We start from the raw sequence: 119376 nt of genomic DNA, 5'->3' as shown, positions 1-119376 counted from the left end.
GCCTTTTATTTATTTATTTTTTAACTTTTTTATTTATTTATGATAGTCACACAGAGAGAGAGAGAGACAGAGGGAAAAGCAGGCTCCATGCACCGGGAGCCCGACGTGGGATTCGATTCCGGGTCTCCAGGATCGCGCCCTGGGCCAAAGGCAGGCGCCAAACCGCTGCGCCACCCAGAGATCCCTGCTAATGCCTTTTAATATACAAACTTGCGTTGTCACTATATGAAAAGAAATGTGGAAAAGGCAAAGATAATTTAAGTTGAGAGTTAAGGCATAATGTGAGGTTTTGAAGAGATACCATATCGTATAATTTTGTTTTTGATTTAATCAGTTCCTCCTGAGTCATGAGGATGGAGTGGATGATTTGAGAAATAATAATCAAAAGTAATTCTGGATGTGAAATGTCCATCTGTACTTAAGGCAGACAACAATATGTATTGTTTAAATATTTATGGTTTAAAGATAAACGTGTGACTATAACAAAATGATGGTATAAAGTAAGATGCTCTAGGTTGTCCAAGCATACTATGTCTAACTTGTTAATACATGTTTATACCACACTTTACATGGGCATGTGTGTGGGAATGAACAGGAAACATCCACTTTCCAAGAGACAGAATAAGGAAAATAGCTACTACCTGCACTTCTGTCTAATGGGCAAATTTGAGATGAGTAATGATCATGCTAGAGGAAACACTTACCTACTGGAGGACTACCATTTTCTCTGGCCTGAGTCATTGTAGTAATTTTCAAGGTAATCTCTCAGTGTCCACATTTGTCCTTCTAAGCTCCTTTTTCAAACATAGCAGAGTGATTCTTTTAAATTTAAAACAAATCATGTCAACCCTCTACTAAAAAATCCCCTTGACTTCCCATGTATCTCAGAGTAAAAATAAATATAAATAAATCAAAATGAAAAAGAAAAGATCTTTTCAATTGTCTGTGGGCCACTTTACTTCTTTGACCTAATCTACTTTTCACCTCTTCACTATTTCCATTTAGGACACTGGTTTTTCTCTTGTTTCATAATAACTGTCATACTTCTACCTCAGGGCCTTTGAGCTTTCTGTTCTCTTTACCTGAATGATTCTTAGCCTAGATATTACAGGACCTACTATTGCACTTCCTTAAAGTCTTTGCACAAACATCACTTTCTAAATGAGGCTAACTCTGATATTTAAAATGGTCAACCCTCCTTTTTCTATACTCTTTTTTTTTGTTTTAAAGACTGATTGATTGATTGATTTTTAAGGAGTGACAGGGTGGGAGGAGGAAGGGGCAGAGGGAGAGAGAATCTCAAGCAAACGTCCCTCTGAATGTGTAGCCCCATGGGAGGCTTGATCTCACAACCCTGAGATCAGAACCCAAGCCTAAATCAAGAGTTGGTTGCCAAAATGACTGAGCCAGCCAGTCTTCCTTTTTGTATATTCTTAAACTCCCTTACCTTTCACATAGTTTCATGAGCCTTGTCATAGTCTAATATACTCTATTATTTACTATCTTTCTTTTGTATTATCTGCCTCCCTCTGTAGAACGTAGGCTCTAAAGGATAGAGTTGACACTGATGCATCCTAGAATCTGAGAATAGCACCTGAAATAAAGTCGGTATTCAAAAAATATTTTTGTCATTTTTGAAAAAATAAGTATTTAAGTTCAAGTAGGAAAAATGTTAACATAGGTTGTTTTGCAAAAAGTATCAAATATCCAATCAGTAAAATTTGGAAAATTGTTTTAATTGCTATTTCATGAGAATCAAAATTATTAGTACCTTCTAAATGTATTTTTTTTCAGTCCCCACTGTTGCAATTTCTAATATTTGATCTTTATACTCCTTCCTCCTATGTGTTTTACTTCTTCCTTCCTTCCAATTTTTTTGCTGCCTTATCTCGTGTAACATTTTCTAATACATTAATCCAATGCAAATAACTAAGTACTTTTTGATTTACTGCTTTTTACAAGGCACGATGCAAAAGAAAGGTCTCTTTAAATTTGTTTTATGTAGAATAAGCTGATGAACAATACGTAGTTTGAGACACTAATAAATCTACAATATGTGCTTCCTAATCCACTCCTCATAGGGCCTGCCTGCTCCCACCCAAGCATCTTCTCTATTCCTTTATATTTGGTATGCTTGATTTAGTTAAGCTGATAACTGAAACATAGAAAAATATTGGTAGAATAATACAATTGTATTGATTCGAGAAGAATTTTTGGACTTCAACTAAAACAGTCTTTCCATTTCCTTCTCAGCTTAGAAATTTAGGTAAAATTATTACCTGGCTTTCTGAAGTAGTTAGCAATAATTTCACACGCAGTTAGCAATAATTCTAGAAGTCCTGACTTCCAGTTAAATGTGTAATTGTTCATGATTATGGTCTACCAAATGTGCTATAAAATGTTAAATTGAGTTCATATACTGTAAGAAGAAAGATAATTGAATTGACAACAGGAGAACACTTTAATAAAATCAGTGTAGTTAACATACAGTGTTACATTACTTTCAGGATTACAATACAGTGATTCTACACTTCCATATATTACTCAGGGCTTACCAAACTGCGTACTCTTTATCTCCTTCACCCATACCCCATCTTCCCTCCCACCCCCTCTGGTAATCATTTATCTGTTCTCTGTAGTTGAGAGTCTGTTTCTGGTTTGTCTCTTTTTTCCTCTGTTCATTTTTTTCCCATTAAATTCCACATATGAATGAAATCCTATTTGTATTTGTCTTTCTCTGACTGGCTTATTTCACTTAGCATTATACTCTAGTTCTATTCATGTCATTGTAAATGCAAGATTTCATTCTTTTTTAATTGCTGAATAATATTCTTATATCTCTCTATATCTAATCACCTAACTTCTTTATTGATTCATCTTTTGATGGGTACTTGGGTTGCTTTCATAATTTGCCTATTGTAAATAAAGCTACAATAAATATAAGGGTGCATGTATCCCCTTGAATTAGTGTTTTTGTATTCTTTTTTTTTTCTTAAAGATTTTATTTATTTATTCATGAGAGACACAGAGAGAGAGGCAGAGACACAGGCAGAGGGAGAAGCAGGCTCCATGCAGGGAGCCTGACATGGGACTTGATCCAGGGTCTCCAGGATCAGGCCCTGGGCTGAAGGCGGCACTAAACCGCTGTGCCACTTGGGCTGCCCATGTTTTTGTATTCTTTGGGTAAATACCTAGTAGTGTGATTACAGGATCCTAGGGCATTTTCATTTAGTTCCATTTTTAATTTTTTGAAGAAGCTTCATATTGTCTTCCATAGTGGCTGCAACAGTTGCATTCCCACTAACAGTGCAAGAAGGTTCCTTTTTCTCCACATCTTTGCCAACACTTGTTGTTTCTGGAGATTTTGATTTTAGGTATTTTGATAGGTGTGAGGTGATATCTCATTGCTGTTTTGATTTGCATTTCCCTGACGATGATTGTTATTGAGCATTTTTTCATGTATCTATTGGCCCTCTGAATGTTTTCTTTGGATAAATGACTGTTTATGTCTTCTGCCACATTTTTAATTGGATTACTTATTTTGTTGTTGTTGTTTGTTGAAGTGTATAATTTCGATCTATATTTTGGATACAACTCTTTGTTGGATACGTCATTTGCAAATATCTTTTCCCATGTAGTAGGTTGTCTTTTAGTTTTGTTGATTGTTTCTTTTCTGTGCAGAAGCTTTTTATTTTGATGTAGTCCCAGTAGTTTATTTTTACTTTTGTTTCTTTTCCCTAAAGAGATGTATTTAGAAAGATGTTGTTACGGCCAGTGTCAGAGAAATTACTGCCTATAATATTTTCTTGACTTTTTGTGGTTTCAGGTTTCACATTTAGGTCCTTTATCCATTTGGAGTTTATTTTTGCGTATGGTGTAAGACAGTGGTCCAGTTTCATTCTTTTGCATGTAGCTGTCTAGTTTTCCCAGCACCTTTTATTGAAGAGAGTGTCATTTTCCCATTGTGTATACTTGCTTCCTTTGTCAAAGATTAATTGATCATATCATTGTGGGTTCATTGGGGTTTTCTATTCTAATCTATTGATCAATGTGTATTTTTGTGCCAGTATCATACTGTTTTGATCACAGCTTTATAATGCAACTTGAAGTCTGGGATTGTGATGCCTCCAGTTTTGTTGTTCTTTTTCAATATTGCAATGGCTATTCAGGGTCTTTTGTGGTTCCATACAAATTTTAAGATTGTTTTTTCTAGTTCTATGAAAAATGGTGTTGGGATTTTGATAGGGATTGTATTAAAGCTATAGATTGCTTTTAATAGTATAGAGATTTTAACAATATTCGTTCTTCTAATCCATGAACATGGAATGTCTTTCCATTTGTTTTTGTTTATAGTTTTCAGAGTACATGTCTTTCAACTCTTTGGTTAATTTTATTCCTAGGTATTTTATTATTTTTGGTGCAATTGTAAATGGAATTTCTTTTTAATTATCTTTCTGGGGGTGCCGAGGTGTCTTAGTTGGTTAAGCATCTGCCTTCAGCTCGGGTCATGATCCCAGGGTCCTGGGATTGAGCCCACATTGGGCTCTCTGATCAGCAGGGAGCCTGCTTCTCCCTCTCCCTCTTCCTGCTGCTCCTCCTGCTTGTGTTCTCAGTCTCTCTCTGTCAAATAAATAAAATCTTTGAAAAAATATTTATCTTTCTACTTCTTCATTTATTATACAGAAATGCAAAAGATTTCTGTACATTTTGTATCTTGCACCTCTTGAATTCATTTATCAGTTCTAGTAGTATGTTGGTGGAGTCTTTAGAATTTTCTTTTTTTATAAGTTTTTTAAAGATTTTATTTATTCATGAGAGAGAGAGAGAGAGAGGGAGAGGCAGAGACATAGGCAGAGGGAGAAGCAGGCTCCCTGTGGGCAGTCCAAGGTGGGACTCAATCCCAGGACCCCGGGATCACAACCTGAGCTGAAGGCAGTTGCTCAACCACTGAGCCACCCAGGCAACCCAGGGTTTTCTATGTACAGTATCATGTCATGTATAAATAGTGAAAGTTTTATTTCTTCCTCACCAATTTTGATGCCTTTTATTTTTTTCTGTTGTTTGATTGCTGTGGCTAGGACTTCCAGTACTATGTTGAATAAAAGTAAAGAGAACGAACATCCTTGTCTTGTTCCTGACCTTAGGAGAAAAATTCTGTTTTTTCTCACTGAGTATGATGTTCTCTATGGGTTTTTCATATAAGACCTTTATAATGTTGATGTATGTTCCCTCTAAACTTTGTTGAGTTTTTTGTTTTGTTTTTTAAGATTTATTTTGAAATAGAGAGAAACTATGAGAGAGAGAGAGAGAGAGTCAGAGGATGGGCAGGGAAAGAATCTTTCAAGCTGACTCCCCACTGAGCGTGGAGCCCGATGCAGAGCTCTATCCCATGACCCATGAGATCTGGACCTGAGATGAAACCAAGAGTTGGACACTTAGCCAACTGAGCCACTAAGGTGCCCTTGTTGAGGGTTTTTATCATAAATGGATTCTGTACTTTGTAAAATGCTTTTTCTACATCTATCAAAAAAATAGTATGCTTTTTATCCTTTCTCTTATTGGGGTGATGTATAATGCTGATTAATTTGCAAATATAGAGCCACCTTTGCATCCCAGGAATAAATCCACTTTATCATGGTGAATGATTTTTTTTAAATGTATTGTTGGATTTGGTTTGCTAATATTTTGTTGAAGATGTTTGTATTTATATTTATCAGAGATATTGACCTGTAGTTCTCTTTTTTAGTGATGTCTTCATCTGATTTTGGTATCAGGGTAATGCTGGCCTCACAGAATGAATTTGGGAGTTTTCATTCCTCTTCTATTTTTAGGAAAAGTTTGAGAAGAATAGATATTAACTATTCCTTAAATGTTTAGTAGAGGGATGCCTGGGGAGCTCAGTGGCTGAGTGTCTGCCTTCAGCTTAGGGCATGATCCTGGAGTCCTGGGTCCAGTCCCATATCAGGCTCCCCAGTGGGAGCCTGCTTCTCCCTCTGCCTATGTCTCTGCCTCTCTCTCTCTCTTTCTCTCTCTTTTTCTATGTCTCATCAATAAATAAATAAAATCTGTAAAAAAAAAATGCTCAGTAGAATTTACCTGTGAAGATAGCTAGTCCTGGACTTTTGTTTGTTGGGTGTTTTTTGATTACTGATTCAATTTTAATGATTGTAATTGGTCTGTTCAAATTCTGTATTTCTTCCTGCTTCATTTTGGAAGGTTATATGTTTCTAGGAATTTATCCACTTCTTCTAGGTTGTCAAATCTGTTGGCACACAATTTATCTTAATGTTCTCTTATAATCTTTTGTATTTCTGTGGTGTCAGTTGTTATTTCTCTTCTTTCATTTCTGATTTTATTCAAGGCCTCTTTCTGTCTATCTCTCTATACTTTCTTTTTTCTTTTCTTTTCTTTTCTTTTTTTTTTTTTTTTGAGTCTGGCTAGAGGTTTAACAATTTTGTCTATCTTTTCAAAGAACCAGCACCTGGTTTCATTGATCCATTCTATTGTGGCTTTTAGTTTCCATATCATTTATTTCTGGTCTAATCTTTATTATTTTCTTCTTTCCACTGGTTTGGGGGTTTTGTTTGTTCTTTCTTCTCTAGCTCCTTTAGGTATAAGTTTATGTTAGGTTGTTTGAAATTTTTCTTGTTTCTTGTGGTAAGGCCTGTATTGCTATAAACTTCCCTCTTCAAATCACTTTTGCTGCATCCCAAAGAGTTTGGATTGCTGTGTTTTCAGTTGTTTCTTTTCATGTAATTTTCTATTTCTTTTTTCCAAATTGACTAATTCATTATTTAGTAGCATACTATTTAACCTCCATGTATTTGTAGGTTTTCCATGTTTTTTCTGGTGATTGATCTCTAGCTTCATTGCCTTCTGATAAGAAAAGATGTATGGTATGACTTTGATCTTTTTTAATTTTCTGAGATTTGTTTTGTGGCCTAATATGTGATCTATTCTGAGAATATTCTATGTGCACTTGCAAAGAATGTGTATTCTCCTGTTTTATGATGGAATGCTTATGAATATATCAGTTAAATCCATCTGGTACAGTACGTTATTTAAAGCCAAGTTTTCCTTGTTGATTTTCTGTTAAAGCATCTGTCCATTGATATAAATGGGGTCTTAATGTCCCCTACTATTATTGTATTGCTATGCATTATTTTCCTTTATGTTTGTTAATAGCTGTTTTATGTGTTTGGGTGCTCCCATGTTGGATGCATAAATATTTATAGTTGTTATCTCTTCTTGTTGGATTGTCACCTCAATGATTATTTGGTGTCCTTCTTTGTCTCTTGCTATAGTCTCTGTTTTATTTTTATTTTTAGATTTTATTTATTTATTCATGAGAGAGAGAGAGAGAGGCAGAGACGTAGGCAGAGAGAGAAGCAGGCTCCACGCAGGGAGCCTGACGTGGGACTTAATCCTGGGTCTGCAGGATCATGCCCTGCGCCGAAGGCTGTGCTAAACAGCTTAGCTACCGGGCTGCCCCAGTCTCTGTTTTAAAGTCTATTTTGTCTGATAAAAATATTGCTAGCTTTCTTCATACATCCATTGTCATGATCAATGTTTCTCCACTCCCTCATTTTCAATCTGCATGTTTTCTTTACGTCTGAAATGAATCTCTTATAGGCAGCATATAGATAAGTCTTGTTTTTTATCCATTTCATCACTCTTTGTCTCTTGATTGGAGCACTTAGTCCATTTACATTCAAAGCAATTATTATAAGCAGGGATTTATTGCAATTTTGTTACTCATTTTGTGGTTATTTTTGTAGGTTTTTTCTAATTATTTTTCTACTCTTGCTCTCTTCTCACACAGTTTGCTCATTTACCTCAGTGATATACTTAGATTCCTTTCCCTTAAATAAAGGGATCTTTTGCTGATCTATTGCTGGTTTTTAAATTTGTGGTTATCATTAGGCTTGTATAAAGCATCTTCCTGCTTTATGGGAGTCTATATAAAGTTGATGATCCATTGAGTTTGAACCCATGCTTTACTTCTCTCCTCCCTGTGTTTTAGGTATATATTGTCATATTTTATGTCCTTTTATTTTATGAGTCCCTTGACTGCATTTTACAGATATACTTATTTTTACTACCTCTGTGCTTCCTACTTTTCTTGCTCTTACTTATGGTGTTTTTTCCACTCAGAGTCCTCATCAATGTTTCCTGTAGGGCTGATTTAGTTGTCATGGACTCCTTTAGCTTTTGTTTGTCTGGGAAATTCTTTATCTCTCTTTCTGTTCTGAAATATAGCCTTGCTGGATAGAATATTCTTGGCTGCAGATTTTTTCTTTCCTTTCAGCACTTTGAATATATCTTGCCATTCTCTTCTGGCCTGCAAAGTTTCTGATGAAAATTTCACTTATTGCCTTATGGGGTTTCCCCTTTATGTAAGTGTCTTCTTTTCTCTTTCTGTTCTTAAAATTCTCTTTTCCACTACTTCTGCCATTTTAATTACTAAAAATTACATTTTAATTACATCCTTGGGTTGATTTTATTGGAGGTTCTCTCTGTATCCTGGATCTGAATATTTTTTCCTTCCCCAGGTTTAGAAAGTTTTCAGCTATTAAGTTTTCAAATGAATTTTCTCTTCTTTTCTCTCTTTTTCCCTATAATGTGAGTGTTATTACATTTGATGGAATTGCTGAGTTCCATAAGTCTGTTCTCATTTTGCATATTTTTTTCTCTCTCATCGGCTCAGCTTGATTACTTTCCATTGTTCAGTTCTCTAGGTCTCTAATTCATCTTTCTGTTTCCTCTAGCCTGCCATTTATTCCATCTAGTGTATTCTTAATCTCATTTATTGTGTTCTTCATCTCTGATTGGTTCTTTTTAAACTCATTATTAAGGGTCTTGCTGATGTCTTCCACTCTTATCTCAAGTTCTGTGAGTAAAGTTATGATCAATACTTTAAATTCTCTATAAGATATATTATATCTGCTTTGGCTAGGTTTCTTGTTATGGTTTTGTTCTATTCTTTATTTTTGGGACATATTCCTCTGTCTCCTCATTTGTTCTAACTCTCCGTGTCTGTTTCTGAGTGTTAAGGAAGTCAGCTACATCTCTTGCTCTTAAAAGTATGGCCTAGTGCTTCAGAGGTGTCTCCTATGTGTGTTGTGTGGGCCTTGCTTTTGAGTTTTGACTGCTTTTCCTTCAGTCCAGTCATTTGGCTCTTTTTCTTTGATGTGGACAATGTTTGGTCTTTGTGGTGTAATTAGGGGTCCACCTTGGGTTTGACTTGATTCAAACCAGGCATTTGCCAAGATTCAATAGCAGAAAATTGCAGGGTACTTTCTCTGTATTATCCCCTGAAAAGTTTTCATTTGTGAGCAGGGCCTACAATCAAACCCATAGTCTGCCCCCAGCCCACTGCTGGGGCAGCTCTCTCACTGGTATATGTGCTTGTCTCCTTTTATTCCAGGGCAGGTATCATTTTAGAGTGATGTTGGCCTGTACTGGGGGCTGTTTGCACACTGCCAGCCTTGTGGCTGTAGTTTGAATGGACTCTGCCCAAGAGTGTATTGGAGCAGACATGCCACTGGTTCTGGCACTAGCCAGAGTGGAGTCCAAAGTTTTAACAATGTGCATACTGGCCTCCTTGCAAAATGATCTGCCTTAATGAAGGCAGATCTGTAAAGCATATATGGGCTGGGCACAAAATTTTAACAAAGTGTGTGTTGGTCTTAATGGGACCCACTGCCATCACCAAAGCTGGCCCAGGGTCCTAAAAGTGTTTGGGAGCAAAAGACTGAATGTTGGCCAGGTTTGTGCTGGTCTTCTCAGAGATGCCACCTGTGGTGCTGAGACTGAGGCAAGATTACCTGGAAAGGGCAAATCTTCTGAAGCAGTGTGGATGGGTGGATTACTGTGGGTTAGGGGTATGTGTATTAGAAAATTAGGCACCACACTGGTTCCTGGGGGTGGTCATTCTTTATGCTGAGGGAAAATGGCACCTACCAGCTACTCTGTTCCTGGGGAAGTCCAACAGGAGAACACTTTTAAAGCTAATACCGCCACTAACCAGCTATGTGACTTTAAAACAACCTCTTCATCTAACTGGATTTCAATCTCCTTTTTATGTAAAATGAAAAAAAGTACAATCAATAGATATTCCCAAACAGACTGTGCTGACATTCCATGTATATGATGCTTTATACTATGCCTTTGGAGAAAGGAAGAGGCTGGTTCTATGATCTCTTCTTTTTTTCATGAAGGCACAGAAGTTAAACCTCATCTAACTGACTGAAGGAATATCTGGTAGATAAGAGACTAGGTGATATATATGTATATATATTGTCTGATTATTGCTCTGCAGAGCCTCAAGGAATCTCTGTGTGATTATATGAGCTTGCCTTTTTTACACTGTACTTACACAGGAATTACAAATAAATGAACAAAGGAGATTTGAGAAGGGCAACCCTTCAATAATTGTTCAGACAGAGACCGCCCAAATAGAAAACACATGCTATTTCCCCTCTGCCTGACCAATTTGGCCTTCAGAGTACAAGTTCCCAGGAGAGGGGCTGGGCCTCTCCAGGCAGGAACTGGAATCAGAGGCTCCCCCTGCTACTCGCTGGGAGCGAAGAACATTAGGAATGACTTTCAACGCCATAGTTCCTGTACTGTCTCACAGTAGCCACGCAGCTTGGGGACAATCAAACTGCAGCTTAGCCTCACCTCGGCAGGAATCCAGATGCAGGCCAAGTACAGCAGCACAAGGGATATGCTGGATGCTGATGGGGACACCATCATGAGTGTGCAATCTCGAGCCTCTTCTACAACCCAGCAGCCAGAGCCCAGGCACACAGGTACTCTGTCTCTGGGAGTCCAGATTGGTCAGACTCTTGAGCAATCTGTGAGATAAACTATCTTTCTGAAGAATGTGCGAAGTGAGGGAAAGAGAAAGTGTTTTCATGACTTACATTTATGTGTAGCTGTGGACTTTCCACAACTCATGTGCCTGTGTATGAACATCTGAAAAATTAAACTTAGTATATACACAGATGTTTGTTTTTTCTAAGATTCAATTGCTGGCACAGTGGTTTTCTTTTCACTAGCTTTGAATTTATAGCTTTGGAGGGAGGTTTCTAAGCAGACACATCAGCTCTGGTATTTTGTTGTCAGAATTCTGCATCTTATAGTTGTAAGGCCTTAGGAGAGTCATGTTGGGCTTTTATTATCTGTGAAATGAGGGAAGGATTAAAGTAAACACTTTTTAAGTGTCCCTTTAGCTCTAAAATTCTGTGATTTGATGATCTAAATAGTGGTCTCAGATTCAATTATATCCCACCCCACTCCCTTTTATTATTTTTCAGTCCATAGAAGAGAGAATTCCCATATATAGAGAAAGATCTTATTTCCTGGGAAACTCAGCATATATATATATATGTAAAACATAACTTATTAACCTTATACTCCAACCATTTATAAGAAAAGTGTTTGATATATATGTGTTTAGAATAATTCCAGGTACATAATTCTCAATATATACATGTTTAATATCAGTTATATTTTATAAGTAAAGAAACCGAGGCCCCAAAATACTTGAGTAACTAGTCCAATATCACAGTTTGTAAGCGGCACACCTGGTATTAGAACCTAGTCCTGTCTGTGTTCCACTGTGAGGTTTTTCCATTAAAACTCAAGTGACAGGGGATCCCTGGGTGGATCGGCTGCCTTTGGCCCAGGGCGCGATCCTGGAGTCCCGGGATGGAGTCCCGCGGCGGAGTCCCGACATGGAGCCTGCTTCTCCCTCTGCCTGTGTCTCTGCCTCTCTCTCTCTTTCTCTCTCTCCCCCTATGTCTATCATAAATAAATAAATCTAAAAAAATAATAATAATAAAGTTAAAACTCAAGTGACATTTCTGCCTTACATTGACTGAGTTGCCCAGGAAATAAGATCCTTCTCTATGTATATGAATTCTCTCGTCTAGGGACTGAAAAATATATTTTTAGTACTATGTCAGAAGGTGAATTCCTGGAAATAAAAGTATAAGTTGGAAGCTAAGTAACAAATTGAATATATTTTTTAAATATTTTATTTACTTATCTATTTATTCATGAGAAAGAGAAAGAGAGCACAAGCTGGGGGAGAGGCAAAGGGAGAAGCAGACATGCCGCCAAGCAGAGAGTTCAACATGAGGCTCCATCCCAGGACTCTGAGATCATGACCTGAGCCAAAAGCAGATGCTTAATCAACTGAGTCACTCAGGCACTCCACAAATTAAATATTTTTATAATTCAATTCAAATATCTCTCTTATAAGGTGGTTAGAGTAAAAGGTTGATGAGTCCTTGGCATATTGCAGACACACCAGAAATGTGCATTACCTTTCAATATTTCATTCCTCGTGAATTCTTAAGTGTTCTGTGTCAGTTGGCATAATAGAGATGCCTGTTCAGTGACTGTATGTCCTTTTTCTTTTGACCACATTCAGGTGTTCTTCACCTGTATAAATCTGGGCACATATCTTTTCACTGTTCTCTTCCACTTCTTCTTTATCACATAGCTTTTAAGTTTTCTTCATTTTCCCCTGTTAAACCTTTCCATTCCCATTCTATTCGTTGAATGACCACCACCTGAGACTCACTAACATGATTTTATTTTATTTTTTGCTTTTTCCTAAACTATATACTCAGTTGTAAGAAGATAATGGAGATTTCCAGCTTCCTTGATGTGAAGCAAAGTGACAATTTTGGGATATCAGTTTCTGTAGGCACCAGATATGTGTAATAAGATATGTTATGTTTTCCTCCAGCAAATCCTGTGAAGAATCAGCTCTCAGGGCTGTGGTTTTAAGTGGCTTGTGTATAACTTCATATTTCACCTTTGACTAGAACCAGGAACTCTCACAAGGATTGGTGATTAGCATAATCAGGAACAGGGTGTACAAATAAGTTCTACTGAGCTCAAGGGTGGAGAAGTAGGTGGGGCAGGATAAAACACTTGCTGAAAGATCTGGCAGTCTTTCCATAAGAAGTCAAAACTGAAGAAACAGTAGGAGTAGAGGTTACAAAGAAGTGTCTTGAAGGCCAGCCTCTGAAAATAGTTATCTTCCCTTACACGTATGATACCTTGTTTTTATCTTGTAATAATGCAAATATGTAGAGGAATGCCACAGAAGTTTAATTATTTCTTAGGAAAATGATTTGATATAATTTTGCTGTTAAAAATAACTGAGCAAAAATCACTCCAGGAATATTTTGGCAATGCATAGGATTTAAATTCAACATAATATTGTTGAATAACATAATAACCTCATGACTGGAAAATTATTTTTTTTTCTTTAGAATTAGTAAAACCAAATTATGTACACTTATTTGTCTTCTTTCATTTTTTTAATATAAAAGTTATGTTCATCTTTAAAAATGCTAAACAATTTAGAAGATGAAAAGTGAATGACAATGTCCTCATACCTAATTCTGTATTTTTGGAGAACTATAAGCAATGTGTTTTGGCTGAGGTGTAGAATTGGAGAGAGAGGAAGCTGGCAAGAAGGAAGTATGGGAAGTTATAAAGGGCCTATTATGTTATACTCAGGTATTTTGATTCTAATTCAGTAAAATTAACTCATGTAGGGATTTAAGCAGGGAGTAACATAATGGCTTTTGTGTTTTTAGAAGACCATCTAGGCTGTAATGAGGAGGAGGAGTTGAAGGAGTAGGAAACTGGATGAGCTAATAGCTAGGTATTTTACATTAGTCTAAGCATGAGATTAGAGGAATCTGAACTGAAGTAGTATAGGAATGAAGAGGAGGAATCAGATGCCAAGGAGGTGGAGTTGATATTTGGTAAGAACTACACTTTCTGAGAATGAGCAAGATCACTGAAGATGACAATGTAAAACAAAAAGACAAAAAAAAAAAAAAAAAAACCCAAAGGAATAGAGTACCTAGGAGAGATTCTCTTACCAAATGAAGGGAAGGATGAGTGAGAGATTCCAAGAAAAGCTACAAAGAATGATTGGTAGTGATAGAAGCCATCCAGGAGAGAGAGACATTAAGGAAGCCAAAAAATAATAACTTCATGAGAAACAGAAAAGTCAATGATAATAAATTGTGAATTTTAAAAATAATAAACAGTAAATACTGCAGAAAGTTCAAGTAAAAGGAAGGCTAAAAACAATTTTTTGTTTTAGCAATAAGGAGAAAAATTGATTATTGGTAATTCTTAATAGCAAGGGTTTGAAAGAAACATAGTCAAATAGGAAAATAAATATTTGTCATTTTCTTTTTTAAAAAAATCTCTCTTTGATGAACCAGCTATAAAAAGAAAATATAAAGTGTTAAATCTGAGGTAGAATGAGTTTTTGTGAGCTCATTTTAGAATTATTTCTTTCTTTATTTGACACAGAAAGAGCAAAAGCATAAGCAGAGGGAGAGGGAGAAGCAGGCTTCCTGCTGAGCAGAGAGCCTAATATGAGGCTCAATCCTCGGACCTTGGGATCATGACCTGAGCAGAAGGCAGATGCTTAACCAACTGAGCCACCCAGGTGTACCTAAAATTATTATTATTATTTTTAAAGATTTTATTTATTTATTCATGAAAGTCACAGAGAGAGAGAGAGAGAGGCAGAGACACAGTCTCCATGCAGGGAGCCCAATGTGGGACTTGACCCCAGGTCTCCAGGATCACACCCTGGGCCGAAGGCAGCACTAAACTGCTGAGCCACCGGGGCTGCCCAAATTATTTTTTAAGATGTGAGATTCTAACTCAATTGTAGCTTGAAAAGAAGTGCAGCAAGAGCATGTCACAGTAATAATGTACTAGGGAGAGAGAGAATAAAATCACTGATAGGCTAAAATTTCTACTGAAGACTAAATATAGACCTATCAAAAGAATATGAAAATCTATTTGGGTTTACAAAAAAAAAATAAAACCCTTTAATGATAAATTCAAGTTCTATTTTTCTCTACCTATATTAATTATAATATTCTCAAATTTTTCTAGCTTCATTTCCCCAACTAAAGCATAAATTCTTTGAAGTGTCCTGGCATAAATCACATCTAATTGATTCAACAAATCTTTAGTATATGCCTACTTAATATCAAGTGGTACTGCAGGCATAGGAGATCCTTCTCTTTTATTGAAGTATAGTTGACACGAGACGTTAAATTAGTTTCAGATGTGCAACATAGTGATTTGACACCACAGGTGTAGCTACCATCTATCACCATACAGCGCTATTACAATACCATCCATTATGTTTCCTATGCTGTACCTTCTATCCCTGACTTATTCATTCCATAGCTTGAAACCTATACCTCCTACTACCCTTCATTCATTTTGTCCATCCTCCCAACTGCTCCCTCTCTTGCAATCATCCATTTGTCTTCTGTATTTATGGGAAGATCCTACTTTTAGGTGTTTGGAGAAGTGGAAGTAATAATTTGAATTAGTTCTAACAAAATGCATTTAATGTTATTGGATATATGTAGGAGACCAAGAAGCAAGTAGAGATGAATAAGTTACTGACTGTGTTTTACTCATGTGGGTATCTTTGAATGAAATGACATTCGCTCTTGTCGGTAAGCCTGAGTCCAAGTTTTTCAGGCAGAGCAAGATGGGCACTAGTTGTCAGGACTATATGTACAGAGATAAAGGTAGATAGGTAGGAGCTAGCTTGGTGCAATGTATTTATTGGTAAATTAAGAAAGACAAGAGTTCAGAGGGAAAAAATGAGGTGCGAATTTAGAACAGGATAAGATCATTTGGTGAATCATCATCAGATGGTTCAAACACAATGGCAAGGTAGATTATTGGCTTAAAGAATGGTTAGCCATCAAAGGAAGGGGTATACGAGGGGGCATGTGGGCAGATGAGGCTAAAAAGTGGGACTTAATCCTACTATGCAGGGTCTTATATAGCATGCTAAGAAACATTTTTTCCTTAAGGAAGAAATTAAATTTACACCCTAGAAAGTTTCACCTTGGGGATAGAGTGGAGAATGTATAATTGTAGGTGGCTATTCCTGAGATATTTCACAATAAAGAAGTGAAAAGTAGTAAGCAGTTAAAACACTAGAGTCTTCCTATAATTTCATAAGGAACTGGCTTGTAAGGGCAAATATTAATGTGGGATTTGTTGGGAGGATGGGAAAATTATTTAAAATATTCAGATCTGGAAGGAAGAATTAGTACCTCTGGCTCCATCACTTACCAGGTGTGCAAACCAAAGGAGACTAAGCAACTCCTAGGTACAGTAGTTTTCAAAAATCCAAACAAAAGTGAAAAATAGGGCTCTCTTAAATACTTTTTGGATGAACCCAATGAAACATTACAGTATCCATAACATTCAGGAGTTGTTGTTATCAGGATCTGTGTGTCCTTGGGTAAGCTCAGCCCCCTAAGACTTGGTTAACTACCTGTAAAATGGTGATCATAGTAGTATCTATTCATGGGGTGTTGTAAGATATGAGATAATGCATATAAATCATTTATCTTAGTGACTCAAGGATTGTTAGCAATTGTTATTAATAGTCATGTTATTTTTGAATATTTCATAAATGAAACTCCTTAATTGGAATATAAAATTGACTCACCTAAATTTTACTCTCTTTTCCTCTCTCTCTACATATATATTTGACTATATACCTATATTTTCACGAACACCAGAAAATACCCTCAACTCATGGAACCTTGAATATTCTCCCATGAGATTTATTATGTGCCATAAGTGAGGATCAAGGAAATAAAGAGAAGTTGCTAAAAAGACAACATTTAAAAATTTAAAATATATCCCAAAGTCAGATATCCAATCTGCAATATCTCATGATTCAAAAATATTAAAAGTAATTTCTGAAATATTATGAACTTCATCACCAGTCTAGTCCTGATTTGTCTGTGAGTTCTGGTCAAGAGGAAAAATACAAAGTGTGGTGTTAAGCATGACAGTTTAATCCTGGTTCTGCTCCTAGTTTTTGATGTGGCTTTCTGCAAATTATTTAAATTTTCTTGCTTTTCCAGCTTTTATTATGCTTTCTATTTCAAAGTCATACTAACAGACTACGTCTGGTAATACATGCTTCATTTCTCATAGGCCCTGGGAATAGAAGTCTATAAAATTTCCTCTCTCTGATGCCCGATGAAGACTAACTGCTCGTGTATGACAACTCTTCATCTACAAAGTTTCTTATTCTTACAAAGGAATTTGTGTTCAAAACTTAACCTTAGCACTGTAGCCTTTTATAGAATAGTTATAGTAAAAGGATACAGGAATTTTTTTTTCTATATATATCTTATTATTCCTAAGGATGTTTATATCATTCCTGCCCTGTCCACACCTTTTTCTAAACATGCCTCAGGAGACAGCATAGGGGTTCTCTTCTAAAAACTAAAACCACAATAAAGCCAAGCCAAACTGAAGCACCTCCCAGGCAGCTTATTTTTTCTTATTTTAGGGTGGGGATAGTCCCTAGAGAGAGACCTCATTATGATCAAGGCACTTGGAATAAAGCTTAGGGATATTAAATCTATAGTTAAAAAATAGTATCATCATCAAAAAAAAAAGAGACATGAAACATTTTTGGGGGGTTTTGTAGCTTCAGATATAGAATTTAGTGATTCATCACTGCCATAGAACACCACACAATGCTCATTATTTCAAGTGCCCTCCTTAATCCCCAACACCTACTTAACCCATTCCCCCTCCTACCTCTCCTAGAGCAATCCTCAATTTGTTCTCTAATGTTTTTTTTTTTCTTCTTCTTTTTTTTTTTTTTTTAAATGAAACTTTCAACTTCATAGTCTTTCCAACATAGAAGCTGGATTTCCTAGGAAATGACCATATCTGCTATAGAAACTCCTTAGGGTTGTGTTTTTCTGGGTTTTGAGATAGAAAGAGATTGTGAATATTGAGAGAGGGAGGCAGGAAGGGAAAAAAAGGAAGAAGGGAGGAAGGGAGAGAGAGAAGAGAGTCAAAATAGAAAAATTTCCAAATGACCAGGGAAAGATGATTCATTAGAATGGAATTTTTAAAACTTTGTTTCTTAGCAGAAGATATCGTATACTTTTTTCATCTCCTGTCCTAGAGATAACCTTAAGAAGGATAATATATTTATTCTTTACATGGATAGAATTATTATTAAATAATATTCTAATTCCTTAAATCTGTACCCTCACTTCACAGTAAGATTTTACGATTGTTCTTTTTGATTCTCTGAGCAGAAGATCAGCACTTCTCTTGCCCCAATATTATACAAGGAAAAACAGGTTTCTTAAGGGATAATTTGGTTGATTTCTACAGCTGTTCTTTTTCTTTTTCCTCTTATTATTTATAATTTTGGGAAGGGAAATATCAATTATAAAAACGAACAATATTTTAAAAATAGTTTATGCCTGGGGCACCTGGGTGGCTCAGTTGGGTAAGTGCCCAACTCTTGGTTTCTGCTCAGGTCATGATCTCAGAGTCATGAAATCATGCCCTGTTTCCAGCTCTGCTCAGCACAGATTCTGCTAGAGATTTTTCTCTCCCCTCTGCCCTAAAGAGAGGATTTGTTCTCTCTTTCCAATAAATAAATAAATAAATAAATAAAATCTTAAAAAATAGTTTATGCCTTTCAGATGTGTAATAATATAAATAGGTTTGCGCAGGAGTATATAGGCATATAACAGATATTTATATATAGGCAACGCATTCATTTAACATTAATTGAGCTTTTTTCATCTGATGTTCTAGGTGCTAGAATTGATATTCTTCTAGTGACTAAACAGACTATAATAATTAAGACAGCTATAAACCAAAAGAAGTGAGTAAGATATATAACATATTTGATAATAATAAGATATATGGAGAAAAATAAAGCCATCTTGGTGGTTGGTCCACATATGCACTTGTACTTCTGGAATCTAGAGCCATCCACCTACTTAAGTTTCTTGGGCTACACAGAACTCTCAGGAGACTGGGGATTTAGAGGGGATGTTCAGCTTAAGCTATATTCTTGTTCTTTTCTGTGCTTCTGATTTGAGATACTCTTAAGTATCCTTGAGAAACCAACAGTTTCCAGGAAAATTTAGACCAAACCATATAGGTCAGCTAATTGAAGAGAGAAAGCAAATATCTCCAATATCTGTTCATGGTTCAGAATCTCACACAAGTCAGTGAATAGAGACCAGTATGGTTAGAAGATGAATTTAGTTGAGTCCCCCTTCTGCTGTCGGAAATACTGCTGAAAGATCAAAAGATTTTTATAAAAAATCAACAGTTTAGATAATCCTCTGTGCCTCTGTAAAAATTATATAATTTAAGTAATATTAACTTTTCACAATTTCGTTCTTCATTCATATCCACATTCAAATATGTATATGGCCCTCATGTGCCAGGCACTACTTTCAGTACTGGAAATATACTGGTGAACAAGACAGACAAGATCACTGTTTTCATGGAATGTACCTTCAAGGAGGGGGAGGATAGAGATGAAAAGAAACAAATGAAAGCCATGAAAATACTAATAATCTTATTTTTACAAAACATATGTAATGGCTTATATATTAGAAATGAACTCATGGAGCACTCCCAAGGATGGACATTTAAATGGAAAACTGAGTAGCAGAGTGTAACCTACCAACAACTGCTCTGAGGATTAATTAATGCAGGGCAGAGGCAGAGCTAATGGAAAGATACTAGGACTGGGACAAGCTTGTTTGTTTCAAGGATAAACAGAGGCCACTGTGTGTAGAGCATTTGAGTGAGGGGAGAATAGTTCAAAAAGAGGATGAAAGATCTAGGTAGGGTCCAGAAGAAAAAGACTCATAGAATTTTAAGTGCAAAAAAGCTATTTGAAGTTTTTAAATTGAGAAATAATCAAATTTTAATTTTGTTAAAGAGAGAAATCTGAATCTTCATGAAAAGTGGTTTGAATTTTATTCTATCTTTAATTTCTTTTAATTTTTTTAAATTTATTTATGATAGTCACACACACAGAGAGAGGCAGAGACACAGGCAGAGGGAGAAGCAGGCTCCATGCACTGGGAGCCCGATGTGGGATTCAATCCCAGGTCCCCAGGATCGCGCCCTGGGCCAAAGGCAGGCGCTAAACCACTGCGCCACCCAGGGATCCTGGATTTTATTCTATCTTTAATGCAATCCACTGAAAGTTTTTAACGGTGATGATTATTTTTTTAATATTCTTTTTTTTTAATTTTTATTTATTTATGATAGTCACACACACACACACAGAGAGAGAGAGAGAGAGAGAGAGAGAGACATAGGCAGAGGGAGAAGCAGGCTCCATGCACCGGGAGCCAGATGTGGGATTCGATCCCGGGTCTCCAGGATCGCGCACTGGGCTAAAGGCAGGCGCCAAGCCGCTGAGCCACCCAGGGATCCCAACGGTGATGATTATTAAGAGAAATTAAGATTCAAATTTTAAAATTTATCAATCTCAATGTCTCCATGATTTTTCCTTATTTTCCTGCTGGATTGTAAATTCCAAAGGATAGTAATCACATTCTCCGTTTCCATACTACCTTTCCCACTTATCATTCCCCATTTGGAAATAATATGTAACACAAATCTCTATACCTAGAATACATTATGTAGAGGACTTTGCTAAAGAGGAGATGAATTTATATGTCTTTAATCTTTTTGTTTTAGAACATGACTTCAATTCCCAAGGAAGTAAAACGCAGGTCTTGGAGACATCAAAAATTTTTTTAGGGTGTTGCTCTCCTTTGTTTCATTTTAATCACAATGCTAGATGCTACAAGTACCTGAGAGGATGAGGGTGGAAGGATCTCCCTTTCCTGATTGTCATTTAGATTGACAGCTAAACTCACTAGGTGATGGGTTCACTGTTGACTCAGTAGAGCCTCCGCAAACTCGTGGGGGTATGGCATTTATTATTTAACTTCAAAATTGAGATAGCTTAATTCCACCCTTGAGAAATTGATGATCATGTCTCTCTATAATCCATTTTTGCTGAGATATAAATCAAATGAATGAATAAAATCCTCACAAAAGAGGAACTTTCAACAAAGAAATGCCAAAAAAGGAAACAGTAAAATGATCATTTCTCTTTACTGACATGCAATTTTCTTACTGACAGCACATACGGAACTCATTGGGGAGGTGTTTTGCAAAACTAACAACGAACTCATTTCATCTCTTTGATGATGTGAAAAATTGTTCCCCGTTCAGGGATTTCCACATCTTTTATAACTTAAATTTTGACAAAAAGATGGTTATGCAAGCAACTTTATAAAGATAAGCGCAATGCATAACTTGATTCCATGTGAAGTAGAATCGAGGCTTGTGGGGCTCCGGCAATGGGCAGGGCTTGTGAGGGAATAGGGCTGTGGAAGTGAGGATGGCCATTGGACCTTTTGATAGTGCTTCTGAGGCCAGAGGGAGTGTTATCTAGCCCCTGGTTGCTGTTGTTCTTTCCCAGAACCAGGTCTTCTGGCTTACTGGTGGCATAGATCCAAGAGGAAGAAAAAAAGTGAAATCTTGCCTTTTCCTTTGTTCCCTGCAGGGCACCGGTCTCCCTCTTCAGTCTGGCGTCCAGTGGCCCTGACCTTGCTGTCTTTGTGTTTGGTGCTGCTGATTGGCCTGCTAGCCCTGGGGCTGGTGTGTAAGTCTGCACTCTGACTTGGGGGAGAATTCTGGTTCTAAGGTGTATCTAGGATGAAGAATATTTGTTACGGATTTTTTTTAACTTTAATTCTGAAGCCTGTGAATAATTCAATGTACCTTATTCTAAAGCACTCATTGAAATGAGTAGTGAAAGAAGCATTAAAATACAGCAATCACTTGCCAGCTAGACTTTTACATTGTGTTTGAGATAGGCAGGTTTTGTCTGTTTGTTTACATGTTGGTATTTAAAATCAGCAATTTTTTTGAGGAGGGCAGAAGGAAAGTCTATGGTGAGGGAGTGGCATGGGGTGTGGGAGAGAATCTTAAGCAAGTTCCATGCTAATCGCACTAGGGTCTCCATCTGAAGACTCTGAGATCCTGACCTAAGCTGAAATCAAGAGTCAGATGCTCAAAGGACTGAGACCCTAAAATCAGCAATTTTTATGAATGCATGATTTAGCCCTCTTTCATTCTACAAAAGAGTACAGGAAGTGGTTTTTGCTCTTAGTATGCATGACCCAGCAGCTCATACAAAGGGAAGAGATTTCATTTATATCTACTCCCTCAATATAAGAACAGATTAGGTCCTTAATTTCTACAGTATTTTTCCAAAAAGTCCAGGAAATAATAGAATCATTTTGCAAAATCTTGTGAAAACCAAACAAGGAAAAATGCATGTGAAAAAGTCTTTAAATTTCACACCAGTAAAGACAAGTTCAAAAACTAAAAAAAGGAAGTGGGTGGATTTGCCTCATGGCATTGACACTCTACAGTAATATTGCCTGAGCAGGTGAAAAAGGTGGCTTAAGGTAAGAGGTTACATTGAAGAGCAGGTCAAACATTTGTTTTCTCTAGGAAATGTTAGAACTTTTCCTTTGTTATTATACTTTTTTAATTAAAAAATATATTTCTTAGTGTTTCTACCATGGCCCCCCAATTTTTACTTCATTTTGATATAATTTGTTTTATAACCACCATCCTTATGGTACATAAAGCAACTATAAAGCAACTTTCATGAAGAATTTCTCAACTTAGATTTAGAAATCTGGAATTTAAACCTAAATGTTGAAATTTTCCAGTCAAGTGATATTAAGGAAATTGCTTGTTCTCACTGAGCCAAATTGGAAGCTATAAAACCATGGAAATGATAATATGACTATTTTAATGAATGAATAACAATATATAGTACATTGTCAATAATATGTTAATAGATCAATGGATTTGTGGTTTTAGGTTAAGCAGCAGTTTAAGAGCATACACAAAATAGTTATTGAGCAGTAAATATGGTTAAGGAATTTAGTCCTGAAGTTAGAAAGCATTACTATGATTCTACATATCCAGATAAAAAGACAGATGTAAAACATTAATTTGCCTGAGACAGTGCAATTTACTATGTGCTACAGTTGAAACTTGAACACAGACAATATGAAATCTCAGAGTATGAGATCTTAAACAATATGAGGTTTTGTCTTCTCTATATGTGAAAAGTAGAAAGACAAATGAAGAAATCAGCTGTCCAGTCTGACTTGGTAACCTGGGTTAGTTTTTCAGATCTACCAGCTTTCCAATACTCAGCAAGACAGCATTTCTCACAAGGAAGAAAGATTGGGGAATCTCTCCCGACAGCTGCAATCCCTCCAAACCAAGAACAGGAAGCTTGCAGAAATCCTGCAGCGTGTGGCTGAAAAACTGTGTCGTGAACTCTATAACAAAAGTGGAGGTGAGTCGTGTGTGATCACCTCTTTCTGCCCTCTGGCTAGCTGTCATTGTAGAGCTGACTTTCCCATCTGTGTGCCTGGGCATCACATGTCATTTAGTTAGTTGTCTGGCAAACTTCATGAAGAATTTGGACACTTAGGTCATCCCCAGTTGTTGGAATTGTTTAGTTCGGATATGTCTGTGTTGTAATACATAAAAGGATTCTTCAAATTCAGACATTTTAAATAATAAAAACAACTAACTTCAAATAACCAAAATAACACCGCAAGTGAATAAAATACAGGGTTATTTCTCAATTTATCTTGGCACATAAAGACCTAACAGTAGTATACATTTCATAATGTGTTCATAAATCTTTTCCCCTTAAGAAGTTAATGAGCTCATAACTATAGTTCTCACATTTTAAGAATCATACAGGGATCAGGTTAAAAATGCTCCAGGGGGAGATGAACCATGCTTTGGTAACCACAGCTGGACAAGGCTGAAAGCATCACCTCATTCCTGTGCCTTTTCCTCCTGTCGGTTTTGGGTTTCATAATGTCTAACTCTATTCAAGTTAGCCTTTCTCTTCTGTTCTGGTCATCTTGCATGGATAGGAAGCAACATTCTTTCTAAGTTGCCACTTTTTATTTTTATTTCCAGGACTTTAAGTTAGGATAAAGTCTTCCTCTTCCACTTCCCACACTAACCAGACAGCCAGATTGTGTGGTTACCCAGTAAAATGACACCCACAGGCACACTTCCACTTCTCTAAGTGATTCTTTTCCACATGACTAGTGATCTCACTTGTTACAATTTTCTTTCTTTTCTTTTTTTTTCAATTTTTTGAGGAATAATTGACGCATGGAGTTGTATATATCTAAAGTGTACAACGCGATGATTTGATATACCCATACATTATACAGTGATTATACACTGGATTGTTTTTAAAATATAGACATTTTCATGAAATGATTGAGTTCCCATCTGACCATAAGGGACTCGATTACAAGTCACAAATCTCAAAGGCCCAATGCTGTGTATCCTCATCAGTGTAAAAACCATGACTCTCAGGGACTAGTTCCTATACTTACAGCCTCTATTCATGTAGTCTACCTCACCCTTCACCTGTGCACTTACTTCTCTGACTTTGGTGCCCATCTTAATTTCTGACACATGGAAATTTACCATTCTAATTCATACTTTACTTAGTATTTATGTCTTTTTTTCTCAAATTTTATTTACTTGTCTTTAGAATGAGAAAAGAGTCCATATCTTATTGGTATACATATACTGCATTTTAAAAATCCTTTGCAATTATATAAGAAGATTTTGATGAAGAAAATTGTGGAAGCTTCAATTGTTTTTTAAAGAAAAGACATAATGAGTTTTTGAACATATGAAAAGTTCTTTATGAAATTGAATATGCTCTGTGTGCTGAATTATATAGGGCAAGAAACAAGGAAGTTCCAATCATTCATTGCTAGATTCCAAATTCCATGAAAGCTGTAGTGTCTGCTTTAACTTTCACCATATACTCAGTACCAATTACAGTTTCTGGCATATAGAGTGTTTAGTAAACATTTGTAGCTATCATTTGTGGGCAATTAAATATCTAAGAGAAAGGAAATTGATTCTTTTTTGAGTCATCAATACCATATAATTTCAGGAGAGGAAAGATCGCACACCTGGATAGAAAATAACACTAAAATTGGTTTCTTTCCAAGAAAACAGATGCAGCCCTTGTCCAGAAGAATGGAAGTGGCATGGGGACAAATGCTACCGGTTCTATAGAGAAAGCAAGAGTTGGCAAGGCTGTGAATATTTCTGCATTGCTGAGAACGCGACCATGCTGAAGATAAACACGCAAGAAGTGCTGGTAAGATGCTGATCAGTGTTTGAATTTTTCTCAAAAAGAGATTCTTAAAAGACCTGTAGGAAAGACTCGAAGGAGTCAATGTCCCTAGACTTTTGTACTTACTGCAATCAAGACCTAAGCCTTATTCTTATTGTTTTGAGTGATTCCCTGAGGTATGTAAAAGGAGTTCTCCTCACTACAAAAGGCGTTCCCCTCTCCATACCTTAGAAACATGAGAGGAAGCTCTCCAAAATCCCCATCAGTCAGAAATGAAAAAAAAAAAAAATCCCTAATTTCTTACATCTTTTAGTTTGGGAAAGAAGGGCCCAATACTGAGGTAATGTCAGAAAGATGAAAATAACATTTCCTATTCTTCCATTATAAAAGGACAAGTTTTTAATTGAAAAAAAATTAATTAAATCATTACTACAACCTGCAAATAAACATATTGTCCTTCAGAAGTTTAAACCTAACATAGACTAGTTGAGGCAAATGTGAAAGTAAAATTATAAATTGGCATGTATTAAGTATACGTAATTAAGATAAACTTCTAAAATCATGTCATTGTTCCCACCCTTTTAAAAAATATTTATTATTCCTTTGAATTTAATCTCTTAAGCAGTGTAACTGTTATTTATTTATCATTGTTTTAGCAGAAGTCTTGGCACAAAGTAGTTTATCAATAAGGGATTATTTAATCGAAATAAATGCCCAACTCACTATGTAAATTCTTAACAGCCTTCTAGTTACTCTTAATTCCTACCCACTTTTCTGAAATCTGTGATGAATGCAACTCTGCAATATTTCTCATCTACTAAAATAACATTTTTTATACTTTCTTAATGGCTCAATTTAGGCAGAAAAGAAGGTAATTTATTTAAGACAATGTGTCCCTACCATAAGCCCACCTAGTTTTTCTTATTCTCTTTGTTTCCTCCACTTTTAGCATAAAAGAGGATCAGATATATAACTGAATTGTATTACATATAATGGTAGGAAATATTGTGAAAGTTATACAGTGGTTTTGTCTCATGCACTTCAAAGATTTATATATATTTAAGTAATTTTCATATGATTTATTTTAAAAACTTTTAATTTGAAGTGTCTACTATACAATTGGAAATAATTTCAACTATACTTTTTTTTTGATATACCTACTAGATGACTATTGCTTAGTGATAGTTTCATATCTATTCCCAATAATCTTTTATTGAACCATATGTCATATGTCATTAATTATCTAAAGGGTTGAGGACATAAAACAAAGTATGTATCCTTAAGGAACTCATAGTATAGTGGAAAGGAAGGACATTAAAATTGATAATAAATGTAAATAATATCTATGTTAAAGGGTAAGGCTGGATAGAAGGAAGAAGGTAACTTAAAAAATATTCAATATAGAGGGGTGCTTGGATGGCTCAGTCTGTTGAGCATTCGACTCTTGATTTCAGCTCAGGTCATGATCTCAGGGTCATGAGATCAAGACCCAAGTCAGGCACTCCCCTGAGCATGGAGTCTGCTTGTCCCTCTCCCTCTGTTGCTCCCCTCACATCAAATAAATAAATAAAATCTTTTAAAAGATTCAGGATAGATATATATGAGTATAAATGTATATATGAATACTATACAAAAATATAAATGCACACACACATATATATATGAAAAATTTCCCTTTCTCCCTTTCGTTTTCTGAGACATAAATCATCTTTCCAAATTTTCTCTTACCTCTTTTTACATTAAAGTATAATTCATTATTTTTTCCCCCTTTCTGGCCAGTCCCTTTTGCATATGTTTATAAAGAATACTTTCCCCGTTTTTACCCTCTTCTTTCCATATTCTTCCATTCACCCCATGAGTAAATCTGCCCCCCATGTTTTTAATATAAATCTTAGTGTTTACTCTGTGACTTGAAAATAATGGGTTATTTATATATTTTGATTGATGTGATTTTGGTTTTAGAATATCAGTATATATTCCATACTTACAAGATAAATTCTTTAACTTGGACAAACTGACCTCCGCACACACACTTTTTCTCTCAAGTGTACTATGACCTATATGGGGCAGGACTCATGTGTTGTTCTCAGGGTAAAAGTGCTGGCTGGCCCTACACATCTCTGTGTATTATAGTATAACATCTCTAAAGCTAAAGGTCTTCTTGTGTGCCTTTCACAGGACTTTGCCATGCCTCAGAGCTACTCTGAGTTTTTCTACTCTTATTGGACAGGGCTATCCCGCAACGGCAGTGGCAAGGCCTGGCTGTGGATGGATGGAGCCCCTTACTCCTCTGAACTGTAAGCCTTCAGCACATTTGATGAGAAAGGCATTTAACAGAGAGCTTTCACTTGAGTGACTGAGTTCAGCAATTTGCTTCAATAAGCATTAATCAAACATCTGCTTTGTATTGGATACTGTGTTTATAAGAGGATGTACAAAGATGTATAAAAATAAAACACAGTGCTTGCTTTTGAATGGCTTGTGAACGAGTGAAGGAGACATACAAAATGTTAGTAAAATAGTAGGGGCAGTTCTCTGTCTGGGTGCTTTCAGAGTTTTTATTTCAGGGTCTGAAGTCCTTTAGAGCATTAGTAATTAAGTGACTGGGCTCTGCTGAGGGAGGATGACAGAGACAGAGATAAAGAGAGAGAGAGAGAAGAAGGAAGAGGAAGAGGAGGAGGAGAAAGATGAGGGAAGAGATATTTTATGGATGAATAAACTGAAACTTAGATTGGGATGGTAACTGACCTAAGACCACATAACTTCACAACTTATCAATACCCAGAGGTAATATAAGACCTCAGATTTCGGGACACCTGGGTGGCTCAGTGGTTGAGCATCTGCTTTTGGCTCAGGGAGTGATCCCGGGGTCCTGGGATTGAGTTTAGCATCAGGCTTCCCACAGGGAGCCGGATTCTCCCTCTGCCTATGTCTCTGCCTCTCTCTGTGTATCTCCCATGAATCAATACATAAAATCTAAAAACAAAAAAACAAAAACAAACCTCAGATTTCTTGGCTTTCTGAGCAGTGTGATAGGGCACACAATTTTCAGAATATAGTTTCTGAGGGACACTGGGGTGGTGTAGTCAGTTAAGCATCCAACTTATGTGAGCGTTTACTTATCTGAGCATTAGATAAGATTGTGTGTGATATCTTTTCAAATAGCTAAATGTATACTTAAATATATTACAATTTGAAGCCATGTTTGGCCAGATACCTTTCTTCCCTATATTATCATACAGGATTTATTATCCCAGCAGATGCGACATTCTTAATGTAATCCTTTTTATTTTATAGTTGATTAAACTGAATCACAGAGAAAGTAGATGACCTTTCAAATGATGGCAAAATCATATGATAAATTTATATTATAGCATGCATCTTAGTTTTAGTTAGAAACAATTTTTGTTGTTTTAGATGAACTGATGCTTGCTTCTAGGGAGAAGTATGGACATTAAGGGGCTGAAAAGGAAGAGCGTGGTGACCCCATCTCTCCAGTAAATTCATTCTGCATATCTATTCTATAATTTTATCAATCTAGGAGTACTCCCAATGTACTTTCTGGATATTTAACATTTCATTTTAGAAGTTACCAGTGATCTGATTAAACTTTCTTTTTTTTTTTCTTTAAGGTTTGAGATTATAATAGATTTTACCAGTCTGAGAAACAGGGACTGTGTGACCATCCTCAATGGAAAAGCTTTCTCAAAGGACTGCAAAGAGTTGAGGCGGTGTGCATGTGAAAGAAGGGCGGCCACAGTGAAGCCTGAGAGCCTCCATTAGTTTCCCTGCACCATTACATGGAAGCGATTGACTCTCCCATCATAATTACAATATCAAGCTCTCTTCAGGGAGATTGAAGATCAGAACAGAAGTTAGTCTATTTATGTGTACCTGTACTAGTTTGGTTTCAGTTCCTATCTTCTCTCATATGATCCATGTTTATACAAAAATTCAGCAAAAAGGTTGAGCCAAGCAAACTCAATGCAAAGGATATTTAAGCCATTGGAAGATGGGAGAAAAATAGGAAAGGCAATTTTTCTGACTGGTGGAGGAAGGATTTTCATGTTTCTTGTTCAGGATCACCAGCATTTCTGAGCTTCATGCATATATTTACCAGTCACAGAGAAGTCCTATCTATGTACCAACCAGTCCCAGAATCTCATAAAGTTGTCATCCACCTTCTTGACTCAGAGATAACTTTCTAGTGTTCTTCCTTCTTAGCATCTAATATCATCTCCCTATTTCCATGTCTTCCTTCATATTGAAGGAAGTGAGAAACTTACTGAAATAGAGGAAATAAATGTGTGTGACATCCTTTGTGGTTCAGTCAGTTTAGCATCTGACTCTTGATTTCAGCTCAGGTCATGATCTTAGGGTCCTGGAATTGAGCCCCGCATTGAGCTTTCTGCTGAGTGGAGCCTGCTTAAGATTCTATCTCTCCCCTCCCTCTATCCACCTTCCTCCAACTCACAACTTCAATTTCTCTCTCTCTTTCTCTCAAAGAAACTCCAATGATTGTGTCCTTTCTCTAGGAATTTCTTCCAGGAAAGAAATATTTTCAGCTCAGTACCATATCCAAATTACTGTCCTCGATGCTCCTTCAGAAAGACTGAAGACGAGAGCAAAAGTCAGTCTCTTCATGAAGGTCTATAATAAGTTTCAGCTCCTATTCCATCTGATTCATGTTTATGCCTTCCAGGTACTAAAGATTTAATAATAATAATAAATGTAAATAATGTGAAATGTGTGTGATTTGAGAATAGATTCTGGGAAAATTTCTGTGTAGAGATGTTCTTCAAAAGGCAAGTTTGTCATCAGCACATACCGAAAGATGAGTAAATAAAATTTTAATAAGATGAGTTATCCAATCAGGTCATGGAAAGTGGAAGAGAGACTGTGATATCTGCGCACATCACTGGCTCCTTGTTATAGGTACCTCCTTTCTCAGGATACCCATATGCACGGTCATCACAGGGGGCACTCACTGCAAATAACACCATCACAACCAGTGACTGTTGATTTATAGAGAAATCAATTTTAGGGGTTTAATGCTAGTGATGATAATCTACTATAAACCTTTATTTTTCAGCAATGAAAACTAGGGTGCTTCAGTTTTATTTTCAGAAAACATCTATCACATGGTGAAATGACATTAAATTAGCAAACATGATAAAGAGAACATTTCTGTATTATTCATTTTCATAAGACTGCATTATGTAGCAATCACTGCTTGTGGATTTCTTCCTTATGAATTTTCCTTTCAATTTTCTGTTGATTAATTATGAAATTTCTTCAGTGTTGAACAAATTCTGTGTTGATTTATTGTGTCATGCAAAAAGAACTCTATTTGTGGTCATAAAATGAGAGTTATAGGTCCCATAATTTGATCTATTATTGGGCAAATCACTTTACTTCATTAAGCTTATTTCATTAAGTATAAAGTGGAAATGTTTATAATTTTCTCATGGTGCTATTGTTAGCTGAAATGAAGTAAATATGAAATTAGTTTTATAATCCAATATTAAAAATACGTAAAAGGATTTAGTAATTTTTTTTTAAATAAAGGAGCACACACAAACATAAATAACCCTTTTTGGAGACCTGTATTCTTCAGTTAATTATAGAAAGTCACTTACATTCGGAAGCTGTGGATATTGTCAAATATTTTCTATGATGAGAGCAGATATTTAATCAATGCATTTTATATAATAAGCATGTAACAAGAAAGGTGGATTAGGACTTCAGCTAAGAAATTAAGTGTAATTTAAGTCTTGTTACTACAGGAAGAAAATGTGGTTCACATAAGCAAAGTCAAATGACTTTGTGGACTAGGTTGCAAATAGGGACAAGGCACATGTGTTGACTCCTGGCATCCTACATAACTGCAGTCTAGTTCAGGTTTGGATGACAAGTGTCTCTTTAAATGCCATTGCTTTAAAGAGTCTAGGTGCCAGGAGAGTGGATGTTGTATAGTATTTAAAGTATTCCCACAAATCTGCCACCTGAGGAAGTGTCACTTTAGATAGTGAAGAGGAAAAAAATAGCATTTATTTGACATTTTTGCTATTCTTGACATTATTTCTCTCCATCTTTACCCTCAATCCCATCATCTGTATAACAAAACTCACAACACTAATTACAATATGAGCAAATATCTCAAAGTGCAAAACAATAGTATGGCACATTTTCTTCACAAACTTTTTTAAATTTAAGAATAGGAAATAATCATGACGTGATTTGCTGAGAACATTTTTCCATGGAGAATCAAAGAGTAGTGTCCTATGAATTAATTTTTGGCTTGAGAAGAACTTTTCTCTTCCAGGCTCTTGTGTGTTTAGGTAATTCTGAAGAAATTTCAGGAAAAGTCAAATGAGGCTTTCCTGGTAGATCGGAGTTCCCTGCGGTACACAGTGAGCTATTTCTTTTCCTGAGGATACTGAACCAGCTCTTAAAACTTATCAACAGGAAACAGGTCATGGGTTCTTTAATAGCAGGAAGAGTGTGAAGAATAAGGGGAGCTTTTTCTTTGGGGACAGAAGCAATTATGAAATAAGTGGAAGAATCTAGCAGATTGCCTCAGTTTTGGCCTTAATATTGAGGGGGTCAAATACTTTGCAAAGGAATTCTTGTCCTTTTTGAAGAATACAAAAAAATCATAATCTGATTTAAAGCATACATTTTTACAAGGTTCATTGGATGAATAAATTTTTAGGATCTAGTAGTTTTATTATTCTATCAATAATACTATTCTAATTTGTTTTCTTTTTTACACACTTAATGCACTTTAGCCATAGCATATAACACAGCTTCTTTACATTTGTAGAATAGATTTTTCTGTTTCCTTCCCACCCCCTTTTTTAAAAGTTAACTTTGATCTCAATGAGATGGATCAAAGATATCCAATTAATTCTTGGTGAGACCAAGATCTAAAACATGTTAGCCCAGTGCCAAGGCCCAAACTCTTACCAGCGCCTGGAAAAAGACCCTGATAGTTTGGACCCAAGTAACTTGTAAGAAAAAAATCTTCCATCCATATTCGCTATATGAAAAGCAGCATTGCCACTGAGGAAATTTGTGGGAGTTTATACCAGCTGCGCTGTTGATAAGATTCTGACTTGAGAATCATATATTGCTGGGATGACATCAGCCAAAGGATGTTTGCCTTTTGCTTCATTGTACTTTTTCTTAAAAGAGTTATTAAATGCTTCCTATCCTTTCTCTAAACATACTTCCATGACAATGCTCTGAAGGATCTTGAAGACAAACAGTTTCTACTACTAAAAATTTTTATTGTTTCTCCTTCATTCCAAGTTATTATATTCAGCTGCCAGGTGTCAGCTGTGAAAGCCAAACACAAGACTCAACTTATACTGTGTTTTCTGTGCTATTTTCTTTTCCTAGGTTCAGCAGAAAATTAGAGAAAAATCCCTTTTACTGAAAGGTCCACCATTTCAACTCCAGGTCAAGGGTAAATTAAAAAAGAAAAAAGAAAAGAAAAAAATAATTTAAAAAGAAAAAGAAAAAAAAAACATGCCTTTTCCCTCCTTAAAGGACCTTAGCCTTTAGAGGTCACTTTTTACAATAGACTTCTAGGTTCATTTAAATGATTTCCACTGCCTCAGTGAATTAGGTTTTATTTTACTTTATTTTAACAGTATCTTTATTGTAAAGAAATATGAGATTCTAATGTAGCTTAACTACTCCTTGTGAAAAATGAGATTAATTAAAATTATATTGAGTTTAGCTGGTATTTGATGAGAATTTACTGTGTAGTAAGTTATTCTAAGGATGGTAAGTGGTAGAAAAGTAATACAGTAATAATTAGTGATTTTTTCCTTCCTATAAATTGCAAGACACTTTAATATCTCCTATCTCTTGGGAGCAAGCTAATCTATGTCCAAGGAGCCTGCCGACCTAGGATATAGATCATCTATAGATTTGTCTGAGGAGATTCATTAACTTTAAAACAGGTACTCTGTCCTGACAGCTGCTAACATTTTGCATATAAACTTTATCTTCTCAATATTCCTATAATATGAGTAGGGAAAAGAGTCATTTTTATCTGGATTACCCAAATAAGGTTGATGCCTAGAGATGACAGGTGATTTACTCCAGATAATGGTATTGATAAAGTGTCAAACTCTAGGAAAGGCACTAACATACATTCATAATTTAATCTTCAAATAATAATATGACATAAGTCCTATAATTATTTTACAGTGAAGAAATTGAAGAACAGGAGATGCACTTGAAAGTGCCTGAGTGTTACTTCTTCAAAAAAGGCATCCAGATGGCTAACAGACACATGAAAGGATGCTCAACACCACTTATCATCAGGGAAATGCAACCAAACCACAGTGAGATATCACCTCATACCTGTCAGAATGGCTAAAATAAAAAAACTCAAGAAACAACAAGCATTAGTGAGGATGTGGAGAAAAAGGAATCCCTGTGTGTATTATTGTGGGAAAGGCACACTAGTGCAGCCATGTGGAAAACAGTATAGCTGCCTGTCTTCCTTTTAATTCGAAAATCCATCTCTCTGTCCTACCATCCTACTGGTTTAAAAGAGAAAATGCATAGAAATCTGGCAGGTAGAGACTTTAAATAAAAGGCCACATTTATTTATTTGTTTATTTGTTTAAAAAAATGGCTAGAAATGTATCATCTCCCCTGTGGCTTATAGATTTTTGAGCAGAGTTTATAGTCACTATAGGCTATAAAATTTAAAAAGTACAAAGAAATTATTTTTCTTCATTTTGTTCTCTCCTTTCAGTATTTTGTTCTCTATAGGCTATAAATTGATTTTATTCTTGGCAAATTAAACAATATCAAATAAAGGCCTGGAAAGTATTGAAGAAAACTACCAAGTGTAAATGTAGAGATAGGTTTTGAGGGCAGGTAGTGAGTTTAGTAGCCCACACATAAGTTTACTTCTGCACTTGCTCTTAGAATTTTGTGGCAGGTTTTCCAATGACCTATGCAACATACTCTCATAATAGATCTCTTCAAGTACAATTTTTTTTTTTCAGTTAGAGGATCTCAATGCATACTTCTCACAGATAAAATATTTCCAAATGCTACAGTTAGCAGAAGAAAGGAACTTGTCCTTTAGATATCCACAGAGCTGGTTAGTTGATTGCAATGTCTGTACTGGCGACCTGGAGAAGCAAGTCAGTGGATTTGACGTTAGGGTAACTGGTGAGAGGTGGGTAGCTTTTATGTTTTGTTTTGTTTTGTTTTAATACGGTACCCTCCTGTAGCACCCTCCTTCTTCAGTAACAGAACTGTTTTCTCTCAATAAAAAATATGTTGACATAATATCAAAAAATCTTATAAAAACAAATACATAAAAATAAGCTGTAATGTAGGATCTCTTTCCTGACTCTTAATTCTCAGAATACTAAAGCACCTAATCCTGTTCACCAGTCTTCCTAGTTCTATCTAAAAAAATTAATAGGGAAAAATAAATCAAAGTAAAAAGCTTAACAGGGAAATCTCTTAATAGTTCCTATAACTTTTTTCTCCTAGCATTCTCTAGCCATTAAATGATATACAGGAAATGTCTGTGAAAATTATATTGTTCATTCAGCATCTCAAATTTTGTTGTGAATGTGCTAGAGCATCATGGCAGCAGGACCGAAAGGAGGAAGACTTGGAAACCATGAAGCTACTCTTAAATTACCTCAGTTTTGATTCCAATCAAAAGCCTGTGGAATGATCATGCTGGCTATGTCTTCTGGAGAAAATTTGAGGTGTAAAATAAAATGAACTTTGGAATCCCCTCATGTTCCTAATTTTTCTTGTCACATTTCCCTCAGACACTTACAGGTCAGGGGAGGGAGAGGAACCATCTTGCCAAAGCCAAGGTTTGCTGAATCCATCTTGAGACAGTCCCACCCAGTAATCAAAGCCACTTTTGACCTTCTTCAGGCCGCCAGTGATAAAGTCCTAGAAGAAACAAGACCTGAACAGTGAGCTGAGGGGAAAACAATAAACTATCATGAAATACAAAGTTTGGCATTTTACCTAGACAGACATTAATGGGGACTTGAGAGCTAAAGAATAGGAGAAAGGGTTTTATTTATTTATTTCTTAAAGATTTTATTTATTTATTTATTTATTTATTTATTTATTTATTTATTTATGACACAGAGTGAGAGGCAGAGATACAAGCAGAGGGAGAAGCAGGCTCCCTGCGGGGAGCCCAATGCAGGACTCGATCCCAGGACCCCAGGGATCATGCCCTGAGCCAAAGGCAAATGCTCAACCACCGAGCCACCCAGGTGTCTCAAGAGGGAGGGTTTTAAAGAAGAAATATATCTTATAGATTTTTTTTTATTGCCATATGATAGATGGTGTGTTAAGGACTATGGGGAAAATAGGTGTCTGGTATTAAAATAAACCTAACAGATCCAGAGTTGGGCAGATAATATATGTCAATACAGGATGTTATACTGAACCTTCATTACCAGGAAAAATAAAAATATCCTTGACATCATAGACCATGTAGATCATTCTTTCCCAATATTTTTCAATATGAGAAATAGTTTGGGAGATTCCAGAGGAAACTTAACTACAGGCATATTTTGTCAGAAAAAAACACTTAACTTTTGTCACCAAATTTGCACAGAATAGTGTAAACCTATCATTGCTATAAGTCCAAGTGGCCTTAGTTTACTCCATATCTTTAACATATCCTTAAATTGTTCTCTCATTATTCTTGGAAAAATGAACTTTAACTAATTATTGAGTATAACAAGTGTATATTTTAATAAGGTCAGAAATGTGTAACTGTATTCTACTTCATACATATTTATGGATAAAAATGATTTCAGGAAAGCACCGTTTGTTAGGATATTAGTAAACTAAGCTTAATGTCAACTAAACATTTCATTTAGCAAATGCTTATTTTTATAGACCTCGCCATTTCATTACATCATCTCCCTTTTTATACTTTTTCTCTTTTTATTACAAAATTGCTATTGGCTGTTAACTTCCCTACATCATTGAAAATAACAAATTTGTAACAAATATACAATTATAATGGATGTATATCTTGGGATGGATTAACAAGTGACAAAATGATATTTCCTTTATTCCCTCTCCTTTCTGATAAACAAAGGACGTATCACTAACATATTCCCCTGGATTTCTGGATCACGTCCTGGTTTTCTTGTTGTTATTGTTTGTCCTATTAAAAGGAAAACAAACCTTGGTCATTCCTACTTTGTGTCTTTTAAACCCTTATTATATACAATAAATATACTACTGTTATAGAATATTAAGAAATCCTATCTAATTAGAATCAGTCCTTTCTTTTAATGGGTATCAGGGTATTTTCAGAATGACATGAAACTATGAGATGGTGTTTACCATTTCTTCTTTGCTGTCTATTTGTAGAAGATTAGAGCCCTCCTTCAAACAGTCCTCCTTACTGGTGTGCCAAATTTTCCAGTTTTCAAAGACATGGTAACAGCTTTCTCCATTCTGAATCCAGTTGTCAGGACAAGGGCTACAGTTGTGGGCTTTGAATATAAACATTTTACTTTGTTAAAGTTATTATAATAATATCAGCAGCACATTTCCTCAAAAGAAACCCTTGTCTCACCCCCAGTGAAGCTGAACATTGCAACCAAATGGTTCAGATGAGGCAATACTTACCACAATAAGTTTTATATAATTATTTCCAACTGCACTAGGTCTGTAAGAATTAGTTTAAGACAAAATTAATTTCAGAATATTTTTCCCAAACTGTTCCTTTTCTATAATAGTGGAACTGAATACTCTATTTTTATAACTCTTCATCTTTTTAAGTTTACAACACAGATAGTCTTTATTGTTAGCTTATTGTTCCATGTCTGTAAATCTTACTGGCCCACTTTAGTTGGAATATATACTGGGCCATCAGGCAAGATAATAATAAGTTTCAAGTTGATGTATAAATTCTGAGAGTTAAATATGAAAATGTTTCCTATAGGATGCATAGAACAAACAGTGCACTTTGAGAAGTGATTTGAAATATGTGGATGAAGAAAACTGAAGAAAAACATAAGTGACCAATAAGCTTATTTCAGGACTCAGGTATAACTTATTTGTAAGCCATATTGTTTAATCAGTTCTATGAAATCTGTCTTAAGAAAGAATGTATTCACAAAAGAATTGTGCTCAAGAGTATAAAAGGGGAACCAACCAAGTGTTTCTTGCACAGAGGGAAAGACAATGAAATTTCCAGGATCCTAATTTCTAGAGAGAGGCCTTCTATCTAAGGTCACAAATAGTTCATTATCGTTGTTCAGGGTCAGCTGTTGAGTTGTTTAAAACTTTTCAATTTCTTTTTTTTAAACTTTTTTTTTATTGGAATTCAATTTGCCAACATATAGCATAACACCCAGAGCTCATCCCACCAAGTGCCCCCCTCAGTGCCCATCACCCAGTCACCCCAACCCCCTGCCCACTTCACCCTCACTGATATTTTCACTCATTTTCTCTCCTTTCCCTTTATTCCCTTTCACTGATTTTTATATTCCCCCAAATGAATGAGACCATATAATGTTTGTCCTTTTCCAAAGCTTTTCAATTTCTTTTGTTTGGAATCTATGCTAATTAGTGTCTTAACTATTGTTAAAGTTATAGCAAGAGTGGTGTTGACAAAAGCAGCTGAAAAATTGGAGATATATTATTTGTAGATCTCCAAAATGAATTATTGCCATTGTCTCAAGGTTAATGGCTCAGAGGTGGGCCTAACTTATGCATGCAAAAGTCTATTATATTTAAAAACACTGTTGGGCACACATTGATTCTGTAAACATTTTTTTAGCTAAATTTCAACTAGAAGGTAGGTTTTTGACCTTTCATTGGTAATTATTTAAATGGTATCCTACAGGGATCATTAATATCAATTAAGCAACCATAAAATACTTGACAAAGTATTTCTATGCAACACGTAGAAATAAGGCTGTCTTAGGTTTAAAATTCTAGTAAAAAATGTAAAAGATAAATTTGAAGTAATTTCATAGAATTTTTAAAAAGAGTTGAACTCTGCTTTGTAAATCTGCATTTCTTGAGATCTCAGTATTCTCCACATACTATTGTAGTATATAAACATATAAATAACATTGAACTGGAGTGTGGATCAAAAGATGTCTCTCCTAATTTAAAATTCTGTCTGCAATTTTGTAGACAGTAAGATGAGTGCCACTGTTTCTTTTGAGGAATTGGTGCCCATATTTGTATCTGCACCATGGAAACTGATTTTGTATCAATTACCTGAACTGAAAGAGTTTTGCATCAAGGTTTGGCAATATTTCATCTGAAGGTTATGGTTTCTCTTCCATTGTGTGAAATTCAACAGTGCTCTGTCCTGATGGATGAGCTTTTCTTGCTGTTTCATTGCAATGGTAGATACCTGGAACACTTCAAACAATAACAATAATTCTTAATTAAAAATACTGACAAATTACAACACAATAATTCTTCCATGCAGAGTAAGGACAACTATAGATTACTGATTATCTTGTGACTTTAGTTTGCACTAAGTTTTTGTTTAAAGTTTACACTGTTCAGGGATCCCTGGGTGGCTCAGCGGTTTAGCGCCTGCCTTTGGCCCAGGGTGTCCCAGGATCCTGGAGTCCTGCATCAGGCTCCCTGCATGAAGCCTCTTTCTCCCTCTGCCTATGTCTCTGCCTCTCTCTTTCTCTGTGTCTCTTATGAATAAATAAATAAATAAAAATCTTTAAAAAAATATAAAAAAATAAAGTTGACACTGTTCAAGAATCAAAAACTTCAAAGGATACAGGGGAAAAATCCCCTTTGCCACTTGGATGGATGTACCCAACTCCACTCCCCAGAGCAGTCAGGCTTATGAATTTCTTTTTTATTCTTCCATACATATTTTGAATTTTATCAACCAATGAATATAAAATGCTTCCTCTTCTCTTTAAACAAATAGTAACAACCTACTTATATGGTTTTTCATATTTTATCTTACCACTTAAATATATTTTGGACATAATTCTGTATCAGTATACAAAGAGCTTTCTCGTTCTTTTATTTTAACATTATCAGACTCCATTATAAGGGTATACCATGAGTTATGTTAGTCATTCTCTACTAACTTTTAGACAATTTATAATCTTTTGGTATTCCGGAAATAAATAATGTAATAAAGGACCTTAATCATACATAATTTCACACATATGCAAGTATATTTTTAAGGGAAGTTGCTAGGTCAAAGTTTATGTGCATTTAAATTGTATATAGATATTTCCAAATTACCTTCATGTAGGTTGTTGGAAGTGGTATTTCAATATCATTTGAATTTGCATTTCCATTTTTACTCTTGGTGTTGAAATTTTATTTCATACATATAAAGGTCAGTTGCATTTCTTTTTCTATGAAGTGTATAGTTATATATGGCCTATATAATCACATGCTGTAATTTTTTTCATTGAGTTTCTAGTCTTTTCGTTATTGTTTTAGATGAGGTCCTTATTGTGCTATGAGAATTCATCCCAACAGGTCCGGGATCAGCTTGAGCAGTGTTTCTAAAGTTCCTGCCTGGCACTGACCTCTGGACAAAGTATGAGACATACTGAATAATAGTATATAACTTTGTAATCATCAGTCTGAGGATTTTTTGGTCAGATGATCCTGGCTTGTCAGCATTGTTTATTGATGCCATATGAATGATGATTTGCCCCTGGTCACAAGGAGATTCTGAGTAGGCTCTGCTGTTGAAGCTGATTACCTGGCAGAAATATGGCTATGTGGTCAGCATAATAAAAAAATACCCAAGCAAGACTCATCTTGGGTTCCCTGCTACCAAAGTGCTCTGTGTTCCTGACTCAAGAGAGAATTCACATCTGAGAGGACAGTTACAGAGGGAAGACAAAGTGCTTATTTGCACCCGGGCTCTTCAGACCATATCCTTACCTTAATGTGGTTCTTAAACTGTATCCTTTTCTTGTAATAAAATGTAGATTTGTCAGCACTGTCATTTCAAGTCCTGTGAATCTTCTTCTCCATTCCTATTTAACTGATTCTGTTACCGCACTTAACATTTTGGTAATGCATGATATGAGCCATGAATCTCCCAGTGTCTTTTGATTTTGCTTTCGGTAGTTCACCCCACCACATACATCAGATGTTTTTTGAGTCATTTTCAGCAAATGTCTTACACCTGAGATTATATTTTTATAAATATATTTCACTTTCATATTTTGATGTAGCTGGAATTTATTTTGTTGGAATGTATAAGATATGACTTCCAAATTCTTTCCCTAGATGGCTACATTGTGCTCTCATATCATTTACTGAACAACCCACTCCTCATCCTCTTTTAACTGCCATCTTTAGCTTACTGTAATTTTCAATAAACTACTTTGATATATTTATATTATTTTAATTATATTTAATCTACTTGCTTATCTACTCATATGTCAATACCGCATAGGCTTCATTATTCTAGATTTATAATTTATTTTAATATTTGGCAAGGGCAGTCCTCCCGTTTTCATATTATTTTTACATTTTTTATAGTTCTTTACCTATAAATCTGAATAGCTTTTTAAATAAGTTCTTTTTTAAAATATTTTTTAAAAATTTATTTATTTGATAAAGAGAGAGAACAGGAATACAAGCAGGGAGAGGGACAGAGGGAGAAGGAGAAGCAGACTCCTTGTTACACAGGAAACCCAATGCAGGGCTCGATCCCAGGACCCAAGGATCATGACCTGAGCTGAAGACACTTAACCGACTGAGTCATCCAGGCACCCCAAATCAGTTCTTTTTAAAAATCATATTATAGGGATCCCTGGGTGGCGCAGCGGTTTAGCGCCTGCCTTTGGCCCAGGGCGCGATCCTGGAGACCCGGGATCGAATCCCACATCGGGCTCCCAGTGCATGGAGCCTGCTTCTCCCTCTGCCTGTGTCTCTGCCTCTCTCTCTCTCTCTCTCTCTCTCTGTGTGTGTGTGTGACTAATAAATAAATAAAAATTAAAAAAAAATCATATTATAAAGTATCAATTCCTATTTTATTAAATATTTTTTAACATAGATATTGACTTTTTTTTTTTTTTTTTTGAGATATTGACTTTCTTTATGCTGTTTGGCTTTTATAGAATTCCTTGAATCTGTTGCTTCATATTTTTAATCAGTGTGGGAAAATATTCATGTAATAAGTCTTAAAATAATATTACTTTTGTCTAACTCTCTCTGTCTTCTACACTTGGGTCTACTATTACACATATGCTAATCTTTCTCAATATACTTTAGGACTCTCATCCTCTTCTACGTTTTGCTCAAGAGCTATGGACAATGGATGAATATGCCTTATCTATCAGTAATCCTGGTTGCTAGTGGCTTGGATTATGTTCCTTCTTCTTAGCGAAAGGTTGAATGTAACCAGAGTGGGGAGTAAGAGAGTGATGTTATTTATTTATTCTATTTATAAACTGGTATGTTTGGAAATTCCCTTTTAGGAATTTGAAGTATTGTTCCAAAATTTTGAATTTTGATGTTTTCTAGATTAATTACATTCTTGAGTCTATTTCTGTTTGTTTATTACTACCTGAAAAGGTTGTACTACATAAAGCTGTAATAAAATTGGAGAAAGGGAAAGGAGACTTCTCTTTAGTTTCCCCCTAAATGGGAAGCAAGGTATTGTATCTTTACTGGTGTTCTGCTTGTAATCAATTTGCAACAAGTGAAGAACAAAGATTCAAGTGTATTTACTTAGGGGAATATAAAACAAATGTTTTTAAAGCCCTCAAAATAAGAGCATTTTTTATATCATGTTATATGATATATCTAATTGATGAATTAAGAAAATGAAAAAGAACAGTAAAAATAAAGGGAAAATATGACTTTTTAGAAAATATTTTGCACTATAGAGTTTTTAAAATAGAAAGTAATTAGCATAAATCATATGGTAGGACAAATAGAAAATATAAAATAGTAGGAAGAAAATAAGAAATTACTCCTACTTACATTGAAACCTACCATTCAAATAACAGTTGCTAATAGTTTATATCTATTGAAACTTTTTCCATATGTGTATGTAAAAAACACATCTATTTTACATACAATGTTTATGAGACTGTATTTTTCCATTACTGACTTATTAATCATCTTATTTCATGGCAAAATATTGCATAACCATATCTCCATGTTAATAACAATAGTTCTAAAAGACTTCTTTAAATTACTGCAGTGTATCCTTTTATATCAATGTAACATGATTAATTTTTACCAGTTATTTTATTTTCAGATATCTATGTATGCACTTTTGATGGTATATAGGAATAATTTATAATTAACTCATTCATTACTTTATTACCATGATACTTTAAACAGGATATAGATTTCCATTCATTACCCTTTGTGAGAAACATGTCCTTTTTTCTACTATGTATATTAAATTACATACATTATATGTGTTATAATGTATATAGTACATTATTATATATATAATTTAAATATTAGTATTGACTTTTACAATGAAAATTTTCATGGAAAAAACATTTCATATTCTTTGTTAAAATGGAATGATGATTAAGATAAAATAATTATTAAAAATTAAACATGATTTTTATAGCTCAAAATCTACTGGCTGTAACATAATCTATAACTAGGAAGGACAAACAGGAATGTTTGAAGTACACAAAATTGTTTCTTAACACAACCTTTTTGTTTTTATAACTAGTTCTACTTAACAAAAGTCCTAAGAATATTTTGAGAATGTATAAGATGACCTTGGTAAATGACAATTTTGGGGGGCACCTGGCTGGCTCAGTCAGTTGAGCATCTGCCTTCATCTCAGGTCATGATCCCAGGGTCCTGGAATCAAAACCCACCATGAGCTCCCTTCCCAGTGGGAAGTTTGCTTGTCTCTGCCTCACTGCCTTCTCTCTGCTCATTCTCTCCACTCTCTCTCAGATAATTAAATGAAATCTTTAAAAAAAATGACAGTATCAGTAGCACAAAAATGAAAGTCACTATACTTGAACAAAAGCCAATGGTAAAAGTATTTTACATTGGTATAGTGATATTTAAAAGTTTGAAAAGTATTTATACTTATTAACACACAACAAAAGAAAGCCAAAACTTTTATTTGTAAGTATGTCCCAGAAATAACTGAAAGTTTTAAATACTTTTTAAAAAAGATTGTATTTATTTATTCATGAGAGATACAGAGAGAGAGGCAGAGACATAGGCAGAGGGAGAAGCAGGTCCTCGAGGGGAACCTGAATGGGACTTGATCCCAGGACCCCGGGTTCATGTCCTGAGCCAAAGGCAGAAGCTCAACCACTGAGCCACCCAGGCGTCCCAAGTTTTAAATACTTTATTTTCTGGCTAGCTTTTCTTTATCTTCATTGAAATATTTTCTTCACCCAACTTTTGTTCTGGAAGTTAAAAATATTTTTTAATACATTCCATGGGATTACAACATTAAAAAACAACAAAAAGTAAACACTGATATTGTCACCATATATCTCCTCCTGATCCCATTTTTAGTTACTTCTTATATATCTTTCCAGTATTACCTGACATATGAAGAAAATATTTGTTCTCAATCAAATTGTGGTGTACTGTATACATGACTTTAGAAGTTGCTTTTTTCACTTAAGGATGTATCCGGAAGACATTTATGTATCAGTCCATAGAGAGCACCTGCTTTTTACTGCTGTTGCTTCCCCCGCCCTTTTAAAACCCATCTCTCTCCTCTCCCTCCTTCTCCCCTCCCCTCCTCTCTCCTCTTCTTCCTCCTCCTTCTCTATTTCCTCTTCTTTCTCTTCTCCTCCCTTCTTTTCTTTTCCTCCTTCTGTTTCTCTTTGTTTTCCTTCTTTTTCTCCTCTTTGTTTCATGGTATTCCATGGTGTGGATGTAATATTGTACTATTGTTAATTTAAATGATCCCTTAAATGATAGGCATTTGAGTCCCTACTATTTTTTTTATTCCCCGTTGCTATATGTGTAGGTTTATCTATAGGAAAAGTTTCCAAAAGTGGGATTTCTGGGTCAAAAATAATTAGTATAGTTTAAAATAACCCAGAGTTTGTCAGGAACATGATTGTCATAATTTATCTAAACAGATTTCATGAACTATACAGAGAGAAAAACAAAATTAAAATTATATTGACAGCAAGTTTCTTGAGGACATGGAAGATGTAGAGTATGCTTTTACAAACACCCTTAGTATGTACTATGTGTGTTTTTTGGCTATGTAATAATTGGTGATTGGAAACTATAGGTTCATTTTTATATAAAGACATATTCTATATCCCAATTACTTAATAATATTACTTGAAGTATTGCATCTTTAGATAATCTTGTTTTTAATTGAAAATGTTCTTTATAAACTTCATTTGTTTTATCTTCTAACCCCAGGTAGTTCATATTTATAAAGCAGCATTGAAATTTATTATATCGGTGTGATATTTAAACCATATCTTTTAATATTTGCAATGCCAGTTAAATATGAATTCTTGGGGGATCCCTAGGTGGCTCAGTGGTTTAGCGCCTGCCTTTGGCGGGGGGCCTGATCTTGGAGCCCCGGGATCGAGTCCCACATAGGGTTCCCAGCATGGAGCCTGCTTCTCCTTCCAGCTGTGTCTCTGCCCCCCACCCCCTCTTTCTATGTCTATCATAAATGAATAAATAAAATCTTTAAAAAAATATGAATTCTTGTACTGTCATTAGAATGGAGTTCAACAATATTCTGTTCAAAGTGTCCAGATTTTAGAAAAGAAACTGAATCATTAGATTTTAATTGATTTATCAGTTAGTTCTCTTTCAACTCTGGCATCTATTTCCAGTGTGTCTGTTTGATAAATATATATTTAAATGTGAGTTACTTAAAAAAAAAAAAGACTTGGATTTGGTTTAAATAATGCATTTTTATATGAAGCACAAAGAGAGTAGAGTGAGATAAGGAAAGCTTTCTGGAAGTGCTAACATTTGCTGTGAGCAGTAAAATTTCTTTTGAGATGATAGACAAGGTAACAATTCTTTATTGAGCTTCTAGTAATCCTTAAATCAATTTTCTAAGAAGAATCAGGAAAATAAACTCACAACTAATATGAACAAGATTAGGTTTCTTGTATTTTGTGAAAGTAAATCTGAACCCATCTCTTTCTCATTGTAGAACTCATAATTCTCCCTCATTGCTAGTCTTCTACATAAACAAATGCTTTGCCAGAGCATATGAAAAGGAAGAATTATCTGAACTATAATTTTTATCTCTGTCTTTCTAACCTTCTTAGTACTAGCATGAATGATAATGCAGTTATTAGTTGTTTTTTTGTTTATTTTTTAGAATCATAGCCCTGTAATTATATTTTATAGAAGTTTCACTTGCCAGATATGAAAACATGTCTTAAATTTAAACTAAAGGAAATAAATGTGATTAAATATGGCCCACATAAAATGCTTAGATTTGCATTAAACTTATTAATTTGTACTTTGCCTAATGTAAAGTGAAAGACTTACTAAAATAATCTGCATAAAAATAAGTTTAGAATACATACAGTTTTAGAAAAGAAAGCTTTATACTTAATCCTGCAAATTGCCTCCTTTAGCATACTAATATGATTCACAAATTGAATCATAATAATAGGTAATTATTTGCATTATTTTCCCCAAAGAGACCTACAGCATTAGAATTGGGCTAAAAAACATGCAAATGAACATTAAATGTTATTAAAAGTGACATACAAGTGCTTTGTGAGTTATATAAATGTCCCATAATTTAAATTAGGAACACTTGGGGGGTCTGGGTGGCTCAGTCGGTTAAGCATCTGACTTCACCTCAGGTCATCATCTCATGGTCCTGGTATTAAACCCCTTATCGGCCTCCCTGCTTAGCAGGGAGTCTGCTTCTCCCTTTCCCTTTTCCTCTATCCCTCCCCAGTCTCATGTTCTCTCTCTTGAATAAAAAAAAAAAAATCTTAAAAAAATTAGTAAGTCATTATTTTAGATCACTTATATGCATTTACATGTTTCTAATTGTTTCTCTATTTATAAATTATGACATTTTATTTATAATGATATACATAAACAGAATTGTATATAAAGGTATATGCAGGGATGCCTGGGTGGCTCAGCAGTTGAGCGTCTGCCTTCACCTCAGGGCGTGATTCTGGGATCCAGGATCGAATCCCACATCGGGCTCCCTGCTTGGAGCCCGCTTCTCCCTCTGCCTGTGTTTCTGCCTCTCTCTCTGTCTCTCATGAATAAATAAATTAAACCCTTAAAAAAAAGCTATATTCAGCATATATGTAGGTTTGTAATGTATAATTGTGTATAAAGTATATGAAATATATGTATATAGATTATTTTGAAGATATCCTTGTGTACTTACACTTGAGGCCCAAGAAAACAGAGGTTGCTATTGAGCCCACGCAGAGGATACATGTAATCACTGTCACCAGACACCATGCTCCTGGAGTAGGATGGGGCAATGACAGTGAGTTAGAGAAAGTAGATGAGAGAAATGGGTTGGGATAAAACTAGACTGAATGAAAGAAAGAATTAGTATTCTTACTCAAGAATCCTTGAGGCCATGGGAACTGTGATAACAGGAAAAAAGAACTCCAACTTTTTGAAATGCAAGTTAAAACTCAGAACACCTTTGATTTAGAAAGATGTAAAATCCAAGAGGTTAAGTAACATACTCCTCTTACCTCTTATGGTGCTACAATCTTACTAACTAGTTACCTATATTCTATTCCGACAATCTTTTAGAGATTATAGCAAACCAGGTAGCAGGCTTTCATATTTGAAAGTAGAAATGCTATGGCACATCATCCCTTTTCAGTGCCACTTGAACATGACTGTTTCTGAGATATTTCTTTTAAACATACAATTTTGGATGAGGAATACATCCCCTCCACCCCAGGTAATTTTGCATCTATCCAGGAAAGAAAAATGAAGAATGTGTGGTTTGTTATATTCTTAACACAAATCGGAGAAAAAATAAAACTTATCTTTGGATTATGTGGTAGGCTGAATAATGCCCCTGTCCCAAATGCCCATGTCCTACTTTCTGGAACTTGTAAATGTTACCTTTTGTGGCAAAAAAAGACTGACTTTACACTGTATTAAGTTAAGGATCTTGAGATGGGGACATTATGCTTTTTATCTGGGCCTTTATAAGTGAGAGGTTAGTGGTCAGGGTGTTACATGATGATGGAAGCAGAAAGAAATTTGAAGGCGCAACTGCAGGCTTTGAAAATGGAGGAAGGGGCCATGAGCCAAGCGGAGCAAGAAATGCAGCTCTAGAAACTGGAAAACACAAATAAATGGAATCTCCCCTAGCTAGAGCCTCTCGAAGGAATGCAGCCCTGTCAACATTTTGCCCAATGAAACCTATTCTGGAATTCTGATCCTTAGAACTGTTAAGATACTAAATTTATGTTGTATTAACCCTCTTGGTCTGTGGTAATTAATTATCAACATGATAGGAATCGAATACAAATGTTACAGAAGAACACCAGGACTGATCACCATAGCACACAGCTTCAGGCTGGTAAGATTTTCAGTTTTTCAACCTCTTTTTTTCTCTTTATTTCCTAGTGTTTGTCAGATAATTTTCAGGGCATTTTATACAGGAACTAAAATAATAAAAATATATGATTTTTTTCATTTATCTTCCAAATCCAGGAATTCTTTGTCCTTCCAGCAAGAGACAGGGGAAAAAGTTACCATATATTTGTCAAATCCATTGATCTCTTCCTTTTGCACCTTTAATTACTCTTCCACATCACTTCATTTTTTCAATATTAGCATATCATGCACATTATCATATGCATGCATATGTGGGTTATTTCTTTAGAAAAATCACCTTGGGCTCATCATAGAACAGGAAACAAAACATAAACTGCAAAGTCTTGGATTGAATAATTAGAACTGGTTACCTGAATATTTGGTGGAAGATAGGTGGTTCTGGTAAAAGCTTGGTGTTGGACTATCCCAACGAAGAGAGGTGTATGTTTCTTCCTCCTGCATGTCTGAGATGCTGTGATAGGTAAAGCAGTCCACATGAGAAGCTAAGACAAATAACTCGTCTCACGGGAGGAACAAGCTCATGAAAGAACTGAAATTGGCTACTTCTCACACTAGTGGGAAACTATGTTTGGGTTTAATATATAGAATAGATGCATTTTCATCTGGAAAGCAGAAGTTTAAGCCAAAGTATAACTTGTTAAAGTAGGAAGTGAGAAAAGAAACTGAATTGAAAGGGTCTAAGGTAGAGTAAGTTACTGCTCTGGGTTCTGAAGTGCAGCAGTTGTTGAAGTGGATTATACCACTGGATTATTACCAAGATGAAAAGAATAGAGGTGCAAAAAAATGCACTTCTATTTGGTACAAAACATGAAGAATGTGGATGACATAGACAGCAAAGATCCGAGGTTAGCTCATATTGGACAAACCAGGGTATAAGGAGCTATAGATCATTGTGTATCCTTATCCTTAAAAAAAAAAGCTAGGAAGGAATTTCTCCCCTAAAATAAATTTACCCACTGTATTAGTTAGGGTAATGCAGTTTCTGTGACAAGTAAGTCTCAAAAAAATCAGTTGTTTAACACAATAAAGATTATTTCTTGCTCTCATAACAATTTAGCTCCAGTAATCCTGGTTAGTGGGAAGATTTCCTCCAAATGGGACCCAGGCTTCTATCTTGTGAGACTTTGGAGTCCCTTAGAAAGGAAAAGAGAAGATGGCAAATCCGTGTCTACTTCTTGAAAGCCATAATCAAGAAGTAACATATAGCATGTCCACATCAACTAATGCAATGCCTGTTTTAGCTCTAAAAGGCTGGGTCTGATAAATGTAATTTTTGCCTGGCTAGCAAACTTTTGATGACTACTTTGCTCTAAATGAGAAGCATGAATTATTTAGTGGATAGATGGCCATTTCTGCCACATCTTGTGATTATAGCCTTGGTATTAAGAAACTTGATATTTTAATCATCATTCACATATTGGCCATTTGTCCTTATGGCCAAGGATCATATCTTGATAATTTATAGTTTGCAAATCTCAACAATCTGCAAAATTGCAATGTTCTTTTTTGTTTCGCTATCTCCCTGGATCAATGATTGATCTCTATAACAAAGCAAAACAAATGGCATACTCAAAGAGTAATCTAAAGGCATTGGATAAAGACACTGTCTATAAAGTTTGGGGAAGGGGTAATGGGAACAAAAAGAGGTGCTGAAATATGCATTGGGATGATGTTATTACCCCTAGGCCTGAGGAGTTAAGAGGAGGGTCTTTGAACCTTGTGACTGTCTGATGGGGGCCATGGCCTAAGATACAGAACACACAGCCTTTGTCAAATGTGGCATGGTAGGGAGAAAGCCAAGGAAATGAATACCCTGACATGCTCTCCTTTCACCCTTTGATTACTGTGAGTGCCTCCCAATAGCTAAATTAACTGTAAGCCAGAGGAAAGTTGCTCCAAGAAGTGTTGTTCATTTGAGCTCTACCTCCCAAGGCACAGGGTGGGCCTGAGAGGATCTTAGGAGGTAAATCCAAGCAAATTCTCCATATATTTCAAATGATTTTCATGCAACCTGAGATTCTAACCTGAAAAATAATGTGACTTAACTCTCTGTAGCCTTTATCATGTAATGATTTCTATCCTGAGGAGAAAAAGAGGAAGAAACCATAAGTATACCAAACATGCATTAAAACTAATGTTGGGAGTACAGGAAAGTGAATTTTCATTAACTCCCAGGTGCTCTCAGATTTTATCAGTACCAAATATCAAGCTCAGGAAGATCTAGTTTTCTCTAATACAATACATTCTCTGATAAGTTTCTTTGGGGGAAACATTGGGCTCTCCCAATAAAGGATTAATATGTTACTTGTATTGCTTTTGTTTTTAATTGCACTACCTGCTATTATTCATTACATTCCAAGCACTGTTTCAATGGGCTTTTATGTGAATTATTTTGATTCTCAAAATAGCTCTCTGGCAGAAACACTATTATTAGTATATTGTAACTTAATTGTAAATTGAAGCACAGATAGATCAAATTATTTACTGAAGTTCATTTGGGTAGTAAGTGGAAGAGTTAATATTTGAAACTAGGTGGTCTTATCACAGAACCTGTGCTATTAAAATCTGTACTATTCCAATTTCATGTATAAGATGCTTTTGATCTGAGTACCAGAGAAAATAATTTTTGTAGGCATGGTTTGATTGGTTTATATATTTTTTAAAGATTTTATTTATTTATTCATGAGAGACACACACAGAGAGAGGTAGAGACACAGGCAGAAGGAGAAGCAGACTCCATGCAGGAAGTCCAATGTGGGACTCGATCGTGGATCCTGGGATCGTGCCCTGAGCCGAAGGTAGACGCTCAATCGCTGAGCCACCCAGGCATCCCTATAGGTTTACATTTTTTAATTACATTTTTTTTTGCCATGAATGAAGATATATTCTTTGAAATTTACTGGTGCCATAATAACATATAAACATATGTTTTTCCGTTTGTGGGCAATAAAACACTAAAGTCCAGAGATATGGTTGGTTGTTTTTGGATGGTTTTCTGAATTATTAGTTCCTATTCCATTTCTCTAAGTCAATAAGTAAAAACAGTAAAATAATGATACTATACCTCAAAAGCCAAGATCTCAAGACATTTGAAGTAGAAACAGAATCTGAAGTATTTGCATTATTTTTCCTTAGTCCCCCCAAAATCTGCTTGTTGATATTGATAATCTACATCAAGATAAAGATTCAAGTGTCTTTGAGAGTTAGAGCACAAAGGTAAGTAATACATATTTATTGAATATATATTACATGCTTGGTACTGTATTCAATATTTTATATATTATACTAAATGATCCTCACTATTACCTGTGAGTAAAGTAATAATATCAAGCCCATTTCATAAGTGAGGAAACAGAGTAATTTAGCAAAAGCCGCACAGGGAGCAAGTTCTAATGTAATTTTTCTCAAAATATATTAAAACCTATTTGTAGCTTTGTCTCAGCCTTCCACTGAGAACCTTATGCATTTGTTTTTCTTTTTTTTTTTTTTTTTTTTTTTTTTTTTTTAATTTTTTTTATTTATTTATGATAGTCACAGAGAGAGAGAGGGGCAGAGACACAGGCGGAGGGAGAAGCAGGCTCCATGCACCGGGAGCCCGATGTGGGATTCGATCCTGGGTCTCCAGGATCGCGCCCTGGGCCAAAGGCAGGCGCCAAACCGCTGCGCCACCCAGGGATCCCAACCTTATGCATTTGTATTTGAACATCTGTATGCTTTAACAAAGATCTCAAATGAAATGTTTCAGAATCTTATTTATAAATTTTGTTACCACCAATGTAAGAATAAAGAGTACTTCAGGGAAGCTGTGGGAAAGAAATGCAATTTTTGCCTATTATCCTTTGAAAGAGTGCCTCTCCACATATCTATAAATTCTTCATGAATTACTCAGCAAAAACCAAGCATAGAACTGTCAGGAAAAGATAAAACATTTGTACTTGCTGTTTTGTTAACTTGCCTATAGACCTTGTTAAGAAGTATTTTTCTTATTTTTAAGCACCATCAAGTTTTTTTTGCATAGAAATTTTGTTTTCCTTGTGCAGAAGGAAACTTTATTTTCTTTGCTGTTGAATTTGACTGAAGGTGGATTCCAAATCACAATTGTGTAATGTTTTACAGATCAATCTTCTCACACAATGAGAAGCAGCTATCTTTCTGTTTCTGCTGAGCCAGGAACCGTGTTTGGTGCCAGGCATACAACAGCAAATGGGAAAGTCATGGTGTTGGCCTTCATGGGACTCTGATGTTTTATTAGATTGTACAACTGTAAAATAATGGGAGCGATTCTATCTGAAATGTGAGAAAATGAACGTTAAAGTGACTACATGACTAATTGGTCCACGGTTGTACATTAAGTAATCATACAGTCTAGATTATTCTACTTACTCCAAGTTTAGTATCCTTTCCATTACCTTATGCTGTCTTTCAGATTTAGGTATTTTGCACAGCTTAAGCCAATTAAGTTCTAACTTTTCTTATTTCAATTTAAAATGTATATGTTTATGTCTGAAAATGTACCAAATCATACCATGTTGAGGTGATTAGGAATGGAAGAGAAGAAGAAAGAAAATCCATGGAAACAGGACAATTGAGAACCAATGATCATTCACAGATAGGCTTCTGGATGTATAAAGAAGAAACAAAGTTATCTTATCCCTTGTTATAAAGGGATATATATATATATTGAAGTGGTATTGTTAGAAAAGATAATGCAAAGGTGACTCCAAGGGAAATAAAGGGAAAAATAAGCCATTTTATGGCTAGCGAGTTCTGCATCCAGATCTTGCATTGTAAAATTGAGCACTTGTCTATGACATCTCTTTGCATTAAAATAGTGCGTCCACATTCACCATGCCTGCCTTTCTCTCACATATTAAATAATGTTTGTTCTTACAGACGGTAGGGTAAATTTTCCCATTATAAAAATAAGCACAATTCATATTTTCTCTTTCGTTTCCAGAAAGCTCAAACCTGTGAATGGAAAAGATAGAATGAGTTCCTTCGAAAGCTATATAAACAGTCAACAATTAAACTCTGTGTGAAAGTATTTTGTTGCACAAAGTGGAAACAAAAAGTAGGGGGATTAAAGCAAAAAGCCACATTCAGATCATTGACGAATTTTCAATCTGCTTGGGAGTATAAAGTATGTACATCTGAGTAACTCAATAGCAATTTACTATAGCAGTGATTAAGCAACAAGTGAGCAGTAGGCAAATAGGTGTCCTGAGAAAGAGATGGATGGGATGTGAAATGATAGGAAAAGCTTTACTTTTTCATCTTTTCATGGAAGATAATGCTTTAGTTCTGCCTTGAAGGAAGGGTAGGATTTAGATCAACAGAGAAGAGGTGAGAGACCCCATAGGTCAAATAGCTGCACCAAGTGGGACTGCGCTTAAGGAAAAGTAAGTTGATTAAATACTTTTGAAATGAGGATTTATGCTACAAGGTAGCAGAGATAAGGCAGCACATTCTATTGTAGTTGCCTGTTAACTTGTCTATGTTCTCTGCTGTGCTGATTATGACAAGAGAACAAAAAAATGTATATATTTAATTTATTCACCAAATACCTATGAAATACCTAGTATGTGCCTAAGTTTGTGTGTGTATGCTGATATTGATAGAGTAAACAAGGACACAGTCGGTTCTACTGGGGAAGTTACATCATGGTAAGAGGATATTGGTAAGAAGCCAACAAATGGAAAATTTCAGAGAATGGCAAGAGAAATGAAATGGTTCTGATTACGGACTCAAGTGGATGTAGGTGGAAGGAGGTTAATTCAGTTTGTGCAATTTAAGTTGACCTCATTGAAGAAGTGATGTTTAAACAGACACATAAATCACAAGGAGGAGCTCATCATGGAGTTCTGGAAGTGGAGCATTCTAGAGGAAAACAGTAAGTACAAAAGCCCTAAGACAGCGAAACAAGTTTAGTTCATTGAAAGCACAGAGGGTTCACCAGTTTGCCTTCAAAATGGTGAATGAGTCAGTAAATGATAGGAAATAAAGCTCAAGATCTAAGATGTTTGCTTATAGTTGCATTATCCTTTGCTCCTACCCATAGTAAATACTTAATATCTGTTGAATAAATTAATTGAAAATTTAAGTAATGATCAGATTGTACAAGTTGTGGTTATCAGTGTAAATTTTAACTGAAGAGACATTACAGTTTTGATATACATGATGAGCAAAGGTCTTGAGATTGGATATTGGAAAGCATATTAAATACTCAGTGTAAATGCCTCCTTTGCTTGGGCTGTCTGTAGAAGGATGGAGCCTTATGATATGAACATTAGAACCACCTTGTGAGCGGTGGTTGCCTGATTTGTGGAGACCTCTGGGGTAGAAGAGTATGCAAAATAATACTGGAAAGTCAAAAGAATCCTAGAAGTAATCACTTTCAACCATTAAATAACAAAAATGATCATTTTGTTTGAAAAATATGTGAAGAGACTCAGATCAACCTAAACACACACACACACACACACACACACACACAAATGTTTCAATGGTAAATTTGAGGGTAGAAATGACTGGGGAAAATATCAGGAATAGAAATGGATTGTAACTTAGATTAAGAGTAGAGGAATGGGAGAGTAAGTTAAGTAGAACTGTCTTATTAGAAGTACCATGCCAGTGAGTGTGCTGCTGCATATATAGCACACAGTAGGGCATAGAGCCACCTACTAACTTTTAAGTAACTTGTCCTCAAGAGGGTAGAGGATCTCAAGAATAAAATTTTCTAGTTGTGCCTTGAATTCTGAATGTCCAGTGACTTACACATCTTTGGAGGGCACATAGCCATCTTCCCACATCCAGATCTCATTAGGGTTCTTGCGGGATAATCCAACCCAACGAATTAATCCAGTCCTGGACTTTATGTATTTCTATTGCAAACACAGATATATATAATGGTCAGCCTGCTTCCACAGTTCTTATAATGGTGTAAAAACAAAATTTTGTGATAAGATCCTGAACAACAGAAACAAGTAAGATTATATGTCTATGTTAATGCTCATTAATTATATTTGATATTTAGAATTGTGCCAAGTTTCTTTGTTTTAGAATAAAAAATTGCTTGTTGAACACAGAAAAAAATGTTCACAGAAAGCAGGTATTCTAACCTTTCTACACGCTTATCTTCCATAGATTGAAGACAAGAGTTTCAAATAGTGTGCCAAATATGGCTCTTAAATAACATAGTAGTAAACAACTAGAGAAGGAAAATGAAAAAAGAAATATATTGTTGGTGAAACTTTATTATTCCCTAGATTTAAGTTCTACTTACTTTGATTTCGTTGCTTAGTTTAGTTTGTAGTAGCCTACAATATTTACATTGGAAGTATTAATTTGTTTTAGTTGATTGAATAAAAGAAATTATATGATGTCTTTCTCAAAAGGATTACAAACAGCATTTGCTTTTTCTAATTTATACCTTTTTCTACTTAGGAATTATCACTACGTACTATAGGATACACTGTACTTACTTGTTCTGTTCATTGCCTATTGCTTCAACTAGACTATAAGTTCCCTGAATCTAGAGACTTCTGTATGTTTTATTAAGTGCATTGGTTCAGCTACTGGAATAGTTCCAGTGCATATTTGTTGAATTAATAGATAAACCAATCAATTAGTCAATCAATCAATTTATGGGTAACAAAATTAGAAAGAGTCAAATGTACTCTCAAACCTCCTAGAAAAACAGGTAGGTGAGAAAGCATTCATGGCAAGTAAAAAATGACTTGAGCTTCTTGACAGAAAGTGAGGCACAGAATGGCATTCCATAAGAAAGTCACTTTTGACTGCTTGATTTTTATTTATTTATTCGCTTATTTTTAAGAGATTTGTCTATCTGTTTTAGAGAGAGAGACAGCAGAGGAAGGGGTAGAGGAAGAGGGAAAGAATCTCAAGCAGCCTCCCTTTTCATGGGTTTCGATCCCATGACCCTGAAATCATGACGTGAGCCAAAACCAAGAGTCAGACGCTTAACCAACTAAGCCACCTAGGGACCCTGACTGCTTATTTTTTTAAAGGTTGAGCTACCCCTCATCTTTCTATTAACTCTTGTTCTTTCTTTAAAATATATCCACATTATATACTTCACCATAAGAAGTATATTCTACTTGAAATTCACCTATTGTTTCTCAAAAATGACATCACTTCCTCTTTCATTTATAAACTTCCAACCTGCCATCAGCTTAGAATAGCAAGATTCAAGACATGTTTGTACGTCTTCAATTAATCTCTTATTGAAGTTGAGATTTTAGGGTACTCTCATTTTGCTTGATCAGGAAGAAAGTTAATTTATTTACCTGAATATCATCTCTATGAATTTCAGTTCACAAAAAAAGTTAGTGGGTGGTACAGCAGTTAGACTAACAAGGCACACAAATGATCATGAGTGTCACTGGAATGATCTCCTCATGTCTGGTCCATTACTTTGGCTCAGGAATGTATAAGTGAATTTAAAAAAAGATTTTATTTATTTATTCATGAGGGCGGGGGGCAGAGACACAGACAGAGGGAGAAGCAGGCTCCATGCAGGGAGCCTGATGTGGGTCTCGATCCTGGAACTCCAGGATCATGCCCTGGGCCGAAGGGTGGCATTAAACTGCTGAGCCACCCAGGGATCCCCATATAAGTCAATTTTGTTGATCAATTACAGCAGTTCTAAAGAATATTACTGGCTTGACTATTTGAGTTCATTTTAATCTCTACACACAACCCAAATTCAGATCTTCTACTTGCTTTCATTTTTAATATACAGAATGTGAATAATTACCACATTGGAGGCTATCGGTTAAATACTATAAACAATTTCTGCCTTTCAAAAAATGTTTTAATGAATCTATTATTTGACAGAAGGGAGACTCCAAGGCTTGGTTTCTGATTTGCTCCAGGATTCACAAAAAAGAGAAAAGCTACCTTAAATAATAAAGGGAGAGTGCATGAGTGAATGTGAACATATTTCACTTCAAAACAGAACCTTTGTTAGAAGCTGTCCAAGAGGAAAAATGTGGAAAAAGAGACATGTTTAGTAGAAAAATTTCAACTGAAATCCTGTGTATTTTTCAAATAAAGTTGTTCCCAAAACTATGGAAAAGTCTATGAAAAGGTGGAGTCTGAGTCATGGTTTGTTCAAGTTCAACTGTTGAACAATTTAGCAGAAACTGAGGACTCACGTGATAGTTGGATGACATTTCTATTTATATTTTACAATGGTATTGAATTTCTTTATACTTTCAGATTCTCTTATGAGTTAGTAAATGCAATTAAAGGAGTTGAGAAAAGTGAAATGGCTTGTCACAGAGATAACACCAGAACTCTAAGTCTCATTAGTTCATTTTACTCCTTTTTACTCTTAAATATGGTCATTTCTACTGGGCTTGATGAGGTTCTCAGATTAGCAGAGATTGGAAGAAATGAGGGAAAAAAGTATGCATATATTTTAAAGTCAAATGTTTCACTTAAGATTCTTCTCCTTATGACTCCAAAATATTTGACACAGGAATCTCCTTACCAGAACCTTCTGGCTGGTGATCTTCAGCAAAGTAGCATTCACGTCAATACAGTACTGCTTACTCTCCTCCCATGTCAAGTTGTGCTTGAAGAATCCATAGCAACTATCTCCATAATATCTCCAGTTTCTGTCACATGGGCTGCATTTATGGCCTTAATATGAAACCAAGCATAGGAGTCCATACTTTTTACTTTTGCTTTTCCCACATGTCGGTGTTTCCTGTAGATTTCCAGGTTCCCTACAGATAATATCACAGAAATACTCCAGGGAGAGGGGAGATGAAAAGGTTACAAAACCATACTTACGGACATTGCTCTTTGGTTCCGATTGTTTTATTAAATATTGGCAGAATCGCTTTGCTAATTGGTTCAGTGTTCCTGAGACATTTTTATTCTCCACTTGTTGGTAGTTTTGCTCTGTAACAGCTAGATGAAAAAGTTAGATAATTTATAATCAGGATAATAATGGTGATGTGAAGACTTTTCAATGAACTTTAATTTCAGTAGAACTGTCAATCTGTGAAGTGTTTCCTAGATACACACAAGTAAATGAGTACTGCAAAGGGGTCTGGGTAGTGGGCGGTATAAAGAACAAATTAAGAACTGTGCAAAACTGACACCTGATGGTAATCCAAAAGAAGAGGTAAACTATGTAAAGGAGACAATCACAAATAAGAAAATGCCATGATCAAATTGCATGCCCAAAGCAGATGTTTTGATATTTCTTTGCTTTGATATTTCAGAAGTGGATGACCTCTGTTATTGTTTTTAAGATTTATTTATTTATTTATGAGAGACACAGAGAGAAGCAGAGATACAGGCAGAGGAAGAAACAGGCTCCCCGTGGGGACCCCCGATGTGGGACTCGATCTGGCAACTCCAGGATCATGACCTGAGCCAAAGGCAGATGCTCAACCGCTGAGCCACCCAGGTGTCCCAATTTTTTCACATAATATGAAAATATCCATTTATTTTAAAAATACATATTGATTTCTTGTTGCACTCAAAATACTGTGATATTCAGAAGAATAAAAAGATGGCAAACAAAAGATTCTACAATATCTTGTGAGAAAATAAGCAAGCACACAAGCAACAGCTACATGGATGGTAATGTGACATTGGAGGGCTTTTAGATTTATACAAAGAAAAAAATAGATACAGTAGGTGGGATATGAACTGCTTCTGAGTGAAAGTAAATGCATTCATTAAACAAAGTGGGAAGGAGGGCATTTTAGGAAGAGGGAATAGAATGGAGTGAAATTTAAGACAGGAAAGAGGATGTGTTTGTGAAATAGAAAAGTCCACATTGGCTGGAACTGAAGATACACAGGATAGGGAGAAAAAAATTTGAAAAGATTGTGTGGATCTAGGCTGAGGGGAATCTTGAAGACCAGTTTAAAATTCTTGAAAATAATTTAAATTGATACATCAAAAAAGTGGTTTGAATCAGAAGGGAAAAGTCAGAGTTCTCCTTTATTGGGAATGTCTTGGCAGCCATGTATAAGGTGATTGAAGTAGCAACAAATAGATATGTAAGGACAGTTAAGCTTAGTGGTATACACCAGGATCCTTAGGTATTTCTTTCCTCAGAACAAATCTTTTGCAGTGAGCCAATACTTACACATTATCCCCAGAGTCACCAGCCCAACAATTAACCCCACGCACAAGATCAGCAGAATCAAAGCCATCACACGCCACAGAGATGAGTTATCAGAGTCAACTGTAGGCATACAATAAAGATGTTAAAGGGCAGGCAGTACGGCACAGCTATGGGGCAGCATCACCCTTACCCCTGCCCTCTCAAGACTTTCTGAGTGATATAAACTGCCTCATTGCCAGATTTTGCTGATGTTCCTTTGGTGATCATCAAGTATAACCCATTCCCATCCCACACATCCATCCTTTTCTAATGGACTAATCCCTGAGTCAAAATACAACTGTTAAGGCTTTGTATGTCTTTGCTTTGTTTTGTGCCAACCCTGACAAAATACTTGCTCTTATAAGCAAGATTGAAGAATCATATCCATTTGCTGACAGCTTAGAAAATGAGGTTATAAAACATTCTTTCCTCTTCTGCTGTTGGTTTCTATCCCTTCTAGGAGTAAACTGTATAAGCCTAATGTAACGTACCCTGTTTTTATCTTTTGTGGCTTATATTCTAAATAAGTCTGCCTAAGCCAATGCAGCTATTACTCAAATTCTGTAGTGCAGGATGGTCATCAGGAAAATAAAATAAAACTATACGTGCTATTGCTAGTAGAGAAAGGGAAGTAGAGTTGACTTATTTCAATAATTAACTTCCAAATTGCTGGCTCTGGATATTCTTACCTGAGGTGAGAGCTGATTTTCGGGTTTTAATATTTAAAGTGATGTATCCATCTTCGTCCAGCATGGCTTCCTTTGGACTGTAAGTGAGCTCAGGGTTCAATGACTTTGCAAAATTGTGGTGTCCACTTTTATAGATGTTAGTGTCTGTCAGTCTGTGATCCTCTCTCTCTGGTAAGGTGGGGCCGTGTGAGTTGGGGCACATGTTTTTTGTTTTGTTTCACTTTGTTTTTGTTTTTTGTTTTTGGATTTTTGCTCTTTCAGGAAGCCCTTTCGTAACTGTTGTGAGATACATGGACCTTGAACATAAAAACATAAAAATAATAACTTGCAGTAAAGGAGTAAATATGGTATTTGTTTCCTGTTTTCTTATCTTCAACTCTGAATAAAGGAATATCTCATTATTATGTCCTTTCGAAGAACAAAAGTTCATTCTTCATCTTAACCTTAGTGGAGTCTAAAGCATATTGTTTCAATGAACTGCTTTCTGATGAAAATTCATGGATAAAACATGGGCAGATACATAGTCTATTCCATTGTGAGGAGCAAGTCTAATATAATTTGATCTGATATGAGCTAGAGTAGGTGTTTCAGGGTTTTGTTAGAAGGTGCCATTCCTAATTATGACATAGAATTAGTTCAAATTTTTGCATCTTTCACAAATTATATTTTTCAAAAATTGGAGGACTCCACAGGAGACAGGTTTCATATTGCTTGGGCTTAGGCATGAGAGAAAAACAATCTAATAAAGTGAAATAATAGGGAGTTAGTGATTACTGCCTTTTAGTAATATTTTCACTTTAAAGTGAATTTCCAGCGATGCCTGGATGGCTCAGTGGTTGAGCATCTACCTTCAGCTCAGGTCGTGATCCCGGGGTCCTGGGATCGAGTCCCACATTGTGCACCCCACAGGGAGCCTGCTTCTCCTTCTGCCTATGTCTCTGCTTCTCTCTGTGTCTATCATGAATAAATACATAAATAAATAAAATCTTAAAAGAAAAATAAAGTGAATTTCCAGGAAGGGAAAATCTTCATTAAGTGAAATTGTGCAATTTCAGGTATAGTGGTGCTTTGATGAAGAGCTATTTGTGGAAGGGATAGGTTCCTAGTGCCCTTCACATCAGAATGTAGTATGTATTCCACACATTTAACTATAAAATGGGTTTTCAAATTGTTATTGTAGCTCACATTGAAAAGAGTTATAATAATAGCCAGAGAAGTCTAACTTCTGTACTAATGTAATAATATTAGTGAGGATGTTGTGTCTATTTTGTTATTAGGATAGCTTTTATATAGTTTTATAGCATATATATATATATTTGTCAAATCTCATAAAAGTACTAAAAATCAAATAACCAAACTTAAACTCCACACCCTTTTTTTTTTTTTTTTGGTCACTGGGTTTTATATTTCAGGTAGACTAGTTGGTAATTCTCAAACATAAGAGGGGTAAATTCAGATCGTTTTTCTACCATCAATTTATTTATGCTTCCGTCCGTGTCATTTCTGATTCAATCAAGGTGGACTGTTCGCTCCTCCTAGCAGTGCATGCTAGCTTCTATCTCCTAGCACAGCCTGGGAACTATTCTAACCTTCCTTCTCCTCTCTGTCCACTTTTATTCACACTCCAAATTCTGAGGCTTTCCTTCCACTTTTATTCCTCTGTTCCATATTCTGTCACTGTCTTACACCAGTATACCCCCCTAAAATATACAGAAATCCTGAAAAAATGTGACTTAGTGACAGGAAAGAATGTGGAGGGTTTAGTTCAAGCGATACTTTTTCAATAAACCTTTACTCTGTTCTCTTAGTAACCAAATATGTAACTTCTGAAAATATGTAGTTGAATTAAATCAAATATGTAAATTCAAGATCCATGGACATTTGGAAGCTTTTACAGCTATTGTAAACATTTTCATGTTTACATGAAACTTTACAGAAACTCTCAGGAAGTATGAAACATAACAGCTTGCTTTGTTGTCGTTTCCACATTCTCTAGGTCTTGGGTAATTGGTTGAGTTATAAAAAATAATCCCATTTATTCTTGCAAATCACCAGAAATATACCGGGCTTACTTGATTCATGAATGCTTAAAACTATATGTTTAATACCAGATGTAGGTAAAGCTGAAACCTAAGCCTTAGATGATATTCTTCCTATAGTTCAGCCTCTGGACTTTCTTCTCTTTGTTTTTTCCCCTTTTAATGATTACAGTGCATCATTGGTTTTTGGATCTTTGATAACACTAGGCACAGGTTGAGGTTCTTATGTCCAGATCTATGTTCCATAAAAATATATTTGCTCTTATTTGTATCTTCCAAACATGGCTTGGAGTTGTTAGGAAATATGCTGGGTGAATACTGAGTCTCTCAGGGTCAAAGCAGCCCCTCATAACATTAGTCTTCATTCTATTTTCTTCTTCTACACATTCTATAAATACAAGCTGAATTACTCAGCAAAAATTAAGCAGAGAACTGCAGGAAAAAAAGATAAAGATTACCAACTATTCTTTTTCCTTTTCTAAAATCCAGAAGCTTTGCTAGATATCATTTTTTTAAAAGAAAGCTTTACCCCCAGTGGGGGCTCAAACTCACAACCTCAAGATCAAGAGTTGCATACTCTACCAACTAAGCCAGCCAGGTTTCCCTTAGTTATCTCCCTACAAAGTCTGTAAACACCCTACAAAGTCTGTCATCGGTATGTTATTTCTGTTTGTATATTTTATTGCCCCTCTTTTCTTGGCTTAGTAAAGTATAACTAAAAAAGTCCTTTACTGAAAATATTCTGATGAGTTTGAATTTGGAATAAAAAATCTTTGTTTAATATTTTAGAGATTAATAGGCTTTTTTACATAAGTTATCTCTTTAATTTTAAAGCAAATATTCTATTAATTTAACTATTTCAGACACTGAAATTGGCATTGAATATTCATGGAGAAAGTCATGGTACTAGTCTTTATGGAGCAGTCTTAGATTTTAGCTATCTAATCTTTTTTTAATTTAGTGTTTAGATTAACTTCCCTAACCCCACCATATGCCAGCCTACATTCCTGTCTCTTTCTTTCTTTCTTTCTTTCTTTCTTTCTTTCTTTCTTTCTTTCTTTCTTTCTTTCTTCTTTCTTTCTTCTTTCTTCTTTCTCTTTCTTTCTTTCTTTCTTTCTTTCTTTCTTTCTTTCTTTCTTTCAGAAAAGAGGGAGCCTTGAACAGAAGTAGGGCAAGGAGGAGGGAGGGGGAAAAAGGGAGGGAGAAGGAGCAAGAATCCCAAGCAGACTCTGCCCTGAGTGCAAAGCCTAATGCCGGGCTCAATATCATGACCCTGAGATCATGACCTGAGCCAAATCAAGAGGCCAATGCTTAATCAACTGAGCTACCCAGGTGCCTCTCCTGTCTCTTTTAGTTGTTTCACTCTTTTCCATTACCTCTCTCTCTTTCTCTCTCTCTGTCACACACACACACACACACACACACACACACAGGTATTTTTGTCATGTATCCCCAAAGAATGTATTCTATGCTTTAAAATAGTGGCTGGCATACAGTTACCATCCAGTACATATTTGGCAAATGAATGAACATATGTACAAAGTGCATTGCCATCCTGATAATACACAGGTAGAAAGGGAGTGTTAAGGAATGTGGGGACATTTCTATGATCATATTTCTTGTAAAAAGCAGTATCATATACCTAGTTTCCAAGTTCTTTCCACTACATTATAAAGTCTTTCAAATATAAGTATTGCCCAGACTCCGTTATCTATGTTTATAGCTGAAGAATGAGTAAAAGATACTAGAATCACAATGACAATGTATCGATTCAATGAGAAATTAGTGGAATTCATAATATTGTGGTAAGATTGTTCAATATATAATGAGGACTAGTGGATATACAAAAGAGAAAGACCAAAGAAAAATGATGTTGACTATTATGAATGCTATGATATGTCTCTAAACTGAAAAAAATATATAAAGGAAGGGAGAATTTTGCAGCTGGTGATAATCTTTTTCAATTTTTTGTTTGTTTCAGAGACAGAATTTGATGATTCATCAGTTGCATACAACACCCAGTGCTCATTACATCACGTACTCTCCTTAGGGCCTATCATTCAGTTACCCCGTCCCCCCACCCACCTCCCCTCCAGTAACCCTCTGTTTCCTAGAGTTAAGAGTTTCAGCCTTTTAAGGCACATCACCTTTGTACTAACCTTTAGGTCCATTTATCAGTGATGTCCTGTTGCCTCTCATTAAAATTGTTAGTTCACATTTGACTTACTAGCCTTCTACATACATACCAAGTACTGTTTATCTTTGAAAAAAGCTAGAATTTCCTGTCAGGAAAAAAAAGCAAAATTAATATTTTCTCTTTCATTTTCAGAAAGCTTAAACATATGGGCTGAAAAGTGGAATGTTTTACTAAAAGTTAATGAGCAGGGGCCCCTAGGTGGCTCAGTCAGTGAAGTGTCTGCCTTCAGCTAAGGTCGTGATCTCAAGGTCCTAAGATCAAGCCCCACATTGGGCTCTCTGCTCAGGAGGGAATCTGCTTCTCCTTTTCCATCTGTTATCTCTCTGGCTCTCACTCTCTCTCAATAAATAAAACCTAAAAAAAAAAAAAAAAGTTAATGAGCTAAGCAATGAATAGCTATCAGATAACAACTGTGGCAGAGCATTTTGTTACAGAGTTGAGAAAAGGGAAAAATGTGCCAGATAGCATCTACCACATTGAGAAGTTTATATGCACATAATATCTGTAAAGTTAAATAGTAATCAAATGGAATATATAAGCCTTGAGTTAAGATTTGAAGGAAAGGCAAAGGTTACATAAAAAGAGAAAGGAAAGGAGTACTTTTTATTTTATCAGGCAGGGCAAACATCCAAAGTTGTGGAAGTATGAGTGAGTATGGTGCAATCAAGAAAAGCAAAGTGATCAAGTATAGTGAACTGAGGATTCATGTCACAATATTGGGATATAAGATACCCCGCTAAGGTCAGTATAAAACATACACTGCAGGGATCATTAATTGATCTATTATTTGAACACACATTTATTGATCACCTTGTGTGTGTCTCAAGCACTATTCTATTTTCTGATATAACATGGTATACAAAACATATAAAAGTTGTGTTCTTATTGAGCTTATATTCTAGTGGAGGGTGGTGAACATAAATAGCAAAGAAACAAAGAAATAAAACAGCAAGATAATTTCAGATCATGATAAGTGTTAGGAAAAAATCATATATAGTAGCTCTTTATTAGTGAAACTTGGGGGAGGCCCTTGTTGTGTTCGTTTCACTGGACACATAAATGTTGATCTGATATTTAAGGTAATCAATCTGCCTGTATAGCCCTTTATTTTAACCAGGGTATTTGATTATCCTGATTGGATGAATATATATTTCAACATAAATTTAAAAAAAAAAAATCCCCAAATAAATTCTATCTTGTATTTATCTTCTAGCTCCTCCTTGTGGTCATTTTTTGTTGTTGTTCTGCTTTTATCTTTAGGGCTTTGATCCCTCTGGATTTAATCTTTATTTTCTCCATTCTTTGTTGTAAATAGTTTTGAATTAACTTCCATTCTGCCAAATCTCTATCCAATAGAGGCTCCTCTTTAAAGGTGTTCTCTGAAATAGTCCTATAATACGTGAGAATGGAATGATCATGGAAGAATGGAATTAGAGTATAATTTCTTATTGTATAAACTCAGTATTACTTTTAATGTACCCCAAATCAACAATACTTCCATATTTAATACCTGAATTCCTTTGCTTTCCACAATAAACAGTATTTTCAGGTGGATTTAATTCATATGAGAGCAGCATGAAAGTCAAACCTGATTCTGAGTTTTGGGCTTAGGAACTGTGTGAAGTTTTCATTTACTAAAATGAAGAAACAGTGAAACCACTAGGAAAGAGTTGTATTTTATTTTATTTTATATTATATTTTATTTTATTTTTTGGATGTGTTACATTTAAAAATCCTAAAAAATCCTATAGCATATGTAAATAATATGCCAAGTCTTCAGTCAGATATTTGGGCCTAGTGATCAAACCCTGGCATGAAGATATACATTTGGAGATCTCCTATGTATGGCTGTCACTCCAAGCCATGGATCTGGAACATCTCATCCATAGATGAGCAGAAATGGGACAGAGGGCCAGGAACTGAACTCTGGACCACAACAGTATTTTTTTTTTTTTTAAGATTTTATTTATTTATTCTTCAGAGATACACAGAGAGAAAGAGAGGTAGAGACACAGGCAGAGGGAGAAGCAGGCTCCATGCACCGGGAGCCCGACGTGGGATTCGATCCCGGGTCTCCAGGATCGCGCCCTGGGCCAAAGGCAGGCGCTAAACCGCTGTGCCACCCAGGGATCCCAACAGCATTTTGAAGTCAGGTAAAGAGGAAACAGCAAATCTGAGGGAGGATTAGGTAATGAAACGGAAAGAAGAAGATAATGGTGTTTTGTAGAAGTGTATTTTGGAAGACACCTGAGTGGCTCAGCAGTTGAGTGTCTGCCTTCGGCTCAGGGCGTGATCCTGGGGCTGGGGTCTCTGGATTGAGTCCCACATCAGGTTCCCCACAGGTAGCATGCTTCTCCCTCTGCCTATATCTCTGCTTCTCTCCATGTGTGTCTTATGAATACATAAATAAAATATTAAAAAAAAGAATAGTATATTTTGGAAAAGCATTTTAAGTTAAAGGAAATAATTATATCAGATCCTGCTTATAGGCTGAGTAAAATGAATCTGGAGAAAGAGCCATTGGATGTGTCAATGTGGGGGTTAATGTGATTTAGGAGAAATGTCCTAGAATTTGGTAGATGACTGCAACAAAGTGTGATATTTGCTAGTGTAATCAGAATGAGCTAAGATATGATGGAAGTTCTATAGGGAGACAAGGATAAACGGTGATTTCTAAATTAATAAAATTATAAGCTAATAATAGATAATAAAGTCTTTTAGAACCATAATAACAGTAAGTATGTAGAAAGTATGACCAATCCTTTCTCTTATAGAAATTATTAGCAACGAGGTGAGATTCTTCATCACTGTTTTACCCAAATATGATTTTGTATAAGATTGTAAAAGGTTAAATGTTTTCTTAGGGAACTTGAAAGTAAGAAAGAATCAGGGCAATGAAAATGAAAACTCAGTCTTTGCAAATTTGGTGAAAGTGAAAGAGAAGATAGAAAAACATCCTGTATTCTCATTTTCATAATCACATATTCAATTTAATTTTCCTCATGTTGATGGTCTCTGTGTTTACTCAGGTTATGTAGAATAGTAAATATAAACATAGATTTAATTAATTCCACATCTTTGGCAGTGGAGTTTAACTGATTATGACTCAGAGCCTCCAAACATTTTTTTGATGCATCAGTTTGGGAGAAAAAAGAAGAGGAAAGAGAAATACATGCATAATTATGTATATAGAGATTATACATAAATGTTAGTGAAGAATTATTATTTTTACATTTTCTTTCTACAACCTATTGGATATTTGTTCACACTCCTGAAATAGGTGAAATTTATTCCACTTTAACCAAGATAATCTTTTTTAAAAGATCATTTATTTATTTATTTATTTGGCAGAGAGAAAGAGCACAATTCATTCCATCTTGAGCAAGATAATCTTTTTTTTTTTTTTTTTTTTTTTTTAAGATTGTTTATTATTCTGAGCAGGGAGCCAGATGAGGGCTGGATCCCAGGGTCCAAAGGCAGATGCTTAACCCATCAAGCCACTCAGGCACCCTTGACTAAGATAATCTCATACAGAGGTGGATCTTGGGAGGTTTTGGATCAGTCCTCCAGCCATCTGAAAACAAAAACCTGCACCAAATCATCCCCAGAATAGGCATGTAATCTTCTTCTTCCAAAAGTTTCCAAAGGAAACTTTAGGAAAGATTCATTCGTTCTCTTGTTCAGGTATGGCCCTCAAATATTTTCTGAGTTCTGTTAGTTTGCTATTGCTCCATTAGCCAAATCCACAAATATAGCAGCTTAAACGACACAAATCTATGGTTTCACAGGGCTGTGGGTTAGAAGTCTGACACGATGCGGGGGAGGGGGTGCTCAATCAAGGCTGTGGGCGGGGCTTGTGTTCCTTTCTGAGCGCTCTATGGGAGTCCGCATTCCCCTACCTTCTGGCCCACATTTCTTGGTTCTAGGCCATCTTCCTCCACCTTCAGCCAGCAAAGCTGTATCTCTCTGACCGAATCTAGGAAAGGTTTCCATTTTTAAGGATTCAATTAGGCCCATCAGATAACGCAGGATAATTTCTTAATCTCAAGGTCTGCAGTCTTTTTCACGTCTGCAAACCCCCTTGCCATGTAAACTTACCATATTGAGAGGTTCTGGGGATTAGAACATGCACAATTTTGGTGAGGAAGCTGTTATTCTGCCTTCTGCAGGTTCTCAACAACGATGAATTTTCTTATAGAAATTAGTAAATTTTGCAAGAAGTGATGCTGGGATTAGAAGTAAATGCAGTCCTTTAAGAGTCTTCACAAGAAACAATGCTGAAAGAACAGGTTGAGATCTATGATATTCTGATTTTTAAAGAGAATATTTGACTTCTCTAACTTTCTCTGCAAAAAGGCTGATTGTCATTCTGTCCTAACAAAGGGGCAGTGGGGAGTGTCTTGGGTCAGTAGAGTATGTTTATAAAAGCTCCCAGCCTTGAGAAGAGCACTCTGTTCCTGGGCCTGAAGATTTTTGAAACATTAATTACATAATTTATAGTAGTGCTTTCTTCTATGATGTCTGAAGAAGTGACTTACGCGACACTCACGTTTCAGGATTCTGTTGGAGAGAGAAATAACCGCGATAGAAATTACCTAAGGAATAGAGGTAGGAGTTCAGAGACAGCAAGATGTGACCTTGGGGGAATAAACAGGTTGTAAAGTTTTGGTTCCAATGCTAGAAAGTGATATGCTGTGGAATCTCCACAATAGAGCAGAGTTGTGGAATATATAGTAGAATGAATGTTCCCAATTTTGGTGAGAAAACATGCGATTTCCAAGACCACTTGAAATTGTGTGATGTTGCTATATTTCCTGAAGTTCTGTGTTATTGTGAAACGTTGGATGTAGGAGAAATTGAATTGGAGCTAATAGAATTCTTTTTACAAATTAAGTCGTTGGTATTTATAATTTCTGAGATGTCAGGTGAATATTCTTTTAGTAGCCAGATTGGAGGTTTCTAAAATAGAGAATGTAGAGGGAATTTTTCTTTTAGAGGTACAAATAGCTGAAGAGAGAAATGGGAGGATGAGAGACTCAGAATTAGACAAGAGACAGTTTCTGTTTTAAAAAAAAAACTTTTAGTGAGTGGAAATTCCTAGTATAATTAGTAGTGTTGAATCAATAATAACAATATCCATGTAGTACTTTATATGCATTACATATATTTTTATCAAAATATAATTTTGAAGTAGATGGAATAATATTCGTAAAACTGAGTCTGAAAAAAAATCAAATGATGTAATCAAATTCCTACAACTGGTAAAAGTCCAAACTCAGTGCTAGTCTTTTAGCTTGTTCCTTTATACCCTATTGGAAGAAATATTGATCTCTATGGTCAGGAATCAAATTTGATATATCAGACTATATCCCTTATTTTTAAGAATCTGTTGACAGTTCAGGCTGTTTCCCCAAGTCATCTAAAATATTGGAACTACTTTCTCCTTCTCTTGGATTTATTTTTTACAAGTGTGGTTTGTGGGCTTAATTTACTCACTCAAGATTGTATATACAAAGGGAATGAGAATAGGCTTGTCATGGGTCTAATAACAGTGGTTATACATTATTCTTTGTTCGTTTAAATTACAGCTGTAATCCTTGAGAGAAAAAAGTTGTGGGTGTGATGTATGTGATAGCAGCACACCTGGAGATTTGCAATCAATCTGTCTGAAATATTGGGCTAGATGCCATTAGATCCTGAATTAAGAAATATTGTAGATTAGACTACACATTCATTTCGTCTTTCATTCTCTACTCATTTATTATCTGCTAGATGATAAATAGACTGGATAATAGATAAAAGTAGAATACACAGTAATACTTGCCTTGTGGAGGTTTGTAATCTCAAAAACATGAGATCTCTTCTATTGTCAAGGTCATCCAGAGAAGCAATTTCCACAACATCTCATACATGCATTTAGTGAATTTAAAGAAGAAGGGTGTGTGATGATGTAAAACAAAAACCTAAAAATTAGGAGCCACTCTTAAAGGAAAGGAGAATGTGGGAAGAGAAATGGAAAAGAACTGATGATGGGGCCCTTATTGCATATCATCTTAGGTATTTTCTAGATGGAACATTGAAGACGTAAGAGAAAAATCAACAACTCATCTGTAATCACAGTTTCTCTGTTGGCTTTCTTCAGAGTATCCAGCTCCTTCCCCCATATGGCGTCAGGCTGCCCTGAGTCTGCTTACTCTTTGTCTGCTGCTGCTGATTGGGCTAGTGACCTTAGGGATTATGTGTAAGTACATTTTCATCAAACCCAAGAAAAGTGATTAGAGAACACATTTGTAAACTGTGTAAATTTGAGTTTGATTATACTATGTGATCATGTTCTCCTTCATTCTCCCAAGGCTGTAAGATAAACAAGCAGAGGACTGATTTTATTATTATGAGGATTTTGCCCTAAATCTATTGTTTTTTCTTTATAAACTAGACTGGGTCATGAAGACAACTTTAATTTTTTTTTATTGGTTGGAATAAGGAGCTTCTATTCTGCATAGACACACATCCACTTATTACCCCAATGGTAAGAAACAGGGAACCAAGAGAGGTAGACTCAAGGAAGAGCATGCTGTTTCATTCACCCTGAAGACTTAGCACAACACTGGCTTAATTTACTCACTCAAGATTGTCCTGGTATATAAATAGCTTGCTTGCTATAAATGAATAAGAGATACAAGCAAGGAGGGAATACCTTACCCTCTATACAGAAAGTTGAACCACTTCCATGTAACAATGGAAACTCCACTGCCAAGCACAGTAGCCAAAAAAGGGTATTCCCTTGGTTTAGACCCATCATTGAGACATCAGGGTTGGACAGGATAGGGAGCCCTGAACTAACAATAAATGGATGAACGTCCTGAGAATCCATACTCTGTAAGATATTGTTAAGTATATGATGGTCAGAGTAGTGAGTTGGTGCAATATTCCCTTTGAGGGGATGTGCAGTTAAGAAAGTTTATTTTCTGAATGATACTGGCATTTTCCATGCTACTTTCATTTATTTTACATATGTAGGATTTCATGAATAATTAGAATTTAGACATACCAATTTGGATGTATAAATAGGGGCTAATGATGTAGAGTCTGCTTCTCCCTTTGCCCCTTCCCCCTGCTCATGCTTTCTCTTTTTTAAAAAAGATTTATTTATTTGACAGAGAAAGAGATCATGAGTGGGGGAGGGGCAGGGAAGGGGGAGAAGCAGGCTCTTTCCTGAGTAGAGATCCCAATGCAGGGCTCGATCCCAGGACCCTGGGATCATGACATAAGCCAGAGGCAGACACTTAACAGACTGAGTCACCCTGGTGTCCAAAATCTTAAAAAAAAAAAAATGAAGATACAATGATACATAGTCATTGGTTCACCATGGAAGGGTGAAGACTTTTATGAAGTGCAGTGCTTTTAGTGCAATGACTCTTACATTTACTGTGATGATGAATTACCCAAAGTGCTAATTAAAAAGACAGATTTTGGGGTGCTTGGGTGGCTCAGTTGGTTGTGTCCAACTGTAGATTTTAGCTCAGGTCATGATCTCAGGGTTATTATATCGAGCCCCACGTCAGGCTCCATGCTTAGTGTGGAGTCTGCCTGAGATTCTCTCTCTCTCTCTTTCTCCCTCTGCCCCTACCTCTGCTTACTCTCTCTTTCCAATAAATAAATATAATTTTTAAAAAGACAGATTTTATGGCTCCAGAGCCAGAAACATTCTAGTATGGCATCAAAATCTATATTTAAAACAAAACCAAATATGTGTGTGATTCAGATAAAAGTAGTCTGCACACCATATTTTGAGATACCCATTGCCTTAAAGGATTCTGTTCCTATTAAAATAACAATTACATGAACCAAATCCAAATAGATAAAAGGAAAATATTTCCACTAAAAGAATGGCAAAATGCCTGGCACTGCCTTATGTTAAATATCAAAGATATATGATTATTAATTCATTATTTTAATACAAGTATAATCATATTTAAAATATTAAAAATTATAAGGATGAGCTCCAGTTTGCAGTCAAAAGGCATCCGGTGTGTTTCTCCCAATACTTCAATTATTGAGAGCTACTCATGAATATTAAACAATGTGAGAAATATTTCTGTGTAAAGAGAATTAGCTGTGGCTATAATGAGAATGGGAGGGTATACGAACTTGTCTCCTGTTATGTTTTGGAGTTTTGCAGACATCTAATGAAATTAACTCAGATTCAGAGAAATTAAGTCAACTTCAAAAAATCATCCACCACCAGCAGAATAACTTATCCCAGCAGCTGAGCAACTATAGGAGCTTTCCCACAGAGGAGAAATTTCTCAAATCACAGATTTCCAGTCTATTGAGGAGACAGGAACAAATGGCCATCAAACTCTGCCAAGAGCTGATCATTCACACTTCAGGTATTTAGCACCTACTTGCCAGTCAAATCTGTTGCCCCAGTTTGCATTGATCATGTGAGTCACCTCGTAGCATGAGAAATTGTGTTCTCCAATGACCTCTAATGATATCACACTAAATTTACAGAAGACAAGAGAATATATCAATTTATTTCATATTTTTAAAAACACAGAGGTGAATTTGGGAAGTGTCTTGGAATGTTACCAACCTGGATACTTCAGCTTCTTATTTTGTGGGCTATTTTTAGGTGACCTTAAGTTTTAAGAAGCTAAAAGTAGAACTGGTAATTCTGACCCCAGGAGACTGAGCCCTGGAGTGAGAATTTCAATCACTGTTGTCCCAACCCAGAATTGGAAGTGATTTCATTCTCACAGTCTCCTAAAGCAGTATGGTTCCAGAATGCTGGGTCTCAGATACCTCCTCAGGTTCAGTTATTTAGTTTTTAAAACCCTCCCAGTCACTCCAGTGTTATTTAACTTGTACTAATGGGTGTTATTTCTTTTTCAGACCACAAATGTAATCCTTGTCCTAAAATGTGGCAATGGTACCAACACAGCTGCTATTATTTCGCAACAAATGAGGAGAATACCTGGACTAACAGTAGAAAACACTGCATGGACAAGAACTCCACCTTGGTGAAGATAGATAGTTTGGAGGAAAAGGTCTGGTTGAATCTCCTTCACTGGTTATAGATATTCATTTTTTTAAAGATTTTCTTATTTATTAGAGAGAGAGAGAGAGGATGAGCAGAAGGGGCAGAGGGAGAGAAAGAACCCCAAGCAGACTCCTCACTGAGCATGGAGTAGAAGGTGGGACTCGATCTCCGGACCCTGAGAACCAAGAGTCAGATGCTTTACTGACTGTGCCACCCGGGCGCCCCATTTCCTGGTTATAAAAATTATTCCTAGCATAGAAAGTAAAACAGGTGGAATTTCAGACTCACATAGTAGGCATTCAGTGAGTTTTGAGTGAGAATTAACATCTTACAACTGCATACCCGAATGTGGCTCTCACATAACATTGTTCCTGTTGTCTCTCTCAGGATTTTCTGAAGTCACAGCCATTACCCACACTCTCTTTCTTCTGGTTGGGCTTATCATGGGATCCATCTGGAAGGAACTGGCTATGGGAGGATGGCTCTGTCCCCTCTCCATCCTTGTAAGTCTGTAACTGTTAGAGGGAGAAACAAAAGAAGCTAATAATACTCAAAATTGGAATACTAAGAAAATAAATGTTAATTGTAAGAAATATAAATCTAGATACAAAAAAAAGAGGAGAACATACAAAGGAAAGAGTGCTTCAGTACGAAATAACAAAAGCAAGAGTACCTAATTTCGTGTATGTGACAAACTCATGGCAAGACACTGAAGCTTATCAATTAGATTAAATTTACTTTTTTATTTAACAAAAAAAAATACACTTACTTTGCTCAAAGTAGTATATAAATATTAGCCCTATGGTAAAAACACTGTTATATTCCTATTTTATGGATGAAACAGTTGTCATAGAGAGATTAAATAACATGCCCAAGGTCACTAAACTCCAGTGGCCAAATCAGAACTTGAATGCTTTTATGACCATAAGTTTGGGCTCTTAGCTATCCTGGCTCTCCAATACTATGGTCACAAGGGTGATGTTTATCCTAAGAACATACATTAACACATTTATTTAAATTCAATAATTGTCAGCCATTTTCCAGTAGCAAGTAAGTCTGAATTGATGGATTAATTTAACAATTAGTTTTGCTACAGGGACTTACCATATATGTAGTGTATATGGCAAATATCCTTCATGACTTAAATGAACTAAATCTGCCACTTCAAAGTTTTGAAGAAATATTTAAAGTACATACAGAATATATGAAACTTTGAAGATTACAGTTTTTGTGACTAAAGTTATAAAAAAATAGATACCATCTTAAAAATATGGAAAGGAACACATAGTTTATAATATTCTCTACGCAACTACAAACTAAATATCTTGAGGAACACAGTTCATCACAACTATATTAAAATGATTCAATTATATTTGTATTTTTAATATTATAATATAATATAATATAATATAATATAATATAATATAATATATAGTATTTGCCTATCACATGAAATACAAGAGCATTGTCATCTTTCTGGGTGTGTTAAGTTTTTCTCCATCTCCCTTCCCATCAAGTTATTCCCCCATACACATCCCTCCTGATTTACTCACTGCATGTTGTCAAAATTTCCTTAAATTGAGTTATAACCATTCATTTACTTCAAGGATTCTAGGCTACAGCTGTGACTCTCCAAATTCCCTGAATAACAATGAATGTCTAGACTTTTCTCCCTAGATATATTTTATCTTCACCCATTTCCCACAATTTTGTCATGGCTTTTTCTACTCACACCAATTTCTCACTCTCTAACTACCACCACTACTAGTCATATTAAATTGATGAGTCTGGTTTCACACAAAAAATCATGGTGACAAGCATGTCCAAAGTCATAAACACACAATCAAAAATGGCAGTTACTTCTTTGTAAATGGAGCAACACTGGGCATGAGATGATTAAAAACTAATCTGAGATGTTCTGCTGGACTGCAGATTTATAGAACAGGACTGAGATACCTGTAAGTGCAATTGTTTCCACTTTGGGCTTTAAGAAGATGGATCCCCTCTCCCAAAGGAGTTTTCATCATCCCTCCACTCACTCCTAGTGAAAATATGGAGGAGGTGGCCCCCTGCAGCAAGGTTAGGAATCTGTGGATACTGACACCCTGAGGCTATGGGTGTCAAACTCAGGGTGGTGGGACTAAGCTTTAGAGTCATGTCCCCCTCACACACACCCCCCAAAAAAGAATCATGTTGCCTACTGATTAAGGCTGCTTCTGGCAAGTGCATACTCCAAGAGGAAGATTTAATAGGCCCAGCCATGAAGTAAGAAAAGAATATTGCAGATCAGTTGAATAAAAAGGCACATAGGGTATTTACACTTGATAAGTGTAATTTTATAATGATTTTTTAAAGATTTCTTTATTTATTTGAGAGAGAGAGAGAATCTCAAGAAGACTCCCTGCTGAGCATGGAGCCAAGGGAGTCAGACATAGGTTTGATCCCATCACCCTGAGATCATGACCTGAGCCGAAATCAAGAGTCAGATGCTTAACTGGCTAAGTCACCCAGCAGTCTATAATGACATTGACTTGAAATGAAGCATTCAGATTTGCCAGTTTTAAGAACTTTGATATGTTATGGTTATAGAAGTCTCTCAAAGTTCAGATAGATAGTCTTTGGAAACTGAGAACACTGAATTGTGATTAAATTTCAAATATGAAATTTGTAATTAATTTTAAGTGGATTAATTTTCAGATTCAGCACTAAAGAGTATGCCCAGATCAATGGATCCAAAGGTTGTGCCTATTTTCAAAAAGGAAATATTTATATTTCTCGCTGCAGTGCTGAGATATCTTGGATTTGTGAAAAGATGGCTGCGTTAGTGAAAATTGAAGATTTGGATTAATATACTTCTTCCAAATTCACCAAGATGTAAGGGACTTGTGGTTAAATTCATGTGAAGAAAGAGAAAGCTACTCTACTAGAGCCAAAAACAAATGAAAAAAAATGACTGTGTATTTAAACTACCAGGCAAATAAACTTCACAGAACATTTTCCACTTCATTGTCTGATGCCTTCTGGTATGGTGTTCTGGTTATTGCTGGAGACCCTGGGGAAAAACTCTTCTATGGCTCTATTATTCTATCTCAGCATCATTTCACAGAATTCCCTTTCTCGAATAAAGGATTCTTTTCCTGTTTTGTTATTACATATGCACAAGTGCGCAGGGGTGACATGTATGTATTTAGCAGCCAGTACTGACACAAGCCACAGCACTGGAAGGGCATTCAGGAGCCCCTGCTGTGATAGTGGTCTGAGGGATTCCTGGGTAGGGGTCCTGATGACTAGAGCAGCAGCACTATGCCAAATATTTCAGAAATATCTTAACATCTTAGCAAATGGTACCAAGTGTGTACCAAGTGTACCAAGTGTACCAGTACCAAGTGTATGTGTGTGTACCTAGTGTACCAGCTTTGTAATATAGGTGAAGTATTACACCATTTAGTATTTATATCCTCATTTATTTAGATCAACTCATGTTGAACTTATTATTTTGGTAATCTGGATATTATTAACAGAAGTTTATAATCTTTCCATTGAAATGTTATTGCCTTGGGATCCCTGGGTGGCGCAGTGGTTTGGCTGCCTTTGGCCCAGGGCGCGATCCTGGAGACCCGGGATCGAGTCCCACGTCGGGCTCCCAGTGCATGGAGCCCGCTTCTCCCTCTGCCTGTGTCTCTGCCTCTCTCTCTTTCTCTCTCTCTCTCTCTCTCTCTGTGACTATCATAAATAAATAAAAAAAAATGAAATGTTATTGCCTTAAGAAAAGTCCTAAAAATTGCTTGAAGATAGTAGGACCATTATATTTTATTTTAAAGAACTTTTTTTTTTAACATAGTTGGTCAGCATCCCTGAACTTAAGACATCAAGCCTTGTAAATCTAGAGCTTGTGAGTTTTTCTGGGACAAAATTGCTGATTTAAGAATATCAATGAAGGAGGTAGTTTTCTTTTGCTTCTCATATAATTTCATAGCTATGTATAGGCCAAAGGAAACAGTAAACCAACCTGCAGTACTGATTTGTTTAAATCAGAGATCTAGAATTTGGGAAAACTGGTATGATCTGAGTTCTAAGTGAGGTGCATTTCAGAATACTTTGACGCTTCTTTAAAAGAACATCATCATATGGACATCTAGTAGCGTGTTACTCTTAAACTTTTACAATTGTGAGCTCATCGACATTTTACATATGCACTAAGAGAAACTCTAGAACAAAAGAATTAAAGTTTAATGTGAAAATTATAAGCAAAATATCTTTAGGTACAAATATTAAAACCTAGATAAATATTTCATCATAGTTCAAGTGAACAGGCTTTACTAATTATCATATAGGATCAAAATACAACTTATATATACACACATATTTTTAAAAAGCAACTTTACTCTTTCATTTCTTTAGTAGCTTACTGTCATTGTCATTCTCACAAAGATAAAATTATTCATTAAAGGTCAACAACTGTACTTGACTCCCACACATTTGGGTTTTTCTTTATTCCCATGGGAAAGATAATTTCTTCTTTATTCTTCTATTTCTAACCATAAAAAAGATCTGCTATTAATAGTTAAAATATCTTTTTTGGTTATTTTGTTCCTATAAAGAGGTTACATGTTTGTTTCCCACCCCACCCCCTACCCCCCGGTATCTTTTATCTCTTCATTCTTCTCTCATGCACACTCTGGCTTTCACACTGACTAAAAGAGAACATTTCTGTCTCTGACTTCAGAGGGGCTCTGGAGTTCAATTAGATCCTACTGCTCATAGACATCTCCCTGCTTTTCTGCCACCATGATGTCATCTCTGACAGCCTTTACAATGGATGAGTAACCTAAAGCTCTTGAAGATTCACTAACGTCTTCGTCAGAAAGTAATTTAGCCCACATTGCTTTCTGGTGCCTTGGTTTATGAGACATGGCATATAACAAAAATTTCTCTCTCTCTCTCTCCCTCTTATGCAAAATACCTAGGAGATATCACACACACACACACACACACACACACACACACACACACTCACACACATGTACTGTCATAATTCCTGGGGAAAGGCCATGTTTTGTACTTATTTTGGGTAACTGTCCTTCCTTCATTGAAGAGTTACATGATTTCCAAACTTGTCTTCATGTAAGATTTATACAGATAGTCCCCCATAAAAGGACAGATTCCTGGGCCACTTCTTACAGCAATTGACTTAATGACTGGAGGGCAGGACTGCAGAAACTGTCAGTTTCACAAAGTCCACTGCTGATGCTTAACTCAGCCTGGGTATTTGACAATGTTTGGATAAATGACTTCAATACTACCTTCCTTGAGTAAGTATGTTCAGAGGCAAAGGTAGTGGAACCATCCTTGAGCATCGAAGGCTCTTTCATTTCTGTCTTAAAAACATTTATATATTTTTTATTTTATTTTTTCCAGCTTCCTTGAGTTATAGCTGACATGTAACACCATATAAGTTTAAGATGTACAACCCAATGATTTGATGTATGTATGTAGAGTGAACTGATGTCCGCTATCAGTTTAGTTAATACATCCATCACCTCAGTGGATGGCTCTTTCTGCAATGTTAGCAAAATTAGTTTGGTTCGTGTAGGCCAAATTCGGACAAAGGTAATTACAAACCTCAGCTATTTCATTTTTGTGACCTTGTCCAACAACTCCTTAATGCGGAGATTGGTTGGGGTGGTCAGGGTACATACGTGTCACACAATGTGATCTCTCTGGCCTTGTGGAAATAGTTCTCAAATCAGCTGTACACTGAAATTATACAGAGGAGCTTTGAAGAAATGCTGAGGCCTGAGATTATCCCACCTCTTAAGACTCTGAGTTAATAGATCAAAGGTGTGGTTAGGTTATTGAAAAAAAATTTAAGCTACTCTTACAATTCTAATTGTCAGCTAAGGTTGAAAACAACTGCACTGAAATCATTCTAGTGACTATTAACGTTGGTGTGGGGCTACTGTGTTAGTAAAACAGCCAACCTTCCATCATATATTAAAAGAGCAAGTGAGTTAGTTCACCTGCTGAGGATTACATGGTGTTGGGACAGTGGGCATTATGACTGTCACCCCAAGCTAAGGTCAAGGTTGTAATCGAGGCTGCATACTGACCAGTTTATGTAATCATGCTTGTATACATTTGCTTATGTATAGATAAAGAGGTGAAGGACTTATTATTAATGCTATTTTCCTCTGGGCAGGTATGATGGTAATAAAATTGGACAGGAAGAGGACATAATTAACTTTAATAATAAATTTAAAAATTTAGTTACTCTAAGGAAAAGGCCATCTGTAAATTCAGGGGACACATTCTAAGAGAGGACGAGAGGATTGAGTTTAATGTCCCAGTAGTTTTGGGCACAGGGCTGGAGGGTAGAACAATCCACAGCACAGGTGGACATAAGCTCACAGCTTCTCTGCCCCAGTTCCTGGGAACTGGAAAGTGTCCCTTAATAAAGCAGTGGACTGACAAGGTAAATCTCCATCTTAAGGGCCAAGTCGTTTCTTGAAGGCCAAACACCTATTTTTTAAAAACTATGCTGGAGAGAATGTCTTCTGTTTCTAGCTTGGGGAGATAGATGTCTCGGTGGCTTTCCATCCAGAACCTCTATGATTATGCATTACAGGTGCTGGTACTTGGTTTTTAGGGGAAGAAATAGAAATCCTGAAAGACCGGAGGAGGCTTGTAGGCTGCACCAGCAGGAGGCAGTAGACTAGGAAATTGAAATAAGGAATTTGAAATTTTGTTGTTCTATATTTTGGTTGTTTGCTCTACTTTTTTTTTTAATTTTTATTTATTTATGATAGGCACACGGTGAGAGAGAGAGAGGCAGAGACACAGGCAGAGGGAGAAGCAGGCTCCATGCACCGGGAGCCCGATGTGGGATTCGATCCCGGGTCTCCAGGATCGCGCCCTGGGCCAAAGGCAGGCGCCAAACCGCTGCGCCACCCAGGGATCCCTGTTTGCTCTACTTTTAATGAATTACCTCATAATGAGAGAAAGGAAGAGATTGTGAGATTTTTATCTCCAGCGTAAGCCAAGGTTATAGCAAAAATAGCCATCTCTGGACTATTAAACTAAGAGCCAAGGGAGAAACCTGTAGACACTATTCACCTGCTTTTAATCTCAGTCCTCGAAGTTTTACAGTACTGAGCAAAGGCAAATTATATTGGTAGATAGAAAGAACATCTAAACAATTGCATTAATTTGGTGATGATGACAAATCATAAGTTTCTGGTCTATTTCCAAGATTCTCAAGTCTTAATATTTGTTTTTATTAGAGGAGTAATATTCCAAGTTTGATTTTTCCTTAAATGATTGGCTTTATCATTCAGTCAAATAGTTTATAGTGGAATAATCAAAATAACCTATCTTCATTAAATCAGATAATTCTCCATATATACAAAAAATGTAGATACTTTTTTAAAAAATATTTTATTTATTTATTCATGAGAGACATGGGGGGTGGGCAGAGACATAAGTTCTATGCAGGGAGCTCAATGTGGGACTTAATCCCAGGACTCTAGGATCATGCCCTGGGCCAAAGGCAGACACTTAACTGCTGAGCCACTCAGGTGTCCCCCCCTCCCAAATTTAGGTAGTTTCAAAGGAGACCAATAGCTCCTTTGAAAGCATAGGGACATGATTTTGACTCAATTCTTGCATGATATTTTGTAATTTTAATTCAGAAAATAGAATTTAAATACTTGAATTCATGAACTCATTTTATAAACTTGGTAGATAATTTGGAAATGTCACAATGTTTTATTTTGTTCATTTCTAAGTAATAACTGTGGGTATGGAAAGGGTTACGGTGAGATAGGAGGCCCCTGACTCCCCTGACTAGGCTCACACAGGGGCCTATGTGACCAGGCTCATAGAAATCCCAAATGTGGAGAAATGCTGAGGCCGACAAAACCAGAGATAAGGGAACAAACTAGACCACCTGCCCTGGATGTTAGGGAGTATTTTTTTTTTTTTTTTGGCAGCTATGTTGTAATCACAGAAAATGACCAGACCTCAGAAAAGTGAGCCATGAAGGATGTTATCAATCATCTTTGCTTAAACCAAGATGGCACATGAATCTCAAAGCTACAAGCTTCCCAGTCAGTTCTCAATAAAAGACTGCCAATAGCCCTCAGTGTCAAACCATTTGGGAACTTCCTCTCTCTAGAAAGCTTTTTTTCATTCCTTTCTGCTTTCACCTTCCCTTAATAAGCTTTCATTTCATTTCACCCTTTTGTGTCCATGAGATTCATTCTTCAACTCCTTGAGACAAGAACCCAGTAACCCTGCAACAACTGTAGCAAAAACTGAAACTAAACTAAAATAAAAGTTTTTTTGAAAGAAAATACATTTTTAAAATTCTTTGTATTGAAGGAAAACTGGAGGCAAATTTTGACATCTGTACCTCAGAATTTTTTCTCAGCCTTAAAAGAAAATACCTAAATTTTACATATAAATGTGGTTTGCTGCATTATTTTTTTCATCTTTTAGTATGGTTTGTGTTTGAATACAGAATCAACCTAATGGACAAGTATTGATTATATCCTCTCAATATCTAGGTTTAAGTTCCTTCTTGCCACGTTTTTTTGGAAATTATGTTCTCTTTTCTTTGAAAGACTCTACTTCTCTATTTCCAGGCACCCTGAATCCCTTTCCTCATAGCAAAAGAGACAACCACAGATCCAGATCTGAACTTTCTGTTTTGGTAAAACACAAAGGGGTAGTTTAAGGGGTAGACCTATGGTTTAAGGTCTATAGGAGCAGATCTGTGACCCAAGCAAGACAAATCTGAGTTCATGAATTGATGAATGGAAGCTCAGAGATAGATTTTTTTTTTAAGTTGGATTTTTCAGTTGGGTTTGCTAAGATACTTGTTGCCTTATCAATTTAAACAGAAGCAGAGAATAGCACAATGCAATTTCATCCGTGGTGCCCCGAATTTGGTAGCTTTTTCTTCAATTTTGTGTACCACCCTAATCAGCTTCCCCTCTGTAACATAATAAACACCTTCATTAGTCTAAGCCATTTAAATGGACTCAAATTTCTATTAACCATAACTAAAGAGAAGTGACTAATTCAAAACTGTTTTCCAAATCCTATTGAAGCAACGTTTAGTCCAAATCTACATTATCCTTCAGAGATATTTAAACATTATTGTCCTTCAAATATTTTACTACATTCTAAAGCCTAGGAAAAATTACTTTGGTTATATTACATGGTTATATTACAGTGTTAACATATATTTAGCTTTCTGTCCTGTATTCCTGTTAGATGACAATAGGGTTGTAATTCAATTGGCAGAAATCCAGCATACTGTAGATCTTAAGTCTGTGCTCTGACTTTGGCAATTTGATATCAAGTAAAGTATGAATGTAGCTTTTCTTCTGGTTTCCATGCTAGAAAAGAAAGCAGGCCTTAAGAGATCATTATATATCAGAATAATCATGACATTACATGCTTAATCATGAAATGAATGAAACAGATCACAAAAAATGTCTTCTCAGAGATGTGTAAATCTCTTAGTTATAGGAATTCTAACAGCCCCAATTTCATCTCCAAAAATGTTTACAGTAAAGCATACTTCACATTCTGTGTTTTCCCAGTATTTGAAATTGAATAGATCAGAACTTTAAAAACTCAGTCTTAGGTACTTTATAAGAAGAGATGTAAACTAGTGTCATACTAATCATGGCCAAAATAATCTTAGTATTCCCAATATTTTCATAAAATAAACTCTGTACAAGGTAAGTATTCCCAATATTTTCATAAAATAAACTCTGTACAAGGTAACTTCTACTTATTCAGAGTACTGAATGGCAAATCTATTTTATGGCAACAAACCATAATGGTTAGAGCAGAGACTCTGGTTTAAATCCCAGCTCCATGGCTTACTAGCTCTGTGATCTTGAGAAAGATACTTAACATCTGTTTGACTAATTTGTTTTCATATCCAAAGCAGAGATGATAATAGTCTTTATTTTACAAGCTTGTTTTTAAAATTAAACAAGTTAACATAAAATAATCTTTAGGAAAAGTGGCTAGCATACGTCACTATTATACAATAGGAATGAGTGTCATTGGACATTCTGGACAAAATAGAAGTTTGCTGAATGGATAAAGTTAGGTTTCCTAATCAATGTAAACACTGGCATTTTGCATTATTTGTCTACTTTAAAACAGCTGTCAAATGATTTTAAATATTATCAATTTTAATACAACAGTGTGAAATAGGATGTTCCTGAAATACAATTATATATTTTTTTCTAAAGTAAAATTTTATCATAATTTGGCATGTGGATAAATGCTTCAAAGGTGTACGATAGACATTTATACGTTTTGCTTCAAAGCATCAATAGTATATACTTGTTCTACTTTGACAAAATAGTTTAATGAACAGTGTATTTGCTAGCCAGTCTAGAAGAATTTCTACCTTTTAGGAGATACTTTAGATTCTAATTGTGTGTATGATTATATATATATATGACACACATGTATATGTGATACAATTGGCTCAGAACTTGCCATTCACAGACTCCCACACATATATACATAGTTGAGAATAGTATTTACATATTTAGCTCCCTCCTAATTATGTGTATAAGTTCTTTGGTCATTTAGAGAAGAATATTTTGTGCAGCTGGAAGTTCCCAAGAAGCTTGTGTCCCTTTAAAATATTTCCATTTTAAAGGGGCCTTATTTCTCTCTCTCTCTCTCTCTCTCTCTCTCTCTCTCTCTCTGCCTCCTCTTCTCCTCCTCCTCTTCCTTCTCCAGGGACTCTCAACAGGGCAAGTATCAGAAGGGGCAGGATCTTGGGAGAACAAGGCATCTGCTTTATTCCCAGCTCTATCTCACACAAATGGGCATACATCTCTGCAGGCAGAGCCAGAGATGCTGGACAGCCTGCCAGAGTAGAGGTTGGAGTGACCTGGGATAGTCTCCAATAAGGAACACCTAAGAGCCCTGATTACTGGAGAAGTATAAGATCCCATCAGGTGGCAAGTACAGACAGGGGCAGGTTGGTGCCAATTTGCAGTTGCCTCCTGAAAATGATAGGGGATAGGCTCCTTCTACCCTGGAGTCTATGCAAGTGGTTGTGGTTGAACTCTAGTTACACAGGTCTAGGAGGCTTCTGCTATCCAAGGCCTACTGAAGGAGTGCCAATGCTCCCCTATGCTATACATAAGTGTATAATGCTAGTCAGTGTAGCCAGGGATCTGGAATAGGACAATGATCAGGAAAGACTGGATTGCAGGAGAGGGCTATTGAGAGATGAGGTGCATAGCTAGTCCAAACCCTAATCTACGCAATGGTGAATGTTCCCCCTGAAAGCAGAGCTCCAGCTTACCCCACTCTTTTGTCAAAGAGGGGCCAGGTGAGATGGCTGGTATAACCACCTATCAATCTAAAATTGTCAGAAGGCAATATTGAAGCAAAAGTATTTATTTAGGATCAAAGAATTGCAATTCAGGGTACACAGATTTGGGTAGTAACCCAAATAGTGTCCACTAAGAAGCAAAAGTCAGGGGTTCTAAAGTCAAAAAAGTAATGTTTGTTTACATTGTTCACAAAGAATTTTGATTGGTATTGGCAGCAGAAAACTAACCTTGACTAAACATAATTGGTAGCTAAGGCTTTCACTGAGCAAAAGTCCACTATTGTAGCAAGTTCTTGCAGAGTTCTTGGAGTACTTGTAACATGGCCCATTTAATTTTTTTAAAATTTGTTATTTTTTTTAAAGGTTTTATTTCTTTATTCATGAAACACACACACACACACACACACACACACACACAGAGGCAGAGACACAGGCAGAGGGAGAAGCAGGCTCCATGCAGGGAGCCCGACGTGGGACTTGATCCCAGGACTCCAGGATCATGCCTTGGGCTGAAGGCAGGCGGCATGGCCCATTTCAAAGGTTCATGGTTCCACTTGAGGAGAAGAGTATGTGCATAAGGCCCACCTCTTTCATGGCCACTTCAATTTTAAAATCCCTGGATGCAAACGACTTCATTTTATGTCACCTTTCAAAAAACAAAACAAAACAAAACAAAACAAAACAAAACAAATAAACAAGAACAAGAAAAAGAGATATCCGGGAGCCCCGTTGCTGGAGAATCCCCGGAGCCCCTTCAGGCAGTAAGACCAAATTGAGTCTGTTGCCAATTTGCAGCTGCTGCCTGGAGCAATATTCAAGGGGCAAGGCAGGGGTGGTGATCCTGGAGGGTCAGCGGCCCTAGGGGCTGTACCTTTGGTGCTGGGGACTAGCTCTAATGGCCTAACACAGCTGGGCTGCTCAAGGACTACTAAAGGGGTGCTTAATGCACACACACACTGGAAACTTTAGCTTAACCAGGGACCTGTAACAGGGCAAAGGTCTAGAGAAGTCTGGGCACAAAAGGCTTGGGACGAAGGCATCTACTTAATTCCAAGCCCTAACCTACAAAAATGTGCATATTCCCCATGAAAGCAGTACTGGAGAATACAGAACTGCTTGGCCAGAGAAGAGCTGGGGTCCTGGCTGGGGTATCGTTTATATCAAATTTCCAATTCTGAAGAATGTATCTGTTGATTTCTAGCTGCTGGGATAAGTTCTTGGGCATGCACTGAAAAGTTATTGAAGTTGTGGTAATATTTGTTTTTTGGGGGTAAACTTTTGATTACTGGAAATCTTTATTTCAAACTACAAAATATAGTTCCTGTCTTCAATCTCCTTGGACCAGGGCTGTTAACAGCCAGCAATAATAAATTTTTGAACAAAATTACAATATTTTATTTCCTAGGGAAGTTTCATTTTTTAAAAGATTTTATTTATTTGAGAGAGGGAGAGAGAAAGCATGAGTGAGGTGGGGGGTGGGGAAAAGTTTAGAGGGATAAGCATACTCCCCACTGAGCAGGGTACCTGATGTGGGGCTTGATTCCAGGACCCCAAGATCAGTGATCTGACTGAAGGCAGATGCTTAACTGACTGAGCCACTGAGCCACTTAAGCGCCCCTTAGGGAAGTTTTAGTTGTACAGATTAATCCTGCCCTAAATGTCTAGCACTTACCCCTGGGGGATAACCCAGAGCAATTGACACAATGAGCAGTACCAGGCAGTGTCAACAGAGAAGGCAGTCACACCCTACAAGGTGAAGGACATTTCAGAGGGGACAGGAAATGGACAGAGAAGTAAGAAATGGCCAAGAGGGCCTCTTGAAGGTTATTCTTTGACTCTGTTTTTCTCTCTCCACCCATCAGAGAACATGTAGAAGAGCATTATGGACTGAGAGGCCAACATGGAGAAAAGTAAGGATGATGGCATGATTTACAGAGGCTATCCACTGGCCCAGCATCAAGCCTTAGAGCAATTTCATGTCTTTCACATTATCTTCCCTGCATTCCAAGAGCTCCTGTAATCATCTCCACTTGCTCCTCCCTGTCCTGTCTCTCTGCATATACTACATCACTCCTCGTTGCCTATGTCATCTTGTACTTTCCTATCACTCTAGATTTGCTTAGAATCTCCCCAGTTCAAGGATTCCTTTTCCCAGTTTCTCTCCTAATCACCTAATCAATGGTCTTCTTAGGAGTTAGACCCAAGTCACCTGTTCATCAAAATCTCTTTTGTTTCCATAGCCCCTCTTCCACTACCAATTGTTCTTACTTTTTCTACAGATAATGTCACCTTTTTGCATAATATAGAACTTGATTGATTTATAGAACCTCAATCTTGTGTAGATCACATTCCCAGACATTGTTAAGCAACAGAAAAATACTGCTACAGCGAGATATTCTGGGTTTGATCATAATATAGGCCCAAGAGTAGGGCATACATGTATTACACATGTTTGCAAATCATTCAAGCAAGGTCAAAACATTGCGTGTTTAATAGAATAGCCTTTTTTGACTTTTCCACAAATTAGCTATAAAAACAGAAAATTTCTATTCCCCTTAGAATTAACACACAAACACACACACTTTCAAAATTATCTGTGCCTTTCTGACTTCCCCTCACTTAAAGTTACTAAAATGGAGAAATTTACTTATTCGTAAAAAGTTATTTGGATTATGGTTAGGAAGAAGAGATTTTGATTCAACTCATTTCAGTAATGACTTATTCAATATAATGATACACCGTATTTTAGTATCAACTTCCTTTCTCTATCAAAACAAACCCACAGACCTATGAAAACACCACAGTATCCAAAAAGCTGCAAAAATATCTTCATTTACGTTTTTATTATACCCTGATTCAACTAGAGGGAAGGGTTAGCATTTAGAACATACGATCAATCTTCAACAGCTGAAAAGTGGGCCTTCTACTAAGAAAGGAAACAGGATACTGACAAAATGTATCCATCACCAGAGAATACCAGTACATTTATAAAATATCACTACAGCAGCTTGTGATTCAATCAGAAAGTCATTATATACTTGTATTTCCAGAAAAAGAAAAAGATTTCCTCAGAACTCATGAACCTTTCATTTTAAACCCATTTGGCACCTAACCAACTTCCTTATTTGAGATAAGGAACAAAAGGAAGAGAAACATCATAAGAGGCAACTTTTAGTTTCAGCTTCATGTCAGTACTGGTTAATGTATATAATGTGTTGCTTAAACCACCAGACCTGTGAGCTTAAAATATTTTAGAAAAAAAATCTTTCTTTAAGAATTTAGCTGAGAGGACACTTGAATGGCTCAGTTGATTGAGCATGTGAGTCTTAGTTTTGGCTCAGGTCATAATTCAGGGGTGATGGGATCGAGCCTTGTGTCAGGCTTCTTGCTCAGTGCAGCAGAGTTTGCTTGAAGATTCTTTTCCCCTGTTCCTCCCCCACAAAATAAATACATAAATCTAAGACAAAAAGAGTTTAATTGAGGAAGAGACATCAGCAGGATGGTAGAATAAGAGGTTTTTTTGTCCCTTCACAGAAACACTAATTTAACAACCATCCACATATAAAAACATCTTCACCACCACCACCATCACCAACAAGAGCAGCAACACATCCTCACAAGAGTTATAGAATCCAGGTGAGAGATTATAGCAATTAGAGGAAGCATGAAAATAAGAAATGCACCGATGAGAGTAAGGATAGTCTCACTTTGTACACATCAGCCATCCTGATGCTCAGGAAGTGCAGTACCCAGAGAGACCTTCTCCACTTGGGAGCTCTCCCATGGGGAAGGAGACAAAAGAGCTTTGGTGTCAGGCTGGTTCCATTCCAGTGCAGCCTCCATGGGTGCAGACTCCTGACCTACTCATACAGCCTCAGGCTCCAAGCCCACTTTAGCATCAAGTCAGTCTCTCCAGACCCAGTCTTCTGATCAACCACCATGGACATAGGCTCCAGGCCCACCTTTACAGATCCTGGCTCCAGGTCCACACTAGTATCAGGCCAGTGTCTGTGGACCCAGGCATTAGGTCAACCCACTCAAGGACCCAGGTTCCAGGCCTGCCTGCCCCTGGTTCCAGCACCAGACCTACCCAGAATCTCTGTCATGGCTGATGGATGAAGGCCTTTGCCGGCCAGAGCCAATCTATGAAGTCTGGAAGAAAAGACTACTTCTTCATATGTATAGACACCAAGTCAAGGCTATATGGATTGTGAAGAATCAGGGAAACATGATATCACCAAAGGAACAAAATAAAATACCAATAACCAACTCTAAAGAAATAGAGACACCCAAACTGCTTGACAAAGAATTCAGAAGGGATAGGGAATATTTTTAACCATAGTATATTTGGTGAAAAAAATATCTAATGGCAAAATTGGGTTTTGGAAAATGTTTGAATGGCAGAAACTACTCAATTCATTAATCTGGTTCAGATGAACTGTCATTGTCTTTGTGGAGTCTTCCTTTAATCCTCTTTCTATAAACTTGTCTATTATAGTTTGGGTTTTCCTATGTTGGTGCCAGTTTTTATGGAACTTTCTATTCCTGGGCTTCTGCTTCAGGAAACTTTGATTCTCTGTATCCACTTTCCTGTCACTTCAATTTACAGTGCAGTGACCTGTGGTTTCAGTTCCCTCATGGATTTAAGAAGAGTTGTTTATTTTCAGTTTATTTAGCTTTCTTTGTTGCTGTATAGATGGAAGTGATATTTGTCAAACTCCTTATCTGCCAGGTCAAAACCAAATGTCCATTATTTCTTGTGTAATCTCATTCATAATCATTTCTGCAGTTAGAGTATCCTCATTTATTGAATGGCTGGATACTGCATAACTAAAAGAGAAAATACAGTAGGAATTAAGTAAAAAGGAAGCAACTAAAGTCATGATGTGACAAAATGTTTTTATTCCTCTAAAAACAACATAAAATGAGTTAATAAAGCAACTTTTGTGTGTGTGTGTGTGTGTATAAATATATATAGGATTCCCTAGGAAATAGACTCTGAAACTCTGAGATATCTGTCTAGAAACTTTTTTTTAAAAGATATTCTTTAATTATTTAAAAGAGAGCACAAGTGAGGATGGGGAGAGTGGAATGGGGCAGAGCAAGAAGCAGACTCTTCACTGAGCAGTAGCCTGACTTAGAGCCAGACCCTGGAATCATGGGACCTGAGCCAAAGGCAAGTTGCTTAACTGACTGAGCCATCCAGATGTCACTAGAAACTTTAATGTCTCTTCAGAATGAGAGTATTGAGGGTTAGGGAAGCATAACTGGGTAAAGGGAGAAGTTATCCATCCACACAACATAGTTGCAATAGAGGCCTCAGCTGATTCCATGGGGAATTGTGGAGCAAGGCTTGTCTTTCAAAGTTGTACTCCTTTTTTTTTTTTTAAGATTTTATTTATTTATTCATAGAGACACAAAGAGAGAGAGAGAGATGCAGAGACACAGGCAGAGGGAGAAGCAGGCTCCATGTAGAGAGCCCGATGTGGGACTCCATCCAGCTTCTCCAGGATCACGCCCTGGGCTGCAGGCAGTGCTAAACCACTGTGCCACTGGGGCTGCCCTAAAGTTGTATTTCTTGAAGCAAAAGGGCTGTATCCTTATATCCTTCAGGTTGACCAGACTTTTTTTTTTTTTTTAAAAGGCTGAGTAAAGGGATTTCTTCTGCCTGATTGCTTAGCTGGAACACCAGACATTTCCCACCCTTAGACAAGAACTTACAACATTGGCTCTCCTGGGTCTCCAACTTGCCAACTGCATATCTGGACATTTTTCAATCTTCATAGTCATATGAACTAATTTCTTATAATAAATTTATAACTTATTGGTTCTGTTTCTCTAGAGAACCCTGTCTAATACAGATTTTGATACTGAGACTGGTTCTAGAGAAATAGAGCATTAAGGGTAAAGTTTCTAAATTGGTTCTAGAGTTTCTGAAATTGGCTTTCTAACTGGATTTCTAACAGAAATCCAAACTGGATTAGATTTAATGGCTATAACCAATGTTCCATGGTGTGATCTGGCAATAGATATCCAAAACATCACTCCTGGATACTCATAATCAACCACTTAAAAAAGCAAGAATCTTAAGAGACTCTTAACAATAGAGAAAAAACAGGGTTACTGGAGGTGAGTGAGGGGATGGGGTAAGTGGATTATGGGCATTATGGAGGGCACTTGTAATGAGCACTGGCTATTATATGCAAGTGATGAATAACCAAATTCTGCCCCTGAATCTATACTACATTATATGTTAATTCACTAGAATTTAAATGAAATCTTGAAAGAAAAAAAAAGCAAGAAGCTGGGTGACTATGATACTTTCAAACATTTTGGTCTAACTAACAGATATAGTGAGACTGGCTGGTGGTTTCTACTGGACATAGTTGGGAAAGAAAAGAGTGAGCTCAGGGATTTGAACTCTCAGCTGAGGTGCTGCCTAAATAATCTAAAAACTTTATGTATACAATGAAGAACACCCTTATATTCTCTAACTACAGGTTTGGGACTGTTAAAAATCAAACCTAGAATTTCATTCTATGATTGTTTGAATTACTATAGAAATTGAACCCTCAGTGTCATAGAGTATTTACTGTTAAAGGAGAGCATTGATTGGGGAAGAATGGGGTCCTATCAGTTGGAAAGGGGACATGTGGGAAGATCTTGATGAAGCTGGAGATATTGAGCCTTTAAATTCTGATGAGTCTTCTTTGCCACTGGAAGGGATCTCCCCATCCCCAGAGGGAACAGTCTTTTATCCCCAGTGGGAGTAGCCTCTTTAGCCCCTTCTGAGAGGATTAACTCTACAATGCTGAAGAATTTGAATGGACTTCCTGAGACAGTTGCTCTGCAACTAAACTTGTAATAAGATTCAAGTCCCAGAAGGCCCCAAAAGATAAATGGACAAAGTGTGACCCATGAGAATGTGAGCAATATTTCAAAACAACTACTTGAGTTTTCTAATTTATACAGACAGAAATCTGGGGAATGTGTGTGGGAATGAAATTGGATCGGGCTAAATTTGTTAATATGAGCTCACTAAGTAGAGATTCTGCATCTAATATTGCAGTTTGAGGATTTAGAAAGAGCTGTAACAATTTGGTTGGTTGACTAAAATGTGGACCATTTGTGGACCAAAATGTGACCCATTGTGAGCAAGGTGGAAATACTAGAACTGTTTTGGTTTAATGTACAGAAAGAGATTCAGAAGTTGGAAGAGATTGGAATGTTAGAGCGGATTTGTTATTTAAAAACTACTCACCCACATTGGGAAGGTTCAGGGACATACTTTTTAAAAATATTTTATTTATTTATTCGTGTGTGTGTGTGTGTGTGTGTGTGTGAGAGAGAGAGAGAGAGGCAGAGACACAGGCAGAGGGAGAAGCAGGCTCCATGCAGGGAGCCTGATGTGGGACTCGATCCCAGGACTCCAGGACCATGCCCTGGGCCGAAGGCAGGTGCTAAACTGCTGAGCCACCCAGGGATCCCCAGAGACATACTTTTCACCATGAGAAATAAGAACTCTGAGATCACTCTTCTCTGTGGAACTATAGTCACTGAATTGGGAAATCTAGATACAATGGAGGATTGGATCCTAGATGGCAGTGTCAAGGAAGTGTTCAATTGCAAAGACAAGATGAGTATGATTATTATAATGGATAGCAATGCCAAACCAGTTATTAGAATACTCTGACTCACATGGACCTGTGGCATTGGCCAATTAATGATGGTGTTCCCAGAAGTGAAATATATAGGAAGGCTACTACATCCTCATTTGACTGGTATAAGCAGAAAACTTCTAGATTAAGTGAATAAAAGTCTAACATGAACCATTGAAACATAGAGCCATGGTTCTTCAATCAATTCCCATATTTAAGGAGTTTACAGAGCCTGAATGATAAGGCTGGGTCCCCATGAAGAAGGATTTTGGTACACGGACTAACATTTATACTGTTAATCTTTACTCCAACCTTCCTCAATGAGACCTACAGTCTTTTACTAGGGTAATTGTGCATTGCATAAAAGGAAACCATCAGAACTTTCAAAGACTATTGGACACTGGCTCAGAACTAATTCCATGAGAACCAAGATGTCACTGTCATGTACCTATCAGAGAAGTGGCTAATGGAGATCAGGTGATCAATGGAGTTTTAGCTCAGATCCCTCTCACAGTGGGCTTGGTGGGCCTCCAAACCCATCCTGTGGTAATTTTCCTTTTCTAGAAAGTACAATCGGAATAGATATACTCAGCAACTAGCAGAATCCCCACATAGCAACTCCAGACTTGTGGAGTAAGTACTATTACAGTGGGAAAGTGCAAATGGAAATGACTAGAAGTGTCTGTACCTGGGAAATAGTAAACCAAAAGCAATATCACATGCCTGGAGGAATTGTAGAGATTAGTGCCACCCATCATCAAGAAATGGAGAAGGGAGGGGGTGGTAATTCCCATCTCATTCTTCCTATTTGTCCTGAGAAGAAGATGGATGGATCTTAGAGAAAGACTGTAGGTTATTGTAACCATCTGGTGATGACTATTCCAATGGCAGTTGCTATACCAGATGTGGTTTCATTGCTTCAGCAAATTCAGTATATCTCCTAATATCTGTTATGCAGCTATTGATCTGGCAATTGCCTTTTCTCCATTTCTGTCAATAAGACCAATCACAAGCAATCTGCTTTCAGTGGGCAAAGCCAGTAATATACTTTCATTCCTTTACCTCAGGGGCATATCAATTCTCAAGGCTCGTGTCATAATTTAGTTTGTAGAAATATTACTTTTCCTTTCCACATGGTCTTTTACATTAATGACACTCTGTGGACTGGATCTAATGAGCAAAAGGTAGCAATTACTCAAGGTCTATTGCTAAGACATTCGTATGTCAGAGAGTTTGATAAATTTCAGAAAAAAATTTGACAAAAATTCAGGGGCCTTCTTCCTCAGTGAAATTTCTAGGGGCCCATTAGTGCAGGGCATATAAAAATATCTCTTCTGAGATAAGATTATTATTGTCTCTGGGCTTTCTTACAGCCAAAAAAGAGGCAGAAGACCTAGTGAGCTTCTTTGGATTTTGGAAGCAATGTATTCCTCATTTAGGTATGTTGCTCTGGTCCATTTATTTTTGGCTTAAAATAAAGATTTGGATATTGTCTGTATTCTGTTTTTATAGCCACATACAAAGATGAGGACGTCAAGAGAAAATATGTAATAAAAAGAGCAAAGAATATGTTAAAACTATGAGCCACACCACCACTTGAAAGGCCAAAAAAGGAAAATACTGTAAAAAAGGCAAAATAATTGAAATGAAAGAAAATGGATGAAAACCAGTAAAAGAGTGATAATAAAGAAAAAAAAAGGTAGGTGAGAGTCACAGCTTGTTTGATCAATGATGTTTTATGAAATTAGGTAAATGTACTGCTGACACCAGTAGACATGGATTTGCCAATCTGGAAATCATTGATGCATTTGCAAGCACAGTTTCAGTCTAGTGATAGGGCTGACTACAAAATATGGTATGTAAATGAGTAAAATAATTTTGAGAAGTAGAGAAAGCAATGGTGCTTTCTAGATTCTTGACTCTAAGACGTTACCTACGTTTCATCTGAAATATCCCTGCAACTAATCTTGTATCCCCATGTAATACACTTATGTTATTACTGAGGTTTTTAGTCTATGTTAACCTCTATTCTTTTACTAACTATAGACATTTTGTAACCAATGACAAAAAGCCAGGAGATGCAAGATCATTTTGCTGAGTACAGATTTCAACTGAGTGTATCCTAGAACTTTCTAAATAAATACTTTCTTAATAGACTTTTGTTTCCTCTTTCATAATAATCTTCATTTCTATTGATTAAATGGAATCATGGAGGGATACATAGTTATAATGCTCCAGTTATTCCCATTCTGTAAATTAGTAAAGTGATAAAGACAGAACATTGAATTATAAGACATCTTGGCTTCATCGTGTCTTAAATACAGTTTTAGGCATAAAACCTAAATTGTGAAATTCAATTTCTTCCCTTTAACTGTGAGAATGATTATGATAATCTATGCAAATCATAAGGTTCATGTAAGACAAGAAGAAAATATCTAAAAATCAATTTTTAAAGATTTTATTTGTTCATTCATGATATATATATATATAGATAGATAGAGAGAGAGAGAGAGAGAGAGAGAGAGAGAGAGAGGCAGAGACACAGGCAGAGGGAGAAGCAGGCTCCATGTCCCAACATGGGACTCAATCCCAGGACTCCAGGATCACACCCTGGACCAAAGGCAGGTGCCAAACCTCTGAGCTACCCAGGGATCCCCTAAAAATCCATTTTTGATGTCACATTCTTTTCATTAATATCACCTGCTACTCCACCCTTTGATGTAGTGCTTAAAAATTACAACATGTGTAAAATTCTAGCAAAAAAAGATATAAAATTAGACTAATAGTTCCTGGTTTTGCATTATACATGAAGCTAAACTTTAGATAGATTCAAATCTAAATGAGAAAATTAAAATATTAGAGAAGAAAATGCAACATTAAGCATTCCATGCCAAAGAACACCATAGAAAATAATTACTACATGATTGATAAACTGGGAGAATGTATGTTCAATGTTTAAAGATACAGAGGGTGGGGATTTTTGTCTGTTTAACTTACTATTGTACTGCAAAATTTTTTCATATCTTATTTATCTTTGCAGGTCCTCAGCAAAGTTCAGAAACTTCACTTTTGGGACACCTACCTGAGTGGCTCAGTGGTTGAGTGTCTGCTCTCTGCTCAGGGTGTGAACTCAGGATCTGAGTCCTTCATCAACCTCCCTGCAGAGAGCCTGCTTCTCCCTCTGCCTGTGTCTCTGCCTATCTCTGTATCTTTCATGAATAAATAAATAAAATCTTAAAAAAAAAGTTTCACTTCCTATGCATCCATCCTTAGTTCTGATTTAAATTTCAGGTTGGTCTTGTAATCACCTTTCTCATCAGTAGTTCTTCACACTTTGTTTCCTTCCACCTTTTTCTTTTAGTCTATTCTTTATGAAAATAGGGAGGATAGTCTTGATCTAAGAACAAAGGACTAAGCTCTAAAATGAAAGCTAATCATGGCAAATACATTTTCTACTTTCTCTGAGATCAGTTTTGTTCTCACTTCATTAAAACTTAGTATCAGTAAAAAATTCTATTATCACCCAACTCCTTAGAAAAAAATATCTTTTATTACCCTGAAAATTTTTTCCAAGCTCTGCTAAAGCAATCATGAATATGATAGAATCCTTGGATTTTATATCTCATGACTCTTAACATATAGGACTGAAAAGTATAAAGCAGAAGATGCTACTTAAGAAATGTAGAGTAAAATCTATGAATTGCAATAGTTGGAAAGAAAGAAATGAGAGTCATAGATATAGCCTTCAGAGAAAAACTGTGCAAAAGTTTTCTGTAAAATATATCCATGTAAAATATATCCATCCAATTCTCTTATTGAGAATGAGATGCTCAATAAAAAACTTATTATAAAGATTTCTTTCTTTTTTTTTTAGATTTCTAATTTGTAGAAAAAAAAGAAAAACTGTTCTTTCCAATCTCTTATATTAAAATTTTGTATTTTTATATCCCAAAGAAAATTTATTTTGTTCACTTACTGTATTCGAAAGCAATACAAAGTCATTTACAACAATTTGTTTTCACATTCTCTTTAATGTAGCCTTAAGTATTTATCTATGTATTTATTCTAAATTATATGCATACTGTAAAGGAATTTCCTCAGACAAACTAAAGATATTTGGTGTGAGAAAAAGATTGAGTCATCAAAGGCATCATCTGGGGTAATTCCCCCAAATTTCATAATACCTTGAGTAAGTGTCTTTCTTCTGTCTTCAAAACAGTTCTTTGAGAAACAAGTATTTCTAGAGGACTCTACTGGATCTGAGTAAGGCAAACATATAGTAAACATTTTCTGGACTGAACTTAAATACATGTTCTGTATTTCCCATTTTTAAGAATTCAACTATTAGCAACAAAGTTGTATCTAGCTATTTGTTTATAATCAGCAAACAGCTTGCCTGAATTAGGATAGTTGGAAGGTAGTTATGTAAAATTAAAATATTTAAAAATCTTCTTTCTTTATTTAGAAATTAAAAGTGAAGCAAAGCTTTTTTGTTGTTGCTGTTGTAAGAGATCATCACTTTTCTTAAGCATTAAGATCATCATCTTTTCTTAAGCATTAATTAATAATGTGATTTAAGTTTATTTTGATTGGCTACATTATTTTGATATGTTCCACTAATATTAAATCACCTTCACTAGATGTGGAAGGATGATTAGGAATTAATCAGGCAAATACAATATTAAAGTTGCAAGGAGCAGCATAGGCAAAGGCTTGGATGTAAGATATCTTTTTGGTGGGCTTTAGGAAAGTAAGCACAATAAGAACTTATTTTATGAAACAGTGTGGTATCTAATAGCTTTGGAGATTTGTTTCTTTCTCATATGATTGAGAGCTTTATATACTATATGTGCCCAATGTTCTGGAAGAGGAGACAAAAGAGTGGAAGACAACAATAGTATTTTTTAAGTTAATTTTTAAAATAATCTCTACACCCAGGCACTTGGGTGGCTCAGTTGGCTTAGCACCTGCCTTTGGATCAGGTCATAATCTCAGGATCCTGGGATGAGCTCTGCATCAGCATCAGCCTGTCTGCTCAAAAAGCAGCAGCTCCTCCTTCTCCCTCTACTCCTCCCCCTATTTGTGCTCTCTCTTTCTCTCTCAAATAAATAATTTTTTTAAAAAAAATCTCTACAACCAATGGGGGTCTCAAATTCACACCCTGAGATCAAGAGTCATATGCTCTTCAAATGTGTCAGCCAAGCACCCCAGAAACCAAAACTATTTTACACTACAGTTGTATGTAGAATGGAAAATAGGGAATAGCTAAAAAAAAGTTACAGAGGTGTGAGATAGCTCAGACTGATGGTTTACTATGCCAACAGCATAAAGACATTAAGAGTAAGAGGATCTTGTGTACTGATCATGGGCATTTACATAATTTAATATGCTTGGGCAGAGTTCCATGTATTGATGTCATGGTACACTTTAAAGTCCGTATAAAACATACTAAAAATTAAGCTATATCCAATGAAATGCATTAGGGATTTTCTGATTTTTAAAAGAAAGATTAATAAATGGGAGTTAGGATGGAGGAGACATGAAAAACTGCATTATTAGTGGTGAGACATGATTAGGACCTAGAATAAAGTAAGGTGGGGAATGCGATTAAGATACACAAGCATAGAATAAAGTTCCTAAATTAGATACCATCTGGATTGCTAGAGGAGAGGGTAAAATTGAAGTAGGAAAAAACAACGCTTCTCATATTTTTACACTGAAAAATAGGCGCTGGTATAATAAACCTGTCTTTATTTAGTCTGGTGTTCCTTTGGATTAATGAAGCAATTGTTCAATTGGGTAGGTAAAAACTTGCTCTGGCTGTTGGGAGAGAGAACTGCTTGAGATAATGATGTGAGCTTCACCCACATTTAAATAAATGTTCATGTATTTGGCATTTGAAGAAAATAGCATTTGTAAAAAGTCTAAAATAGAAAAGACTGGAGAGAGAGAGAGAGATCCAAGGAGATTAAAAAAAAGTCATCAATAAAGCAATATGACCACCATGAATGAGGTTAAAGATGAGAATTTCAAAGAGATATGAGTTATCTATAGATTTCTATAGTTTGAAATGCTCTAGGACTGAAAATTGCCTAAATAATTGGCAATTTTATGATCAAAGGTGATCTTAAGTATGTTGAGTTTCAAATTTCTCTTAATCTTACTTTTAAGAATTTTAAAATTTTTAGTTAGCTTTTAGTATTTTTCAGATTTTTATGACTACATAGCCAGTTATTACTAGAAACTGGAAATGTCTTTAGAAAAAAATTTAAAGCACATTTTTCATGAATATAATTTTCAAGTGTGATACTCCAATTTATAATAAATATATATTTTGGTCTTCCATCTACAGTTTCTGGCTTACAGCTCCTAAATTCCTTGGAATTTCCTAAGTGACAAATGCAATGAGAACATCTTTTTAAAAAACATTTGGTCTCCTGTCCTCAGTTCCTGAAATCAAATCACCTCAGAGCCATAAAGATGAAATGGGTGTTTTGTCATTCATAACAAGTCAAAATCAGGACTTGCAAGACACAGTTTATGTTAATGAGGTGATTTTTGGAAATCCCCTGGCCAACGTGGGTGGTTGCCAGAGGAACCAACTGGTGAAATGATTTCTGGGCAGGGTGACAGGCTGGAGGTGGAATGATTTAATGGTCAATGATTTAATCAAGTATCCCTAAGCAGTGAGGTCTCTGTAAAAACTCAAAAGGAAGGAGTTCGAGAACTTTCAGGTTAGTAAATCAGAAAGCTTCCATTTTCCACTGTTGCCTGGTCCTAAACACCAAATGCCACAGGAACAGGAGCTCATTTGTTAGGGACCTCATCCTACATATCTCTTCGTCCAGCTGTTGACCTGTATCCTTTAATATGCTTTGTAATAAACCAGTAATCTAGTGAATAAACTGATTTCTTGAGTTCTGTGAACCACTCTAACAAGTTAATGGAACCCAAGAAGAGGATTGAGGCAACCTTTGATTTACAGCAAGCTAGTCAGATGCATCGGTAACAACTTGGACCTGCAGTTAGCATCTGAAGTGGAAGTAATCTTGTGGGACTGAGCTCTTAACCAATGGGATCTGACAATATCTCAGGACAGATAGTGGAAGAATTGAGTTGAATTGTAGGACACCCAGTTGTTGTACAGTTGCTTGTTGGTGTGGGGAAAAAACCCCACTACGTTATTATTGGTGAGCAAAATTGTAATAAATATGCTGTATTTTTGGTGGTTATCATCCTGAAGGACACTTCAGTAGTCGTGAAGATAATAGTGTTTTAGCTATCACAAGTCTTGTAGTAGAATCATTTCTATGAACATATTTCTTAATAAGAAATTATCTTAGCAGGACTAGAATGAAACACATGTGGTAACAATATCTTTAACTTTTATGATTCTGAAGGATTGCATTTGCAAATGCAGCAGAATTAAATTTTCATAGGAAAAAAATCAAATGTGTGTGAAAACATATCTTTCTATAATTTGACTAAATTACCAAGCCTTTATTCCTCTAAAATTCCCAGAGATTTCAATCATTCTAGTTTGCCAAACAAATGAAAATATATCTAGACTTTTCTCACTATCTTACCTCTCATTGACAAATATTCAGTAAATTCAAAATTCTTTCATTTTTTTTTTGTTATATCTTACCAGGGAGGTACACTCAAATACTCTATTTTAATATCACTTAAAATAATTCTTGTCTGGGTGCTTATGTGGCAAAACTGGTATATATTTAAGATTATTTACTTCAGTTAGGTCCTTTTTTTTAAGGAATTGCCTTTTTAATTTTCATATAAAAATATTTATGGGCCTAAAATCAAAACTATAATGCAAATCTAGCTTTCATGATATTCTCCTTTCTCTTTCCTTCATTGTTATTAGTTGTGGTTTATCCTATATTTATTTCTTTTAAAAATATGTAAGAAAAGTATTGATATGTATCTGTATATGTATGTATGTATCTAAATTGTAGCCCTCCTCACACTTTCTTAAACAAAAGGTTGCATCCTATAAACATTGTTCTCCTTCCTGCTATTTTCATTTATAATATTTCTTGAAGTTAACCTATAACCACATAAGGATTGGGCTCTTCCTCATTGCTTTTAAGTGGCATATTACTTCACTGTATGAATTTACAAAGTTTATTCAACTAGTCATCTATTGATGCACATTTGAGTTACTGTTACTTTTCTTAGTGCAAAGAACAAACAGTGCTGTTAAGAACTGTCTTGTGCATTCAGTTATTTATTTTTATTTTTTATTTTTTGGCACTGTACTTTGAGTACATATTCCTAAGTAGAATTTCGGGGTCAAAGAGTAAATGCACATGTCATTTTGCAAAATTCTCACTGGAGATTTCATCACCTTTCAGTTCCCCCAGTCGAGTGTGAGTTTCCTGTTTTCCCCACGATCTCACCAGGGGAATATTTGTCACACTCAGAATATTTGTTATATGCATTTTTCTTATTAGCTGTGCAACTGAATTTTCTCATATGTAAAACTTAATTTTAGTGAATGAGTAGGATGTTTTCACCATAAGAGTAAGAGAGAGGATTAAAGAGAAGGGTTAGGGCTAGATCAGAAATTCCTTAATAGTATCAATCTTATTATCTTGAGAAAGCCTTCATAGATTTCTCATGGATGGAAATATATAATGGTCTGGAGAAAAAGAATGACATGATCACAAAACAGAGCACATCTCAGATGTAAACTTTTATTTATTATTTGAACTTGTTTTTAAATATCAGAAATAACACATTTACTCTCGAAAATTGTGGGAAATATATGTGATGTTAATAAAACTAGTCCTCTTATGTAACAGGCTTATTTATAACTTAGTTATAAAGTTGAACTGCTGAAACGTGTTCACAGAAGCATTTTGACTTGCATTAATGTTTTATGTCTCCTCATTTATATTAAAAATTCACACACAAATGAAAATGAAGAAACTGCCAATACTTGATTTCTGTCACCTACATTTCCATCTGCAATCATTTACTTAGGTACCTTTAGACCCCATGGGAAAAAAAATATCTAACCTTCAGAACTATCAATAACAGGAAGAAGAGAATTCTTTTCTTTTTTTAAAGGAATGAAATGTTTTCCATCCTAGTGGGTTCTTCAGCACTTTGTCCAGTAAAAAACTGGAAAAGTAATGTTAATTTTATGGATGTTTTCCAAAATATATATTATGATTGTAAATCATTTATTTTTTTTTAATTTTTTTTTTTATTTATGATAGTCACACACACACAGAGAGAGAGAGAGAGAGAGAGAGAGAGAGGCAGAGGGAGAAGCAGGCTCCATGTACCGGGAGCCTGACGTGGGATTCGATCCTGGGTCTCCAGGATCGCGCCCTGGGCCAAAGGCAGGCGCCAAACCGCTGCGCCACCCAGGGATCCCTGTACTTCATTTATTGATGAATCTAAGAGGAGTAATACTTTTAGAAATTTGAAATTTCTACCTAAAAATGAGTTACATTACTATTTTTGTTCAAGTCATCTTGGTATTTTTTACTAGAGTTTTAAATCTTCATTATTTCATATTCACTATTAATTTTTTATATGAGTTTTATATATTTGTTGTTATGTTTGGCAATGTCTTTTCTCTCATTAGAACAATTTGCTATTCTAACAGATTTTACTTGTATATAGTAAAAAATAGGTCATGGACATTTGTCATGAGACTGGCCTAAGATTATTAAGTTATAATCTTATGTCATATCTTTCAGCTATTTTTTTCAACATCACATTTTCTACAAATCCATAATTAATATTTTATCTCTGATAATCAGATTTCACTAATTTCTTTTTAAGATTTTATTTATTTATTCATGAGACATAGAGACATAGAGAGACACAGGCAGAGACACAGGCAGAGGAAGAAGCAGGCTCCATGCAGGGAGGAAGACGTGGGACTTGATTCTGGGTCTCCAGGATCACGCCCTGGGCCGAAGGAGGGCTAAACCAATGAGCCACCCAGGGATCCCCAGTTGTCACTAATCTTTTAATATTGTCTGTTTCACTTACTAGACTTTTGGGGCAATGTTAAATAATAAAGGTGATAAACTCATTTTGGTGATTACAAAATATAAAATCACTATTTTGTTTCATTTTAGCACTAATTTTAAATGGATATCATTTAATATATTATCCAATCATTAGCATATTAAGGAAATATTCTACCATTCTAATTCACTTAGAGTGTTCTCCTTTTTCTCTTCTTCCACCAGCTTCTCTTGCTTCTTCTTAAATCAGGAGTAGTTATTTATGTCTATCAATTTTTTTCCTTACTTATAAGCATATCAGATATAATTATTCAGAAAGAGACATTTTAGGAAATGAATAGGTGCTAATACAGTAAGACATGAGGAAGAAGTATGATTCTGTAGAAAATGTAAGAAGCCCTCAGTGTCCTGAATTGTTTACCTGAGTTCCTAGGAACATAAATTTATGAAGTTTCTAGGAAGTTTGCAGCAGCACAAAGAATGTTACTAAAAGGAAGGCTTAAGAGAAGTCAAATACTGAGTTAAAAGTAAATAAATAATTTTTTACTAATACAGGTGCACATTGAGAGCTTGAGAGAAGAGACAAGGTCATTATTTCTATATCCAATATTCTATATAAACATACTAGTGAGAGTAAGATAGATATTAATTGAATTTAAAAGTTGCTATAATTTCAGGATTCAATGGAAGTACTCAAATTATACAGTAACAGATTGTATTGGAAAAACACATAGTTCTTGCTTTGCAAATTTCCCATAACACATTTTTCAGTGATCATGGTTCACTGAAATAACACCAGTCCCCCAACAACACAGTTCAGTTTCTATTTACTACAATATATTTTGAGTAACTGCTGCTACATAAGTAACAGATGCTCATTATGACAGAAGTGACCACGCTTGTCACTTCTTTCAAAGTCTGTCCGTGATTGGTCACTGAGAATCTCTTAGTTCATTCACCTATTGATGGTAAGGCATATAGTTGTTTTCCCTCTTTGCTTCTCAGCCATAGAAATGCTTTAGGCAAGATAATTAAACTTTTAAAACACTTCTACTGCTAGATAATGTACTAGATCAATCTGATTTTTGTAAGGTCTTGAGAGAAAATGAAAATTTGCTTTTTATCACCAAATACAATTTCGTTAATCTAAGGAGTTATTTCAGCTTTTAAAACCTTGTAGACTATTGACACTGCACCTGGAGATCATGCAATTTCTCTAGCTGGGTTTTAGAAGAAGTAGTATAGAAAGCAGGCAGCTGAAAATATTCAAACAGCTTGGCTGGAGGTAAGAGAATATCCTTATCATAGACAAGAGCTTTTTCTACACCATGTGAATGACTTTGCAGAATGGGATTAAATCAAAATAAAGTTAAAGATAAAATAGCTGTCAACTGTACTTCAATAAAAATATTTTAAAAATAATAATAATAAAGAAGAAGAAATAGCTGACCATGAGAATATTGATACTGCCATCATTTCAGAGACTCAGAGGATTCCTAACTTACTGAAAAACTGAGGAACTTGCTGAAGACAATTTCTTGGCATAGATGAGGAGAGGATTTGTGCTGGATGAGATGAAGCGGCCTACAGAAGCGATGTCAGGAAAAAACCTTCACATTAAAGGAACTGTTGGAAATCTTTCATGTCTTTGACATCACAAAGACTAAAAAAATGTTAAAAGCTGATTCTAACTTAGAAAGGAGCATGACAAGGGATAGAAAAGATGTTCAATCTGTATAGTAAGTTGTGTCACAAAAAAGGAGTTGTACCATTCTTCTTGCTGCTCCAGATAAGTGAAAGAAACCACTTTAATCCTCAGTGCTTTTAGTATTTTAAATGACAATGTATTAAGTAATGTTAATTTTACTTTTTGTCATTTTCCTACACATTTATAACCAACAGTAAGAATTTCTTAATGTTTTGACAAAGAAAGTTTTAAGGGTCCCCAAATAATCAAAACTCTTTGTTTTGGATTTTGAGATCAATTTTTCAAGGTTTCAGCTTACATGGTCACTTTTATCTTGCATAATATTACAGTAAACTAGGAGTGTTTGCATTTTGCTACAATTGAAAATTTGGTATAGTTAGTTTATTTTTATAAATATAATAACTATGAGAGTCATTAGATTTTCCAATCATTTCATTTCCTTTGAATGTTGCATGCTTGACTGGTTTCAGCACTTGAAATCTTTATTAGGGTGTCAAACCTATACCAAAAACAAAAAAGAATTGTGTGATTTATTTTGAAAAATAAACTATTACCTCATGAGTCCAATCTATTATTGCCAAAACTTATTCTTTTCTTGTCAGATTATTTTAGTTAAAAGAGACCAAACAGAGTTCTGTTGTTGTGAAAACAACTCTGGTGATTTCTTACACTACTTCAAGTATTGACCAGAACCCTCAACTGTCTAGGGCCTAAAGTCACCTCTTGGCCTTTCATTAACGATTTCACCCAAGAGGTCACTGAAAATCCGGGGTTGCCCAGGACACTTCTGATTTATGCCGGGTGCCTTGTGTAATTATCAATAATGCTTCCTTGTATTCTCAAAGTCTTCTGGTTTGGACAATAAATCATGTGGTCACCCTGCACAGGGTTATATACTTGACCCTGATTTGACTTTGTCTTTATACTTCTGCTTCATTCCCTGGGCCTTAGGAAAGCACAGAATCAGATTGTAAAAGGAAGGACGGAAGCATGGCAGAGTTTCTGAATCTCTGCCTTCTGTGTTCTCAATTCCATGAGCTTCTTCAATATAGAACAGATTTTTTTGCTGAAAAAGAATTGCCTGAGCTACAGGCAAATGCTCCTGGAAATTTTTTACCTTCTCTTGATACATTCTGACCACACATGGAGGATGGATGGCTGTCAGAGAAACAACTTCAAAATTAGCATATTAGATTTCCTTTATCATTGACAAGAAAAAAGTGGCAGGTTAACTCACAGGTCACAATGCAAAGGTTTAAAACACTTCCTGCTGCCTGATCTGTCTTCTTGAGACTGCAGTTCAGATTCATCCAGGGGATAGGTGATGTAAGACATCTAAAGAACAGCTATAAACAAAGAAAACGTCAGGTATTGCCCCTTTCCACCACTGGGAGCTAATTCAAATGCCACAGAATCAGATTCATATCATCAAAATTCCACTCAATAATCATTTCATTTCTTGGCTCCTTGTCCCCTTTCCCTCAGTGAAGTTTTAAAACCTTTTATTCTTCTCAAGTTTCCTCTTGGCACCATCCCTGCACTCTTAACATTGGGCAGATGATAAGCAAGAAGAGAAGTCATCAGATGAGCTAAGTCCCCATTCCTCCAGAAGCCACCACGCCTACGTTGGCAAAGGTTCTGCATTTACAGTGGAGAGCTTTCCCATTCATTCAGAGACCTTCCACTCTTTTCCACTTTACCCATCTATATCCTATTCTCTTAATCATTCCCTCTTTGCTGAGCCCTACTCTGAAGTGAGTCATATATGTCTTTAAAACTCTTCCTAGTACCGTGAATTTGTTCTTGAAATATAAAAAAGGAAGCTTGTCTTCCTTACCCTTCAAGATGCTTAAGGAAAATCTGGAATTTAACCTTAATTTATCATTTTATTTGGATTTCAAGTCATTCCTATTTTTTAAAAAGATTTTATTTATTCATGAGAGACAGAAAGAGAGGCAGAGACATAGACAGAGGGAGAAAGAAGCAGGTTTCCCATGGGGAGCCCAATGAGGGAATCAATCCAGGACCCCGGAATCATGACCTGAGCCAAAGGCAGATGTTCAACCACTAAGCTGCCCAGATGCCCCTCATGCCATTTCTAAATATCCTTTTTGAGCACTGTATTTGTCTTTTTTTCTATATATGTAATATCTCAACCATAGTTAAGTAATAATTTGCTAATTACTGATGTATTTTTTGATTCACCTTGGATTATAGCATCTCTTAAATTTATATGGGTAGGGTTTATTGTTATATCCTCAGCATGTAGTCCATACTGCAGGCCTTAGTAAACACTTAAGAAATATTTTTTGGAAGAATAATAAAATGTTATCAGTATGTGCCCCATATTACTTCATTGGTAATACTCTTGCCAGAGTCATCTTTTAATTGTCAACTAGCTTTTACTTTTAAACTTATATTGGGCTCTAAAGATAAGCACACTAGGCTTTGAGTCTTTGTTTGGCTACTTATTCAGGTGACCTTAAGAAATTTGCTTATCCTCTATGAACTCCAGTTTCCTAATATGAAATTTAGGTATGATGCAACTTATATTACACATTGATTTGTGCTAAATAAAACATCTTTTTTGGTTTGTTACTTAGAATAGGCATGTAATAAATAGTATTTGTCATTACTTGTATACATTATTTAGCCTCTTTGAAGTATTCTCACTGCTGATTACATTATTCTTGAAACTCTTCTCTCCATTAGCTTCCATGGCATCACACCTGCTTTTTCCCCCTTACTTCTTGAATCACTTATTCTTAAACAATTGTGCTAGTTTTCCTATTTTCCTGCTCCATTTATGTGTGGATATGTAGGATTCCATCCTTTGTCTTCTTTTCTTAATCTACTAATTTATTTTGGATATTATCACCTAACCTATAGATTTTATTTTTATTGATCAAAACCTACCAGGCTTAAATTCCCCTTGCACAAAGTCAAAGGACATAATAATCATGAATAAATAGTTGGTAATTACTGTTTAAGAAAATTACATGTGGGCAATTTTTAAAATTCTTCCATAAAGCCATCACCCATTCAGCTCCAACTCGAAAGGCATTTTATGTCCACATCATTTTCACAAGCACCATAATTTGACCTATTATAATTTACACACACATCAGCCCCAAACACAAAAATACCATACATACATAAAAGTGATCATTTTTCCTTGTATAAATTCAAGACAAAAAACTTAAAATGGTCTGCTATCTTTCTTTCATATCTCATTCCTTGTTACACTGTAGCATGAAACAATTTTATTTTTTCTTAACTTCTTAATTGTTTCTTAACTTTTTTTCTTGATTCAGATGTCTCTTTTATTAAAATGTAAATTACCTAAATAATACATTAAAACAATAAAAAAAAATCTCTGTGACATTTTAAGTACTCCCTTTGCATACAGCAAAAAAACCAAAACCAAAACCAAAAACAAGAAAACAAAAACAATTTTTAAAAACTCAAGATACTGAGGAAAACTTGAATCTCAGCCAGGCTTAAAGTTTGCCAGTATCACAAGTGGATATACAATACTGAGCAAGACACGTTTTTTATCTTCAAAGAGCTAACAATCTAACAGAACAAACAGACTCACTCATAGTTGTTAACTATGTTTTAACTATGTCATGCTGAGGGAATATGAAACAGAAAGCCATTAATTGAGCTTATTGTGATGGCACCAAAATTTTAAAGCAATGAGACTGAAACTTGAAAACTGAATTGGATTAATCAAGTTTAAAGGGGACAGAATAAATATTCAGGTAACAAAAGTATAAAAATGGCAAAAATCATAGAGGCATAAACCACATCCAAGTTAATGCTGATGACAAAATCTGTTCGGTTGGAGCATGCTGTATATTACAGTAAATTTTTTTTATTACAGTAAATTTAACAGACATATTTTCCTGGGAAGTAAGGGCTTTTGCATTCTACACTTGGAACTTTGTTATTTTTTCTACACTCCTATAAAAAAAAAAAAAACAACAGCAAAATAATTCTGAACAACAACTCTAAGGGAGAAGAGAATCCCTGATTTAATTTGTATCAGTGGCCAATTAAAATACACTTCACAAGTGGAAATAAATCCTTGCTCTCTCCTTTCTGATTCTATGAGAACCAGAAAACACAAGGAATAAGAGATACCAAGGAAATATAGTTCCATAGCTTGCCTCTTGTGACATGGCTCATGGACCAATCACTCTAATCATTGTACATACTTGCCATTTGAGCCTGTGATAGGGGAATTCCCCAAGAACTCCACTCAAAGAGAGGAGGCAAAGATAAAAGACATAAGGGCCATTTATTAGGATTAGCCAAGGACTAAAAACAAACAAACAAAAAAAAGGATTAGCCAAGGACTAACATCACCCAAATTCTCCTTACCTGTATCCTAACAATACCAAAAACTTTCTGTACATGTCCCCCAAATCATAACACCAACCTGGGTTGAGTTGCAACTTGTATTATTGTCCATATTCATCTGGGCATGACATTTGTTTGTATTTCCATGCCACATCCATGACTCCAGGCATGAGTGAAATCTAACATCTGAAAAACATAAAAACATATGAAGAAATTCTATAAAGATATGATACTGATAAACACATAAGCATAATATGTATGCACAGATACAGTATAAATTAGCATATATCTCAGAATTTACAAACATTTTCATTGTGTACTGAAATGACTAACAAAAGTCACACATTGAATGAAATGGCTACTTTTAATATGAGAGAAGGAAGAGAATGGGATCTGAAATGGAATGGGATTTGGATCTGGAATAATCTGAAGCAGAAGGAAAATCACAGATACAGAGAAAGAAAAATGATGAAGGGATTATTAAAAGCAATCAGAGAATTCTTCAGTATTTTTGGATTGATGCAAAAAGACCCTAGTCTGTCTCAAGTCTGCTAATTTTTTTTTTACAGGAACCCAATCACCTCCCTGTTTCCAGAGATCTTTCTAGAAGACTCTGCTTTAAGTGGTCACAGTTTTCTGTAGCTCTCAGGTGGAATTTCAAACCCTCTCCATGCTCTATGTGAACACTCATCACAACACTCCAATCATAGCTGTTAGCTTGCTCAGCTTCTTGTCAGACATTCACTGAGAATTTTCAAAGCACCCCATGCTATCCCTCACTAATTTTATTGCACTATGCCTCCACTCCCAACGTTCAATGTTATACTCTCACCCAATCTTAACTGTTTCTTCTAACTGTGTAGTTTCTTACACTACTTACCTATATTAATGAGCACTTATTACACTGACTTGTAATTTTCTGTTTACTTGTCTGCTTCTTCTATCATACCTTGAGTTATTCAAGACAAGGGATAGTTATAACTGTTAGGCATAAAACTTAATATTCTCTCTTTTTTTCTTTTACTGAAAGAAGGTAAGAAAGGAAAGAGTCAAGAAAAGAGGGAAGAAAAATCAGTAAAAGGCTATAGAATTTTCAGGAAAGGAAAGGACATAGTTCCTTTCTGAAGAATTTGGTTGAACTCTCTGGCAAAGTATAGGTTTCCACTGTGAATGTTGTGATTGTTGTTTATATCCAGTCTCATTTGAAAAGGAAAGCTGCCTGTTCATACACTTCATCTTAGTCTCCCAGAGATGGAAAAATATCCAGAAAGATTTCTCACTTTTTAGAGAGATGTAATGGAAAAACTATCCTCTTTACATAGCAATGGAGTCAACCCATACCAACTATCTATTCTCTCTTAGCAAGCATGATAGGGTATACAAGAACACCTGTACATGAAAGAGAACTTGTATGAAAAGAATTTTAAAAAGAAAAAGAAGAAAAATAAAGGTATGTAAGAAAGAGGAGTGATATTTTAAATACTCTTTTAGTTAATATACTGAGGGGACTCAGAATAGGATGCTACAAAAACCAGAATTCTCAAGAATCATTTAAGGTTTTATCAAGTTAAACATATGATTGTTGAAATAATAATCAGTATGTCAATTTTAAAAAGGAGTCTAAAACCAGAAAATAAAATATATAGAAAAGATGAAAATTTGCATTCCTAACATTTGAAGAAGAGATGTCATGGAAAGTGTAGGAAATAGAGTGGAGAAAAATGAACGTAGAAGTAAGAGAGTGCATTTTTCTTAATTTGAAAGACACAAACTTTCAAATTGAGGAGGTATTCAGATTGAGTGCACAAGCAAATAAATGATTAAAAGGCACTCATACCCAGAATATCCTAAAACTTCAGCTCTCCCAAATGAATATCTTAAATGCTGAAGTCCGGTCATTTCTATGGAATGAAATGACACTTGGAATAGACTTCTTAACAATGTTGTTTGCTAGAAACTGTGAGGCACTTCTAGTACTCACAAAGAAACTAATTTTTAACTTTTGAATTTATACCTAACCAAAAAAAAAAAAAAGACCTTTTCAAACATATTAGAAGAAGACAAAAAATTCATCTCCCATATACCCAACTAAACTCCATTATAGCTGAACTCTATAAAAATGCGAGTGTAATATGTGAGGGTAAAAGACGAAAGAAGGAATTAAAAAACAAATGAATCTAACCCAAGTAAGAGAGAGAAAGAGAGAGATTAAATTGATAAAAATAATTATACAGATAAAGAAACTAAGTCAAAAGAGACAAAAAGTGTTTTTTTTTAATAGGAGAATTTGTTAATGATGACTTTATCTCCATCTTTTCTTTATCTCAGATATATTTCAAGATTTCAGATTCAGTAATATATCCAGGGAAAAATGAATGTGCTTATTAATAAGATTAGACAATCAAGAGAGCATTTCACTCACCGTTTTCCTTCTGCTTTAGGTCTTCACAATATTGTGAGGTAAAGTTGTTCAGCTCTTTTATTGTGTTTTGTGTCATGTTTTTAAAAATGTTATGCTCATTTGAGGCATTATTATACATATTCATCCATATTGTTACATTTTCCTCCAACTGTTGTATATTGCTTTGTTGAACATCATACTCTGTTCTGTTGCCCGAGATGAGTTTCCAGTAATCTATAATTCATATCAGGAAATTAATAACTTTAACACGGTCAAAGTTTTCCAATAGATTATGTTAATATCACAATGATTATTTCCAAATTTAATGGAATACTCATATTAAAATGATACCTACATATGTGTAAAATACTAACCATTGTGCTTTAAGATTAACATTTATTCGAGATTAAAAAGATTTTATTTTACTCAATAGAGCACTTATTTCCTGTTGAAAGAAATGCCCAACAAAGTCTAAAAATAAAATATAAAAAAGATTCATGTGAAGCAGAGATTTCAAAATAAAAGATGATGCAATTCAGTTAGTTTATAGAAATCACACTTTTGAGATTAGGATGCATCATAATATTATTGATGAGCCTATGTGTTGTGATTTGAGTTTCTTGGACAGATATAGCCATGACTTAGGATGGAGATGGTAAACATCAGCCTCAGGATTAAAAAAAATCAGAACACAGGGATCATGTCCCTAAAAACATCAGAAGATTCAGAAAACTTCAAAACTTCTTCATTTTGTGGATTGTTATAACATGTTTTGGCTTTTCTATATAGACTCATACTAGTTTACTTGAGAACACTGCAATTTACTAGAATCTTTCATTTTTAAAGTTTTATGAGGATCAAGTTAGATAAAATTATAAAGGATGTGTGCTCAAGCAATGTTAGTAATTATTATATATAATCTTCCTCTTCTTTCCTCAGGATGCCTTTGTACTCACTGTTATAGGAGGGAAATAAAGAGGGAAGAGCATCATCCACGAGCATCCAGGATTGAGAAGAAATGCTCCCAAAATATGGACTGCTTAAAATAACCCTTTAATTATCAAATAATTAATAGGCGTTTACAGAAATGAATTATTATAGGGCTTGGTAATGTAGTTGAAGAATAGAAGACGTGATCAATATAGCAAAGCAGAGAAACATGAAGGAAAGACAAAGGGGCATTAAAACCATAAAGTGTAAAATTAAATGATAGATGTATGGTCAAATACTCTACCCTGGTCACTTATAGACCACACAGAACTGGAGAAATATTTTAGGTTCTCTTACCTGGAAATTGAGTGTAAATATGATAGGATATGATGTGGGTAAAGTTGAATGAAATCATGCATGTGAAGAGCTTGGGAAAACATTAGTATTCAAAAGTGTTAAGTGATATAATGTTATAAGAGTATTTAAATTATCAAACAAAATATTGATATAAGTGATACTACTGTATGACTTCAAAGATATTAATGCATGTTTTTAATTTTAATAGCTTTTACCTCCTATTGGCAGATACCAATGGCTTTCGGTTTCTCCTCCTTTTCTATATTTTGAAGTTTTGGCAATGTACATGCATTATTATCTTTATTGAAAAAATAAATTTAAAGTGTTTAATATCCTTTTTCATTAAATGTGGAACAAACTTCTGATCAGATCACAGTGGATTTCTTTTTTTTAAATAACATAAAGCAGCCATTTAAGTATTAAAAATACAGTTTTGCTATCTTAAAGAGAATTTTCCTTTTCTTATAAAGAACCAGCTTTGATGTTCAAAAGGTTACTCATTTCTGTTTATTCATTTGTTGGTTCATGAACCTACATATTATTCATTCAGTCAAAGAATTCAAAGGATGAATAAGACACAGTCTGTGTCTTTTAAAGCTTATGTTATATCAGAGGAAAGAAATTCTGCTCACCAACTATTATGCTAATATTAAGAACAGTTATAGAAGTTTCAGGGGAAAAATGATCATTTGGGAGAAATTACATTTCAAAAGATTAGCACCATTAAACCAGCTTGTACTTTTCTGAAGCTGATGTGATTACTAGGAGAAAATAACTGGCTATTAATTAAGGAATTAGAAAACAAATCAAGTTGATAACGGGATTTTGAAAGATATCTGCAACTAGAATGACTTCGGCAAGAAGAAAATGCATGAAAAATGGAGAAATTGCTTCAAGTTTATGAAATCATCATGAAAACTCTCAGGATATAATTAGTTGTATTTTTATTGTTGCATTGATTTCACAGTTTCTAGAATAAGACTTTACATTACTATCATTAGCATCATTCTGCCATGAGTAGTTGCCACTGAGGGAATTTGATGTTAAAATATCCTAAAGACAATGACTAATATGATATAGTCATACATAAATGATACGTGTTTTCTACTCTATTAATCTGGAAGTATTATGTGGATATGTCTTAAGACTTGGATTCTTTTGCAGTGTGCCTGATAAAACCAATTGACAGGTTCAGAGAAAAGGAGAAACTTACTTATAATGCCTAGGGTCCCTAGGCCAGCCAGCACCACCAGGTTCAAGATCAGCGAAATGAGAGAAACAGCACACCACACTTTTGACAGAGTGCTATGTCCTATGAAGAAGCACCAATTCATAAAAATGACATGAAGCAACACATTTATGTATTTGTTCTTTCCCTAACCCCTAACCCTCTCCATCCCATGGACCTTATGTATAAAAGTATTGGAATTTTTTTTTTTTGATGAAAAAAACTGCTTGCAAAGTCAGGCAAGTCCTCATTTATTTTCAGCCAACTTGAATATATTTTTGCATTCACAACTAACATTGAAAATACATAATTCTAAGTAAATGTGATCATAAGACATATTTTGGATACTTTCATGGACACTCTCTTGTCTACATTTTAGTAGTCTTTTTTCCCTGTCCTGCTTCCCATCTTGCTGTTTCCTTGTTCTTCCCATCCTCAGGTAATTAGTGTTGGCCACCTGATGGATATTCTTTCCTAATTTTTCTATGCTAATATTGAGATACATTATTTAATATGATTTATAATCCATCCTCTTGATGATTGATCTCTTCTAAGTTTTCTCTTTAATATATTATTAGGAAATCATCTACTTCCTTTAGATTATCAAATCTATTGCCATGAAGTTGCACAGGCTTTACTCTTACATGTATTTATTCTCTCCCCTATTTCGGGCTAGATATTTAAACATATTCCTTTTTAAAAATTTATTTATTTATTATTGAGAGATAGAGAAAGAAAGGGGTAGAGGAAGAGGGAGAGAAAGAACTCAAGCATATTCTCCCAGTGAGAGGGGAGCCTGATGTAGGGATTAATCTCATAACCCTGAGATCACGACCTGAGCTGAAACCAAGAGTTAGATGCTTAACCAACTGAGCCACCTAGGAGCCCCAGACTTAATATCTGATCATTTTGCTCTCTCTATTGTCCCTTAATTTGGCTACTAGTCTTTTTTTAATGAAACCAGTGAGCAGATTAATTTTTCTCTTTAAAACCTTTCTGTTTATTGATTTAAGCTTTTAAATTTGTCAACTCTCTCTTAATTTCTCTTGTGATATTTTAATATATACATTAAGATGGATTAGTATTTTTTAAGATTTTATTTATTTATTCATGAGAGACACAGAGAGAAAGAGAGAGGCAGAGACACAGGGAGAGGGAGAAGCAGGCTCCATGCGGGGAGCCCAACATGAGGACTCGATCCCAGGTCTCCAGGATCACACCCTGGGCCGAAGGTGGCGCTAAACCGCTGAGCCACTGGGGCTGCCCCTAAGATGGATTATTATATTCTTCTTCTTTAATCATAAAAAAGAGGGATGATAAATCTTTCTTTCATACTTTTAGCTGTTTTCAAAAGGAAGTGTTTTCCTTTTCATTGTATTCTAAATGTACGTAGTTTTATTACAGATAAATTTAGACTCTCCAACCTAGACTTATAATACTTTAATTCCCTCACCACTTCTCTTCTAACCACTGAGTTTTACAATGACGGATTAGTAATTTTTGTTCTAGACTATAATACTAAGACTTTCTCTTGCAGTATATCCATTTCATTGCAAAAATAATTTAGCATGGTTATTATTACAACTTTCATTATAGTGATTCCATTGTCAGCTATTACATTTTGACTTGCCCCTAAATTTCTCCTTACTTTGAGGTCTGATTAATTTCTTGTATGTCTGAAAAGTTTCTTGAATATTTTCTTAGAAGGAGTATACGATAATTTTTTATTTTGTTAAAATGGATGAATTAATCTTTTCTGAGTTCAATATAGGTGATGGCAGTTTTTTACCCCTCCATCTCTATTCAGTACTAGAGAATGTCTAATTATTCTTTAATTATTTCCTTGTTTATATCTGTTCTTTTTCTTCTTTATGAAATCTTATTATTTACATATTGGATCACTTGAATAAATTATCCAAGCCTATATGATTTTCATTACTTCATAAATTTTGAATGATTTCTTCTATATGATCTACGAGAACAGGGCATTGATGGTCTTCATTCTTCCTTTTAACTCAGGATGAAATGGATGAAAAAGGATGAAATGATGAAAAGTGGTAGGAAATAGGGGTCCCTATGTGGTGCAGTTGGTTAAGCACCCATCTCTTGGTTTCAGCTCAGGTCGTGATTTCAGGGTCCTGACATCAAGCCTGGCATTGGGCTTTCCTCAGAGGGGAATCTGCTAAAGTTTCTGTCTCCCTCTCCCTCTTCTTCTGCCCCTCCCCCCTCCAAATAAATAAATCAGTCTTTCAAAAAAGAACAGCAGAATGGGAGGAAATAAGATTATAAAATAAGAAAAATTCAGCAAAACATGAAAATACTGGTCAGTAGATGGAGAGAATAATAAAAAGGAGATGGTTTCCTATAAATAAAGGATATCAGCTTTATCACCTTTTATCTTCCTTTGTTCCCTTCTCAAAAGTTTTCCATCTTTTTGCTTTAAAGATAATCTCTGATTGTTATGTCCCAGTGTCTACCACAAAGCTCTTCTTAACTTTGTCCTGACTCAGTGGCTGCATTTATTCACATAGGACTCACCTGCCACAGCTCTACTCTCTGCCAGCTCAGCTGTGCTCTCAACTCTCTCTGCTCTACTTTCAGCTTCACCATCTATCTCCATTTCAGGCACTTCGTGATTCTCTTTTCAGGAAAAAAAAAAAAAAAAGGTAAAATGGTTTAACAGTAGTCCCTTTTCTCTGGTCTTCTTTACTTTCTAACTATCCATATATTACCAGTGTTATTGATCTGATTCTGATGATAGATATTTTAAATAGACAAACACTGGGGTGCCTGGGTGGCTCAGTCAGTTGAGTATCAGACTCTTGATTTCAGCTCAGGCAGGTCATGATGTCTCAGGATGGTGAGATCAAGTCCCTTGTCTAGCTCTGTGCTGGGCGGGGAACCTGCTTGGGGGTCTCTCTCCTTCTTCCTCTGCCCCCCCTCCATGTTCACATGTCCTGGCTCTCTCTCCGCCCCTTCTAAAATAAGTAAGTAAGTAAATAAATAAGTAGAGAAACTTTGTGTGATGTTTTACAAAAATAAATTTTAAAAAACCTCCCCAGCTGTATACAAAGGGATAAAGTTGTATAAGGAAACATGTGTTGGAGCATATGTAACAGTACCTATATTACATCTCCTGGTGTATAAGCACCCTACTTCAGTTGTTATATGTCATCCCATTATACTAACTGGATGGCAAGCATGTATTACTTCTCCCGAGTATATACAGTGCTTTATCAATATCATAGATGCAGAAAAAAGGACTCTGCTTGGAAGAACTGGTCCCTAAAATATTATCTACCAACCTGATGCTTCAAATTATATAAACAGAGACTTGTTCCTGAAGTGATTTTTCTTCCTCATCTGAATATAAAATACTTTGGGGCAAAGTCATTAATTAAAAACTCCACATATACATAGAAAGCATAATTTTATACTAAGATCAAAAGGACTTAAACACAAAGGAATAAAAATAATGTAAATAACAAAATATAAATAACAAACATAATTCCAGGGAAGGCACAAGAAACCAATTACCCTATAGTAATACAAAAATTTTAATCAATATGATTTTGATGTTCCCCTTAATCATTGTTATCTTTAATTTTCTAGAAACTGAACTGCGGGATAAAACAGACTGGAATTATATGGCTTGGAATGATATTATGTAGAGATAGGAACCCTCAGTCTTGTTCCTTCTCAGAAAGAAGCAAATGTTTATCGCATCATCATGACTGGGATTCCAGGGTCCTATAAATCTCATACACAGCGTATGTCTATTTTGTATCCTTTAGCCATGAAATAAAAATCCTGCATGGTTATGTTCTTGCTATTACTGATTTCCTTCCCATAAAAGCCTGTATGTGAGACCATCCTAAAATGTCTAAAAAACATAAGAAATGCTATTTTGGTGATACTAGAGATCTGAATTTTCAGAGACTTAGCCTACCATCTTCCCCCAACACACACACACACATACACTGTGATCTTACAGACTAAATAAGACACACAACTAGGCTCTGGCATAGGAACTTCACTATGTTCGGGGATTCCATAACTGAGATCTTAGGGGTCTCATAGCCTTGAGGTGAAGGCAGGGGAACTCACCAGGGTAGTTAAATAGTTCTCTTGTCTGTGAGTCTGATCCTACATAGAGACACTTACCTGCTCTCCTGAGACAGTAGCTCTCTTGGGATATCTTTGACTTGGAAGGATTTGGAAATTTGAGAGTAGCATAAGTCACTTCCTCAGGCATTACTGAACCTATAAAGCACAATTGTTCACTGTGTGTGATGCATGTCACACAGAAGCTGCTCTTGTGGCAGGCATAACCTACACACGTGGAGACTAAGTTCAGGGATCTACCTTTGTAAAAACCAAGCAAAAATATAGTGTCAGAAAACAGAACTGTTCCGCTGAGAATTTCAGAATTGCTTTATTCTCATCTCTACATACATCTCTTCTCTTTCCTTTCATAACTTCCTCCAGTAAACGCAACTTGAAGAGATGGTCCTGAGAGAAACCTGTGAGTTTTAAATGAAACATTCTTTAAAAAAAAAAAAAAAAAAGTTGTGGAAAATGGCAGGAATCTCCCAACTTGAGAGGGCCCCGTGAAACAAAACAAATAAAACTATCTTTATTTCTGCATATATAAAATTGTTAACCAGCATGTGCCTGTGAGAATAGTTACAAAGGCATGCAGTTAACCCACTACTGACTCCCAAACAACCACAGGTGAGTAGTTCTCACCAAAACATTGTTTCCTTTCTTCTTTCTTCCTATTTTTGTGGATTGAAAGAGTCTTTAGCAGTTAAAAGAAAGAAATTGGGGCAGTTGGGCGTCCAGCTCTTGGTTTTGATCAAGTCATGATCTCAGGATCCTGAGATCAAGCCCTGTGTCAGGCTCCCTGCCTCTGCTTGGCATTCTCTCCCTCTGGCCCTTTCCTCAGTCTCTCTCTCTAAGATAAGTAAATAAAAGAAGAATATTAACTAATGGATCCATATAAAATCAGAAAAGTGGTACTAAGAAAAAAGCAGAAAAGGCTATACTTGAGCTACACTCGAGATTGTCCTCCTAACTCCTACCCTCCACACAGAATAGCCACTGAATAGAAGGGAGATATATTTTAGAAGTGGCATTTTTTTATTTACAGAGTACTCATCAGGTTAGGATCTGAATTCTAATAACTTGAATTGGGGGACAAAGCTAGGTATACATGTATATTGACCTATTTTACAGGCTGAGGAGTGTGTAGTTCAGGGAGCTCAGGTGTCTTGGTCAGAATTCAGCAAAGATTTTTCAGAAGACAGCATCCTCTGTTTCCTGAATATCTAGCATAGTGGCAAACACATAACAGATATTCAGTCAGTATCTTTAAGTGGGTAAGTTATTAATTCATTCAGAAATAATCATAGTATTGCTCAGTGAAAAGTAACTGTTAAATACTGTTATTAATAAGAATGCCTTTACTGATTTTTAAGAAACATTGGGATATTGTGCAGTAGGCACAGTGTCTGGGTAAAAATGGGGTAAAATAAAAATACTACAAAGGTACAAATTAAGGAATATTTAACTGTTGTTGAGAAAGGGACTATATTTCTTTTTAGGAAACCACAGTCTGATATGTAAACTTTGATGAAATGAGAAAGACTAAAGACTCCCGCAATGAAGCTCAGAATTTTCACTGACTTTAATTTGCTCTGGAGCAACAGATATTTCTCACATATCATAAATGTGCTTTAATTAGTAAGGAATTACCTCAGGAAAAAAATATCATTTACTCTCTTAATCTTCCTTCAGAAACCTTACGTAACAATGTGTACCCTAAATCTTCAAAGCTCAGATTTCTCCTCACAGGTTCAGAGTTTCACCCCAACCCAATCTGATCACAATATATTTGTCTCCATAAATATAAATGCAGAGCAGTTTATTTCATAGGTGGTTTCCGACTATTTAACTTTGAAAAGTAAAATGAATGTTCTCATCTGGGAGTTCAGGAACATTAACTTATTTATGTCTTCATTTTTTTATTCAGCAATTTAGTCAAGTATTTACTCTGTACTATGCATTATTCCAGAGCAAATGACAGAAACGTTTTTCTTCCTTACTGTAGTTTACATTCTACAATTCATATATTTGCTTGTCCATATACTTACATGCTAATGTTTTGTGTTACTTATTTATGGGTTAATAATACAATGTAAAGTAGTGAAAGTGCTGTGGATAGGAATAGATTAGGGAAAGGTAGAGTGGCAGAGGAAGGAGAAGGGGCTTTTATGTTAAACAGAGTACTCCCAGAAGGCCTCTCTGTGGAGGTGGCATTTGACATAGAGAATAGTAACAGCAAAAATATCATTCTACAAAAATATGCTACTTTAAACTGTAATGTTTACTAGGTGTTTCAGTTAGTGAAATCATGGGTCAGAATTATTTATTCATTTATTTTAAAAAGTTTTTTTAAAGATATTTATTTATTTACTTATTTATTTATTTAATTTATTTTGAGAGAGAGAGCAGGAGCA

General features: G+C 35.7%; 5 protein-coding genes across 8 annotated transcripts; 2 read left to right on the top strand and 3 right to left on the bottom strand.

The window, feature by feature from the left end:
* Positions 1 to 10513: 10513 nt before the first annotated feature.
* Positions 10514 to 30311, top strand: CLEC1A (C-type lectin domain family 1 member A). 2 transcript variants are annotated; one of them, XR_005984900.1, is made up of 7 exons: positions 10514 to 10814; positions 21476 to 21574; positions 23120 to 23296; positions 25002 to 25153; positions 27308 to 27426; positions 28762 to 29003; positions 29665 to 30311. XR_005984900.1 is itself a non-coding variant. In XM_041736503.1 (6 exons), exons 1-6 carry the CDS (start codon positions 10700 to 10702, stop codon positions 28910 to 28912), a joined length of 813 nt encoding a protein of 270 aa, XP_041592437.1. In that variant the 5' UTR covers positions 10514 to 10699; the 3' UTR covers positions 28913 to 30311. The 2 variants fall into 2 exon arrangements, 1 of the variants encoding a protein (XP_041592437.1); XM_041736503.1 differs by having other exon boundaries at positions 28762 to 30311.
* Positions 30312 to 30459: 148 nt separating this feature from the next.
* On the bottom strand, positions 30460 to 48203 carry CLEC9A (C-type lectin domain containing 9A). Of its 2 annotated transcripts, XM_041736504.1 has the most exons (6): positions 48049 to 48203; positions 46494 to 46574; positions 38402 to 38548; positions 36509 to 36660; positions 34962 to 35083; positions 30460 to 34293 (listed from the first exon to the last, which is right to left on the bottom strand). In XM_041736504.1, exons 1-6 carry the CDS (start codon positions 48137 to 48139, stop codon positions 34161 to 34163), a joined length of 726 nt encoding a protein of 241 aa, XP_041592438.1. In that variant the 5' UTR covers positions 48140 to 48203; the 3' UTR covers positions 30460 to 34160. The 2 variants fall into 2 exon arrangements, with proteins under 2 accessions (XP_041592438.1, XP_041592439.1); XM_041736505.1 differs by lacking the exon at positions 46494 to 46574 and having other exon boundaries at positions 48049 to 48189.
* A 2396-nt stretch (positions 48204 to 50599) lies between these two features.
* Positions 50600 to 59777, bottom strand: CLEC1B (C-type lectin domain family 1 member B). Of its 2 annotated transcripts, XR_005984899.1 has the most exons (7): positions 59540 to 59777; positions 58833 to 58931; positions 57518 to 57637; positions 57213 to 57364; positions 54473 to 54579; positions 51382 to 52666; positions 50600 to 51155 (listed from the first exon to the last, which is right to left on the bottom strand). XR_005984899.1 is itself a non-coding variant. In XM_041736502.1 (6 exons), the coding sequence occupies exons 1-6, from the start codon at positions 59739 to 59741 to the stop codon at positions 52522 to 52524; spliced, it is 825 nt and encodes a 274-aa protein (XP_041592436.1). In that variant the 5' UTR covers positions 59742 to 59777; the 3' UTR covers positions 51361 to 52521. The 2 variants fall into 2 exon arrangements, 1 of the variants encoding a protein (XP_041592436.1); XM_041736502.1 differs by lacking the exon at positions 50600 to 51155 and having other exon boundaries at positions 51361 to 52666.
* Positions 59778 to 69940: 10163 nt separating this feature from the next.
* CLEC12B (C-type lectin domain family 12 member B) lies at positions 69941 to 75769 on the top strand. The gene is made up of 5 exons (XM_041736771.1): positions 69941 to 70016; positions 71950 to 72168; positions 72674 to 72828; positions 73209 to 73324; positions 75519 to 75769. The coding sequence occupies exons 1-5, from the start codon at positions 70013 to 70015 to the stop codon at positions 75667 to 75669; spliced, it is 645 nt and encodes a 214-aa protein (XP_041592705.1). The 5' UTR covers positions 69941 to 70012; the 3' UTR covers positions 75670 to 75769.
* Positions 75770 to 100565: 24796 nt separating this feature from the next.
* On the bottom strand, positions 100566 to 117207 carry LOC121479735. Its single transcript, XM_041735519.1, has 7 exons — positions 117020 to 117207; positions 115394 to 115495; positions 112841 to 112939; positions 110362 to 110574; positions 108019 to 108125; positions 104812 to 104920; positions 100566 to 104073 (listed from the first exon to the last, which is right to left on the bottom strand). The coding sequence occupies exons 1-7, from the start codon at positions 117108 to 117110 to the stop codon at positions 104060 to 104062; spliced, it is 735 nt and encodes a 244-aa protein (XP_041591453.1). The 5' UTR covers positions 117111 to 117207; the 3' UTR covers positions 100566 to 104059.
* Positions 117208 to 119376: the final 2169 nt, after the last annotated feature.

Source organism: Vulpes lagopus, chromosome 21 (assembly GCF_018345385.1).
Source record: "Vulpes lagopus strain Blue_001 chromosome 21, ASM1834538v1, whole genome shotgun sequence".
NCBI classification, from domain to species: domain Eukaryota; kingdom Metazoa; phylum Chordata; class Mammalia; order Carnivora; family Canidae; genus Vulpes; species Vulpes lagopus.
The sequence above is the reverse complement of the archived record's forward strand: the minus strand, read 5'-3'. Positions and strand labels throughout refer to the sequence as shown.

What these genes read in the sequence shown, in the direction of transcription:
- CLEC12B (XM_041736771.1), top strand. An exon ending in TAGATAGTTTGGAGGAAAAG is followed by an intron (nt 72,829 to 73,208) that starts GTCTGGTTGAAT and finishes TGTCTCTCTCAG; the next exon opens with GATTTTCTGAAGTCACAGCC. An exon ending in TCTGTCCCCTCTCCATCCTT is followed by an intron (nt 73,325 to 75,518) that starts GTAAGTCTGTAA and finishes ATTAATTTTCAG; the next exon opens with ATTCAGCACTAAAGAGTATG.
- CLEC1A (XM_041736503.1), top strand. Translation starts at nt 10,700, where the DNA reads ATGCAGGCCAAGTACAGCAGCACAAGGGATATGCTGGATGCTGATGGG. An exon ending in GCCAGAGCCCAGGCACACAG is followed by an intron (nt 10,815 to 21,475) that starts GTACTCTGTCTC and finishes TGTTCCCTGCAG; the next exon opens with GGCACCGGTCTCCCTCTTCA. An exon ending in ACTCTATAACAAAAGTGGAG is followed by an intron (nt 23,297 to 25,001) that starts GTGAGTCGTGTG and finishes TTTCTTTCCAAG; the next exon opens with AAAACAGATGCAGCCCTTGT.
- LOC121479735 (XM_041735519.1), bottom strand. Translation starts at nt 117,110, where the DNA reads ATGCCTGAGGAAGTGACTTATGCTACTCTCAAATTTCCAAATCCTTCC. An exon ending in CTACTGTCTCAGGAGAGCAG is followed by an intron (nt 115,496 to 117,019) that starts GTAAGTGTCTCT and finishes TTTCCTGAAAAG; the next exon opens with AGAATCACGAAGTGCCTGAA. An exon ending in AGAGAGTAGAGCTGTGGCAG is followed by an intron (nt 112,940 to 115,393) that starts GTGAGTCCTATG and finishes GCTTCTTCATAG; the next exon opens with GACATAGCACTCTGTCAAAA.
- CLEC9A (XM_041736504.1), bottom strand. Translation starts at nt 48,139, where the DNA reads ATGCAGGAGGAAGAAACATACACCTCTCTTCGTTGGGATAGTCCAACA. An exon ending in TGTTTTCTTGGGCCTCAAGT is followed by an intron (nt 38,549 to 46,493) that starts GTAAGTACACAA and finishes TATTGTTTGAAG; the next exon opens with TGTTCCAGGTATCTACCATT. An exon ending in TAGACAGCAAAGAAGAAATG is followed by an intron (nt 35,084 to 36,508) that starts GTAAACACCATC and finishes TGTTTCTTCTAG; the next exon opens with GACTTTATCACTGGCGGCCT.
- CLEC1B (XM_041736502.1), bottom strand. Translation starts at nt 59,741, where the DNA reads ATGTGCCCCAACTCACACGGCCCCACCTTACCAGAGAGAGAGGATCAC. An exon ending in GGTGACTCTGGGGATAATGT is followed by an intron (nt 57,638 to 58,832) that starts GTAAGTATTGGC and finishes TTTTTCATCTAG; the next exon opens with CTGTTACAGAGCAAAACTAC. An exon ending in TATGTGCCCTCCAAAGATGT is followed by an intron (nt 52,667 to 54,472) that starts GTAAGTCACTGG and finishes TTCCATTCACAG; the next exon opens with GTTTGAGCTTTCTGGAAACG.